Below are 144,179 nucleotides of genomic sequence, written 5' to 3' on the forward strand. Positions count from 1 at the left end.
CTTTTCTTTTTTTAATAAATGTTTACAAAACATTACAGTCTGGGAGGGCGAATCCTTAAGCACCTCTGAACTTTCTGTCAAATCTGTTACTCAAATCAAAAATTATTAACAATAGAATTTTGAGAGGTTCCTATGGGAGTCCGACTCACCTTAACCATTATTTTTACAATACATCAGTGTTTCTTTGGGCCATATGTATGCTACAAGTTCTTTGTACCTCTCCACATCCCTCTCTCCCTCCTAAAATAAGCCTGGCTGCTCTGTCATTGGTGCCAAAATATCAGGTGGTCCAGCATTATAGTAAGAGTTGGAGTTTCTGTATTTACAAACTCCCTTTGGGTGTTCTTTATAAAAACTGTCCCAACACCTGTATATCGGTCTTTCTCTCTCTGTCATTCTTGGGGTCCCTTCCCTCATGACCCTTCCCCTACCAATAACAGTTTAGGATCATGCACAATTTCACGCATTTCGAAGGTTCTACTTAATGCGTAGGCACGCTCAATTCCACAGGAAGCTCCTGCAACGAATGGGTTAAATTATGTTTTATTAAATGGTGCAATGACGCACTTGTTTTTTGAAGGCGAACTAAGATAGAGAGAAATGTGTCTAGTCTATTACCTTCGCATGTACAGACAAGCATTGAAAACACTGTGAAAAACAAAATATGAATGTATGAAGCAGTTTATTGAAAACCATAGACAAATCAATAACCTTTCAATAAAAAAGAGGACAATCTTATAGATAGAAGCTCTCCAGAAGTAAAGTGATGGGAGGTAAAGTACAGTAAAGTATAAGGGGTTTCATATTTGAGTCCTATGTTGAAACAGATATGATCAGAGATGTATCTGCATCTATGTGAAGGGGCAGTTCCTGTGGGGGGGGGGTGGGCAAGGGTGCAGCTGAGAAAGACTGTGTAATGCGAACATGCAGTCTTTTTATGCATTGCCAATGCTCCGTGTGTTGCTGAATAAGTCATAATTCCATGAACGTAAAACCGCCTAACCTCCCACCACCGGCCACTGGTTGCAAGAAGCAAGGGGAGATTCTGAAATAGAAGTGTTGTGTTTTTACATTCTCCCGTAGGCACATTTGCTGCTCAGCCAGACTTGTTACATGCATTAATTTCCCCTGGCACGCATGTCCTTTCTTCATGAAGGCGATAATGTGAGTGCTGTGTTTGTGCATGCGCCCTCGGGTACACTTGCTGCTGAGCTAGACTTTATGTCAGAGACCTAAATCCCCCAGCAAACATTTACTTTTATTTTGCAGAGAGTAGCGCACAACGTAATGTGGAAAACATCAGGAAATATCCAGCAATTTCCAGTGAAAAACGATTGGATTCTCCGGCCAACTTCTCTTCCCTCGAGTGTGTGGCAGCAATACTCCGACGGCAGGTGCTATTTACATGAGTTGCGTGGTGTCACCCAGGGGTGTGCACGTTCCCTGGCATTGCTGTGTTGTTGCATGTGCAGATGGGCCACTTCATCACCCTCGCTTCTGCATATTGGGAATGGGCAATGTTCCTTTGTATGGCCGACTCTAGATATGAGGGGACAGAACTCCACTGCAGAAAACCAGTACTCCGGAATGATGGATCTAGCACCAGTACCACAGAGGTAATGATCAAACACACATCCAATATTTTTCTTCGACTTCCATAGCACCAATGTGGATAGTAAAACACTGTGTTAGTGTCTTTGCGGGAATTTTTGCACTTAGCAGAAAAAGATGGCAAACTTGAGGCTTGCACAGTGGTGTGTCATTGTTGTTTGCAATAGAGATTTTGCTTGAATACTTCTTCTCTCTTAATGTATTTCGGCAGAATTGTGTCTTTTTTCTATTTCCTTGACATCATGTGCTAGATTCACTTTATAGACAAAGAAGCCAGATGGATGCATTGCACGGGTCCGTGGCCTGGAACTGGAGCAGAGAGGTTATGTTTTGGTTCAAATCTGATTGGGAGGGGCTGCGGCAGCGTCAACCAGATAGCAAATAGGGCAAGCTATGTCTACTATATGCTTAGGTACTAGGACCATTTGTGTTGGTATTCACATCATATCACAGCCATTGCTTCCACGGCCATTAGCAGAGTAAGTATTTATACCATCATTAGTTTTTGCCATCAGAAAACCGTGTATTCACTGCATTGTCGTGCTAGTGATTTCCATGAAATGCATTTACAGGTACAGTGAACCTCCAAACCTTGTGCTATTTGGACAGACTCTGCTTTTCCCTACGGCTGGGAGCTTTGTACCCTACCACATTTCGTGCTGCGTACGTTCTTTCCCGGCACACTACTTTGCATGCTAACGCATATACTCAGCATCTAAGGTTTGGAATGTATAACTTCTAGTCCCGTTAATCAGTCAATCCCAATCAAACAGTATCTAGTTTGGTAAAAAGCAATAAAACACATACATATGCATAAAGCATAGCAAAACAGCTTGGTAAAAAGAAGACTCAAAGAGGGAGTCGGAGCACTCCAATATTGCATAAGAAATACATAGTTAAATCAACTGTATGACCTGATCTTAGCCCCCACTAGACGCAAACACCTTTAGTAACCAACACCAGATGACTCTGCAAACGTGTCAGAGTTCCAGTGCTAATGGCACACTCATGTGTAAAGAGCTAAAACAGACACATGGGCTGCCTGCAAGGGGGTGCAAGACAACCCGATGAGCTGCCAGAGGGAGAGCACTTTGCAGGGTGTCATATGATATGATGTGGCATTTATAACGCGCCTATACCCAAGTGTTTCAAGGCATGACAAGGCAAGGGAGGGGGAACAGAGGGAAGACAGACAATGATCCTACTAGGCCAGGTGTCATTCAGATTGCGCAAGTGCATGGGAAGAGGACGTAGGGAAGTTGGGGGGGTTGGGGGGGGGGCCTAGGGGACAGTGCAGTACATGGGATAAAAAATAAATAACAAGGGTAAAAGTACAGCCAGCAGGTGGCCGGTGCAAGGGTAAGTGCAGACATCAGGTGTCAAGAGCTGGTAGTGGGACTGTAGGGATACAGGGGTAGGCTGAGGGCTGGCCTGCAGAGTGGGGGAAGTGGAGGCTGATGGGATCCTTGCTGGGATGACTGCAGGGTAGGTTTATAAAATAAAATAGGATTTTAAAATAAATCCCTGCCTCCTCTAACACTATCATTGCTGTATATTGACGTTGATCACTCTCTCGTTAAGCTTCTTGTTATTCAGACGTGTGAGGAAAGCGTGAAGATAGATAAAGTTTGCCTTTAGCTCAAATTCAATATTTGTAAACATTGAAGCACTGAAATAAGTGCCAACTTATTTTAATTCCAGTCTGTTAATTGTAATAAGAATTATTTATTTAGGAGTACATCATTTAATGAAGAATGAAAAACGAGTGATGTTATGCTTGGAAACGTCTCATATGTGTGAGACAGTATTGGAAGAGTTTTGGTTTCATGTGCATGAAAGGTTGGGACAAGGTATGCAGGAGGTTGCATATGGCATTCACTATATTGTCGCCACTGTGGGGGTGTTGTTGCAGTTTAAAGCATACAACATACTATGCTGCACGAAGTTGCCTATTTTATTTGATTGTTTTAAAGGTTCACTAGTGCACGTCATGTATGTAAATTGTGAAGTATGAGCGTTATGAGCGTGTTTTCTGTAACGCTGCGCCTAATAAGCTAGCATGCATGGGCCCGGGGCACTGTACATGACACTAGTGAAACAGGGTGGTTGTTAAACTGTGTTTGGCGGCGCCTCCAGATGGTTTCAATTGAATGAAACTGTTGTATCCTTTTGATTAGTTCAGAGTACAGTTTACCACAAGGAAAAGTTCACAACCTGGGCCTTATTAAATAGAACAGGTTCCCTTATTATAAGTGGCTGAAAGAACGCACCAACTTACTTCAGAGTCCATGCACTAAGCTTCAGGCTACTAACTACCACTACCACCTTATCCGGATGCCCAAATCCTACCCCCCCCTCAGGCACAATAACAACCATGGCACACACTCCACCAGAAGACCAAAACATTTAGCACCAAATACGAGGGACCTAGCCCAAGACCCCTCCACACCTCCAGCATCACATCCCACTAGCGTAACTATAGCACCTTGCCCTAGCTACATAAACTGAATCCTCCTCACTCTCTTCTATGTGCGCTCATCAATGCTAGAGCCGTCCCTGCCCACGCCATAGATATCAATTACCTCATAACTGCACATAATATGGATATCCTGGCCATTACAGAAACATGGCTCCATACAGCATCTGGCCTTGCCCTCTCGCCAGCCTTACCAATAGGCTGCTCTATACTACTTACTGATAGACTGAATGCCAAAGGTGTAGGAGTATCAGAGACCCTCTGGCGCTTAGGCAACTCAGAACCCCATCTCCAGGGAATGGCAACCTAGTCCTAGCCAAATTGACCATCACTGAAACAGACACCATCGCTACCAACCTCCCCACCCACCAGGCCCATAGCTCTCTTTTGAAGAGGACATCCTTCACGCAGTAGGCACTAATATCAAACCTGCCTCCAAATTAATACTCTTAGGTGACTTCAATCTTGGCCTTAATGACCCCAATGATAGCAATGCCACAGCTGTAGACAGCTCCCTCTCAGCCAATGGCTTCCTTTAACGCATCCACAACCCTAGACATAACAAAGGCCGAACCCTAGACTGGAAAGCGGACCTCATCTGTCAGATCTCAGTCACCACAAACACCCCTACTCCAGGGTCCGACCATTACATGATGGCCTTCACCAGCCAACCTCTCACTTGCAATATACCCTTGCCATCTCCCGTACCTCCCACTTTGGCCAGAAGTGCCAGAAATATTGCAAAAGAACGCATCATTCCACTGCTCCACACACTCCAAACTGAACACCTTGCTAGCTCAGACCCCAATCTACTTGCAAACCTCTACTCAGAGACAACGGCAAAAGTTATCAACACCCTAGCCCATTTTGTTTCATGCAAAACCAACCCAGCCATTCACAAAAAACGTGTGGTTCACCCCTGACCTTCTAGAGCTCTGGGCAAATAAGGGCCCAGCTTAAAGAAAATGGAAAAAATTGCCTTTCGAAGAGCTAAGTCGCTACTTCTCCACTGGGGCCAGCAATAATAAAAAAGCCATAGTTCTTGCTAAATCAACCTCCTTCAACTCTAGACTAGCTAATGCTAATTCCAACACCATCAAAGACTGCTCACAGACCTTAGCCCCTTTTATCACAGCCTTCATCAATTCTTCATTCTTCTCAGGTGTAGTCGTCCCCATGCTTAAGGAAGCTTGGGTACTTCTCCTTATCAAGAAACCCTCCCTAGAACCCACAATATCCAACAAATACAGACCTATCACAACAGTCCAATTTCTCCTGAAAATATGAGACAAAGCGGCTTATATCCAAATACAACACTTTCTGAAAGCTAACCACATCCTGGGTTTGCGACAGTCTGGCTTCCGCCCAGGCCACAGAACGGAATCCGCCCTGCTTGATTTGAAAAATCAGCTGGACAAAATCAGCGATGAAGGGAAGCCTGCACTGCTTCTGCTGCTGGACCTCTCAGCAGCCTTTGACCTGGTGGATCATAAGATTCTCTGTCACCACCTCAGCACAGCAGCCCACTTCTCACCGGAAGCCACCTTATGGATTGCCTCCTTCTTAAATGACAGAACTAGAGCCCCCCCATCCCGGATCTCCTATGGAGTACCCCAAGGGTCATGTATATCTCCTACATTATACAACATTTTCATCAAACCCCTCTTTGATCTCCTGGACTCTAACGGTGTATCCTACACCAACTACATTGATGACATGCAGATCCTCATCCCGCTCTCTGACAAATGCCATGAGGATTCCGCTGAGCTTAACTCGCTCTATCTGACTATCCAGACCTGGTTGGCCATGCATCGCCTTTGCCTAAATGATGACAAGACAGAGATCCTCTTGATAGGTTACCCGTCAATTTTGAAGAATCTTAATGCCCAATATGCATCATTCAATATTGATACCAATACCATCTCTGTCTCTCCCAATGTTAAACCTTAGGAGTCTACCTGGATGCCTCACTGACCTTAACCCGCCAATTGAATGCTGTTGCTGTTGCCTCCGCATATGCCACAAAACTGATCAATGTCTCCAGACCCTACCTCTCACAGGACGCTTGCCTGATAATTGCACGGGCAACTATGGGTTCCAGGCTGGACTATTGCAACGCCCTCTTCTTTGGTACCTCCTCCTCCAACATCCATAAAATGCAGGTGATCCAAAACAACACACTTAGAGCAGCGCTCAACATTCTGAGAAAAGAACACATCTCTGCCTTTAGAAAAAAGGCTCACTGGCTCCAAGTGTCTGAACGGATACTTTTAAAAGCTCTAAAAATGTGGCTCTTCATGTAACACCTGAACATTACTTCAGCCGAATTATCTTTCCTTCCCTTAACCCATGTAATAGGTTGTAACAACGCCATGATGCCCTTGGGTTTAGCGGGCATTATAAATGTGAAAATAAATAAATAAATAAGCGCAATTCCCACAAATAGAACACACAATGCGTGATTTACACTGTTCAAGTTTTTATATATTGACTAGTATCATATATTCTGCTTTGTTACAACAAATATAGCTGTGTGTTAGTATATTGGTGACTTGTCAACCTGACATATTGGTCTAATGTGCCACCAACTCTTATGCCCGCAAAGTTTGGCCTGCACGGCTTCCACAAGGCAGATAACAAATATTAGATCTTCTACTTGTCCGTTTGATACATTTAGCAGTTCCTTTGGGTTTCCATTTGTTGGAATTGTCAATTCCTATTGCATGTCCTTGTAGATTCCAGTTGTTGCAAATCTTATACTCAGTAGAGTGTTCTGAATATGCTCAATTCTTTTCTCTGCTCCATATTAATGCTATGTGTTCCTTATTCTTGGGGTTCCATTCCCCGCTCAGATTCCCAGTATTATGCACTTATAACAAGGGAACCTGTTCGAACCCGACGACTTAGTGAATGAGATATATCTTGTTGTGGCAGATAGAGAAGCCTTTTTTAGCCACAGTCTGAAAGCGCATTAAACAAACTGTACCAGATGCACCCATCACCTCTTTTAAATTGCTTTCATTCTTTACCTGCCCCAAACATCACCCCAATCCCTCCATTCTTCTGCAGCTACCCTGGGCCTCACACATTGTCTCCTGTCTCTTGGCTGAAATGCTCTGCTGTTTGTGAGAAGGTAGAACTTCCATTTATGTCTTTTCACTTTGTGATGTGAATGCGAGTTGGGTGTGGAGGGATGAATGGACTGTAGTGAGAGGAATACTTCTATGTGGTGCCACAGAGAAGAACATGTAGAGGCCTGCTGGGTAACAGGCTCAGGCTAGATGGACACAACTGACTGGCTCTACGTAAAACATACCGGTCTGCACTTCACTTCACTAACCCTACTCCCTCCCTTCATGACTTTCTGAGAGCAGTTTAACAGTGTTTCTTTGCCTTCCCTGCCCGGATATATTTTTAAGCTCCCCATTTAAATCTTTTGAGACTGCATTCTGTGGGGGTGACTTCGGAAGTGCATGGCTCTTAACGTAGAAACCACAAATCAGAAACACAGAGGCAAACAGATGAGGAATTCCAAAGGTGAATTCTGAAGATGGGCTGTTTTCCCAAGAATGTAATTCTTTCTGCACCTTATGAAGTGATCTGAAGATTTTGAAAGCTTGCAAATAAATGACCAATCAATTGCAATTGCAAAAGTATTAACCAATTGCAAGGGTTTTACAGAGTTTTCTCAAAACTGGCTGAAAACATGTTTATCAACTTTCACACAATCAAATGTATTATAAATAATGTGATATATATTACAGGGCCTGCAGTAGTGGTCCTGTAGTTATGGCTAAGTTGCTCAACTCATAGAAAGAGCACTTTTTTGGTGGCTTATAACTTTGCCTCCCCTGGGCGAATCCTCACCAATCTTTGCATAAGGAGTATATGGCCAACCTCAGAACAGAATCTGCAAAGTCTGGTGCGGTTATGTTATAGGAGAGGTCCCAACATGTTTGAAATCCTCATAGACACAATGGAAAAACTATGTTGCTCTCGCCTACAGCCCAAACCGCTGCATGGATTCTCACCAAACTTGCACGGTGTAAATCTGTCCAGTAGTTTTTTTTAAAATGGCCAAAAAGTAGACACAAAATGTTGTGATATCTAGGTCAGGTCCGCTAACACATTTCCTGATTTGGAGTCCACGAACAACCCTGGACCAATCAGCTCAGCTCAATTTCCACGGACATAAAAAATGCACGCTGATTAGATGGTGAAAAATGTGAGGTGCATCAGATTTCTTGCCATATTTGATCTGTGGACGATGGCTGTTGTCTGCAGACAGCGCGGTGAAACAAACATTTGAAAATTACATTTGGGATTATTTTGTGGCAGAAAGAGGGCCTGGGAAGGGTGGGGGAGTGGGAAAAAAGTTAAAATGGATGCATTTTTATCGGTGGAAAAAAAGCAGTGCAGGTGCCGCCGAGCCTGCAGTCATTTTTACTGTCCACAGATGTGATTTGGAGTGAGCCAGTTCTTGGTTTAATTCTGTTTTGGTGGTTGTGGCCAGTATAGGTAGAAGGGCTGCCTTGTACTAGTGTGTCCACGAACACAATTGTAGTCTGTGTTTCTGCACGTGCCATCCGTGACATTTAAGGGTGCCAGGCATGGAAAGGGGAGTACAGTGACTGCGGATCAGCCAATCAGGTTCCGTGGTTGTGGTGAAAAGGAAGAAAAGGTAGCAGGCGTTTTATTTGTTGGGTGCAGTGAATATGTCTGTAGCTATGGCTATGAAGACGCAGAGTGTGTTGATGGTGGGAGAATCTTGGATGAATTCATTGAAGGGTTACACTGAATTTTGTGACATCTCTGCTACTTTTGGATTGGAAGTATTGGAAGTTTCATGGTATGCAGTTTGTGGGTTAGACTGGGCAACCTTGTTGCCCTTCTGTAAGAGTATGGCTCACTTAACTTTTTTTTTATATCTCTGTTTATTTGGTAAAAGAGAACAACAGATAAACAACAAAAACCAAAACTCAGCAGAATCATGATTTTGATTGATGCTGCTCCACAGCAAGGTAACAGTGAATAGTCATATCCAAATGTAAATGCCCTGCATCTCCCCTTCCTCTTGCTCAGCCATCCCACCACCCCCTTGAAACCTCCTCCCATGCTCAACCCATTTCCCCTAGTTCTTGTGGAATTTCCTAAGGTTACCTCTATGGCGATACACCCTCTCCTCTAGGGACCTGCACCAGTCCATGCCCTCCCTCCATTGAGCCTCCAACAGCATGTCTCCCACCCCCCACTTGGTGGCCAGGTCCTACCTTGCCAGGGCCGGCCTGTGCTTATCAGCTGTGTAGTGCCCCCCGCAGTCACCACCTCCTCCAAAATATGCAGTAGGGACACTTTGGGGCACCTCCAGTCTGGCAGAATCTTGTCACAATACATTTGTATCCTGGGGCATGACAATATCATGTGGAAAATAGACCCGTCCTCTGCCTGGCACTTCAAACAAGTGGCACTGTCAGCCCTCCCCATCTTGTGCAAGTTGTCTCTTGAATAGTAGACATGGTAGAAGACCTTCAGTTGTACTAGGTGAACTCTGGTAGACATGCTGAGTTCCCTAGTAGCCATCTGGGCCTCGACCCATTCTTGATCTTGCAGTATCCCCATGTCCCCATAGCATTTTGCTCAGACCCAGTTTGGCCAATGTGCAGTAAAATTATGAACTGCCAGATAACGTTTTGAAATTGACTTCTTTTTCAGGCAACCTGAGAATAGGTTGGCCTCTAGTGGAAAAGGGTCTGGCATGTTCATGTCTCCTCCCAGATGACAGTGCAGGGAGTGACTCGAGCACACATACATCTCAAAATATGGTGATGCTTTCCTCTGTCCCTCCTCACCTTGTTCTTCTGAAGAACTCTCTGGAGTTCCAGTCTTCTTCTTTCTTCTGCTTGTCTTGGGCATCTTTACCTTTCTTTCCTTCTTCTCGAAGAGATAAGGGCAAGCTCCTCCGGAGGCCACCTTGCCTGGGTGGGCAACACGCCAGGCAGTGGGTACTCCAAGGAGCCAACCCCTACCAGGGAAAAAGCCTTACGGTGGTAAAAGCCCAGTGAAGCGGTGTAGGTGGTGTGATTCTTCTGGAGGAAGGAGGTGGATAAGATGCTCCTGGTATCCCTGCAGAATCCTCGAGATGAAGTGGCTGGGTAGTCTGATGTCCACTGTAGTGATTGTACTCTTGACACAAAAGAAATGGGAAGACTAAGAAGTACACCCGGAGGATCAGAATAATCCAGGAACCGGCTTCCCTTGATAAACCCACACTCCTTGGTAAGGCAACGTAAGAGGAATAGCAGGGAGTTGTGGCAGTGTAGAACCCAACAGCAGCGGAAAACACACTGGTAAGGGACTGGAGAGCGACAGCGGGTAAGTGTGAAAGCTCCCCAAAACACCCACTCATTGGCCACCACCAGCTGGTATGCCTAGTAGTATTTGTGCATGTCGGGTATCCTGAGGCCGCCCTTCCACACCGAGCTAGTGAGGTATTTAAGCGCTACTGCACCCCCAGATGATGCCCCCAGAGTGTTGAATTTATTTTGGTGAAAGTGGAGTTGGGTACCCTAACAAGGGTGCGCTATAATACATAGTGCAACCGTGGGTAGAGTCATCATCTTGAAGTGGTTAGCCCTCCCTGCCAATGTCAGCGGCAGGGTAACACAATTTTTTGCATCCTCCTGTAACTGAGTCAATACTGGATCTAGGTTATTTCGAAGAAAACAACCCTCATCAATATGAATCTTGATCCCTAGATTTAAGAAGGGCCCCTCTGCCACAACAAGAGGGCAGTTTTCCGGGATTGTCTCCTGCCCCCCCCCCCCACTTTATTGGAACAATCACAGATTTGTTCCAATTGATCTTCAGCCCGCTGTGGTTCCCGAACTCCTGAATTGTGGCCATAACCCTCTGACCCATCCTCCTCAAATCCTCCAGAAATAGCAATAAATCATCTGCATACAGGGAGATGCAGTCCTCCCATCCGCCTGCCACGCAAACCCTATCTGAGGCTGATCACCCCTGTCATGAACACCAGCAGGGGCCAATCATACATTGACACACACAGCAGTGTATTCCATTTGTGGTGGACTGTTTGAGTAGTGCTCACAGGAGATGTTTCTGATAAAATGTGTGAAAATTGTGCATTTCAAAGAATATTCATTAAGTAACACTGGCAAAAACTATTAGCCGCATGGTGAAGTAACTTATCACACTTTGGCACCAGAATTTTGAGTTTTTGGTTTGGGCATTGCCCTATACGCCAGTCCGAGCCTGCTCCCAGGCCTCCAGAGGTAGCAAATCACCTGTCTGAGCAGGAGGGGATCCTGCACAAAAGGGGGAAGCACACATAACTGTAAAGAATGACAAAACACTGCTGACATTCCTGCAAACCAAACTAGATAATCCCCTAATTGCAGTGACAAGCACAAAAAAAGCCTGTCATAGAATATGGCAGCCCCACCTGAACACAGACACTAGGCAGATAGCATTGAGTAACCCCTGGTAACACCATCATATTCTATGATTGCTTTCCAAGAAATGGGATGCCTAGGATCAGAACAAAGAGGGGTGCATATTATGGATATCCCTGATGCCTCGATAATCATGTCAAGAAGTCCCCCTTAACAGGAAAAGAAATTGCCAAACCCACCGCCCTGATCTAGTTACATGGGCCTTTCTACATCCCCACCCGAATCAGTGCAAAACCTGTGCATAATCATGGACAACAAACTCTTGGTGGAGCCCCAAAGCGATGAAGTCCATCTTCAGCCATGCGCACATACTCTGCCCCATCTCACCATACATTTATTTCCCAAAGATTGCCGGCCATCAACTTTATTGCGCTTTCCTACCTGCCCTATACGAATATGGCAGGTGGTGGCAACCAAGGCGCAACGTACATTCTGCATTCCTTGGTGTAGTGTCACTGCTCACAAAGAATACATGCACTTTGTGACAATTGCTGCTTTTTTATCTTTGCCACAACAATTTTACAGATGGGTTTAAATTTGAGTAATTTAGCATTTATATAGGCTACAAACCCTCAGGTTTCTGAACGCTGCTTGTGCTCATTGACAGAGCCCGGAAGGATGAAAAGCTGAGTTTGGCTGTGCCAGGATTCGAGCCTGCGTCTGCACAGATGTCAAAGCGAGTGGTCTACTCGCTGTGCTATCGGACCGGCTATTGTTGCATCAGGTAGATGGGCTGTCCCTATTCTGTCGCCAGTGTTTTAAATCTGTGCTGGAAGTGGAAGGGCACTCCTGGTAGGCTTGTGCTGCTCTTGGGTGATGAAAATGTTGCTGTGTGTGCATGGGTGAATGTACAAAAGACAAGCAGGATTACTCTCTATGATGTCTCTGCTCACAAAGAATGCATACACTGTGTGCCAATTGCAGCTGTGAGTATATATAATAATACAAACACACAAGAGACTACAGAATGCTTCTTCCCCTTCTTCTGGGTGAACACATCTCCCCTGCCTTAAAGAAAAAAAACATTGCTTCCCAGTTGATCATGAGTTGAAAATGAAAGCCATCTGCAACACATACAAAGCCCATACTGGTGCCTCTTGCAAGAGGAAATTGCCAAATACCTCACCAAGTGACAGCTTGAATAAGAAACTGCCTACAAAATGGTAGTAGCTCATCTGAGGAAAAGACTGGGCAATGCTGCATGGGCATCCCACAAGCGAGGCAGGGTAATTGCTGTTACCATCGGCAGCTGGGAGAGGGGCAGCCCCAACCCCCCGCGCCTGTTCCTCTCCTCTCCCCCCAGCTATGGAGACACGCAGTCTCAGCAGCACAAAAGCCACGGAAGGGTAAGGTGCGAACAGTCATCGCACCCTTCCTCCAAACAGCAAGGTGCTAAAGCGCCACAAGGAAACAACCATCAGGCAGAGCCCAGGTTCAAAGATCTGCCCCCACCAGGGGGTCAGACAGTCGGCTATCCGGCCGGGGGCTGCGACAACAGCGGCCCCCACCACATACACAACAAAGACCCAGGGCCTCCCTGGGTCCTATAAATGAGAGCAGCATGTTCAGAGTAAACACAATCTGTTTGTGGACCCTGAACGGGGACCCAAGCAAACAGGAGGTTCACTGTTTACTCAATGTATTTCAAATCTTCTTGCTTCTTTAGCAATTCTTGAAGTTCACTGTATATGTGTCTTTTTCCTTCCCGAACATTGTAGTGTTCAATGCATTTGCAATACCGCTTTAACGAAGGAAGAAGCGGCAACCGAACGGCCAGCGCGGACACTGTCAACTTCAACATTTTCGGCATAGAACGAAAAGCGAGCGGCGAGCGTGTCCAAAACAAAACAAACAAAGACGCGTGCCGTGGAATCATCCCCAAAACCAGTGCGAACGAGGGAGAAGCTGCACACGAACAAGCACGGCGTGGACGGCTTCCGATTCAACACTTTTAAGATGAGCCACCGCGCTGGGGCTACGAGGGAGGATAAATAGACATTTATGTTCCGGAAGTTTTGATTACAGTGGACCGGAACCCCCGCGTTATAAGGCAGACGGGGCAAGATAACACAAGGCAGTTTGCAACTCGGGCAGAGTCACAAGCCAGCTTGGGAGCTCGTCTTTGCTTTACAACCACGCAGAGCTAGCGAACACAGTTCCAAGCGCGGTGGGCCCAAAGACTGCAGATTTAAAATAATTTCTGTAATATTGCAGGGCGACCTCACAGCGAAACCAATGTAAATCCAGTAAACCAAACCCGGGGGCTGCCCAATTTTCTGAACCTGGGCAAGAAGGCACCAGTCAACAGTTACCCAGCACGGGCAACAAATAGAACAGGCGCAAAGAACTCGCCGATTACACCGGTTCAACTCCTTGATAAAACCCCTTTTTCTTTTTCCTATAGCAGGCATAGAAAAGCATGGGGCCCAAACGGAAAACACAGGCACCCCCAACACCGGCGCAGAAGCCCAAATCACCACAATTGCTAGCAGCCATTGAAGCCGCTGAGCACTACGGATGGGCATGGGTTAGAGAAAACACATACGGACTCCCCAGGGAAGGAATTACCAGCCCACCCAGCCAGGAGGCGGTATCTGCACCATTAAAAAGGAGAAAAATATCCGAAGGCGCCATAAAAGGTACCAAAAAATTGTAAGAACTATGCGAGAATGTAGCAGAATTACAACATCTAATGGTAGAAATAAGGGGGAAACAGACACCGCCCACAAGGGAACCTGGGGCCTCAAACCCCACCATCGCAATAGAACCTACAATAACGGTTGTCAACCCACCCGTAACACCACCTATAGCAATCCCGCCACAACAAGCACAGCAGTTGCCAATAGCCCCCACAGCTATGAATACAACAGCCTCCACAACTCCAGCAACTGATCCAACAGGTGCCCTAAAAGAATGGACAACCCCAGTCACAGACAACACGGGCGCGACAGGGACACCCGGCAGCAATACAACTGACATTGTAACAATCTGTAATGCACAATTAGACCAGAAAATGATATCCTTCCAAACAGAGATATTAAATAGATACAAAAGATGCCTGGCATGGAACATTGATATCACAATCAAAGAAGCCATATGGGCAAAAGAATTTATAGAAATCTTTTCCCTAATAGAAGCCCAGCGCAAAGGGAAAGACGCTTTCAGAGACCCCAACAAAATAGAAGAAAAAGCTATTGCCAGGAAACGCCCAGGTCGAACAATGCTGGGACAACTGGTTACAGGCCTTTGCCATCTTAGCAACAATATACGAAGAAAAATTCCCTTTGGATGGCAGGAAGATCTGGGCATACGTTGATAAAATAAGGGAAGTAAAAGTAACACAGAGGGGGAAGACATGGCTTGCATACAACATTAGATTTAGGAGGAGCATGTCAGAAAGGCCGGCCATTGAGTAGGATGAAGTCCAGAACGATTTATACACCCTCAACGCCGACCCTCCCCAGGAAGAAGATACCATGCAGTCTTCTTCCAAAAATAGCAAAAATTCTCAAGTAAGCAAATCCCATGACAATGATAAATCCAAAAAAGGGGAGCAGCCCTTTCGAAGGAACCAGCCTTGGGCGGCGAAAAATAATGCCCACAGACAGAACAAACAGCAGGCTGTCAAATCCAACATCCCATGCAGAAATTTCGGGAAAAACCAGTGTACATGGGGCAAAGAATGCTGGTACAAACACGCCTGCACAAACTGCAACGGCGACCATGCAGCAAGCAACTGCACCAGATTACCAGCCAAGAAAGAATGATATCCCAGTTTTAGAACCAGGACTAACCCCCATCAACCCGGGCAATTTTAGGGACGCCCTAAACAGCTACCCTGACAAGGAAACCAGCAGGATAATATCGCAAGGTCTCACCAAAGGGTTTTTCATCCCATTTAATGGCACCGGGTCACAACACATCCCGATGAACCTAAAGTCAGCCAGGGACAACCCCCCGATAGTAGAAACCAAAATCAAGAAAGAACTGCAACTGGGAAGTTTAGCAGGTCCCTGGAACTTCATGCCTTTAAAAGACTATTTAATATCTCCACTAGGCCTGGTCCCCAAAAAAGAACCCGGAAAAATGAGACCAATTCATCACCTCTCCACCCTAAAGGCCAGTCTTTAAACAACGGCATCCCACACACAGAATCCGCAGTATCTTAAACGCATTTTCAAGAGTCGGTAAGGCTCATACAAGAGTGCGGCAGAAATGCTTTGATGGCCAAACTGGACACCGAATCTGCTTTCAGACTCTTGCCAGTCCACCCAGAGTCACAGCAGTGGCTAGGTTTCACTTTTAAAAACAAATTCTTCGTAGATAGATGCCTCCCCATGGGGTGCGCAGTATCGTGTGCAATATTTGAACAATTCAGTTCCTTTTTCCAATGGGCTTTCCTAAAACAGAGACCAGGGACAAAAATAGTGCACTACCTAGACGATTTCATGGTCATAAGGCCACCAAACTCTGAGGAATGCGGCCGGGCTTTAGCAAATCTCGAGCACATAGCTAAGGGAAAAACCACCAAACCAGACACAAACATAATTTTTCTGGGCATCGAAATAGACTCAGCAAAGGGACTCTGCAGAATACCCAAAACGAAAATATCAGAACACCTGGCAAAAATACAAAAACCTGATAATGAGAGAAAAGGGGACCGTAAAGGAAATACAATCCTTGGCAGGCAGCCTCAATTTCGCATCCAAAATAATACCTCAAGGAAGGATATTTGCCAGAAGCCTGGAGTTCAAAATCAAATCACTCACCAAACCACACTTGCATATCTGGCTAGGCAGAGAGGTGAAACAAGACCTGGAAACATGGAGAAAATTCCTCAGAGATTTCAACAGGGTTTTACTTTGGCGAATGCCTTTAAAGACCTGGTCAAACAGGGTCCTATACACCGATGCAGCTGGGAGCAAGGGGTTTGGAGCCATACTAGACTCTGAATGGGTGGCAGGACACTGGCCCAATTCATGCCCTTCCCAAGAGGTCACAACACGAAAGCAATGAGATTCCTGAGTTTAGAAGTAATTGCACAAATCTGTTTTCAGGGATGAATCTCAGTGCTGTTAAAATATTTTCCCTGGTTATCGTTGGTTGATACCCGTGTGACCTTAAAGGGGGAAGAGGTATCAGTTGTCATTACATGAATGAGCCAGTTTGTCAGTTTTTGTATATGTTAGGATAGGCATTGTTTTAAGCCTTATTTGATTTTGCTAATTTATATTGTGTGTTATCACACTTGGCAGGTGACGTAATGGCGGTTGAACGGACTAAGAGCTATGATGACAAGTACGTATCAGAGCTGTTGACTCGGTCCTCACTCTTTTCAGATGAGGGCGAGGGTTCCCTGGTGACGAACCTCAGTAATTGGGACGAGCTGTTGCAACTCAAAAAACGGTTGATCCGTACTGAGTTGCACTGCTTGATTATGATAAAATATTTGCGAACAGGGACCCTTCCCCAAGGGCTTGTAGTCCAGAATGAGCCACGTTTGTTTCTAGATAATAAAGACTTCATTATTCAATGGAGTTATATAGCAAACTATTGTGGTCGTGACTGGACAATACTTATTATAGATACGGCACGAGATATGACTCTTAAGCAGTGGTCGAAGTGGGCGGGAGCAGTGCTCCTCTACTTCTTTTAAATAGGTTTTACCATTCCTATACTTTTATTTTAAAAAGAAATCGTTCTGGAATGGTTTCCTTTTAAAATAAAGGTGTAGGAACACGTTGAAACTTGCACTTTCAGTGCACTGCACTGGATGTTGCATTAAACATCAGGTGCATGTGTTTTGGGGTTTGTATTGTGCATGGGTGGGGGCACATCAATGGGGTTTGTGGGGAGCGGTGCTGGCCAGTAGGGAACATAGTTCGACTACTTCTTTTCGTGCACTTCGACCACTGCTCTTAAGTTCTCTGGCGATGTAGATAAGATGGAAGAGGAAATGAAAACACGTGTCCCTTTAGATACTTATAAAAAACAGTTGGAGTAGATCACAAAAGAAATTACTGAGTTCAAAGAGTTCTGCACCAAGGATTGGACAGCCAGTATGAAGAAGGATCTATTACAATTCTCACACGAGAATGCATTTTGCTACACCAAAGAAGGGTATGAAACCTTTGATGTGAATCAGCAAGGGGTGTCTGATAGATTGCGTCAGGTGAGATTTGGTAATATCTCCTATAGCTCTGGAAGCTCTAGTGATAATAGCTTTTCTAACCAGAAAGGCCACAGAGGGTTCAGAAATCGGGGGAAGCAGCAAGAAGGAATGGAAGGATCACATGCAATAGAAGGATTACCTTCTTGGGCAACCATGCGAATGCAGGTGGTCCTCCACCTCAACAACAACAGCTAGCTTTTTTAGAACAGCTCCTGCACCAGACAACTGGGATTATGCCCTGAGGTTGACCCGCAGCAATCAACCCTATTAGTCAATTTATCATCTAATACTCCCAATGAGGAGGAAGTGGCGGTACTTAATAAAGGGTTTGGCTTTGTTCCTACTGTTAAACACAACAAATTCAGGATACGAGTGGAGATTGAACAATTGCTCCACAAAACTCATCTGCAGCAATAGTTTTTTCCACAGAGAGTATGATTGTCAAAAGAACGAGAGTGGGCTAGGCAATAAATCTTCATTTAATCCCTGAGTTAATTGCTATACTCCTGAGGCCATAGTTTTTACCAAAAGGTTCTGGCCCGGTTTACATCAGCTAGAGTTACATGCTCTAGTAAGTCCATTTCAAAATTTGAGCAATTCGGGACGTAGTGCAGTGTAGAGTCAAGCTACAAACCAAAATGTTATTCTACGGAAGGCAGACAAAGGCAGAGCCATAGTTATGTTGGATTGACATTCTTATATTACCGAATGTGATTGCCAATTAGGCGATACCTCATTTTATAAACCCATCTTGGAAGATCCAACTAACAAAATCTCACCTCTAATCCTGAATAAAGTTGATAAGGCATTTATATATATAAGGGGTTGGATATGTCAGCAAGAAGGAGATTTCTTGATTGTACAGAATCCCACAGTACCCAAATTTAATGTCCTCCCCAAAATACACAAATCACTTCTTAACACTCCTGGCCGTCCAATTGTGTCCGGAACCGGCTCATTACTGGAACCATTGTCCAAGTTTGCCGACCGGTATTTTTGTGCAAGACACAACAGAGATTATCAATATGGTCGAGGATATGCAATTCGACCCGACTACACAACTATTGATTAGCCCCGATATTGTGTCCCTTTATACGTGTATACCGCAACATGAGACCCTTAATTTCACAGAGGAAGTGTTGCTTTCCAAAAGGACAGAGGGTGCAAATCCAAACAGTTTAATTATTTGGTGTTCGGAGATAGCCTTGACTGAAAATTATTTCAGTTTTAATGCCCAATTATACAACCAGATCCACGGCATGGCCATGGGGTCGTCTGTTGCTCCATCAGCAGCAAATCATTACGTTTATTCATTGGAGCTCTGGACAATATATAGTGCCTCAAACCCTTTCTTTTCAAAGTTAGGCTTGTGGCGGCGTGATATCGTTGACATTTTGGTCATTTGGGACGGATCAGCGGCCGAGTCCCTTGAGTTTATGATCTGGATTAACCAGCAGAACCAGTTCCTTAAATTCACCTCAACACAGAGTAACTCGGAGGTCAATTTCCTGGATATGACGATTTGGGTGGATCCCACCCGTAATAATCTCCAGGTTAAACCTTTCCACAAACCGACTGACCATAATTCTCTCTTGGCTTTTGACAGTTGCCATCCACGCCATACCAGGGAGAATTTACCATTTGGTCAATTTTTACGTTTGAAAAGAAATAGTTCTTTAAACACTACCTTTGTGTCTGAAGCCCAAACGTTGAGTGCTAAACTCAACATGAGAAATTACCCCAGAAAAATCCTGAAATGGGCCCTGAAAAGGTCTACAAATAACAACCACAAAGCACTCCTCGAATATTGTGAAAAACCAAAGGACAATAGAGGGTTAGTATTTGTTAGTACATTTACCCCTCTTTCTAACCAAATTACCAAAATCATTAAGAAAAATGGACACATATTGATGGCCGGTGAATGTCCTCTTAAACCGCCACTAAGTGCTTTAACAGAGGATCAAATCTTAAAGATGCCTTGACGAAAAATGAAGTGTCCAGATCGAACCAAACACAAAGGAGTGTCGGAGAAATGTGGGGTTTTCCACATTTGTCAGGGCACTCACCTTGTGGACTATGCATCAATTGCAGTTCCACAAGCAGAACTACACAAGTGGATTTGGGTTTAAATAAACCTTGTTACAGCAGGGGTTTACTAACTGCAATACTAATAATGTGCTCTATGCTATTTGGAGCCCTTGTTTAAAGATCTACATCAGCATGACCCAACGTAAAATCAAAGTAAGGATTTCAGAACATAGGGGTTGTATTAAGAATAACATTTTCTCTGCTCCTCTTGGGAAACATTTTGTGTTAATGGTCCACAAAAGTGACGATTTGAAGTGGACAGTTCTTATGCATATTTCACCACTTAATAATGGTGAATCAACGACTCGAAGGTTGTTTGCAAAAGAACAATGGTTGATTTTCTTATGTGATTCGGCAGTCACTGGGCTGAATGAGCAGGTCGAGTGGCAAAACCTTTAGAAGTTAACCTTCAGCGCGGCTCAAACAATTTTAATATCAGGGATCTTGTGATAATAGTTGCATTTGGCACTCGGGATGCAAAGTGAATAGTCCAGACTTAACAGCGCTTAAAAGTGTAGATCTCCGGCATGCCCTAAATGCGCTTTACGCTATGCTATCATTTAGTGTGGTAACCATACCCCACACTATGGTAATGAGTTGGTAGCCTTTAAGTAGTAATGTTGCGACATCTGACCGAGAAGCAGCTCAACGTTCATGTACGAAGTAAGTTTTCTATACAAGCGGTATCCATTAGAGCCGATTATATGCTGTCTGTGTTTTTACTAACAACATTAACATGGCTGCTAGGGAGGGAATTTACATTGTTGCCTTATATTTTGGGTTGCAGCATGTACCGCGTCAAGACTGTAAAGACCGTAACAGACGAGGAAGTAGAGGGAAGGCGCCGCTTAGTTGTTATGCTGCAAGAGACAGATGTTCTCAAGACATTACTCGCAGCGTTTTGAAGGCAAGTTTGGAGATAACGCAAGGAGTCATACGACCTGCACCTAATAGGGAGTGAGACAGTGTGAGGATGTTGCTAACTGTCTTCTACTCATTGTGTTAACAACAAAGAAATTAATAGTGGTTATTTGACTCTGCGACACCAACAAGAGTACTTAGCAGATTACACGCATGAACAAGGTTAATGTTGTTTTTCTGAGAAGAAGTTTTCTGGCTATGTGCATGGGGAGTTAGGTTAAATGTTGGTCATTTCCATTGAATGATTTTTGCAAACGGTAGTGGAATATTAATGCAGATTAACAATGCGTGTATGAGTTTTGGCTGACTGACTGGCTTAAGTAATGTTGTTTTCAACTGATTGTTGTCTGCTACTGTTTACACGACCGCTGAATGTTAAGAAATTAGTACTTTCACAGTGAGCCGACTTTAGGAGACTTTTGCTCTTTTTAGTATGGTATTGCTTGAATTCAACAGCATTACTAATAGCTGTTTTTTGTGTTGTTTCCTCTAGAGGTTGGGAAGATCGCCTGGATGCCATTTTTAACTATTGTTGATGAAGATTACACCTTGGGTCCCCCTGAAGAAGTTCTTATAATGTTTACATCAATGTTAAAAGAACGAAACATGTTGGGTGTACAGAACGCTTTATTTGAGAACAGTGACTATCAATAAGTCAGTAATATTGTTAGAACCTTTTTTGCCAAATGTTAAAAGGATTCACCCAATGTTCTAAGATTCAGAGTTAGGAGAGCATCTGTTAATACTATGAGTTCTCTGTCTAATATCCAATGCAGTTGAGAAATATTACTCAATTTCAGACTCCTTTTGAGTCATTGTTTGTTTAAAAAAAAAAAAAATGTCAACCTCTAGGTAACTTTGCACTTTCAAAAATGCACTTTGAAAAATGCACTTGCACTGGTCACTTTGTATGTAATTTTGTGTAATGTATTTTAGATTTGATGTGTGTTAATAATGAGACATTTGTTGTCTGATAAAATGTTCTATATTTCAAATGTATTGAGTTTGACATGATACAGTTCCTTATTTGTTAGTGGAGTTTAGAAGTAGTTGCACAAGTCTGTTTTCAGGGATGAATCTCAGTGCCGTTAAAATATTTTCCCTGTGTCTCTAATTGGTTTTGTGGTCATTGACAGTTGCTCCATAAGTGAATCTATACACTTCCCAGCCCTATTGGCTTATCCTAACCCTTGTGACCATGTTCTTTATTAATTCATAAAAATGACTTCATACTCATTTGTCTGCTTTCCCAGAGCTACTATTGGACAATCGAGATCACAATTCTTTTGCATTAGGCATTAGCATTTAATTGGTGGAGCGCCTGGGACCATCATGGGGTGGGCCACTCAAATCATCGCTGACCAATGACAATGTGGTGTGCAGAAAGTGTGGCAACATTTATAACTTGTACCGTTTAGCTCTCCTGGTAAATGAATGCTGGCACTATCTTACATGAGCACTTTATTGTAACTCCTAATTGGAAACATGTACATCTGCACCTTCCTTTCTCATGGCTGATGTGCACGACCTCATGTTCTGTGCTCTTGGGACTGTTGCTGTGGGCCGAACACTTGTCATCGCTATGTGTGTTCTACTTCTACCTCAGCACATGATGTGGCAGCTTAATTGCCTTGATGATTACTTTAAGAGCTTGCAATGAATATACATATATAGTTCATGACCGCCTAGCTGTTACTTTAATGGTTTCAAATTTGTGCGTACTTATGTGTTTACTTAGGCAGGGAGGAGGCTTCTCATTGTATTATGTCCTCATACTTGGGCTATCATTTTCCTACAGGCAGCAATGTTGTCTCGTGATTGCCTCCACATGTGCTCTGATTCCTACCAGGGCTGTGAACTTGTTGTGGTTAGTTTCTGGGGACAAGAGCAGAACTAATTTTTGTTATAAAGAAAAGTGAGCGAGGGTATAACAGCTTGCGAGTGGGTTCAGGCGCTGATACATAGAGTAAGGTGTGCTGTGTCCCCAGTACAATGAGGTTCTAGCCTATCCCTCATTTATTTTGTAAAGGTTAGTTGGTTTTACCGCTAATTCACGCTTAGCTTGCAGATAATAACTAGTGATTCTCAGTATATATCACAGATACCCCTGTATAGTATATCATTTGCAAATAACAAGGTTTATTCTAATCCAGAGTTGTTTTTTAGTTAAAGCCGATACGTGTTTCGACACAAGGTTGTTTTCAAGGCACTTGTAGCATAGTAGTTTTCCCAATGGATGTTAAATGGCTTGTCTGGAGACAACAGTACTATACTGGTCTCCAATGGTGTGTGTTCAGCAGCACCGGTAGATTAGATACTGGGCCTCATTACATGGTAGGCGGTGAACCATGGCGCTATTAGCACCATGGTTCATGCTGGTAAAATACCGGCACCGCCTTGGTGGAAAGGGGAATTACCGCCCCATTCCAAGGTTGGCGGGGCGGTAATTCTCCCTTCCACCATTGCCCTTCCCCATTCCCATGTTTGCCCCATAGGGCTCTGTGGGAATGGGGAAGGTGCTGATTACGGTACCGCAAATTGCGGTACCGTAATTAGCTCCACTGGTCCCTTTGCGGGTTGGTTTTTAACGCCTGCAAAAAGCAGGCATTAAATTCCCCAACCCGCAAAGAGACCTCGTAGTAAGGTGGTAAGGATTTACCGGTACCGGTAAAATACCAGCACCGGTAAACCCTTACCGCCTACCGTGTAATGAGGTCCACTGGCTCATTCCTTTTGGATTGCATTAAATGATGGCAAGGTTGTAGTCTTTACTTTTCCTTACATAGTCTTTGAAGTCTTGTTCCCATATTCAACAAGATTGATCCACACGCGCGAGATGGCTGTGATATATATTGAGAATCCCTAGTTATTATCTGCAGGCTAAGCGCGAATCACCGGTACAACCAACTCTATTATTTGTTATGTTTCCTTTGCTGTATGTGTGAGACTGAACTGAACTTTTTCTTTGCAGCCAGTCACTACACAGAATTGTACCTCCTGCCCCCTGGACCTTGCTTGTCTTGGCAACACTTGATTTAGTCATCTTCCTTGAACATTTGGCTAGGAACAGCCTTCACCTCATATTCGTAGCCATTTGCTGCATGTCTTTGTACTGCCCTCAAGGCTGCTGACCTTGCCACTAAATTCCTTCACACTGTCCTAACCTGCCTTTGCTGTGTAAAATAATTTCTGATGTTCCGAGTCCTGTTCTTTGGAAGCCTTGTCTTCACCTTTGAGGCCTACTACAGTTCAGGCCCCTCTAGAATGTTGTCAATGGGTGCACACATTTGCGAATAGCTATAATGTGTGCCATATTTTCTATTTTTTAATGTTATTACACACTCCTGCTTAGTGTACGTCTTAGTTTATATTGTCTATGCTAATGTGTTTATAAGTGCTTTTTTAGGCCCTATAATCTGTCCCTGTGTTACTATGTCATCACTTCTGTTTGCAATGCCTCATCTATCTGTGCGTATATTCTCCTCTATATAAGTTAATCGACTGAGTACTTATTCTTTTTGTGTCACCTTAAGAACGATCTATTCTACTAGCATATTATGTTCATGGCCTAAATCTATCGCAGTGTGCTTAACTATTAGAGGGCTGTTCTAGCAGTTATCGTTCTGCTTAGTAAACCTATTTACTAACACCTATCCCTTTGCATATGCCACATTGGTTTACGGCGTATACTTTCTGGGTTGTGGTGCTTTTCATCTGTTGGCACCTCTATCCCACTAATGCATGCGTATTTATAGGGGCTGCATCTCATTTCATTTTTCAGTGAAAGCATATGGTGGGAATGACGGTGATCTGCTTGCCGCATGTGCCTTTGACATGTTCCCTGACTCGTGCTTCATGGGTTTTTTTAACTTATATTTTCTCTCACTTGTGGGATATAGGACGTTCATCCCAACACCCCCCCCCCCCCTTTCGTTCCTCCCTGAACAAATAATGCTCTCAGGAATACCCCATCTTTTAACTCCTGTTCAAGTGCCCAGTCATAAACATCTTTTGGAACCCAAATCTTACTGATCTTTCTCAAATTCCCTCCCCCTTTGCATAATCCCAGTGACTGCATCCCAAGAAGCTGCAATTCTCCTCCTCAGTGGTCTCTACCTAACATTCAAACTAGGTTTTGGGGTTGAGAGGTATGACCAGAGACTACCTGGCAGACCTATGGGATGATCGACGGGTACTATCTTGGGTACAGACTGTATTTCTACCTCATCCGTTTGGATGTTCGCATGTTTCAAAAAGAAGTGGCTTCTTCTTCTACCTTAACTTCAAGAAATCTTATATTATCTCCACGGGACACACAACAGGCATTGACAAGCTGAAAAATGATCCATATCAAAATTATGAAGAACTTAATTGGCAAAACTATTCGGTACACGTTGGTCAAACAATTAGGCATCCAGGCAAAAATGGCAGTTAACCAGTCAGTCTCTTTTGTAATACCTGTGGAGAATCCCGTTGGATTCCCCCAAGGAACCTGGTCTTTGACCCTTCTCATTTGGCCAGGGGAAAGCAGGTGCTCTCTGATGCCAACCGTGGGGGTGGTGTACTACGGGATATTCACATGGGGGTGATATCAGACCAGAATAAATGGGAAGAACCCATTTTTAATTTTCCCCATAACCCTTCCCTTCGTATTGCCTTTTGCCATTCTAGAGTAGCGGAACTGAATTGTTCTAACTCAAACTGCAAGTCCCAGAATCCCTGTGGGCCTGTGAAGAAGAAGAGTGCTAAAAAGGCAGGCAGGAGTCCAGGTCAGGCAGGCAAGCCTAATGATTCTAAACAAGGTCAGACAATTAAGCCTAAGGGCCTGCACCTGAACCTAATCATCCCACCTGAGGGGCATATTTCAGGGAACAAAATCAAAGTTGACATAAATGTTAAGATCTTGGCCGTCATTCTGGACACTGAGCTCTCCATGAAGCCTCAGGTTGCCCACGTCCGAGCCTCATGTGGCTATGTCACCAAATTGTTGAATGCATTCGCTCCTATATTTCATTAAAAATATATCCCTTTTAGCCACTGCTTTTATAAACTTGTGCCTTAACTACTGCAACAACCTGCTGTCAGGTACCTCGAAAGCCTATATTCAGGCACTTAAAATTACGCAGAATGACGTGGTTTGTGAATTTCATGGCCTGTATAGGAGAGACCATGTCACAGAAGCCAGGTGGGAACTTCACTGGCTCCCGATTAAACACTGTCACACACAAACTATTGTCTCTTACCTGTAAGTGTTGCAACCGTGATGACCCGCAGTACCTGGCAGATCACCTCAAGTCCCTCCCATCCAGCCATTGCCTATGTTCTTATGATCTCTGAAAACTGGTGCAACCAAGGTTCAAGCTCACAAGCTTTGGAGGAACCACGTTTGATGTCCTGCCCCCCTCCGACTGGAACAAGCTTCTGCCTGATTTTAGATGGGCAAACTCCATTGGATACTTTGAGAAATGTGTTAAAACCCTTAATACAGACTAATTGCCCTGCTTTACATAACTCTCTGCCTTCTTAATCTTATATGTTGTCTGTCTAGTCTGTGCCTTTTATGTGCGCTCTGAGGCCTCCGGGCATACAGTGTGTTATAAATAATAAACTAAATAAATAAAAGTCTGCCAGACATAGAAGCAGTAGAGAGGAGCTGAGTGCGGAGATGGAAGGTTGGAAGTCATAGAAGCAGAGGAATCAGAGTACTTAGACAGAAGACCACGAGGAAGTGTGACCACAACAGGGACACCAGAGTAGAGAGGCAAATTCCAATTGCAAACCCTGAGTTGGTCCTGTGCCCACAAACCCTGAATAGCTGTTGGATCACTGGAGAGAAAAGAAAGCAGCAGGCAGTCTTTCCAGGTGTGCTTCATTGCTATGTATGCTGAGCTGAAGTTGCAGTTGTTCCTAAGGCCGGTGTGCAAAGTCAAGCTGAGGGAAACTTGAGAGTGGGAAGCCCTCTCTTAATGAGGCATGATCGGAGACACCTGTGCAGCAGAGGGGTGTGGATCCCAGGAATCCCCCCAGTAGTTGCAAGAGAAGCAGCAAAGTCGGGAAGTCGCTGCAGCTCACAATCTTTATAATTGGGAGTCAGGAAAGGAAGCTCCGTATGCCTGACAACCAGAAGTTCCTTGCTGCTAACTGTAGCTAGCTCTAAATTGTACTCGCGTTGAGTTATGAATGAGTGAACATCAACCGTAAAAGTGGGAAGCCAGTTTACTAATGGGAAAGTAACACGCACTTACCTCAAACACTTGCTTGTGATGAAAAGCCTTATTTTCCCAAAAAGCAGTAATACTGTGTTGCCGAGCGGTCACGTGTCTCTGACACAGAGAATGCTGCCAGTAGCATAAGGGAAGCTAAACTGACTTTCCTGAAGAGTTGCAAGTGTTGTTTATGGGACAACCTGCATAAGACTATGTTTCCAGATGCCTTGGAGGCTGAATGCTGACCTTAAGGCTCCCATGTGTCTCCCATTGAAGTGGAAATTTAATAATAAAACGCAATAGTTGCTGCCTATAAGTGAGTTCTGTTGAAGATACATAACTTGCAACCCGTCAAATGTTGAAGCAGCAGAACAAATAATTAGTAGAAGTTGAAGCTAGAACAAACGTTGCCCATGCTAATAGAGGGATCTCTATGAAATCCAAATGCCAAGCATATAAGAACTGTACACTGGTGGTTTTTGATGCTGATGAATGTGTGATTACCCAAGAATCTTAATCCAAAGTTGGGAGAGTGGCACACCCACTTTGGGGTAACTACTGAGGACCAGGTGTATATAAATCTGGGAAAGAGAGCTGGGTACTTGTTCACCAAAGTTGTTTTATATCTGCATGGGAAAGACTATCTGGAAATTAAAAAGTAACCTAGAACCCCAAAGCAGAGACTATGGTAGTTGCAAGACAGGCAAAGAGGGTGCCCTTTCTCAGGATATAGAAATAAGAGTGTGTTGCCAACTTGTGGAGGTAGAAGATGTCTTGAAGCAGTGCCCAATTTTGAAGTTGTTGCATCAGCACATCATAAAGCAGTAGAAGTTGCAGTAGAAGTAGCAAGACTGTGGCTGTCATTACTGTTGAAGTTAACTGTGGGACCATGGAACCTGTTCTCACAGTTACATTGCAGAAGGATGTTGGTTGAGAGAGGAGTACATCTCAAGCAAAAACATCCTAAAATTGTACATAAGACATTGCAGAATCTAGAAGTGAAGAAGTTGTTGTCATAGTGGGAGAAGATACTTTTGTCATTTGTCAACTTCATCTATTCTTTCTGGGAAGGAAGTCGTCCAAGAAACTCCATTGGTGCTTTTAGTTCTTTGTGGAACTGTAAAGAAGGAAGTCCTTTGCCAAACAAGGAACAGACTTTGACCAGTGGATTGTATTTGTGTGAACTTTTTGTTTCTTTGGAACTGTTCAATACTTTGGTTGAGACTGTTTGTTACTTGGAGAAAATTGACTTTGGGACATTTTGGGGGAGCAACATCTGGCCAAGACCACAAGTCATCCAAAACAATGGGTATTTGGTAACCCTTTATTTATGTTGTATTTTTGTTATTAGGAGGTTTTCCCATAGATCTTAGAACAGGTAGGTAATCCCCTAGTAGAGTATATTTAGTTAGGATTTCTGGTAATAATGTTTATTTCATAAAATGGCAAAAATGAGATCTCAAAATAGTTGTGAGTCTCACATTACTGAGCCCTCACATACCCCCATCATTTCCTGGGTCTACTTTTAAATGGTGTATAGCCTTTATTACTTTGGTAAGGGACCTGTTATCAGCATCATTTGGGGGTATGTAGGTGCAGCAAGAACTGCCAACCTTCTTGAAAACCCTGCATGGCAGTAAGGTAGGTCGAGGACCATTTCATTCTGGCGGGTCATAATGCTGGTAGCCCTCAGCTCTTCCCTTATAGCATACCATGCACAGTTGCATTGGCTAGCTGGACCAGGTTCTAGCACACAATCTGCAGTCATTTCACGTTGATGGCTACTAGATTCCAGGGGCTAGGAGCGAGGTGAAAAATGCCTCAGTATTTGTAAACAACCTGTAATTTGTGGGGATTTCTTTGAGGGCCTGGTCAGCTTTGTTACTGAAACAGTTTGGATGCAGTCTCCAAACCAGCTTTTGTGAGTCATTCTGCTTTATCTTTGTTGAGGGCTAAGTAGGGGAATGGAGTTTCTGCTTGGGGACCATGATGTGCTCTTCTGGATTTGCGAGCACTGGAGTGTGTAAGTTTACAAGCACACCCCCTTCCCACAGCAATGGTAGATTGAAGTAGGCATTGGGTCCACACTGACAGTACAAATCCATGATGGCAGCCGTTCATCCTTGCAATGCTGGCATTGTGATTGTTTTGCTCCAGTTCTTGTTGTAGCCCACAAGCAGATTTCCCTTTCCTCTGAGACAAAAGTGAGTATCTGGCTGTTCATGTTGTTGCAAATTTGTCAATTTATTTATATATGCTGCCCACACTTCTTGGCATTTCCCATCTACATTAATTATGACTTCTTCTTTGTGCCCCACCAGCCCCTCTGCTATGAATACTGCTCACCCTGTAACCTGTTGGTTCCTTTCCTGGGTTTGGGGTGATTGATAAGACTGGACACATCAGGACTCACCGTGGGCTGACCCATTGTGCATACATATTGTTCCCATGGAGTGGGAATGCATTGTCTCCCATGACAAATACTCCTGTATAGCATGTCATCGTTCATCGTGGCAGTCTGTTCTGTTCCCAAGGTTGTGGACCTGTTTGGTCTGGCACCTGCTGTGCTGTGGCCTGTGCTTTATGCTGAGTTGGGTACTGTATGGGTCGCCCCTGTTTAGGGACCCCTATCTTCTGTGGGTCTGGGTATGGTGACTGTGCTGACCCTGGGACATATATCTCATAGGCTGGTGCTCTGTTTGAAGAATCGTAAACTGAGTATTGCTGTGGTGGCACACCTGGATGGTACTGCATTGGTTGCTTACTTCTACAATCTTGTGCTACATGATCCACTTTACCACATGTCCATCATGCCCCTCTGAATCAGGGTCTCAAACCTGCAAATCCACCCCATCTCCCACGTTGGGAGTTACCCTTTGCTCCTTGTATCCCTCCCATATTTATTGTATCATTCCCCATAGAGCCTGCCATTCCTTGTTGTGTTTCATCACCTTGTTGATTGTCGCCTGCATTTGTAACCAGTGCACCTTCCATACTCACCTCTGCTAACTTCTTCTGCAGTATCTTCGCTTCAGTGCAATGTGCCTGGTCTTCCTTTTCTCTTTCTTTTTCTCGCTTGTATTTGCAATAATCTACTATGTGCGCTTGAATTTCCCCCATGCTTTAGCCTTGATGACCACTATCTTGTCTAACTGCTGGTACCTCTGTTGACAATTCTCTGTATAGTACATGATAAACAAATGGTATTGTTTCTTCCCTCCACATCTCTCGAATTGAGTGTATATATAATGCTGGGTCTTCGTCGGCTTGCATTGTGTGGGCCATAATTGATCCTATATCAGGTTTGTCTGGGTATGCCCTTCTCAGCGCGTCCCATACATGGGCTCTACAGTTTTTAAAGGGAGTGCCATTGTGTGTGTCATTCTCTAGTGTTTGTATGTTCCCCCAGTATGCTGGTGAGTACATTTTCAGTACACCCACTGCTAATGTGACTCCTGCTGTTTGTTTTTCAAGTGCATATATCCACTTACCCGCCCCTGCAGTGGTAAGGTACTGGAAATCTGGGTGTAAGGGTACTGAGAAAAATGCATATTTAAGGTCATTCACTGTAAAGTATGTGGCATCTCTTGGAATGTTTCAGAGTACTGTAGCGGATTTGGGTACTTTTGGACAATCTGCTTCCACTATATTGTTAAGAGGCCTGAGATCCTGTATACATCTCCATGATGAGCTTTTTGCTTTCTTGATTGGGTATATTACTGTGTTGCATGGTGATGTGGATGGTACTATGATACCTTGGTATTACACAAGGCTACCTACTTAGTATATGTCTATGCTAACGTGTTTATACATGCTTTGGATCAGCCCTATCTCCTGTCCCTACATTACTATGCCATCACTTCTACTTGCAATGCCTCATCTATTTGTGCATATATTCTCCTCTATATATGTTCATCAACTTAGTACCTATGCTTTTCGTGTGACCTTAATAACTATCACTGCTACTAGCATATTATGTTCATGGCCTAAATCTATCACTAATCATTATTTATTAGAGGGCCGCTCTAGCTTCTATTGCTCTTCTGCTTTGTGAATCGATTTACTAACACCTATCCCTTTGCATATGCCACTTTGGGTTATGGCATATGGTTGCTGTTTTGTGGTGCTTTTCATCTTTTGACACCTCAATCCCTACAGCTCATACATGTATATACGTGCTGCATCTCATTTCATCTTTAAGTGAAAGGATATGGGAGGAATGAAAGGGTGATCTGCTTGCGGCCTGTACCTTTGGCATGTTCCCTGACTCGTGCTTCATGGTTTTTCTCAACATATATTTTCTCTCAAGTGTGGGATGTAGGACGTTTATCCAAACAAAACATTACCCACAGAAATTATCAAAATGCACTAGAGGATTACTGAATATTGTGGAGTTTGGCTCAGACTCTGGCCCGGGGCCATTCTAGAGTGCCATGTTGAGTTCTCGATTGTTGTGAGAGACGGTCGGGAAGTGGGCTGTGGGTTACTTCTGTTGCTGTAGGGTCTTTGTAAAATAAAGGAATTACCTGACCTGTCGCTCGCCTTGCCTCCAATACTTCATTTTGGCATCAAGAGACAGTGGTACTCGTGGAGTACCCAACTATGCAGGCTGCTGGGAGGGGGTAAGCGGCTCGCAGCATATAAAGGAAGCAGGATGTGCAAGTAGTACAGAAAGCAACAATAAAAGGACCCTGTGGCATGTCTGCTGGTGCCCATTGATGTATTGGGCTTTTCAGTATGCCCCGGTGCAAGGTGCAGGGTGGGGGAGGTGACTGCATCCTGGGGAGAAGGAGTGCACGCTTGGAGTAAAGTGCATGAGTGCTCACGGGTTACGGCAAAGAACGCACTAACGTGAGAAAGTGTGGTGACCATCTTGGTTACTACAGTCACCTGTAAACATTACTGTTGGGGCATATTGTGCCTGCTGCTGGAAAACTTTCTTTACTCTGGGTGGCATCTTCCTTGTCTCAGTGGCCATTGGTATAGCCACCTAATGATATGATCGTTTATTTATATAGCGCCTATACACAATGTGTTTCAAAGCGCTTCAAGGCAAGGGAGGGAACAAGGGAAAATACAACCACATTCTTACAGGCCATGAACAGTAAGGATGTGAAATTAACTATCGTACTCAGCCTGACGACATTTCAAGAGCTAAGACATGGATAAGGAAGGGAGGGGGAGAGTGGGAAGGAAATGGAAACAGACAAGCGACTACCATACTAGGCATGACGACATTTCTGGTAGAGCCGGAGAAAAACAAAAGGTGAGGGAGAAGGGTGCAGAAAGGGAGGGGAGGAACAAAACAAGTGACTATCATACTAGACCTGACGACAGTTCAGATAGTGCTGGAGGTGTGGTGGGGAGGAAAAAAAACAGTAATGGGAGGGTGGAGGAAACAGACGAGGTTGCTATCATATTAGGTCCAGGGACAATTCTGATAGAGTAAGTGCATAGAAGAAAGTAAGGGGAGGAGATAGGAAAAGTGAGAAGGGAAAGGAGGAGAGAAAAGAGAGTAAGCAGTCAAAAAAAGAGTGGAGAAGCAAGAGTGGAGAGCGAATACAATTGCAGAAGTCAGTAGTAACACATAATGTTGCAAGCCAGGATACAAGATGAAGACGGGAACAGCATGATTCAGGGCCACCATGAGTACAAGATGCAAAGGAAGTCCAGCATGAGAGTTGAGAAAGAGTGACGCACTGTGAATGAATGAAGTCCATAAAAGTCAAATCCAGCATTGGCCACAAGACAGTGATGATGAAGGAAGGCATCATGTGGGTGGGGCTTGCTAAGTGGTGAAAAAGAGCAGCAGGCAGGAAGGCACCAGGTGGGCGGGGCTTAGGCCAGGTGACCTAGATCCACTTGCACCTGTTCCCCCATCTGCAAAGGAAAAGAAGCTGGAGGGCTCCTTAAGTAGGGAAAAAGAGCGGGAAGCAGGAAGTCACCAGGTGGGCGGGGCTTGCTAAGTGGTGAAAAAGAGCGGGAAGCAGAAAGGCACCAGTTGGGCGGGGCTTGCTATGATGTTGTGACCCGCAGGTGGAGGTCTTCATTACTCCAGACAGCATCTTCCTCATCTCAGTGGTCGCGGATGCTAGTGCTGATCTGGAACATTTCTTGCTGAGCCAGCAGTGGACGTTTCACTGTAGAGCAAAGTCAGTTGCTGCATTTCCAGAGTTTAGCTCTATAGAGTGAGCACAGTAATAGATTCTGGACTGCAGGAGTGGTGAGAGGATGTCGGTGACAATCGATCTTCCAGCAACCTTTCCTGCTGAACCTGGTGGTGCAACTACACCCTAGGGTGACTGTAAGCAACACCAGAATCATTATTTAGGTGCTGGGGAGGAATATGTTACTTTTGCACTCCCTTGAGCAAGAAAGTAAAAAAGCCAGAGAATTGCCGCCAATAATGGGGGTTCAAGGAGGAGGTGACCTAGATGAGTACCAGAAGACTCTCCTTCAGTAGGATGCTTTTCATGCACCCAAGATGGATATAACTAAAAACCGTTTCAAATTCTACACTTGAAAGCAAGAGGAAAACAAGTTGGTGGAGGAGTTTGTCAGTGCACTAAGAACTCTGGCGAGCACATGTAAATTTACAGTAAGGGTGGGGATATATGAGCTTATAAAAGATAACATAATTATACACACAAATAATCCAACTGTTCAAGAGAGGTTATGGATGTCTGGAAATCCAACCCTTGAAGAAGCAATAGCGATTGCAAAAAATGTGGAGTACACACAGTTGTGCTTGCAGACTATAAAAACGAAGGAGAAAGGTGATGTGGCAGAGGTATGCAAAACTGATTTAAGTAAGGAGCAAGGTCAGGTGAATTGGTCACAAAAAAGCAAGAAAAGCAGTGTGAAAAAGATGGACCCAAAGAAGGATGCTGAAAAAATAAGACTTTGGCAGTCTCGGATGATGAGAAAGGGAGGTGCTACAGGTGTGGTCGAGTGGGTCATTTCGCCAGCTCCAAGCTGTGTCCTGCTATCAATCAAAAGTGTTCGAATTGTGGCCTTAAAGTTAATATTTCTGTCATGTGCTGTAGGAAGGAGAAGTTGGCGTTCATTCAGGAGGGTGAAGAGGATGAGAGCTCAGATGACGAGGATCATGCAGTAGTTGTGCAGGAGGCCAGAGAAGACTATTTTCACATTGAGTATCCTAACTGCAGGATCAGGATTGATGGCTTCCAGGTGAAAGTAATGTTGGATAGTTGCTCACCTTTCTCAATTTTGTCTGAGGACAGGTGGAAGTAACTACAAGAGGCATGTCTGAAGAGTTTTCTCAGACGTTCCAACATCAAAGACCCCGAAGGATACAAAGGGTCTAGAATTGCCTTTATGGGAACGTTTCAGGCCATGGTGGAATATAAAGGAAAGAAAGGAGTGGATTGGAGTTTAGTGGATTAGACTCAATCCCAGGAGCATTGAAGCAATGTTGTTTGTACACAACACCACTTGGGTATTTAAATAATAAGGTGGGGTGCTTGCAATGATTTACTCACAGGAGTGTGTTGAATTCGGAAGCAAAGGCAGTATGTCACAAGCTCATGAACACTCTGATATCGATCAGGGGAGAGGTTGAAACTGAATTGGAGAAGATTCTTGAAGGAGAGATAATTAAGAGAGTGGAAGCTGCGGAGTGGGCCAGTCTCATCGTGATGGTGTGCAAGAAGAATAAAAAAATCTGAATGTGTGTTGACCTCAGAGATGTTAATAAGAACATTGTCGTTGATAGGTTCCACTGCCCATGATTGCTGAGATGCTGAATAGTGTTAGAGATGCTGTGATGTTTACAAGCCTTGATTTATCAGCCACATATCATCAGATACCACTCACAGAGGATTACCAGAGTTTGACGACGTTCATCACGCCATTTGGACTTTTCTGTTTTCACAGGATGCTGTTCAGTTTAGCGTTGGCTGCAGCTGTATTACAAAGGGTGATGAACAGCATTCTTAAAGGGATTGCGGGTACATTGGTGTACCAAGATGACATTTTGGTGTATGGCAAGAATGCTTTGTGGCATGATAAGAGGTTACATGAGGTAAATTGAGTGACACCGAGTTCACAATAGAACTGAGTAAATGTCATTTAAGAGTAAGGGAGGTAGAATATCTTGGGCATGTGGTGAGTGGAGAGGGGTATCGCCCCAAGGTGGATGCCATGAGAGCTGTAAAAGAGGCACTGTCACCAAAGAACAAGGATGAAGTCAGAGCATTGTTAGGGCTTGCAGAATTTTATAATAAATTTGTCAAGAATTTTACTGCATCGTCAGAACCCATACGCAATTCAACAAAGGTAGCAAGAGCCCCTCTTTCGGAAGAACAAGGCATGGCAACCTGTTCAGTGGTTGTTAACCACATTGAGAGTTTGCAGCCATCTGCTTTTTGCCCACTGTAACCCATACGCAAGCTGTTGAAGAAAGGGGTGGAATTCGATTAGGACGAGAGATGTCAAGAGGCTTTGGAGTTGATAAAGGAAGGGATTTGTAATGTCAAGAATCAGGGGGGATTAAAATAGGAGGAAGAGTGTATCATTACTGTGGATGCGAGTGTGACAGGGTTAGGGACAATACTCTAACAATACATCGGAAAGGAGGAGAAAACTATTTGACATGCTTCCAGGGCTGTAACAGAATGTGAACACAGATATTCTGTGACTGAGAGGGAATTGCTGGCATGTGTGTGGGGAACTGAATATTTTAGAAAGTATGTTTGGGGTCTGCGGTTCATGACTAGAGCAGACCACATGTCTTTGGTTGAGGTACTCACTGTGAAAGGTATGATGAGGGCTGCTCCCAGGACTGCCAGAATGTGTTTGAGAGTTCATGAGTACGATTTCAAGGTGGAGTATGTACATGGAGTTCTGAATCATGTTGCTGATTTTCTGTCCAGAACAGAAGGCAAAGAAAGTTGATGGTCTAGCAATGGAGGATGAAGAAGAAATGGTGGCCTTCCTCAAGGAAATATTTGTAGATGAGTATGCAGTGATGGGGAATGAGGAGTGGTAGAATGGTTTGGAGAAGGATGGAGTTCACAGTAAGATTGTTGAGTGGACGGAGTCCGGATGGCCATCTAAGAAGGTGTCAAGGAGGACTTTAAAGGATATTGGAAGGTCGAGGATCAGTTGACGGTAGAAGATGGCATATTTTGAGAGGAGGAGCCTTAGTGGTGCTGATGTGTTTCAGGGAGAAATTGGTCAATAAAGCCCATGAAGGGCACTCAGGAATTATGAGTACCAAAGGGAAATTGAGAGAGAGGTATTGGTGAGAAATTGTATAGAGGTCAACAATGCTGTTCGGACAATGCTGTGGACTGTGAGAGTTTTTCCTAATGGTGTCACGGGTGGATCGCCTTTCCGGATTATGAGGGGAAAGGAGGCCAATACTGGTCTCAATCCTGCCTTGGTAAACATTGTGGTTAAGGGTTTGGATGACAAGGATGATATTGATGATAGTGTGAGGAGGAAGATAAATGAGGCACATTTGAGAAACAAAGTGGTTTATAATGCCAGATTGGGAAAAAAGGACCAAGCCAGCTATCAAGGTGGCGAAGGGTTCGTGGGTGAGGATCAAGGAGGGCATGCATGTTGCCAAAGGTAGATGAAAGTTTTCAGAACCCAAGAAGGTTCTCAGATTGTTGACTAATGCGGTGAGGCAGGAGGATGGGTCCATTTGGAATTTGGATCGAGTTGTTGCGGTGTAAGGTGTAAAGAATGCTAGGATCGTGGTGGACTGTTCCGGTCTGGTGGATGCTTTCAGTGATGATAGTGGTATGAGAAGGTTGGGTAGCAGCACTGTATGTGAAGTGGGTGGCTGGAGTTCTGCAGGTACAAGTGAGAAGAGTGTTTTGCGTATGGGCGGTAGGGTGAGAATGAGTACATAATCAGTGTATTTCAAGGATTATGTCAGATAGTACATTGTTTAGTGCTATGCACCTGATGGTCAGACAACACTGTTTAGGTTGTGTCAGTTTAAATAATGTGTACTGATGTGTCTTTATGCACCAGATGTTTATCTTGTGCAGTGGATTTGTTGTTGGTTCTTTGCGTTATGTTTTTCATTTTTGTTTTCTTGCTTTCTTCCTTTTCATTTGAAATTGGTCTTTCCTTTTGGTTTTGATGGTGAAGGTGTGTGGAGTTTGGCTCTGGCTGTGGCCCTCGGACATTCTAGAGTGCCATGCGGAGTTCGGGAGTGTTGTGAGAGACAGTTGGGAAGCGGACTGTGGGGTACTGCTGTTGCTGCGGGGTCTTTGTAAAATGAAGAACTTACCTGACCTGTCGCTCGCCTTGCCTCCAATACTTCATATATCTTGCACTAGTAGACCTGCTACAGACCGTTCTGCCGGAGTTATTTTCATGAATTTGATATCGTTTTGAAAAACAAAAACAAAACTATTTTCTGAGGTGATGTTGACATTTTTTGGGGTGATAAAATAAGACCTCAGGTCTCATATTAATTGTGTCCGTTGTTCCTTTATATTATGCGATTTGCAGTTTCACCATTCCGGTTATAAATGCCAGACTGCAGTTCCAAAAATGCAAAAATAAACTTGAATAAATAATGTATTTTTGATTGTCATGTGAGAGCTTTAGCGCTCTGGTTTTCGTAGGTTCACCAATATTTCTCAAAGTAGATCAGAAAATGATTGCATTTGTGCAGGGTTCACCTTTGAAACTTTGGGCTGTAGCAGCGGCACGCACAGAGGCGTTTTGTTCGGCAAGGATCTCCGAGCTTCACCGGCACACACTCTTGCTCTTGTTCTTTGTCTTTCCTGTCTGTACTTGCTTTTTCCTGCATTTTCACCTCCCTGGTGTACACTCCTTAATACCCTCTGCATCAACTCTCCAGTTTCCATACCAGAGCCTGCCCCCTCCAGCTCTCCCCAAAGCCCTTTACAGTTGTATTTTTTTAAAGCTTACTTTCTGCTGCATTTTATTCCATATATAGTTCCCTACTGCAGTGTGCGTTCATGCACTGTACCCTTAAAACTGTGGTTGGTTAGCATACCTTTAAATGTATCATGTCTCAAACATATACAGGAGTTTAGGATTTGGAATCATCACAATCTATGACACTGTATATGGCACGAGGGATAGTGGCCGATCAGTCTTTCAACCTTTGGCTTTGTTGTCTGAATTTATTCCAGCATTTCCATGTAGAAGACGGACAGTAATACCTGAATGCTGTGGCGTAGACAGGGTCTGACTCAAGAGGCAATCCTGCATTATTAACATATTTGTGAATCACAATATTACAACTGAAAGCAGTCATGGTGATGTCCATGTATAGCACAGAATTTCTATTTTTCCGTAAGTGCACATTCCAATTGCAGCTGGAAATCTGATAATTACTCTTTTGAAGCCAGGCTCCATACCTAACCATCACCTCAAATGTAGGCTAAATTGAGTAGTCTCGCTAATATTCCCTTGTGCAGTCGGTCTGTGTGTGTATTCTTCTCTCATCTCTGAAAACAGAGCACTTGACCCTATGGGTCACCAGATTCGAAAAACGGTCTTTTCAATTGATATATGGCATTAGCCTATAAACCCACTGGATGTGCCTGGTTTAGAAATAGTCTGGAGGACCACAGCACCGTTAGTTGTACTCTTTAAAGATAATTGTCAAAATGAAAGATGAATTGGTGCTGTGCTCTCAAGCAGACTAATTGATGCATACTTAACGACAAGTTTCCCAAAGCTAAAGTGTGCTTGACCCTGCCAGGCACAACTCGTAAAATCATTATATTGGTGTAAAAAGCAACACAAACATTCTTTAGACAACACATTGATGCTTTCATGTAGAATACACAAGTTCAACTATACAACACATTGTACTTGAAGTAAGTAAATTCAAGATTAACTGTGTCAATAGCACAGATATTGTCTGCCTAATTCGGGTATAACATGATTGTGCCTTAAGTCTAATTTGTTTAATAATTTGCCATTTCTTTTATTTCAATTGTGAGCATTTCAGTCACCAATTATGTGAATTTCATGGTGTAAATGCAAAAGGCAACTTTCTCACTAAGGCCCTGTTTCCATGTTATGTCTTTCAAGGCACAAACATATCTTGAGCCTTTGTAATCAGCATTTTCTGAAAGGTAACGTTTCAAATAATCAGAATACTTTATTCTCAAATGGGGTAGGCAGATAATGATAATGAACTCATTTTAGCAACACACTTGTATCACATGTTGACATGTGCATAAGTCAGCACATGCATTATAAAGCTTGCAAGGTCTTGCAGAGAAAGTGAAAGGTAATACATTGGATGCTGGCAGGTATGGTATCATTATCAACCCATTCTGAGATAATTGGTATAAGTATTGGTATATTGGTATATTGCTGTAATATTCACATAACAAAAAGAAACATTGACAAAATAAAACTTCTGATCTCCAAAGGAGATGGTGAGGAAATTATTGGGATAGAGAAAGATACAGAGAATCATAGACAGTTCCAGTTATATGGTACACAAGAAAAAGCATCCTGGATCATAGGGTATGGAGCAGCTAACATTTCCCTCTATGAATAGCAGTATACTATTGTAAATGCAATGAGTGGGGAGAGCTGGCTCAAGGAATGCCCCCAACTTTACACTCAGCCCTCCATCAAGTGTGAATGGGTGGGGGAAGAAGTCAGTGAAGAGGGGGCACCTTCAGTTCAAACTTGATTTTGAAGAGACTGGTGCTGTCAGGGAGGGGCAGTGGGTTCATCAAGAAATGCAGAATGTTTCTGCTTATAGTAGCAATATCTTTCCAGCTGCATTTGCAAGTGCAGTATGTGTGTGTTGTGTAGTACATGCCAATATGCTGCATGCATGCTGTGACATGTAGTCCTCTAATAGGTAAAAATAAATGCAGCTGTGAGCGTTTCTATCACAGCAGTGGCCCAAGATGCATGATACTGACCCCCTGATTCTCAAGGAGCATTTTACTAATTTACAACATTTGCTTTTCTTGTCTCCTCGACATGGCTTCACACTATACTGTACCTCAGGAAAACAAGAAATAATAAATACATGAATTATACATGCCGCAAAAGTAACACACATTTTAAAAAACAATACATGATTCTAAAATGTGCAAAAGATAGTAACTCTTTCACTGGCACTATATCACAAGCCCCATTCTTTGCAGTGCATTTGTAGTCTGATCCCGTGCATGCTCATGTGTGTGCTTGGACCCCTGTTCGATGATAAGGAGGCAACAGAATCTCGGAAGGCTTTGTCCGGTGTGTATCAGAGATAAATTGAGGCCAAATTAAGGGTGAGTTGCACCTGTGAGACTGCAGGGCCATCTAATGAAAATAGGCTGATATGTATCAAGTACAGACCGATTAGGTAAAAAATGCAACTGCAAATCTATAATTAGGCATGTATGGGGTTGATTGTTACCACCCCTTTGCTTTCATTTTAAGAATTGTTATCAATGTGACTTAATGATAAACAGCATCACTTGAAAGCTGACTTTTGAAACTTAATGGCACATATGATTGAGGTAATTTCAAAATGAACTGTGTATTTGCCTCAATATGCAAATAATCCTACACGCTCAAGTGGACTTCAGTGCAAAGTCAATTAGAATGCAATGTACATTTTTAAGGGAAAGCCTACCGGTATATGTATCAGTAAATTGGTCTGCCAGTAATTGCCAGAATGCTATCTGATTTAAGCCTGTTAATTGTCTTGTTCCTGGAATGCATGAAACAATGCCAGCTTTATTAGTCACGTCTGCTTGACCATCGCCTGCTTTTGGATTGCCTTTCATACGTTTATTTCGTTACAGAGAATCAGTGAAGCTTTAAAACACTATGTCCCTAGGCTATTAATATGCAGAATAAGTTGTACATCCGGAAACTTTGCCCTTTACCATGTTGTTTATGGGGTGTTCTAGTGCTATTGTTATACTTTTTTTGCAGTACAATAGCGGAAAGGTGGGAGTACTTTGTGTATTTCAGATGTGTGCATTATCCAAGATATACTTTCATTTCCAAGTCTCTCTTCAGCGTAGTTATCTTTCATATTTTTCACTTGACTCACAAAGGCCTGAATGTCTTCATCAAATGTTTGCATTGAATTGGTTATCTTTTGCAGAAATATCACTTTGTTTGTTTGTTTATATATTTACATAGCGCACCTAACCCGTAGGTATCTGGGTGCGTTTACAGAAGTTACAGGTAAAAACAAAATAAGACACGGTATACAGGAAGAGCAAATACAGGCAATTATTTACATTACAATGTTCTGTTAGGCAGCAGACGATATGGAAAAACATTACATAACAGTTATGGACAGTCGAGGAATGAAGCTACTAAATTAGACATTTATTTCTGAAACAGTGATAGGAAGGTTCAGACCTTAGGCTCACAGGCAGAGAGTTCCAAAGATTGGAAGCTAAAACAGGGAAGCTGCTTTCTCCTGCTCTCTTAAGAGTGTATCTTCATGCTGATTTATTATGTTTAGAATGTGATGCCTCCTGTACACTTAACACTGCAAACAGTGTGCATAGAGTATATCCAGGAGACTTCTCTTTTTACACCCTTTCCTTTCTCTTAATCCAATGTGGGTGTTTTCTCCCCCATTTTGGTGGTCTTTTTGAGGCATGGTCATGGTACCAAGGAACGTGATATATTTTACAGTATGCAGAATGCTGTCAAATTGTTCTCTAGGAACATACATACAAAGCTGAATCGAGAAATACAATTGTTTTAATAAAATAAAAACCTACATCCAACTCTTTTACAGAAGCCATCAACCCCTTTAACTCAATTTTATTTGCTGTCCCGTGTCAGAAATTGGAAAGCGTAACCACGAAGAGCACATATGCCACCATAACACTGATTCAAATTTGACAAATTCCCAAGATAGCATTTTAAATCCCATCCTACTAAGTATTTCTGCCATTCATTCTACCCAAATTTATTAGCATGGTCTTTCACTGTTCATTACAGGTAGGGATCGGAGAACTTTTTAGTGACAATTTGAACAAAGCAAAAACAAATTCAAATCTACTTGAGCTATTTCAGCCTCTATAGAGATGACTCGTGAGAGGAATCAAGCTGAGTCAGTAAATGGCTGAAGCTACTTGCATTTGTATTTATTTGTATTTATAGTATTTGTTTTGATTTATTAATTGCCTTCACCAAGGCGCCGTACAAAAAAGCAAAATTCTGTACACTAATAATGAAAAATAGTAAATCCAATGATAATCTGTGTAAGAAGAGGTTTTATGAAGATGACAGAGAGGAGAGGAGAGGAGTCTTAACGTGAGATTAGAATATGTGAAGGGAGGGGTAAGCACAGATGTCAGGTGGCAGAGCATTCCAATATTTAGGGGCTAAAAGGGAAAAAGAACAGAAGCGTGAAGGAGCAAAAGGAGGCTTAAGGAGGGGTAAAGAGATGAAGGTGCTGAAAGCAAAGAGAGTGTGAAGAAGAGTAGAGAGAGATAAGAGAAGAAAGATGGGGGAGCCAGTGCATGATAGCAATTGAGACAATGCAGAGAAAGTGAAAGAGAAGATGGGAGTTCAAAGGGAGAAAGTAGATGGAGAGAAGAAAAGGTGTAATAGAAGAGCAAGCAGGAAGTGAAAAGAGAAGGCAAACTGCAGAATTGAAGACTGAGCATAGAGGTGTAAGGTTGAAAGTGTGAAGTCCAAAGAGCAAGGCAGAGCAGTAGTCAACATGAGAAAGGATAGAAGAAATTATATGAAGCTTAGCAGCATGAAAATATAGATAAGGATGTAGTTTGCGAACATTGAAAAGAAGAAAGTCGCAAGTGCGGGCAGATAAGGATATATGAAAGGCAACAATTAAGGTGGGGTCAATGATAACACTAAGGTTGCGGGTGGAGGTGGAGAAAGGGGAACAAAATGGGGAAGAGAAGGCATGAGGAAGATGAATGGGGAATGGAAGAAGCACTTGGAAAGAAGAGAATTTCTGTTTTTGAGGGTTTAAGGCGAAGGAAGTGGGAGTGCATTCAGCCATGGACAGCAGAGGGGCAAGATGATACAGAGGCATGAAGAGAATAAGGAAATGTAGGAAGGAGAAGAAGATTTATGAATCGTCCGCATAGAAATGATAGGAAAGGTTGAATTATTCAATAAAAGAAAATAGGGTTATTGCATGAATACAAAAAAGTAGAAAAAGTAGAGGGTCAACACAACTGATCTTTGGGGGACACTGTATTGAAGAGAATAGGGAGGAGAACTATGGCCAGCCCAGGATACAGAGAAAGAGTGGTTGGAGAGATAGGAGCAGAACTAGTTCATAAAAGAATTGGAAAGCCCATGCGCATAAAGTGAGGAGAGCAGAGTATGAAGGTCCAACATGTCAAAATCTGCAGATATATCGAGAAGGATGAGTATTTAAGAAGATCAATTGTGACAAGCCGAGAGGAGAGAGTTGGTGACTAGGTGAATAGCAGTTTCTGTGGAGTGAGCAGAGCACTAACCAGATTGGTTCAGAGGAAGAAGAGGGTGATAGTTAAGATGCGAAGAGATCTGAGAGTGAACAATCTGATCAAAAGGTTTCAAAAGAAATGGGAGAAGAGAAATAGGATAATAGATAAAGAAGAAGGATTAAGAGAGGGCTTTTTAAAGATGGGAATAATTGAACCATACTTGAAGGAGGAAAAGAAAGTAGCAAAGGACAGTGACAGATTGAAGAGAGATGTCACCAAAGGGATGATTGAGGGGTGGACAGTGGGAATATGAGAAGGGGGCAAAGGGTCAAGCAGCGAAGCAATTGAATGAGCCCAGGTAAGAAAAGTGGCAGTGTTTGGATCAGTAAGGGGTGTAAACAAGAGGGGAGGAGAGGTAGAAGATAGATATCTAAGTGTAGATAGCGGGGCAGATTGCAAGGAAAAGTGAGCAAGGGATAAGCGCAAGGTGGTGACTTTGGAGACAAAAAAGTCAGCACAGTCAGGAGAGGACAGAGAATTTTGAACTTAATTAAATCAACAGAAGAGAGTTAAGCTATCAAACAAAAACCTGGGGAAATCATCAAACAGCTGGAGAGATTGATTTGTAAAGAGATTAACCAGAAATCACCCACCTCTACTGTAGTGCAATATCATAAAGCACAATGAATACAAAGAGGGCCTAGGATTCTGTTACAACCTACATTATGCAAAGATAATCCTGAATTTGGTAAACAATGGAGGTTAATATTACATACATGTTCACTGGACCTTATCATTCTGACGATAGAAGAAATAGAAAACTCTTAACATAAACTGGATAGTGAGATTAAGGTACTGAAATATAATGTATCTAGCATGATTAGCCAGGATGATCTGAAATTGACTTTAGAGGAAATAAATACAAAATTAGACTCTTAGCAGAAAGAACTGGAAAACCAAAAAATCTAGACATTTCGAAGAGACTACAAATTAATCATAGTTTAAACTTGGCAATATTAGTATCAGCAGAATAATGGGTTGAAAGAATATAGTAGAACACCACAACGAAATAAAGAACCATCAGTAGAAGGTAAGTCGTTGAGTATAGACTAAGAGGAAACAAGAACATTAACATTATTATTTATGTACAAGCACGAGAAGTAAATGTCCCAACAGATAATGGTGAGAAATCTATCAGTAAACAAGTAGCATTTTTAGAAGCGAGACAAGGACCCGACGAGGGAAAAAGAAAAAACCCACTGAGAAACAGGATGAGCGAGCTTTGCAGGGAGAGTTTACGGAACGTTTAGTAATCAACATTTCAAATTACAGGTTATATAAATTTGAAATACAAAGTCTACAAAAAGTTCTGACATTCATTCCACAATACTCAAGTACATTTTTAAAAGAAGAGATTGAATTATTTAAATTAATGAGAAAGATTAAATTAAAAGTATTTTTTGATATGATTGTTATGACAAAACCCAAACAGAAAGATTGTGGATACTTGGAAATCAAACCAACAAGCATCTTCTTGCCATAAGTACTTTGGAATTATTTCAAAGATCAGTGCATAATACCTGACAAAAAGTACAATTTAAACAAACAAAATACAGTAATTTTTCACAAAATGAAAACAATGTGATACATAGACTGTGTCAAAATGAAGACATTATTTTGAAGCCGTCAGACAAGGGAGGAGCCCTAGTCATTATGAATCAAACATATTATGTTAGGAATTGCCCGATGATTCGCCCAGGGCCGCGGTACATGTTGAAGGGGAACCCCTTCTTATGAGTGTACTGCACACCCTGGCGAGTCAGAGATTGGCACAATGACACGGCAACCCACAGCTCGATGATGCAGGGATCCGGGTCAACTGCATTTTTGAACCAATGACAGGGGACGCCACTCAGAGCATTGGTGGGTCATTTCATCTAGCCCACGTGGTCTTGCTCCGGCGTTTATAGTAACACATTAAATAAACTTGCATCAGACCATCTACAGACGTTCTCGCAACAGTCATCTTTTTGTATTCTGAAGGCACATTTTTTATTTCACAGAACAAGGTATTTAGGCACGTTAGTTTTAGTGAATAACCTGCCTGTCTTGTTGTGGAATTGGGTTTAAGGTGGACAGCAGCATCATCTCAGGTAAGGGGTTGTGTTGGGGTTAGGACCTATTCTATTGTGACTAACTATTGCAACCATGTGTATACAAAGCACCTGTATTAAAAGGCTTATGTCTGTACCTCTTATTTCAGCTCCTGTCCTGACCTTAGGGAACAAGGGTCGTATTACGTAGCACTCCCACCTGGGAGGACCTACTTCCCAGTACAGTCCCTTTATATAGTCTGGGAGGGGGCTCCTCCTGGGTGGATGATATATTGCCTTCAGGACTCCTGAGGACGTCATGCAAGAATACTCCAGATCTTGTCTAGTTCTGACAGATTGTGAGATCCCTGTTTCCTCCAGAGTCATGGATGCAGTGTTGAAAGACTTAACCCCAGAAGTAAAAAAAGACAGGTCAAAGTGGCCACCTCCTGTCAAGAAAATGCTTTACTATTTCAATCAATGATGGCCCTATAGACTACAGTAGAGCAGATGGCAAAAAGCCTCTCACAGATAGCAACCCCTGGGGAACAAGATTAGGGTCCGCAACGCCTTCAGGATTTGATTTTGATTTGATCCTGATGAAATTAATCATATCTAGGATGCAGATGCAAGATCAAGAGGATCTGTATCTCACACTGATTCTTAACCCATTCTCACTCCTGCTACCTTACCTGGCCTGGCAGGTACAGACAGCATATCTTCCTCTCCCGTGCCCAATAATTATGGGTGCGATTCAAGAAATTTCAAGGCATTTTTAATAAAATGCCATATACATAATCTGAATAAGCCTCAATTGTATGCTTCTGATCAGGCAAAAGTGACCTGTATTCTGTTAATTCGAGAAAAGACGGCTTTATCTTGGGCCAGCCCTTTCGTTAATAACAACAACCAGATATTGACAGACTATAATAGGTTCTTAGAATCCTTCCAAGCTATGTTCGAATCACAATATGCTAATTTAACACTCAGACAAGAACTGTTAGACATAGGACAAGGAAACCAGGAAATCGAGACCTCCTCACTTACATAGCGCATTTCAGGGGGTTGGTATTCCATATGGAATGGCCAGAAGATGCCCAACTCACAATATTCCATAAGGGTTTATGAGAAGACATGAAAGATACTTTCCTGATACCCTCAATGAGTATATCTCCTTAGTAATCCATCTTGAACAGCTAGCAAGTGATTGAAAAGTTGAATGGAAGAGATAGAAATTATGCACACCTGTCTTCTCCAGAGAAAGAGATCCTACACCATCTAATGGAACCAAACCTATGCAGTTAGGTGCTGCTTGTGGGCCCATTTCCGCAGAGGAGAGGGATTGTAGAAGGAGACTGAACCTCTGTTTGTATTGTGGGGAAACAGGACATCCCATCTAATCTTGCCACTGAAGACCTTTTCAAATTATGGGGAATGAATCCATCCACCCGGATTAGGGAAGTGAGTTCTCAGGATTCCCTATTCCACCTGTTTCTCCATGCCATTCAAATCTTTTTTATTTCATTTTCTTTGATCTAATGTTCAGACATAAGACATCTGCTAATGTAATCGATCTTTCTTTTGCACATCTACAAACCCTAACTTTGAGATTGAGAGCTAAAACCAAACCAATTATTTCTGTAGATTGTTTGCAGTTCATATAAGGTGTAATTACCATGGTAATGTGTGTGCCTTGTATCATCATGAATACATTTCATTTTATGCAATAGCTGTTTCCCATTTCCAGTTGATATTCGGCATTCAATGGTTGACCCACCATAACCTGTTAACAAACTGGAAAAACCAGAAGTTTACTTTTCAAGGAGCACAATATCCTATGTCCTATTCCAGGTCCTTAAATCCATTTGGTCTCCTAACAACCGCATCCCTGAAAATAGAAACCCCTCTCAATTATTCCAACACGCCTTGGTCATACCCCCTCCCAACTTCCTCCGGAGTACAATGCTTATTTGGCCTTATTTTATCCCAAAGAAGCAGACAAGCTATCACCCCATAGAGAATTTCATTGCCATTTTGAATTGTATCCTAACTTCAAGATACCTTATGGAAGAACAAATGTCCTTTCTGAGAATCTTGAAACAATATGTAAAGGACAATTTGGAGAAAGGACTCATTAGGCACACAACCTCTCCTGCCGGGGCTCCCAATTTCTTCATTCTCAAAAAAGATGAAACAAAATTCAGGCCCTGTATCTATTACAGACTATTTAACACCATTACCATAACACATTGTTTCCCCTGCCACTCATACAAGTTTTGTTGGATCAGGCTCAACACGAAACTTGACTTGAATGGTGTGTACAATGTGGTGCATAGAGCAGGGGGCCAATGAGTGGAAGACTGCCTTTCGGACTCGTTTAAGCCGATTTGAGTATTTGGTGATGCCCTTCTGCAATGCCCCTGCAGTCTTCCAACACTTCCTTTATGACATCTTCAGTGATCTTTTGGATATCTAAGTTGTTACATACCTGGAGGATATTCCCATGTGTTCATCTTCTTGTGAGACACAGATACAACATGTACAAGAAGTCCTGGAACATTTATGCCAGCATCAGTTGTATGCCAGGTTTTCCAAATGTGAATTCCATAAACAAGAGATAACCTATTTGGTTTATGTATTGACTCCTGCATGCATCAGGTTGGACCCTAGAAAGATTACTGCCATCCTAGAATGGCCTGCCCTTTCTTCTGTAAAGGAATTGCAGATATTTCAAGGCTTTTATAATTTCTATCACCAATTTATTCTGAACTACTCTGAGTTAATAATTCCATTAACAAGACTTCTAAAGAAGGATGTACAATTCAGGTGGGACTTTGCCGCAGTTCAAGATTTTGCTACTCTCAAAACTCTATTTACTTCTTATCCTGTTCTAAGATTTCCCAATCCTGAATTACAATATATTCTGGAAACAGATGCCTCTAATTATGCCTTAGGAGCTATTCTTCTTTAAAAAAAATGGAGACTAGGAGCGCCCATCCCATAGTGTACTATATGCATACTCTGACTCCTGCAGAAAATAATTATACGATCTTTGAGAAAGAGCTGTTGGCCATCAAGGAAGCCTTCCTTAACTTGGAGATTTGCTAGAAGGCTAGATATACAATCACTTTCTACACAGACCATCAGAATGTAGGCTTCCTGAAAACAGCTCAAGCCATGAATTGACTCCAGAATTGATTGATTAATTTCTTTGCAAGTTTCGATTTTCAGGTTACCTTCAAAGCGAGTAACCAAAACACTGACGTAGATGCATTATCCTGTGCGTACAAGGGTGAAGAAGATGATTTCCAAGGAATACCTTTCATAGCTCTCGACAAAATAATCTGTTATCGATAATCCTTTGACAAACTATAAAGAGATCTGGAATGAAACCTAAACTATCCAAATAAAGGATTTGTTCTTGGAGGAAGATCTCAGACATAGAGAGGGGTAGGGATTACTGTTCCATGACCAAAGACTGTGGCTACTAACAAGAAAAAGTCAATAATTATTATTGTATTAGTGCCATGATATCCCTGGAGCAGGCTATTTCAGTGTTAAGAAATCACTGATGAAGATAAAATGGTATGCATGGTGGAAAACACTCAAGTCAGATGCCAAGGATGTATAACCTATCCTCAAGCAAAGAAATTAAGAAATAAACGACACGGCTTACTGCAACCTCTACCCCTACCAGATCAACCATGGCACACCTGCTTGTCCTGGCCACAGGCCCCAGAACACAAAAAACACACCATCTGGTGATGGGGGAAATGGTTCACTTGACTCACTTATGTCCCTTTGGGACCCATAAACACAGGGGCCCTGGCTGGACTCAGTCCTGGCGCCTTTGGTGCCAGGCTCATATAGAGATGTGAGAAGGAACACTTTATTTCGCTGCAGGAGTGCTTTTACTTTATTTCAGTGCGGGAGTGCTTTTATTTTACAAGAACTTTCCAGGAGCTGAAAGCCTTTATTCCAGAGAACATCTGTATGTGCTGAATCATCGGCTGAGGCTCCCTAGGCCTGGTCTTCATGTGCTGACTCATCGGGTGTGGCAGGGTGTGGCAGGCAAGCTGATCCTGGTGGGCGTGGCTTCAGAAGCTCAGCTATATAATCTGCTCCAGCCTTAAGGCCGGTGCTTCGTGTTGCTTACCTTTAAAACCAGGCTTTCTCCTACATACTCACCTCCAGAAAACCAGTGCTTCATTGCTTCATCTGCAGACTCATCTCCTGACATCCAGTGATCTTGATCCTGATGCTGCACCACCGCACTCCGCATCCACGAACTCGGACCCTGTGAAGAAGAAGAAAGACAAGGTTAGAACATTCGTCCAAGGGCCGTGCCGCATTTGAGCCCTGCATGCCCCCTAGTTAACAACTTACCAGCTACTGTACCGCTGCAGCTTTGTTCCTCATTCCCTCCGGCTGCCGCCTCAAGCTCCGCAGCTTCTGTCGGCTGGCAACATCATCTGCAAGGGAAGAAAGCAAAAGAGCAAACATCAAAAGTGCAACAGACAGCAATACAAGATAACAAACTTTACAATACAACAAAAACAGATGAGGAAAGACAAAGGCAAACAGGAACACTAACCTGAAGTATAGTGGCTTAGTCGCAGCAGGACTGCACTTCCATGTGCAAGGGACCAGTGAAGGAACTCGGTCCAGATCATACAAGCGCCCCTGCCAGAAGCAGCAGGACGGAGTGCTCGCCAAAACTAATCAACAGGTATGATATGATATGATATGATATGGCATTTATAACACGCCTATACACAAGTGTTTCAAGGCGCTGTCCCTGGTGAGCTTTTCAGGGACAGCGCATCCCATGGGTATCATGGTTTGGGAGAAGCGTTCTGGAAGGGGATCAGGTGCACAAGCTGGCATACTCACACCCCCTATTCTCCACGCTGGAGCAGTCTCGAGCAGCATCACCTATTACCAACAGTCACCACATAAGCGGAGAGGGCGAAGTTGGACCCGAACGACCTCACCCCCGGGTGGGCTGCAACCGTGCCCCAACGCCTCTACAGAGACCAGGTGAGCGTAACACTGCTCTATGGATTTCCTCACTGATCTCCCCAACAAAAGCGGTTATTCTGTGATATTGACTATCATGGATTCCTACAACAAGATGGCCCACTTCATTGTTCTCTAAGAAATGTTGTCTGCACCTAAATTTGCACAGTGTTTACGCCAAAATGTCATTCGCTTGCATGGTATCCCCAAGATAATCATCACAGATAGAGGAACTCAATTCATTTCTCGATTCTGGTGGGCAGTGAGCAAACTTATGTTAGTGCAGCTGAAATATTCTACTACTTATCACATCCCCAAGTGAAGGCCAAAGTGAGAGGGCAAATCAAACCATAGGCCAATAAATTGTATATTATATTACTGAGTATGAACATGGATGGACCCAGTTGTTGCCCTTAGCTGAATTTGCGTGCCGAGACTCATACCACACTTCCATTCATGACACCCTGTTTCAATTCTCCTGTGGGTTATATCCATCATCTATTCCTATCACTAATCTAGGTCCTTCTGATGCAAGGCCATGAAAACCCTCACTCATGGAAACAAGGCACAATCACCCTACACCCAGTGATACGACAGACACGAGGATCGATTTCCAATTACTAGGGTTTATTGGAAAGCAAATATTCTCAGTCAGCTGACTGGGTCTAACGTCTCGCAACGTGTAATCACTCAGACCTCATGAGACTCAAGAGAGCGAACATTCTACAACAGTATCATATATATAAAAAGACAATCATACAATCTCTTTGTAACACATCAAAAACCGCCCATAATGTATCTTCTTGAGCTAGGGTTCGATGATTGACAATTATGACAAATATGACACATTATGACATGTTTCTTACTTAATCTATATTACTTGTTTTAGCAACAGTTGCAATTTGCAGTAAGCAGACATATTTCTTTGTTATGAAGAACACAAAGCACTTGTTTTGTGAGGAAGCTGTGTTTGAAGGACAGACACATTCCAAAGCATGTTATCTTTTGGTTTCTATTTGTGACCTGGGGGTCAGTCTGATCTAAAGAGGGCCCCAAAAGGGGGGCCGCTAGGAAAGTATAATTCATGCTTTAACGGCCAGTCTCTACAGTTTCAACAAGACCGGCTGGCACCTGGCTTGGTGATTAAATGCCTCTCTACTCGCCTTCAAGGACTTGTGAGGGAGGAAAACAATGTATTTCTGTACTGTTTGGCATTTCTGTCTGGGCCGGTCCCTCAACATGTAACTCGTGGCCTTGCTCCGTGCATGAGCATAATGAAATAAAATACATTTTGCAAAGCGTTTGAACAGAAGGGAAAGAAGAGCAAATGGCAGACCTGGGGCACAAAATGGACGTTTCATGGTTATGCTGACGATTCAGTATTGGCGATGTAGGGCATATGACGCAATTGGTTTTCGGCCAACATAATATACCTTTTTATGCTTTGGTAGGGTAATTTCTAGACTCACACTGACGTCCCTGCATGCATGGATTTTGTAACTAACATACATGAAGGATTACATAGGGCGAAATGACATGTGTCTACCGCCCAAGAATTGGCTTGTAAATACACTAACAAAAAACAGAGGCCTTTGCCAACACACCGGGTTCATGATTAGGCATGGTTGTTGACTCTCCATATCTCTCTACCTTATTTTAGTAAAAAAAAACCTCAAGCCTCATTTCATTGGACCATTTTCAATAACCCAGATTATAAATCCTGTAGCTGTTGAACTTAAACTTCCAGCTCATTACAGCATCCATTCCGTTTACCACGTATCCCTTTTGATACCTGTGAAATTGTTGTACCTCTATCCAGTCCCTGTTCCATGTAGACCTCCTGCAGTGGGCTCTCAGGAAAAATGTGAAGTTCAGCGCATTGTTAAGTCAGGTTATCTTCTTTGCAAACTGCAGTATCTTTTTCATTGGAAGGGATATGGGGTTGTGGATAGGTCATGGGCGCCCATCCATGATGTTATGGTACTTAAGCTTGTGCACTCTTTTCATGTCAAGTCCCGCAGTAATCCTGGGGGGGTGTCCCTTCTGATGTTTCCTCCAGAGTGACAGGGGTCTTAGGAGGGGCATGCAGTTAGGATTTGCATAATTATTCACCCAGGGCCAGTGTACATGCTAAAGGGGGACCCCTGCTTATGGACATACTGCGTGCCTTGACGAGTCACAGATATACGTCCTAGCAATGCTAGCGTATGATGATGTGGCAACTCGGAGATTGATGATGCGGGTATCCACGTCATCTGCATTTTGGACCAATGACAGGGGACGATGCATGGAGCGAGGCCACATGAGTGGGTCGTTTCTTCTAACCTGCATGGTCTCACTCTGGCGCTTATAGCAACATTATGTAAGCTCACATCAGACCGGCTACAGGCGTTCTCGCAACCGTCATCTTTTTGGATTCTGGCAACACATTTTTCTGTTCAGGGAACCAGGTATTTAGGCACATTAGTTTAGTGAATTGCCTGCCTATCTTGTTGTGGAATCAGGTTTAAGGTGGACAACAGCATCATCTCAGGTAAGAGGATCTGTTGGGGTTGGGCCTGTAAGAGATACAATTGGTGTGAATTTTAACTAGGCCAGGAACTTCATCGACAACTCAGGCTCTTGTAGAAAGTGGATATCAGCATTCAATTAGTGCTGGTTGGTACTTCAGCATGGGCATGTACCTTAGTGCTGATGTGCGACAATGAGGAGAATTCATACAAACCAAAGAAAGGGGAGCTTGAATTGGTTACATAGCATAGCATAGCGTAGGGACTAATACAATAACACTAACTCCTAACGTACTAATCACTAAACTATAAGCCACTATATACTTAGTGATTAGAAAGGGTGCAAACTAAGGGTGCAAACTTAGGGTGCAAACTGGGGGGTGTAGATGTGGACCACAGGCACAGACTCTGAAATGCTGTTTAGAAATAAAATGCAGGAATAAAACCTGCTTTTGTCATTGGGACGTACGGGCAAGGAATTTGAAAAATCATTCTACCCAAAGCAGCTGTTGTTTGAGTTGCTAGTGCAGGAAGCCAGAATGTAAATGTTACATGTCGATTCCGGGCCCATTTAACCAAACTCTGTACAAGGGTGACTGTGAAAAAGAATAGGGACTTCTGGAAGTTTCCAGAAGAATTGGCCATGCCAGGGGAGGTGAATGATTGATGAGATGACATCGGTTCAGGTGCTGGAAGATCATATACTCTCTGTAGAAAGAGGGTGCTAGAGGACCAACTAAGATGGCCTCACCCTAGCAAGATCCCGCACGGCCGAAATCAATCCTGAAAAATCCTCCTTAATTCAGTAACCCGCCGCCTTGATGGACTACCAACCCAGCAGGCGAATCACTACCCTGTGTGCACACAAAATCTGGGGGCAAAACGGAAAAGTGGCGACCCCTAACGCAGCTGTCTTGCTCTGGCGCTGGTTACGTAGGAAGGAGTTCAGCGGACTGGGTAACATCAAGAGACCTGACTGGCGAGTCCCACCTGCTTCCAACACACTCCCGGGAGGCGCGGGCTGGGCGAGCTAGGGGCCGGTGAGAGAAACCACCCTCTCTCCCTTGCGGAGACGCCATCGTGGCCCAGCACCAACGACTGTGATGGGCGCGGTCGCCTGTAGGCCGCGGCTCACGCCCGAGAGGAGTGGACCCGTTCAATAACAGCAGAGGAAGGAGGCGAGAGGCGAGGCGCTGGGTGCGATCTCCCCCAGGGCCCACCCCCTTTTTTTCTTTCCACTCTCGCAGCACCGGGACCGGCCGCAGCGCCTCCCACTCTCCGCACCAGTGAGAGGGGTGGTGCGCAGAGAGCCCGGGAGCCATGGACACCGACCCCACCAGGCCATCATTTTCCAGAAACCGCTCTAGAGAGACCGGCAGAGCCCGAATGCAGGCGCCCCACCAACAACTTGACACAACAGGTACAGCGCATGCTTGCACTACACGAGCCAGGCGCCCCGCACCCCAGCAGAGATCCCCCCAGATCCATGCAGCCTGCCTTCCCGGGGATATCTCCTACATACCAGCTTATCCACCACAGGGTACATCATCGGCACAAAGACACCCAACCTTGGGCCACCCTCCCCCAAATCGAGTGAGGCAAGGAGACACCCACGACCTCCGGCTTTCCTCCACATCCGCCAAGAGAAAGAACTCTGAAAAGCAGCGTACTCCCAGTCCAGAACCTAATTCTGAGCCTCTAAGCCCCCCCGGGAACCTCAGGCCTGCAGGCCAAACTAGAACCGGGCACTGCATCCTGCTACCCGGCCTGAGAGGCTGCAGCTCCCCCGCTGGCGGCCTCCCGCCCAGTCAGCGTTCCGTTCCGGCACCGGGGCACTGCATGTGCTCCGATATTCATCAGCGAGCGCCACTTTCCACGCAAGGCCACCACCAGCCACCAAAAACCAATGGGGGAAATGGACAGATCTCAGAGGAAAATAACCTTTGAGACCGGAACAGCCCCCAGAACCTCCAGACTCCAAGAAGATCCGGAACCCCAAATGGCTGACTCACACCTAATGGATGATGGAACCTCCGCCACCGATATCAAAGGACTCCTGCTTGACCTGAAAGCTGGCATAGGAAACCTAAATAACAAGATGGACGGGCTCTCCTCCAAAGTGGATCTCCTACGGCACCGAATGGACACCCATACTGAATGCCTGAACGAGGTGGAACAGCGCGTATCCAATCTAGACAATGGCGCAGTGACCCTGGCGGCAAAAGTCGCCCAACTTGAAACCCAAATTAAAGCAACCAATGCTAAATGTGAAGACTTGGAAGGCCGGTCGAGAAGAAATAACATTAGAATTGTCGGGGTGAGAGAGCATCAACTGCAATCCAATATGGAGGACTTCCACCCTGTTTGGTCGAGAAGCACTCTCTCACATGTTCGTAGTAGAGAGAGCCCACAGAATTCCATCCTCCAAACCCGCTCCAGGCGCTCCCTCTAGGCCGATAATTATGAAATTACTTAACTATAAAGACCGTGATACCATCCTCCGGCTGGCCAGAGAAAAAGGTGAAATACACCAAGACGGAGAGAGGATACTCTTTTTTCCCCGACTTCTCCCCGGCAGTCCAGTCGCAAAGGAGATCCTTTACTTCTGTCAGACAAAGGTTTAAAGACAATCAAATATCCTATTCAATGCTCTTTCCAGCCCGGCTGAGAGTTCAACACAGTGGTAAAGTCCACTTCTTCCAGACACCGGAGGAAACAAATGAATTCCTGGACTGTGCAGGCTGCCCCGGACCAAATCCCAATCAGGCACGTGCGCAGAGGGAAAGATTCCACAGAAACCCAACATAACCGATCTTGAAGGCACAAGTCCTATGAATAAAACTCAGCCATGACACCGAAATAAACACAGGAGTTATACACTCTGAGGCCGTGCAGCCTGGGAAGCCCGTAGCACCCCTTGCACAGCAAAAGTTACCTCAATTGTTTATTGTTAATGGGTGGGAATCCAGTTAACGGACGCGCACTGTTGCGGTCCATACCCTGTTCAAGTGAATGAACGGACGAGTTGGGGGTTGCCTGTGTAAGGAAGGAAGTTGAAGAAGGGGGATGGGTTTGCACCCCCGAACCACCCGACCGTGCCGGCCCCCCAGACCACCAGGCAGCACTATGCCCTCTCTCTCGATCACTATGGAAACCTCCCGTACTCAGCTGTAGAAGCCGTCAACGGCACCCTGAGACCTCTCAATTCAAAAGCAACACCACCAGCCTAAACCCACAAGCCAAGCAAATAATTCAAAGTCGCCACATGGAACATTAGGGGAGGCAACCTCCTATAAAAACAGGAAGATCCTACAGTACCTGAAAAGACATGACATTGATGTAGCGATCCTCCAAGAGACACATCTACTACCTGAAAAAGAACACCAATGGGCCCGACACTGGGGCTGCCATAGATATTTCTCCTCTTTCTCATTCTATACCAGAGGAGTAGCGATCCTGATCAACCGACAGGCTTCAGAACACTGTGAAAGATACTGAAGGCAGATCACTTTTGGTAAGAGGGATCGTAGCTGACAAAGAGATCACCCTAGTCAACTCCTACGGACCCAATACAGATGGTGCTAACAACTTTGGGTTCTCACACACCTCTCGGCACAAACCTTCACGACGATTATTTGGGGAGGCGATCTGAACACTACCCTAGACCCCTTAAAAGACAAGTCATGGACCACAACATCGACCAGTTCCAAAGCCAGCCTCCAGGTACAAGAAATATGTAGAGCCTATGATCTTGTAGACGCATGGAGACACAGCAACTGGGAGCAGCCCGATTACACGTTCCACTCACCAGTGCATAACACTAGCTCCAGAACCGATTACCTGTTCATCTCAGCCAAGGGTCCATTCCGATGGGGGCCCTGTCAAATCCTTCCTAAAACTTTCTCAGATCACTCCCCGGTAACCCTTGTCTGCAGCCCGTCAATCACTAAATCTCACCTACTGCACTGGCACTTCAAACCCGGGTCCCTGCAAGACCAAGTGTTTACTTCAGAATTTCAGTACGAAATCTCATCATTTCTAGAGACAAATCTGGGCACCGTGGACTCGATCAGCACAATCTGGGAAACACTGAAATGTTTCATAAGAGGTGTCTGCAATGCTAAGGAGAACGGCATCCTTAAGCTGATCCGTCGGGAACTGACCTCCAGTGAGGAACGGCTAAAACACCTCAAACTTAAAATCTTCACCACGAACGACCCACACTCCCAAGCAGGACTTAAAGAAGAGCTGGAAACGTTCAGATCCATGGCAGAACGCGAGGTAAAATTCCTAAGACGAAACAGACAAGTCTGTCAATACAGCAAAGGCCAAAAGCCAGGTGCCCTCCACGCAAGACTACTGAACGCCGACAGAAAACTGATGACAGTGGAAAGGATACGGACCAGACAAGGCACGCTAGTGCACACAGACGAAGAAATTGCCGAAGAATTCAAAGCCTTTTACCAAAACCTGTACGCTTCAAAACACAACTCAGAGACTGACACCATAAAAAGATACCTCGATGACACTGAGCTCTACTGGGTGGAGAGAGAGCTGCGTGAACCCCTCAACAAACCCATCACTTCAGATGAGATAGTAGAAGCTATTAAAACCCTTCCAAACACCAAAGCCCCGGGGCCCGATGGCCTAACGGGAGAGTTCTATAAAGAATTTGCCAATACACTAGCCCCCCTTCTAGCAGAGGTGTACAGAGAGGCACTAGACACGGGATTCCTTCCAAAGTCGTCCCGCGAGGCCTATATAATAATATTGCACAAGGCTGGTAAACCCCCAGAAGAATGTGCATCCTACAGGCCCATATCTCTTCTAAACCTCAACAACAAGATATTAGCCAAAATACTCACAAACAGGTTACTACTGCTGATGCCTGCCCTCGTGCTCGCGGATCAGGCAGTTTTCGTGCCCGGCCGCAGTACGACATTTGGCATCAGGAGGCTGTTCGGAATTATCGAGGCCCTTGACCCCACTCATCAGGCTGTCGCTGTACTGCTCGATGCCAAAAAGGCCTTCGATTCGGTAGAATGGCCCTTCCTATTCGCAGTGCTCACCCAGATGGGCCTAGGTGCATGATTCATTAGACTAGTCTCCCTGCTCTATAAAAACCCCCAAGCAAACATACTGGTGGGCTCGGCAAGATCTTCCACAATCCATTTACAACGAGGCACTAGCAGGGATGTCCGCTGTCAGCGCTAATATTCACGCTAATAATGGAACCCCTAGCGTCGAACCTCCGATCCCTGCAACTCCACAGAGGGCTCAACATCGACGCACACCAGCTGATTATATCCCTCTATGCGGACGATGTAGCACTATTCATTTGCAACCCCAGTGAAAACCTAAACCCAGTGATGAGAGAAGTAATTAAATTTGGGGCAATATCCGGTTTAAAAATCAATCAGACTAAATCTATTATCTTCCTGCTCACCCTGGCGACCAGAGCATTCACTGATGATTATCACTTCACATGGGAGACCTCACGGGTACAATACCTAGGGATATTAATGTCACTAAGCTACCTCGACATATTCCGAGACAACCACGAAGTAGTATTAAAAACGCTACAAGAGAAACTACACCGCTGGCAGTCTCTCCCGCTGACCCTGTGGGGAAGACCCTGACTTGGAAAATGGTGATCCTGCTGGAACTATTATACCTTTTTACTAACATCCCCATCCTGATCCCACAATACTTTTTAAAGAAAGTCAAAAGCCTGGTCCTCGAGCTGCTGTGGGCAGGCAAACCGGCCAGGGTCGCTCACTCAACACTGACACTTCCAGTATCCAGCGGAGGACTAGCCCTCCCCGATCTAGAGCAATATTTTTGGGCGGCCCAAGCACAGTTCCTCAGCCACTAGTACGCAGCACATTTCATCAGACCACACGTACAGATTGAGCATGCCCTGGCAACCCCCAACTTACTGAAGGCGGATATAATCAGTCAGCTCCCGGTACCCTTTAACACTATAAATTCAAGTGAGATATTCGCCCCTACTCCGGTAAAATTCATAACCGGGATCCCTCTGACCTCTGAAAAGGTATTTCACCAATGGGTATAGAAGCTACAGATAAGCACTCTAGGCAACATGTTCAGTTAAGGAACCTTCATTACACCCTAACAAGCAACAGAAAGAGGAGGTGACACCCCCTAGACAGGTTCCTATACTTCAGAACCCGATATACTCTCCAAGCACTATTCCCCTCCTTTCTACAGCAACGCCCAACTTGACAACTATTACATAATGTGATCTAGGCACAAGGCGAGGGCAGACTAGTTTCATCCATTTACAAATCCATCCTAATAGACACAGCACCTGCCAACCCACGCACAAAAGCAAGATGGGAAAGCTCCTTCCAATTCACAATCCCGGATGAAGATTGGACATTTATCCTTCGTAAAACACAAAAAATCGCTCTTAATTCACGCCTTTAATTTCCTTCACCAAATGTACATCACCCCTGCCAAAAAGAGCAGACAACAACCAGATGTACCCGCAAAGTGTGAAAGTGATGTAAGTCACACATCTGATTTCATACACCAAGCATTGGACTGCCCGAAGCTGACACCATTCTGGACCCAGGTCCTTCAGACGACATCATCAATCATAGGAGAGGAAACACGGCCGATCCCGACAGTAGCCTTACTTGGGATGACAAAGCAGCTTTCGCCAGCAGTGAGGAAACTAGCTGGATTACTGTTAACTCTAGCGCGCAGAGGAGTCGCCATATCGTGGGGCCGAGGACCGGCTCTGACGGTTACAAACTGGCGGAAAGACATTCTCTACTGCCAGGACATAGAATCTGACTTCATCAAGACACTGCCCCAACACGCACGTCCCTCCCGATATCTGGGGCCCATTTATTACATACCTAATAAACGAGGCAGACGAGGACACATCATCCTCGTCAGAAAGACACAGGACTCAGGACACTGAGACTTAATTTACCCAATAATTAAAGCCAGCGCACTTAATGTACATGATGAGGATGAATCAACGTACCATCAATTCAACAGACTGAGAGGGGGAATGATCCGGTGGGGAGAGGTAGGTGGGGGTTTTCAGACGATGCATGGGGAACACGCCCTAATGTGGGTGTGATTGTTTTGTAACAGTTGGAAAATCAAAAATAAAGTTCTTAAAAAAAAATACTCTCTGTAGAAAGATATAGGAGAAATAGGTTGATAAGGGAGGGGCTTTTTGCTGCCAGGAGAGAGTGAAGAAAGAGATTGGGGAGAGAAAAGGTGCTGGGATCCGAGCCCTATGGGATTGACTTCCATATGTATTGAAAGAATGTAGTGTCGAGGAAGGGTCAGGTGTTTCTCAGCTGGGTCCTGATTTCAGTGAGTAGAGATACGGCCTGCGCTCTGTCGTGCTGACAAAATTACATTGATTAGTTGATAAGCATGAAGTGACAAATGAAGAGAGTTTTTATGCACTTTAGATAAACTTGTACTGATTAGCAAAAAGTCAAATTAGGGATAGGGAAAGCACCTTCGTTCTTCATTCATTGTGCTCCCAAAGCGGCCCACACCGAAGGCACAATTGCCTAGGTCTCTTTTTCTCCATGTTCACTTTCTGTGCCCTACACGGTGGCACATAATAGTGGGCTGCACCCTACTAATAGATACATTTTGAGAACTTTAAACCACCAGAAAGAATAATACATTACCAAGAGAAGAAGCTGTGCACTCTCGCACCTCTTTTTTCACCATTATTTTCACTTCCGTGTAAATTTGAGAGGAAGCACGCGATTATGTCATATGAAGAAATTGAGAAACTAACCGACACGAGAGCGACAACTTTAGGTTTCTCAGCAGAAGAGGCAAATGAAATCCTAGGTTTAATCAAAGAAACCAGCAGCACACTAAAGGACGCATATCGTAATAGAAAGATAAAACAACTTGAATACACCATCAGAAAACCGATTAATCGTAAATTGCATGCGGTGACATTAGGTCGTTATTACAAGGCACAAAGGATCCCAAGGGGCTTACGAATTGGATTGAAGCCGACTTTGTGCAAAGAAAGCAAGGAGTTTGTGCAAAAATGGGAACAGATCCTTAACAAATGTTCACTTGATTTAATTCTACTTACAATCAAAGAGCTTTCTACAAATATACAGAACCTAGAACAAGAGATACAGACCTTGTCTGCAGAAATCACTGAACTTATAAGTAAGGAGTCATTGGATGAAACACTTGCAGCCATCAACACAAGATTAGAGGGATACAAAACAGATCTGGAAGCAAGGAAAATAAGGAAATTTAGACGAGACACGTTTGATTATCTGAGAGACGAAGCCTACATGTGGGCAGATAAATTTCAAAACCAACCTCAGATACCACGCAACCCCAACCCTAACTCAGAAAATAGTAGCTCAGACACAGACTCTAACAGAGACGAACAAGCTTCACAAACCCACCAACAAAGAGCAGAAGGAGCCAGCGGCCTCAGTGGGGCCACTCCAAGCACCAGTGCATCATCACGACAAACTTCTTTTTTAGACAACCAACAAGGAAGAAACGAACGAGGAGGGGCAAGAGGAAAGGGCACCGGAGTACAAACGAGATTCCAAGCACAAGCAACTTAGTAGTGAACATTTTGAACAGAATATTAACCAAACAAGAAGAACAAGTTTTGCAGAAAGGTTTGAAATTCGTACCAACTTACAACACCAATTTATTTAATACTAAAGTAGAGTTACACAAATTGACTAGAAAACTCAAACTTAAGGTCTTTTTTGCAGAAATGGAAAACACCGCCCCTACACCAGAACCACCAGAATTAGTGGAATTTAAACCAAGAAGTACCTTTTCTCCTCCGATCAATGTTCCAACAATTGATATTTTTGAAAAAATGGTCACAGCAGATCTAAAAAAGATCAAATACGGAACAACAAAAAACAGAAACCTCAGTAGAGGAGAGATGTCAATTGTGCAAAACTTATACTCCAATGAAAAAATCACAATGAGACCAGCAGATAAAGGGCGTGCATTAGGGTTGTTAAACACCTTAGATTATGAAAACGAATGCAAAAGGCAACTGGACAACCATAATGTTTACGCCAAAATAGATCCTGACCCGACCATGGGGATACTAAAAGATCTTGAAGAACTCGTCACGAAAGCAGAAGAAAGAGACATGATAACACACAAAACAAAGGCTTTTCTACTCAACTTGAAACCCAACATACCCCACTTCTACTTGCTGCCCAAAATTCATAGGAGTCTCATCAATCCACCTGTTAGACCAATAGTAGATGCCACAGGCGGGATTTTACAACCATTAGGCACCTACATAGATTTTTTCCTAAAGCCTTTAATACAGAAGAAACCTACGTATGTGAAAGACAGTTCGACTTACAGAGAATGACATCCTCTTCACCATAGACGTGGTAAACCTCTATACAAGCATCCCACATGACTTGGGACAGGAAGCCGTAGAGTGGCTCCTGCTGCAAGAAGAAGAGATAGGAGCAGTAAAAGAATTCATTCTATCACTACTCTCCTTTATTGAAATGAACTCATATTTTGAATACAAGAACGAATTCTACATTCAAACCTCCGGAACAGCCATGGGAGCAACAATGGCACCAGCTTACGCCAATGCATTAATGTACCAATTCGAGATGACCCATATCTTGCAAAAACCTGAATGGCAGAACAAATTGAAAATATGGGTACACTATATAGACAATATATTCGGTATCTGGCAAGGCACAAGAGAAACCCCTAATGACTTTATGACACACAACAACAGTATCGATCCGCGGATTCAGTTTACCGCAGAAATTGGCAACCCTGGAATACATTATCTGGACATCCAAGTTAATGTGCACAACCAACAGATCACTACCTCCTTGTTCACCAAACCTACAGATAGAAACAATTTATTACACCGCATGAGTTTCCATCCACAGAACACCCTGAAGAACTTACCCTATGGACAAATGTTGCGACTAAAAAGAATTATCAGTGATGAAACAGAATGCCAACAAGAAATTGAAAAACTAAGCAAAAAACTCAAATAAAGAGGATACCCGAGTGAAGATCTACAGACAGCGAAATCGAAAGTACAAGCCGTAACAAGAGCGAGCACCTTAGTACCAAAGAATAAAAAAGAATCCCCATCACTGGTGTATGTGTCAAAATATTCGTCCCAAAGTATGCAGATCAAAAGATGCATAAACAAACATTGGACAATACTGAAAAGTGACGAAAGAACTAAAAAATCTCTTCTTAGATACTCCAATGTTCGCTTATCAAAGATCCAGCAACTTAAGAGACCTTCTTGTTAACACAAGAGATACTGGAACCAAAGGGACCAAACCTAAAAAAAACAGGAATATTTCCATGTTTGAACTGCAGTAATTGCAACAATATTATCAAAGGGGGACTCGTCCAACACCCATACACGGGAGAGAAAATCATGATAAAAAGCTATGGTACTTGCAACACTGAAAATTGTATCTACTGCATACGTTGTCCATGCGGACTTTACTATGTAGGTGAAACAGGACGCAAACTGAGAATCCAGATGAACGAACATAAATCATGTATACGCAACAAAAACACCAACTCAGCAGTAGCAAGACATTTCAATGAAAAACAACATAACATCTCTCAAGTCAAGTTCCAAATTTTGGAAACTCTGGAAGTGCCTAATACATATGCAGATTAGAAAAAAAGAAGGCAACAAAGAGAAGCCTATTGGATAGATCGTCTTGAAGCTTTGGCACCGCGAGGACTGAATGAGGAATTCGATCTTAACTGCTTCCTGTAATAACGAAACCGTTTGTTATCCATGCAATGCCAATAATGATCATGTCACAAGGTTGTATGCTCACAATTTAAGCATATACGTATCACAAAACATTTCGGCTGAGTTTCTGGAATAGCACAGTCTGTTTCAGACCTGAAAAGGACAATTAAAATTGAAATATGCACAAGGACAACATACTACTTTTTTATGTAAACAATGTTTTCTTTGGATATTTTTATTTTTTAGTTATTTTTATATTTTAATTTTATTATTATTGAGTTTTCATGTGTTATTTATCGTTTTTTGGTACATCTATATACAACATGTATACATCCACACATATGACTAATTAGGCAGCCTAGTTTCACGAGTCAGACACTTGACCCATAAAACACCATTATACTATTTGCGCGTAACTTTCACATCAACAACACGTTGACACTATGAGGTTTTGAATTTCTTTACATGCGCATTACGCATAGGTATCCAATAATTTCAAGATAATAAGACACATAACAGGACGCTATACAGTCTGCGCTACACGCACACTAATTGTAAACATTGTTACCTATTATTGCCACAACCAATATGGCCGTCCTGTTAGTACACGAGCGACCATATTGTTTATATAACGCTGCCGATGGCAACGACACGAACCGCGAACATCATACGCTGTTTGGAGGAGACCGAGCAGGTCGCTGTAAATTACACTCCAGGTAAGAGATGCAGTCTTTACACAGAAATGCGGAGTACGATCGCGAATAGACTGACAGCTGTAATATTAAAAGTTAACAGTAGTTAACATTCTTGCTCTCTCCACACCAGGTAGTGCTTCATAGAGGAACTCCACACGCGAACAGTACGCGTTTATGCATAATTGGCTCACAGATCAGTGATAAGAGGCACACAGTGTCAAACAGCCACAGTTATCCGCACTAAGAATAACATGTTATCTAACACCCGAGCACAGTACGTTCACACCGCTAGTCAGACCTTTTTGAACTTGAGACAACACGAGGGACCACGGTGCTAAACTTGTTAAGAAAATTTAGATGATAAGCATTATGAACAGTATGAACTATAGAACATAACCATTTACCTAGAGAAAACTGCATTTGGAATATGTATAATGATGTATGTCTATTTGTTTTCTTTATTTTATTCTTCCTTCTCTCACATTTATGGTAAATATTTGTTTGTCCTTGTGGGCGCCCTGTTTAATAACCATTCTTTTATTGATAATCTCGTTGCTGTACATGGTGCACTGTCAAATTATGGTTTAAACATTGCAAATTTGTTGAATGTACATTGAACATATAACGTATAATTACGTGTGCAGGATTAACCTTGCTCTGATGAAGGATATAATCCGAAATGCATTAGCCGGATGGGTTTTCTGTTTTGCCTCAACAGAGATAACTAGCTTTTTTTGGTGAAGTTTAACCAATAAAGCACTATATATTTTTATGAACTTCATGATCACACTAATCGAAAAATTAAAAAAGATTATACTTTTGAATCACCATTGAAGTTGGACTTATTAATTGAACAATAAACTAAGAGGAATTGATTAACCCTTATTGGGAATTTGGGTGTGCGGCCCACACCAAAGGCACAATTGCCTAGGTCTCTTTTTCTCCATGTTCACTTTCTGTGCCCTACACGGTGGCACATGATAGTGGGCTGCACCCTACTAATAGATACATTTTGAGAACTTTAAACCACCAGAAAGACTAATACATTACCAAGAGAAGAAGCTGTGCACTCTCGTTCCTCTTTTTTCAACAACATATTCTATTGTCACTAACTATTCCAACCTTGTGTATATATAGTATCTGTATTAAAAGGCTTATGTTGGTACCCACTACTTCAGCTACTGTCCTGACCTTAGAGCACAAGGGGGGTGAGAGGTGTCACATAGCACTCCCGCCTAGGAGGGATTTCTTCCCAGTATAGTCCTTATCGAGTGTCTGGGAGGGGACTCCTCCTGGGTGGGTGGTGAATTGCCTTCAGGATTCCTGAGGACGTCAGGCAAGAATACTTCAGATCTTGTCTAGTTCTGACAGATTACCAAGAGGTTAAACAGCAACTGAATGACCATGATAAACACATGATGATTTCTTGTGACCCTACAGTTGAGATACAGAGGTTAATTAAGGAAGTTTTACAAGAAGCAGAGAATAATTCTTGGATTACACACAACACAGAGTTTTTTAAGTAGAAAATACCCCATGACATCTAATTCCAAAATTACAGTCAGAAATAGTTTGTTGCTGGTGAATAGCTTCCACTCCATAAGGATGATAGAGTATATTCTGTACACTCAATGTTTACGATATAGGAGAATCATCTCCAATGATGATGATTACAAGCAGAGAAGTGCATATTAAATAAAAACAATTTGGCACAAAATTACACTAATGAACAACTTGAGATACAAATGAATCAAGGGATATTATTAGTTACAAAAAAGGAGAAAGCGGAGCCTGTTCTAGTGTAACAACTAAGTCTTTGCAAAGGCAAAAAATTAAATAGATCATCAAAAGAAACTTTCATGGTTTGAAATTGGAGCCTACACTGAACAAACTTTTTGTAGACCGACCCAATATTTGCATACCAAAAAAGTAACTCACTCAGAAGCTGCTTGGTACAAGCAGAAATTATGGAGAGGGAGTAAATTACAAGTAATGGGAAAGGTACACAACCATGTTGCCATTGTAACACGGGTAGTATATGTCAGTGGCAATGTGCTCAATTTGAAACAAGACGACACAGAACAACACAGGTTCAAATCCCCAGTACGCGCTTAGAAACCTCTTCATTATTAAGTGTGTTATAAAAAAACAATCAGGGTAACAAGGTAATTCATCCATATCCAGGGAGAAAGATTAATCTGAAGCATACATCAACATGTGATACCAAAGATATCATCTATGGAATTCAGTGCACTTGTAGGATTTTTTACATCGGATTGACAGCGAGAAAGGCAAAGGTTTGATGGACCGAACATAAGTCCACTGTAAGAACCAAAAATGAAAAATCTCCTGTTGCTAAACATTGTATGTGTCAAGAATGGCACTCTGTCAGGAGTGGCACTGGGTACCCAGGTAGATTTCGGGTGGATGTGCCGAAGTCAGGTAGCAGATAAGCACACACAGCAGGGAGTTAAACAAGATAGAAGAGTAGGAAACTGTAGCTGTGAGCCAAAAGGGGCAAAAGATACAAAGGTACAAACAAACTGGATTCCCTCTTGGGGTGTATGATGAAATGGGAAAGAGTGTTCCACGAACCTTAGGAAACTCCAAACTTCTGCACAGATTGCTATAACAGAAGCCCACGCTGTATGCTCATGGCTGGGAACAACAGCAGTGGGTGTCTGTAACACTGAAAATGCAACAATGGAAGGGGCAGAGGTTGCCTGCCGGAAACCAACAGGCAAGCTCTGTACAAAGGGATTACATAAGACACATGAGAAGACAAGAACAGATATATCCAGCGAAAAGGAAGTCAATGAGCAATCTAGCAGAAGGAAATGAAGGAAAGGCAGTTAGACTGAAGTAGATAACCTAAGGTGGAGTACAGAGGACTCAAGGAAGAGAACAAGGGAGCAGCAGTCAGGAAAACAGAAGGGCTGCAAAGTAGGAAGCAGGTCTGCAGTCATGAGTGGCACTAGGTGCAGGCAAACTGTAGTGGACTGCGGAGGACTGTAGTAGGCTGCAAAGCAGGGAGTCCAGAAGAACAGGACAGAGAGAGATTAGTAGGAGGCGACAGACAGAGAGCCCAAAAGAATAGGGCCGCGAGGTAGGGAGCCCAGAGGAGCACGGCTGTAGGCAGCTAAGTGTAAAACAGGCTGTACTGCAGAGGAGTGTAGCAAGCCGCAAGGCAGGGAGTCCAGAGGACACGGGCTGTAGGCAGCAGAGGGAGCAGGCTGCAAGGAAGGAGCCCAGAGGACAAGGGCTGTAGGCAGCGAAGAGGTGCAGGCTGCAAGGTAGGGAGCCCAGAGGACAAGGGCCTGGAGACAGCAGAGGGTTGCAGGCTGTAGGGCAGGAAGCCCAGAGGACAAGGGCTTGGAGACAGCAGAGGGTTGCAGGCTGTAGGGCAGGGAGCCCAGAGGACAAGGACTGTAGGCAGCCGGAGTGAGGCAGGCTGCAAGGCAAGGAGCCCGGAAGAGCAGGGCAGCAAGGAGTGAGCCCAGAGGAGCAGGGCCACTGGCTGTAGAGGGCTGCAGAGGACTGTAGTAGGCTGCGAGGCAGGAAGCCCAGAGGACCAGGGCTTTAGGTAGAAGGCAGCGGAGCGTGATCACTGCAAGGCAGGGAACCCGGAAAGGGCACTGGATCAAAACAGGATGATGCAGCAACAGGAACAGCATATAAAATAGCGGGTCAAGGCAAACAGGAGCGGGAAGATCTCAAGATGAAAGACACTGTGCTCCTGCAGGCAGCTGCTTATATACAGCCCTGCCCTGTTCTGAGGCAGGCTAATTGACAGCACCTGGGGCAGCACACCTGATGACAATCTGCCTCCTCCCTCTCTGGTCCTGAGCAGGTGGAAGCGGCACTGGCCGCTAGGGCTTCTGGGATTGTGGTCCCAATAACGATAAATGAGAATAGCCAGGAATTGAGGACTGTAGCCAGGTGCATTATGGTAAATGTAGTTAATTGAATAAAATAAGAAAGAACCAAAGTTGAGCAAATGGAAATAAAAGACCAAGGCGTGAAAAGGAGTTGTTCAAGGAGTATTAGGAGGATAAATGAGTACCAAGTAGTCCATGATGGTTGCCAATGCGTGTGCCAGCGGCGCGGGCATGACAGTATGAAAGCAGTCCATATATAACACAAATGCAGTTTATGATTTTGGAACAAGTAAAACTACCATTGAGAGAAGGTAATCTAAAAACACTGTTATATAAAAGAGAAATCTTTTGGATTAAAGAGATGGAAGCACTAGAACCAATTGGGATGATTATAGAATGGGGTTTAGGACTCTTCCTCCGACAGACAAATCATTTTGTTTGAAAGGGGAAGTGTTATAAATTAGTTCAGTAGGTATCAGTTGGCCTTTTTGTAACTTCCTGTATGTACTTGAGGGATTTTGAAGAAGTGCATAAATATTAAGTAACATTGAGAAAAATTTGGATTGAGAATAAAGTCGACCCCCAATTGCACACTATTCAAATTGAAAGGCCATACTACGGAGGTAGCACCATATTTAGTATTATGTCAATTCGAAAATTGCAAGAATAATCACGAATCGAGCAGAAACTCTGGGGTTCTCAGAAGAGGAAGTCAATTGAATTTTGAATGTAATTAAATCAACAGAAGGGAGTGTAAGTGTCACAGAAAAACCTGAGAGGGATCATCAGACAGCTGAAGAGATTGATTTGCAAAGAGATAAACCAGAAATGACACACCTCTACTTTAGTGCAATATCATAAAGCACAACAAATACCAAAAGGAGTTAAGAGTCCATTATAACCAACATTATGCAAAGTTAATCCTGAATTAACAAAACTTTGGAGGTTAATACTAAATAAATGTTCACTGGAGCATATCATTCTGACAACACAAGAACTAGCAATAAATGTTCACTGGAGCATATCATTCTGACAACACAAGAACTAGCAAACCTGTTACAGAAGCTGGATAATGAGATTAAGGTACTGAAACATAAGTTATCTAACTTGATTAGCCAGGAAGATCTGAAATTGACTTTAGAGGATATAAATACAAATTTAGACCCTCACAGAAGGAACTGGATTCCCAAAAAATCAAGACATTTCTAGTAGATACCCTAGACTACAAATTAGATGCAGTCTATACTTGGCAAAAATATTATTGGCAGAATAGTGGGCTCAAATTATATAGTAGGACACTACAACAAAATTAATAACCATCAGTGGAAAGTACATCATCAGATACCTTGAGTATAGACTCAGAGGAAACAAAAAGATTAACAGAGACTGTATCATCACAAGAAGTAAATATCCCTATAGTTAGTTATGTTACTTGGCATTTATATAGCGCTCTATATAGTTAGTGATGAACAATCTACCAGTAAACAACTTTTAGAAGATAGAGATGGAACCAGAGAGGGAAGAAGAAAAAACCCACAAGAAAAAGGGGGTGAGCTTTCCAAGGAGAGTTTTGTCATCAACATTTCAAATTAAAGGTTATCTCGTTTTGAAATACAAACTCTACTGAAAGGTCTGATGTTTGAGCCTCAATCCTTAAGTACATTACTAAAAGCAGAGATTGATTTCTAAAAAATAATGAGAAAGGTGAAATTAAAAGTTTTTTTTATAGGATTGAGTATGATGAAAAACAAAGAAAGAATGTGAAAATGTGCCATCAGTACCAAATGCAACTTTGGAATTGTTTCAAAGATCAGTTTATAGTGACTTATAAAAGATACAATGTAAACAAAGTAAATACAGTAATTCTTCACAAAATGAAAACAATGTAATACCTGTGGCAAAATAAAGACATTATTTTTATATTTTTTTATTTTGAAACAATCAGTCAACGTAGGAGCCCTACTCATTATGAATCTAATGGATTAACAAGAGGTGTTAAAACGGCAACTGAATGACCATGATGTATAATTGATGAATTCTTGTGCCCCTACTGACGAGATACATAGGTTGATGGAGGATTTTTATATTCTGCAATAGATCCATAAAAAAAATCTGGAAAAACCGCTGGGACACCAATAGTTTATTGGAACCCATGGCCTAAAATATAGACAAAGCAGTTAAACCCTTGATACAAACAAACGCGACATATGTAAAAGACAACAGACACTTTCTTAAGAGATTAAAAAGCATTGACATACATTGGGAGATATTCTGTTTACCATGGACGTTATACACAAACATACCACCCATTTAGGGATGAACAATGTAGGGTGAATAAGATCTTAATATTCAGTCTTCTGAAAATGGTACTGTTGGGCAACCTCTTTTGCTACGCAGGTCAATTTTATATTCAAATGGAAGGTACACCAATGGGGTCAGCAAAGGCACTGGTATATGTAAACACATTTAGGTTACACTTAGAAACGAAGAACATTTTCCAAGTTGGCTAGTGGAAAAGTCATCTGAAAGAATATATGAGATAGACAATCTTTTTGTAATATTACAAGGGACTGAGGCACAACTGTTAGAATGATAATGATGTGTTATTTATATAGCGCCTTAATCCAAATCGCTTTACAGAGCACATGTTTACATACAATATCACCCAACCGAAATTGGTACTCATTTATCGACCTCAGAAGAATGAAAGGCTGAGTTGGCCTTGCTGGGGTTCAAACCTGTGACCTGGAGATCACGCTCAGATCGCAGCAGCGAGCGCTCAACCCGCTGCGCTATTTTACCAGCTTCCTATGCTAACTCTACATCCAAGAATACAATTTATGTTTTGTTATAGTACAGAGAAAGTTCTATTTCTGGACTTAGAGGTTTATCAGTGGAGAAAGACGCCTGAGACAAATGTATATTCCAAAATTAAAGACAAACATACTTTGTTGCTAATGAATAGCTTCGATTTCAAACAGACGATGGGGATTATTCTGTACACTCAATTTTTTATATGTAGGCGAATCATCCCCAATGATGATGAGTACAAGCAGAGAAGTGACTTCTAAAATAATTAAATGTTGGCAGGAAATGTCACTAATGAATAACTTGAATAACTGTTGTACAGAAGGTACAACAGATGAATAGAGAGATGTTATTGTTAACAAAAAAGGAGAAAGAGAAACTTAATCTAGTGTATGTAGCAACCGACTCTTTGCAAAGGCAAAACATTAAACAGGCAATCAAGAGAAACTGGCAGGGTTTGAAACTGGACCCTAGACTGAACAAACTGTTTCCAGAACCACCCAATCTTTGCATACAAAAAGTAACCGACTCAGAAGCTGTTTGGTGCAAGCAGAAATGATGGATAGTTAATTACAGGTAATGAGAACGGTACACAACCATGTGGACATTGTGAACATTGCAACAGTGTCATAAAGAGTAATAAGGTATTTCATCCATACCCAGGGAGAAAGATTAATCTGAAACATAAATCAACATGTGATACTAAAGATATCATATATGGCATTCAGTGCCATTGCAGGATTTTTTATATAAGGATGTCAGTGAGAAAGGCAAAGGTTCGAGGAACCAAACATATGTCCAATGTAAGAACCAAAAATGAAAAATCCCCTGTTGTTAAGCATTATATGAAAGCAAACCACACTATAATACAAATGCAGTCTGATTTTGGAACTGGTCAGACTATCATTGAGAGAAGGTTATCTAAAAACACTGTTATCTAAATGAGAAATCTTTTGGATTAAAGAGATGGAAGCGCTAGGACCAAGGACGATGAATATAGAATAGAACTTAGTACCCTTCCTCTGGGAGACATATCATAGGTTTGAAGTAGACACTTTCACTTTCCCCTCCGCATAAGGGTGGAGTTAACTGACGCATTTCCATACATAATATGGTAAAAGATCTATTTTAGAACATGACAGTGGAAAATAAGATTGACTATAAAGAATGTGGATACAATTACTCACTATCAATTAGAGCTATGGATTCAGTTACATGAATCTAGTTTGAACTCTCTATAACAATGGTTAATAATGAAATACACTAAAAGAGAATGTGAATTATATTATCCTGTATTGATCAGAGACATGTACTTGATTACACTAATCTTGGTTGGATTACAAATAACCTTAAAGGTTTTTATAAATCAACACCTGTTTCAAAAACAAATAATAAAGAATAGATGTGACGATGACATCAAATGTGTTAAACAATTATATTACATCATAGAATACAATTTAAATCTAGACTTTATCTATAAAAGGCTGTTAAACACTTGACCGTGGGAACAAGATAAAGATGTAACTCTAATGTGATACATGAAATACAAATCAACTGGAACAAATATGGATTTAAAAAAAAGAAATAAACTATGGAGTGATGTTGAGGACCTCACGCATATGACATCATCATGTTACGTTGTACGCTTAGAGGTAATCTTGAAATGTATTTATTAACAGCCATGTAACACTGTGGCCCTAGGCCAGTTGGCAAAAATGTACTTGGAGGAAAGACGTGTTTGTTTTGAGGTAAGTAAATATAGACATGGTAGTACATACTGGAAGGTGGATTGGGCCTCTAGTTTGTTTGTTTATCTTTGCGGATTAGGAATGTCAAAAGGGAAGATTGCAAAGAATAATAGAGTGAAATAATTATATTAACAATAGAAGAAGAAAGAGGAGTAAGACCGTATCAATGATTTCAAATAATAGATGTATATTATCTTACAGAAATGATAATGACATAAATAGTATTTATTCTACTAGTTTCATTACTGAATAGAAGGATAATTGAGTAACCTAATGAATTAAGGTCAGTTTAGTGGGAGTGTAGCTTAATCTTTTGTAGGTATTTGTTAGAGAGAGTAGTTTGTATTCTGTTATAATAATTAGCCTGAAGACAGAACAGATCCTCCATACGAAGGGTGACGAGGCAGGAAATGCATAGAGAAGAATAGTTATAGAAGGAGAACTATATAAATATTTTTAGAAATCAGTTGGTTTTTGAAGGACGTTTAATATAGGAAATTGAATTTTCTTTACTAGAGCGATCTCTTATTTATAAAGCAATATGTGATTACATTTGTCAGGAATGGGGGTTGGGGCAGACAGGGAGTGTTGCATTTTGCACGATAAACGTGCTATGGGAGCTGCGTGAAGTAAAGACTACATTTCCCAGCAGCCTTAGTGTGATTATGTAGTCCTACATCACGCGCGCAGTCAGCTGTCTGTAATCAGAGACAGCTTATTAGCCGGTAACGATTTCACACAGGTGCGGCTTATTTTGTGAATGCAGCATGCTACGGTCGGACGAAGGAGCAGCCTATGGTTTGTCTGTACATGTTTTGTGTTTTGTTATGTCTTGCTTCTGCTTGCCTCAAAGGCCATATGTACGTTAGATCATGTTGGGAGAACTCCCATTTTGTTTGTTTCATTCTGCTTATGCTAATATGTTATCCATGTGTTCTTGTTAAAGTTTGACCAGTATCAAGTGGGTCTATCCAGGAAAAAGCAGGAGCCAAGTTCTTATAGGGTGTATTTACAAAACCAGCATGTGTATGTTAGGTGTTTAGTACCGTAGGTATTGAGTTCTTGGGTATGTATGATAAATTCAGGTAGTATAGGTTTTATCCTGTGCTTCCCCGGTCCCATCCACCTTAGGTGTTTTTCTTACCCTCTTTCCGGTGTTCCTAATCCCCCACCCCATCCACAACCTCTCCCTAATCCCTCTTTCCCCCATTGGCTGCCACGTGGTGTCCTGTATAATCAAATCAGGTACCTGTGCCAACCACGTTGGGAGGGGTCGATTCATTCGGCTTCTTTTGTTTCGGGAGGGAGTGTCAAACTCTCTTCCCTTGCTAAGTGTGATTGTGACAACATTTATGTATGTATGTTGAAATGAAATTGAATAATGTTCTATACAAAACGTTTAAAAGTCTTTGCTGATATATATCTAGAGTGAGAAATCGATGTTAGGTATGAAGAAATTATTGATTGTTAGTAATAAACTAAAAAGTGTTTGTAAAATTGTGTTTGGTAATTTAATAAATGTAGGAAATAATTAATGTAAAAATCAACACATTAGGAAGGGAATTTACCCAAAAGGAGTGTGATATAGATCACCCTTGGTTTAAAATGGGAAGTGTTATAAATTAGTTCATAGGTACCAGTCAGTCTTTTTGATACTTGCCTTGCACACCTGATGGATTATGAACAAGTGCACGAACATTAAGTGACATTGAGATAAATGTGTATTGAGAATAGAGTGCACCCCCAATTATACACAATTTAGAGTGAAATTCAAACAATGCATTTTCTCTGAGGGAGCACCTACATTCAATTGAGAAGCTGGAGATGGAAATGGGCACTCCTTTTTCCTGAGGGACAGAGAAGTTCAGTGACTACCTAGCTTGAGAAACACACACAATGTATTCCTTCTGAAGGTCAGAAAGAGACCAGTGGACTGGCCTATGTGAGATATATGTGAACATAAATGTTGTTCCTGGGTGGCTGGACATTTCTACAAGCTAACTGGATTGAAAACCAGGCATGGACATATTCTCTGAGGGCTCACTGGCATGCAATTGAGAGGCTGGCGTCAGAAACTCACATGCCTTTTTCTAAGGGACGGAGTAATTCTGTTACTACTTTTGGTGATAAACAATGCACAACTTATTATATGAACATCTGAAACAAACCATTGGACTGGCTGGGTTATTGAGATAGTCCAGGGATATAGAATAATCATGTCTGAGCTGGTATAGCTAGTCATATTGTGGGATGTTTTAATTATGTGATATCGAGGGATTTTTCCCATATCAGGGGCATACAATTTTTATTTATATAATTAAGTTATTTTCATGAACCTGGGACCGCTAATTTAACAATATTGATTCCCAATAGCCCCCCTACCTTTCGGGACAAGAAACACACTGGGTTGCACAGAATGTATATTCATTAATACAAATAGAAATAAGTAAATCAGTTTAAATCTAAAGAAATTATGCATCTATGAAATTCCAACTCAAATGGTGATCAATACACTAGTCCCCTCAATTTCTAAATGCTCCATTTAAAGGAATAGATACTTTTGTAACAGACAGATCACAACATTTGATTTAGTCTGAGAGTGCATCCATCATGCATTGAAAAATGTATGAGGGCTCAGCATAAAAATGTAATTTTATATGAAACCAAATTCAATCACAACATCCCTGCCTAGCTAAATCTTTCTACTTATTTGGAATAAACATAAACACCTCCCCACTACCCAATAGACATGTGAGTGTCTCAAACAGCATTGCAGAAACTGTATTTAAAAGACAAACTACTTAACATTCCCGCATAGGATTAATTTGCAAAATAAAAATATATGATTGCTAGATTTCAATCAGTGGTGTTTCTATTGCATCAAGATGTAAACATATACATTTCTTAATTTCAATGGACAATAAAAAGGTGGGAAAATGGGTACCAGTTAATAACCTTATCCCTTTTGACTTGAGTGGTTCGGCACGAATAACAGGATTCTGCTTGGTGGTGTACCCCAAAATAACTTAAATTACCTTATTTATCTAGGTATGTACACAGTGAGATATCCTTTTACTCCCAGAATACTTCTTCTGCGATTGATAATTACATAGAGAAGGAGGCAGGGGATCTCCCAGCATACATACCATAGGACCTATTCTATCAAATATCTAATTCCAGAAGCACTTACACTACTGAAATATTCCCTGACTTCCTAGGATGTACAGTAAATCTATCTACCCCACCCCCTCAAGATTATTTCCCCATAATATTATACTTAGATAGGAATTCCTTTTCGGCTGTCTCTCAGATAGGTGAGCACACCACTCTTTGTTCAATTGCCCCAGCCCACTGATGGAAAATTGCTAGATTTTTAAATTTTAAATTTATTTTTTATTAAATGATTTACGGCTTATTAGAAACCTTCATCATACACACATAAACTTTTTCCCCCCTTCAAAATCAGTTCTGATGAGTACATTTTTCCTAAAATTGTCAGTTTCTTAAAATGTTTGCTTCAAATACATCCTTTAAACATTTTATAAGACATATTGTGTTAGTAAGATTTTCTCCTTTTAGAAAAAACAACCATATTTGTTCTGTCTTCATTGTTTGTCGCTATCAGTCATATATTTAGTTCTTAGCTCTGTCATGCCACGACAGAATAAGGTCACATGCTTCAATGTCTCCATCAGCTTTCTATCCAAACAGAATATGCATCCCAATGTGATGGATTTCCTATAAGTCTGTAAAAGCTGGTTTGTACGAAATAAGTCTAGCCTGAAGCACATAAATTGACTCCTATACCACACATAGGGAGCTTTCATTAGATACTTAGGAAGAATTCCCAGACATGTGGTTTCCACCCTTAATGCGTCCTGCAGACGATGCATGTTTTTTCCTCTTGGGTTTTAATCCAATCGTCTCGCCATTATTTCCGTTTCATTTTTCCCTGGATGTTGATCAATTCTGCAAAATCGGTTTGCAAATACTTCAAGTTCAAACAGCATCCAGAGGACCATTGTTTTATGAAGGAATTATCATCTCTAAGTAGTTTGTTTTTCAAAATTTGATGTTGACTTTTAGGATTCGGCAACATACATTTCCGTAAAAGTGCCAAGGTTTTTCACAATGCCCTTGCTTCTAACGAAGTAGGACCCAGTTCGTATCTAATTAGTGCAGTCAAAATTAGATTTGGGAGCTTCAAGATTTTTCTCCAAAAGGGCCAGGTCTCCAGTGAGGGTCAAGTCTTCCATGAAGTCATGGGGAATCCTTCAGCTCCAAATATTAAATAGGGCACCACTTTTAGTTTATAGAAGGACAGGACCGGTAATATAGTGAATTTGCCAAACCTTCTTTGAATCAATCTCCCTTGGCTGGACAGGATCTTCATAATAGAATTTAGACTCATCTGTCAAGGTTGGTCACTCCTACTGATATTAATAAGTGCAAAGAGGTATGTAACCTAAGTTATCTTAACCAGTCACTCACGGTCCACATACCATGTGAAACACGGCTCTTAGCCCTGCCATCTGATGGACCTAAATCCATAATATTTGTTTTTCTGTGGAGTTGATTGTAAGTCCATTGATGTTCATATATTCTCTGAGTTTATTTAGGATGCTCTCTAGTCCAATTAGGATTGCATCCATTAGTACGAGGTCATCAGAATAGAGCATCCTAGTCAACTTCTCTTCTCCATTCTTAGGAGGAAACGCTCTGGCTTTGTGGAGCGATTCCCCTACATCAGGTAGGAACAAGTTAAACAAGGTTGGGGCCAATGGGCAGCCCTGTTCCATGCCTCTATAGGTGAAAATAGGTCTGGTCAACATTCCTCAAGCGTTAAGTTGTATTTGAACACTGGTTGATTGATAAAGGGACTTGATAGCATGCAGTGGTGCGGTTGGACAATTCCAAGCCTACATTTCTGCCCAAAGGAGTTGATGATCTATTCTGTCAAAGGCCTTTTTAAGTCTATAAATGCCAGATAGATGTGTGTGTGTGTGATTTATTAAAGGCCTCAGTTTGTCAATGTTCAGCACACACCTTTAGCGAAGCCCGTCTGCCTCGGATCCTCTCTCACTGCTGACATTATCCAGGCCTGGAGTTGTTTCAAACGGAATTGGCAAACAGTTTACCCAGGGCATTTAAAGGGCGATCGGTCGGTTTTTGGAGGGGTGCAGTCGGTCGCCACGCTTACAGATTGGGACAATAATTGCCTTTGTCCATAATTCAGGGATTTCGCGTCTTCTCATGATCTGTTTAAAAAGGAGCCCTAGAGCAGTTAGCATTTTTTATGAGGAACTTCACGTTCAAGTGATCCAGTGAGAATGGCCAGCCAGAGTTATTTTTGATAACCACAGCTTCCTTTAACAAGTTTTTGGGATCAAACAATATTTCATGGAAAGTCGTCCATGCTTCCTCTGATACCACGTTAGCAAGTGAATGCATGCAAAGTACATTTGCCTCATTAAGCAATTTCCAAGAACTTCTTGTATCCTTTTTGACTAAGGTAGCGAGCATACGTTCAGAGTCCTTTTGGTAAATCTCAGCTTTGTGTAAGGCTAACCAATTTGTGTATTTGTGCTTTCTTTTTTTAAGCAGGATTAGATACAGAGCTTTCTCTGGATGGATTATCCTTTTTAGCTCTTTGCAGAGAATCCTTTTCTGTTGTTTCACTGCGAAGTTATGCTTGTGCAATGGTGCGTTGGCCTGGTCCTTTTTTTGAAGCTACCCTGTACTCTAGTAGCAATGGCTCGTAGTTTTGATCTGCTCCTTGAGACAATTGTTTAGCAAATTGCTTGTGTAAAGAATACATGTCTTGCTGTTGCAGTCGCAGTCGATTTGCCCCCTGTGTAGCTTTTATATTCAAATCAGTGTCGGTTACCGCTACAGCTTAATTCCAACAATGCATGATCGATTGACACCCTAGCGATGACTTTGAATCTGGTGATGTCAGAAATTATTGTACTGGAAGCAAATACATAGTCCAAAATGCTGGAATAGGATCTGTTGTACCAAGCGGCCTTCGCTGGTTCATGCCCCATAGTTTGCCCGTTGAGAACGTGAAGATCCTTATCGTTCATCATCTCCATCCCATCTACAGCTCTAGCAGATCTTATGGATAGACGATTCTGGCGACCAGACAGAAATATGTTCTTTGTCTCAATACAGGGGCAATTCAGGTCACCCCGCAGAATGGTAAAATGGGGGTTATAAGAGATGGTCAAACTGTGCATTTCTTCCAATACTGTATTCACAAAATCCTCAGTTGTGATTGCCGCTGGATTCCAGTAGATTTTCAAACTCAAACCTGTCTGGGCCTCGTCCTCAATTGTCCTTGATGTTTATTACTATAGCCTGCACAAAGTGGCTAGGGATTCCTGCTACCATCACAGTAATCCCATTTCCAGTTTTCACAAAAGTCAGCAGATCTGCTGCAGGGTGTCTCCTCCTGCCTTTATAGGCCGGGTTGAGGTAAGAAGTGTAGCCTTCAAGCGCTGGGGTCACTGTTAACCAGGCTTCTTGTAGGCATATCATGTCAAAATCACCTGAAAGAATCATAGAATCATCAGGTAGATGCAATGCCCCCCTAGTGTTCCGAAACGCTATATACCAGATGTTGTCTCATTGCTAATTTGAAGTGTGGTGATACATTTCAGATCAGTCCACAAGCATGTTTGTGAAGGTTTTTCGTTGTAGAAGATTTCCCCAGAATACTGATGAAGCGTTAGTTTTGTTCTTTCCTACTAAACATAATCTTTAGAGGGTTTCTTACTTTCATGGTTCCCATCTGTTCTTCGTTGTGCAGTCTTGTCGTAGGTTTGGCCTTTGTAATGATCCCATCAATCATTTTAGGAGGAATTGCCTCTGTCATTATCTGGGTGTTATCCCTCTGACCTGGTGTTCCATGTTCATTGATAAAAAATGTGTAGGAAACATTTTTAGTTGGCATATCAGTGAGTTCAAATCTCATTGGCAGGAGCAGATGAGCCACTTCCAGTAAAGATGTTCTGACTGCATTCGATCTTATGTGCAAGATTACCCTATCAGTACAGCTTTCTTTAGGGAATTCTACAATGCTGATGTCTTCCGACTGGAGAAAGTGCAACTATGGGATTAAGTTGAAAAGCCAAATTACATTTGTGCGATTTAGAATTAGACCATCATCCGTAGATAGTAGTCTTTCTAAAATCATCCTTTAGTGACCCATTTTGCTACTCAACGTTTTTAGATGAGCGTCTTTATTGATCAATATAGCTTTGCTGTATTTATTAGAAGGGCCTGTATGATTGAGGTTTAGACAATATTTCTTCACCATATTTTTATTTGTTTGACTTATTGCTTCTCATTTTTCTGCAAGAGTCTGAAAAGGACTAACATCCATTGTAGATTTAAGGCTAGAATATTGCCAATATATATCAATATGATTCATAAGGAGACCAGATGTCAGGCCTATGTGACCTTAGTCTGGTTGAGACATTTTCAGCAAGGGTTTTCCCAGGTCCAGAATGTGCGTTGACAAGTTCGAAGAGCTGCGTTCTTTGTCACTGAAGTCACACTCGTTGATCGTATAAGTAGAAAAATGTAAGCAGTTTATTTTGCTCTGTTCTAAGTTGTCATTGCCTTTGTCCAGGTTGTAGTTAGGACCATTGCTAGGCCTATCGATAGAGGTCAACGTGTTTAACCTGTTTTCTTGATGGTCTTTTTTCATCATGTCTTGAGAAGTGATATCAGCTGGGAACTGAATATTTCTAATAAATGCTTAAGCTTTACTAGAATTCCTATTTTTAGGCATCGGAAGATCTTTTGGTTTTTAATTCTCGGTGTGTCCTTTGTTGTTGCACCAGTAAATTTCCACTTTTTCCGATTCTGGATCATAGGGAAGGACTGTGTGGAGGCCACTGTCTATAAGCCAGAAGTCCCCTGGATGATAGGAAAATTAGATTACTTTGGGAATGTGTTTGCCATCTGTTTTGGTCTCCGTAGACAAGCTTGTCACATTCGTTCTATGAGTGTTTGCGTTTGTGATCTGTTGTAAACCCAAGGATCCAATGGATGGGTCTTCTCTGCTTCCTAGTGGAATTTCTGAGGAGTTATGAATTTCTCCATTTCCCATGGGTGACGCCACTATTATACAATTATCATTTACCGAGAGGTTTGAGTCCCGTCTCAGAGCCACAGGCTGTCCTGCTTTCCTGGTTCGAACGAACAATTTTAATTGGAGCAGTTCCAGCACCAAGTTTAATAGACATTTTTGTCTGCTCTTTCAAGGTCCAAAGCCTCCGGTAGTTTCTTTTGAATTGTTTTAGCACATTCTGCCTCATGGTCAACTCTAAATTGTAAAGATGTGACAAATGATTCAATAAAAATCATTTTCGAATGAATCATTACCAAAAGTGTGGCATGATCCATTGTGTTTTCATTCATAATCTCGTACAGTTTGATAAAAGGGGCCAGCGAGATTGTGAAGATAGCCATTATATCCTGTTGTGACTGAAATGCTGTTGGAGAGGACCCCTGCCTGGGGTTATCCATAAGCTTAGGTGAAAATACTGAGTCTTCTAGAGACTGAGTGGCTGGAGGTTGAAGATTTATGAGTAGTTATTGCCGGGCTCTGTTTTCCATGGAAAAAGAGATCAATCCCTGGGAGGTTTTAGAAGGTAAAGTGATTCCTTTTTGAAGAATTTCTGAGTTCAGTGAGCTGGTAGAACTGTTCTTCTTATTCGTCATTGATATCAATGACTGTGACAGTGCCATAGGGGTCATCACTGTGGACTTAATCGCCATTTGTTCACTCAGGAATTTGGGGCCCTAATCCGAGGAGTCTTTGTATGGTAATACTTCCACCTCTGTCATATTCCCTGTTTCATTGAGTTCAGACAGCACCTTTAAATTGCTGGTATTTTCTAATATGATATCCAAAGGACTTGTTAATCGTGAACAGGATGTGGGGGGAAATATCACCAAGCCTACAGCTGCTCTGGACATCTGGTCTACAAGTGGGGAAGCCTGCTTTGATCCGGCAGGCTGGGCAACAGAATCGTCCTTTTGGATCCAATGTAACAATGATTCTTTCTCGTTTCAGGGAAAAGGGGTCCCACCGGATTTAGATGCATCCAATACATACCCTGGTGAGTCTTTCATCACAACTTCACTTTGTAGAATTTCTGAATCTGTGAGGTCGAGAGAAGCTCCCGGGAAGACAGAGATTTTTAAATGATTGTCAGACAAATCTTCAGAGGATAGTTTGGGCAGGTTCTCATTTGTCTTCAAAACATGGGGATTTTGTGTGAGAATCGCTTCCATGGTAACAGCAGGTTTAGGTGTCTTTTTCCCCCTTAAGTGCATGTATAAATCCTTGACATTCCACCCCTCCCTTGGAGTCCTGCAGCCAAGTTTTAGCGTCTTTCAATGTCGGCATATTGGCCCGCTTATGAGATTATTTCAGAGTGAGGGGAAGAATGAACATGATGCTTCTCATCATTAAGAGTTTTCGTAGACATACTGCTCACCTATGATTTCAATTGTTGCCTGGTGTGCGGCAACTGAAAAAGCGTTATCACTTCCAAAGGTGGATCCATCGCAGCAAAGATCTCTGAATCAGGGCAGTGCTTTTGTTTTAGTATACCAGCCATCAGGGATGAAGGTCGAGAGAAGATTCAACTACACTGAAAGACGTATAGTCAGGAGCAACCAAAGAAGTGTCTCACAGCCACCAGTGCTCTGGTCGAGGTACTTGCTTCACTGCACAGCTGCTCTGCCTGCTCTGACTGTAACTGCCACTTCTGACCACTCCCACGCTGGTGCTCCACACCCGGAACTGCAATAAATATGTTCGTAGAAATTAAAGGCACGGCAGCATCACAGCAGTTTTTAGTTTTCCAACTGCACACACTGGAAAACAAAGGGTGCTGTTGCCTTCACTGCTACTACTCGCCACTTCCGTGCCGGCGTTCCGTGCCCGGAACTGCAATAAATATGTTAGTAGAAACCGCATCACCACAGCAGTTCTTAGATTTCCGACTGCACACATGGGAAAACAAAGGGTACTGCTGCCTGGACTGCCACATCTCGCCACTTCTGCGATTGGTAGGTAGGTACAGGTCAGAAGGAATTCAACATGAACAAATGGCAACTGTTAATTACCAGACACAAGGGTGTTAGCTATAGACAAGTGCAATGGCTTTGGGTTTCTTTTTAAAATCAGTGACTAGACTAACGAAAAGGAGTGCTTCTGTTAGGCTTTAAGATGGGATTAGAAGTACTGTGTGTATCTATATTTATTGTCATCTTGGTCCGTTCTTTACGGGACTTCCATGGTCTCAGACTCGGATTTCTTCCAAATAGAGCTTTAGTTAGGCCAGTTTACAGTTGCAGCCCTGTCTTTAGTGCAGTGCAATGCAAGATGCTGCAGATCCCAGGTATGTCCTGATACTGTACCTGATTATACACAACATGCCCCAGAATCCTCAATGATATGCAACGTGTGTTCACTCTATATGGGATTGTGTTTGTGGGTGCTATGCTGTTATTGTTTTATTAAGTCTGCATATACCCTGAAGATGAAGGGTTCTGACTAAGAGAAAGTGATTACTAAAGGAATTAGCTAGGAACGTGTTTTCTTGTTTTTGAAAGCATGATTTTGGATTGCCAAATTGTTTTCGGTAACTTGGGTACCGTTGTATCCTGCCTTTGACACCTTTCACAAATGCCACTTGCCCTTCCACGTTCTGATTAATGCCCAGGCATATAGGACAGAAGACCAGAGGTCAACAGTGAGCACATCAGGGTTTCTTGTCGCTTGAAGGGGTTTTCATTTTAGGTGGTGCCCTAAAGCAATTTGCTGTGAAATACATGCTTACAGGACTTTGACATTCTAGTTTACGTGAAGGACCCTAGCACTGTGAATGAGAAAAAGCAGGGCATTCTGGACATTTTTGGTCAAATACCCTGTTTTCCTTCCAGCACCAAAAGGTCTTATGCAGGCCAACTATAGCAATACGTAGTATAAATATTCTCATCAAAACCCATTTTTAATGTCAACCAAACTGGGATTCAAGATCCTGTCGTGCTGGCTGCTACATGCATTCACGTTTTCCTGTGCACGGTTTGCAGCCGAGGAATATGTCTCGTACATCCCTGACCTGAAATCTTTACAATACAAGTGCTTTTCTCATTTGCTAAGTGTATTTACGACCAGCATGTAACTGAAGGACTTCTGGGCATAAGTGGAGTTCCCCGGGTCGGGACACAATACGACTATGCCATGGATCAGGTGCTCTGAAACTACCATGGTGGTGATTTGGCACAGTATAACAGCAGAGTAACAGAATGTAACATACCTTGCATCTTAAATAGGCATGCAAAGCAATCTACCAAGAGATCTGACCTGCACAGGTTGCAGACATGTCACCTCTCCACACACACCACACTTGCCTAACCTGGCAGTCCCTTAAGGGGCAGGAGGCTACTTTTGCCACTCACTGTGGGCATGCTGTCCAGTGCATACAGGTGGGCCACTCGCAGCGCAGTGCTAATGGAATTAATTAGTAGTAGCACTTTTTTGGTTGTTATAAGAGGTATTATGGTGTTTTATGTTGGGGCCCGGGGGTGATCACTGCACCTTCCTTATTTCCACAGTTTGAACCAGCCCCTTATGGTCTACATCACGGGTGCACAACAAACGACCCGAGGGCCAAGTGCGGCCCGCCATGTTGTTGTATCCAGTCCACCAGAGTTAAAGAATTTCCTAATGGAGTGTGGACCGCAAGCAGCATCGGCCGCCCTCCATTAGGAAAGTCTTTGTTCGTCTTCTGTGCCGGAGGAAACACTGACCCTCATTTGCTCAGTGCGCACACACCATATGTCACTTATGAGTTACGTAATGCGTGTGTGCTGAAGCAATGGAGGGCCAGAACTAAAGCTGGCATGGGCATTAAGACAATCCAGCTAGACTGCCGGTGGCTGCCTCCCAGCTCGACCGCTCTGGTAAGTACATATTTGGGGGGGCGTTGGGTCTGTCTGTCTGTACTGTCTGTATGCTTGTTATTCTGTGTATGGTCTGTGTATGTTGAGATGCGGGGGTGGGGGCTGTTGTGTCTGTCTGTATGTATGTATGTATGCTTGTTAATCTGTGTATGCTGAGATGCGGTGGTGGGGGGTGTCGGGTCTGTCTGTATGTGTGTATGTATTCATGTTAATCTGTTTATGACCCATGTATGTTGAGATTCGGGGTGGGGGGGTCGTGTCTGTATGTATGTATGCTTGTTATTCTGTGTATGCCCTGTGTATGCTGAGATAGGGGTCATGGGGTTGGGTCGGTCTGTTTGTATGTATGTATATTTGTTAATCTCTTGTTGCTGAGATGCGGGGGTGGGGGGTTGGGAGTGTCGGGACTGTCTGTATGTATGTATGCATGTTAATCTGTGTATTCCGTGTGTATGCTGAGATACGGGTTCGGGGGGTTGGGTCTGTCTGTATGTATGTACGTGTGCTTGTTAATTTGTGTATGCTGAGTTGCAAGGAAAGGGGGTGTCATGTCTGTCTGCATGCTTGTTAATCTGTGTATGCTGAGATGCAGGGGTGTGGGGTCTGTCTGGATGTGTGTATGTATGCATGTTAATCTGTGTATGACCCGTGTATGCCGAAATGGAGGGGTGAGCTGGTGTTGTGTATGTATGTTTGTATGCTTGTTAATCTGTGTATGCCCTGTGTATGCTGAGATGGGGGGTGGTGGGGTGTCGTGTCTGTATGTATGTATGTGTGTTAATCTGTGTATGCCCCGTTTATGTTGAGATGCAGGGGTGGGGGGGTGTTTTGTCTGTATTTATGCTCGTTAATCTGCGTATGCCCCTGTAGGAAAGACACGCTGCTGGTCAAAATTAGTGCCAACAAATAAGATAAGATGTGGTAGGGGACTTAAAGCAATCCCACATTCCCCCCAGTTCACTTACTTGCGACTCATAAGCAGCAAAGGTCCAGACTCCCAGCAAGAGGTTTGTGGAGTAAGACCGTTAGTAAAGAGACGCGGGTGAGTGTCCACGTCTACAGGGCATGATGACATCATTGTGCTAGGGCTCAGTGATGCCAACGCACACCACGTCATAACATGCACAGATTGCACTGCAAATTAAGGTAACAAGAGGTGGTGCTTGGCACGCTCCCTTGAAGCATTGTCGGTGCACGCTCAGGTGCATGATTTTAGTATTAATCTTAACAAATCTAAGGTGATGCAGTTTAGAGTGAAAAAGATTCCACGCCCCACTTTTTCACAATGGTCAAAGATTAGTGTATGCCGACAGCTACACCTACTTAGGAATTACAGCAGACACAGTAAGAGACTATCCATCACTTATCGCGGAATGACAAAGGAAAGCCACAACACTTTTATGATCTAAGGGCCACCAACATGTTTGTTTTCTTTTGCACTATTGACCACTTGAATGGTAATGTCGTCCCACCATGGCCTGAAAATGTAATGCACGCGCGTGCCTCCGCGCACCCACCCCTCCCATGTGAAACAAGAGTACTACATGGTGAACACTTAGAAAAGACTTTTCTTTTCTCTTGGTAAAGTCCCCTTTTTGCTTTGGAATGGCATAGTTCAACATGTACAAAAACATATGCCTTAGGTGGAACCAGTAGAAATCATAGAAATTGGCATACTTAAAATCCTCTCCCCCATGCGCCTCCTGCCTTTTACTGTGGGTTCTGGGACAGAAAGGCAAACGCCAAACTTTATATTTTTCCTGCTTACAGGCAACATCCCGCAGCAGTCTTATCATCCTAGCTATTGCACTTTAAACCTACCTTTTTTTCTTTCCTGGAAGCGTGCCCATTCCTGGAAGCGTCTCCCAATTCCAGATAGACAAGGCAGCAGACAGGGGAATGATCAAGAAAGTGCCCGGATCCACCTTCATGCAGACAGCCTGCAAACTGGGAACAAACATAGACTTCAGACTCCCCGACCAGGTAAAATCTGTTTCTTGTGACACTACATTAGCTTGGGTTTTCTGCATGGCTCTTTTCATAAAATAAAGCTAAAACAGGCAAAGTTAAGAGATGTGTCTCCTTCGCCTTTTGTTGAAACCTAACCCAATGAAGGCTATATTCCCAAGAATATGGCCAACCCAAACAGAGTATAGCAGTCCAAAATAACAGAATGTTCAATCAAGGGTCAATACACTATGCATACCTTAATTAAACAGAACAAATGCAATAACTAAATGGGAAAAAAAATACAAATACCCACCGCTATAGAGAAAATACTGTCTAGGTAAGTTTGAAGCATCAACACAGAAGGGAGCACTAGTGCTGCTCCACACTGTCCCCGCTACTGCCCTCCTATATTGAGCACTAACTGTCTAGGGCATGTACATCTTATGGCAGTTGTAGTTTTGAAAAAATGAATTTTCAAGAAAGTTGAGGCTTCCGACAGTGCATTTGTGCCTGTTTCTACATTTTGTGCTCTGGGCCAGTGTTTGTTTCAGAGGTGGGATTTGTACGGCACAGCTCTGCCACAATTTCAAATGGCTATTGTAGTAGGGCCAGCCAATCCCTGCATTCACAACCTTAATCTCAAACATAGCAGTTTGGTATGCTATGCAGCCCGCTATTCCTGAAGGAAGTATCCATCAATAAGTGCATGAAATGGTATGCCAGCAAAGCTATGTTCTTTATCTGATCTTGTTCTTTTGTTGCTTCTAGGCTTGTCCTAAAAGTATATAATTTGTATATACTCTAGACTTGGACTTTGGTAATGGGAGCATAACAGTAGAGTTTGTATCTTCCCCGAAGTACCATTAAACCTGCCCTTTATTGTTGGTTTCTCCATCTCAGTACACAGGCCCCAGTGTGCATTGCATCACTGTTTGTGCTCCAAAGGTGTCCCTGCCAATGTCCAGTGCAGTTAAAAGAAGAAGAATTGACCAGGAGCACTGTCAATTTAAGGATGAGTGGACTGAGAAGTTTTTTGTTCATCAAATCCAAACCTAATGTGTACTTGTCTCTCATTTGTCACGAGCACATAGCAGTCCCCAATGAACATAATATCCGCTCCATTGTGAAATGAAACATTCACAATATAAGGATTTGCAGTGGGAAGCGAGAATTAAGAATGCTGGGGAGCTAAAAATACAGCTGGCTAAGCAACAGGGTGTTTTGTGCAGAAAGAAAAGAATCTGACTGTGCCACCTTTGCGAGTTATAAGGTTGCACAGCTTATTGCAAGGTCAGCACGGCCTTTCACAGATGGGGATTTCATAAAAGACTGCCTGATAGAGATTTGCAAGGCAGTGTGTAAAGAAAGAAAAGATGCTTTTACAAATGTTCCCCTTTCAGGGATGAGTATCCAGCAGAGTATTGTATACATGGCTGACAATTGTTACAGCCAACTGAAAATGCAATCTGAGGATATCAAATTCTTTTCAGCTGCCCTTGATGAGAGCACAGATGCAAGTGACACAGCCCAACTCTTAATTTTCATTCAGGGGGTCAATAACAAATGCAAAGTATTTCAGGAAGTGGCTTCCTTAGTATCTTTGCAAGGCAGAATATTTTGTATCCTTTTATTGATGATTTAAATTTGCCATGGGATACTCTGGTAGGTGTGACCACTGATGGGGCGCCAGCCATGGTTGGGAAGCAAAATGGTTTTATTGGCTGCTTGAAAAGACCCTTGCTAGAGACGGCTGTCAATTTAGAAAAATTATCACTGCCTCATACATAAGGAGGCATTCTGTGCAAAACATTTGAAATTCACAGAAGTCATGGACTTCACTGTAAAAACTGTTCATTTTATTTGTGTACTCTCTTTAAATCACAGATTGTTTCAGGCATTTTTAGAAGAGGCAAAAGTGGATTATGGTGATGTCCTATATCACACAGTTGTTCAGTGGCTTAGTCGTGGCAATGTTCTGAAGGGATTCTTTGCTTTACGGCAGGAAATAAAAGCATTCCTTGATGAAAAGGGAATGGACACTTCTGTCATGCATGATATTGACTGGTTAGCTGACTTTGCTTTTCTGACTGACCTGACAGGCCATTTGAAAGATTTAAATTTAAAGTTGCAAGGAAGCCAAAATCTAATATCTGATCTGTTTGAGGAATGTTGTGCCTTTGAAATAAAGTTAAGACTTCTGACAGCCCAACTGGAGAAAGGGATCCTGGTACACTTCCCTGCATGTGCAGAGGTCTTCCCCCATGACAAACATGTAGCATGGCATCGGCATGTGAAGGTCCTGAATGAACTGCAAAATGTTTTTGAGAATCGTTTCACACAATCCAAATCACAGCAAGCCTCTTTTAAACTTTGTGCAGACTCTTTCCCTGCTGATGTTGACAAAGCGCCACCTGAACTTCAACTGGAAGTGATTGAACTTCAGTGCTGTAGTGTCCTCAAAAATAAGCATAGAGAGATGCCTTTATTAAGTCTCTGAACACAGCTCAATTCCCCAATCTGTCGCAGGAAGCATTAAAGATGGTATCTATGCTTGACAGTATTTACATTTGTGAGCACGTTTTTTCGCAAATTAAACTATATAAATCCAGTCCAAGGACAGGACTCACTGACCAACATCTCCATGCTTTCCTGAGAGTATGAACAACATCACTGGAGCCTGAGATCCAGACACTGACAGCAGAGAAACGCTGCAATGTTTTTCACTGATCAAGTATGTCTGGTTCACTGTTCATCTCACAAATACTCATGGTTCATTGCTCACTTACAGCCGTGCCAGTTGCTGTGCGAAATGGCAGAGCTTGTGCCTTTCAAATCTAAACCAACATAACTTGTGAAATATTTGAGCGCAGTCTTTTCATCCTGATGAGTTACATATTTATTCTAGTGCCAATATGTCCTTTGCAAAGAAAGAAATTATAAAAGTGGAATGGAAAAAGTGTAAGTTTGAAATACAAATAAAGAATGGTAAATATCCAAAAAGGTATTCTTTATCCATTATGTTTAATAAGAATTGGGAGTTGAAAAGGCCTCCCGCCCCGCCCACTTCCCACACCACTCACATTTACTTTTCGGCCCACTGTAGACCGCGTGTAAGGTACATTCGGCCCTCTGGCAAAATCAGTTGTGCACCCCTCGAAGAGAGGGCAATAGGCTACTGCAGACACGTGACTTTTGCCTGAGCTGTGCTGCCTAATCTTAAAGAATGGCAATAAGGTCACTCAGAACAGAGGTTTTGATGGCTCAGCGAGTTAATGTGCGCTCTCTTCATAGTTTTTTAGCATGCAGCACACATGATTAAATCCCGGCACAGCCCACTGTTTTGCATGTGCACATTTTGTTTGTCAAATAATGTTATTATCGCCAGGTGGGATCTGGTTTTGTCCTACTATTGTAGACTGAATACACAATTCTCAATGAGGGATTAAGCTGCCGATCTATCATGGTCGTGTTCCTGTGCTGTGTGTTTGTGGCTGGCGGCCCCATTATTCCCATAAGAGTCTACACGGAGCTCCTTTGAGGCGTCGTAAAAAAGAGTGTGTTTAATAAGCATTTCTTAATCTGGTCGGGACAACAAAATCCGAGCGCTATTCTAAAACATCTGGGGCAGCAGCCTGGCAGGTCCCGATGGACGACTGGCTATGAGGGGGGAAAGCAGCTCAACTCATATTACGCTGCATAAATCATGCATTTTCCAAAACTTTGTAGGTTTTTAAACTATGATGCTAATACACAGATTATGGAAATGAGTATATGTAGTAAACGAAGCCCAAACCAGACGGAAGAAAATCAGGACTTGGTGGGACAGTGGCAGAACCATTCCAATTTCAGTGAAGTCATAGCAGATCCCTTTATTGGGCTCTGTTTTACCAATTGTTACATATCAGTGTAAGGAACGAGAGGGAACAGAATGCTCACTTGTGACACTGTACTTATGTACTTCACCAGAATATGTGAATCCGTCGCCTCCTGGTCAGTCTAAAGCTGTACCGACCAAATCACCAATGAAGGATTCTTTGCAATCGGTTCAGTATTTTGTATTCAGTGGCTGCAGCGTCTGTAAAGAACGTAGATTTCGGGGTTTGCTCTGGTCAAGTCTCACCAGCTTGTTTTCTGAAGAATTTCGCCACTTGCATTCCAGGCAGGTTGATGGCATTGCTCGAGACTGAGCGCCCAAGGTACGGCTGCTATCAAAAAGAAGACCTCTGCAGACCAACTAAGAGGGCACCAAGGCATGACTGGCGTAGTTGAAATGATGTTTGTGCAGCTCCACAGAAGATAACAGTTGCAAAGCCTGGCTGAGCAAATGAGACTCCCATTTTACCCTGGAAATATTCCACAAATAGCTGCTACTGTCTGGCATACTGGTTTTACTGTCGCAGCCTACAGGACCAAGAGACTAAAGATATGATTTGTTAGACCTGGTGCCTTAAGTGGAGATGTCAAGCATGTTGCTTTGAGATCCACAGCAAATCAGTTCTGTCAGCTGTAAAACACCGGCAAGAGCGTGCATGTCAAGCGCATCCCCTGCTGAAAGCAATAAGAGAGTGGGATGGTTTCATGCACTGTGTTTACCTGGCGAATGAGACATTCCCGGCTCTCTCTGTCTTTTAGGCACACTACTCTTATTCAACTATATAAAGTAATCGAATCCCTCTCAGTCCCCTTGCCTCATCTACTTCAAGCTGGCAAGCGATGAAGGTAGCGATCTAATTTGCGTGGCTTAGAGAAGGTGAGACTGTTGCCGGGTCATTATTTGCCTATGTCATGCAGGTCCGGTGTGACTAGACTCTGGCTACTCACACTGCGCAAGGTAGAAACCGTGAGATTGTCATGCTTGGCGGGGGTCTATAATCCACACCATTCAAGTATTTCATGCAAAACAGGCACACACTTCATTTATAAAATGTAGACTCAAACACCATTCCATTAAGTCTCGGGCATCTAGGGCTCTTTTTCATTAAATTGACAGCATCCGCAACCACTTCCAACTAAGGCACACACAGGATGTTCACTTTTCATCAAATGATAATGCCAGACACATACACAGGAAAAACATACTGGCACATTGCTAAGGTGGATGTGTTTTCATCTACATTTGCATTTATCACTATTCATTATCCCTCCTTACACCCTAACACTATCCTATGCCCTTAACCTTTCATTCATCCATCTTTGAAATCTTCCATTGAGCACCCCAGCAGCATACCCTTATCCATCTTTCCACATTCCAACATCCTATCTCGCCATCGGGCATTCATCAATCCTCACATTCATATACATCACCCACCTCCCTGACCCTGTTGGGAAGGGGGCAGACCCAACCCACCCCCCTAGGCGGTTCAGAGTGAGACAAGTCCCATTAGGAGAACTGTAGTAGACTGAGTGGGGAGGGGGGCCTCTTAGTATCCCCATACAATCATCATGTTATGCTTATTAGACGTAGTAAACAAGCGCGCCATTTTATTTTAAACAAGCGCCATTTTGTTAGGCATAGCGAAAACGGAAGGCCTGAAATTGCATGAAGGACCCTGACTCCAAAAACCACAGTGAGATGGGCTGCGCTTCCAACCCCCAAGAAACCCTCATTTGTTACAGGATGTTGCCAATGTGTTTAATTTAGAAAGAATGTGCCAGGTGCCTCAGCGTGCATGTTCATAGTGGCCTGGCTAAAGAAGGCCTCCCCGCTAACCACGAGTTACAGCACTCATAACTGTCTTAGATTCGAGATCCCCTGAATGCCACAATAGGTGACCCCAGTTAAACACGCATAAACTAAATGGGTATCAAGAGATCTAAAGAATATGGTTGCGCCATTGTCAGTGTACAGCAACATGATTTGTAATCCTAGGTGCAGGGAGGAATACATTATACTTTAAACCGAGGGTGGAAACCTTGGGTGCAGATGATGTAATAAGGTATGAATGGAGGATGTGTGTGTCAGCATGATCTAAGACTTCCCTTGTGCCACCCCGAGCCTCCCAGGTGCACAGTGTAATGACAGAAATAACAATGTTGCATAGTTAGAATGAATTGGTAGTTGGACCTTGGTTCCCTGGAGATGATGAGCCTAGAAGCAACCACGTGGACGAAGACGTACAGATGAAGATGGATCAATGATCTGGCATCCCATATGGAGCAGACCCCATATATGTAGTGCCCCATCCAATAGGGATGGTGAAATATATCGCTTACTATTACGTCACAAGTGAAAACTTTTGAAGTTATAATGTATTGTCAGGGAACGGAGTCAAAGCATTCTGTAGCAGCAGAGTCCTTTGCTGATACCTATCCAGTATGCAAATAAAAAAGGTGTTATCCTTGCAAACATTTCTGAGGCCTTCTTCCCTAGCAGGTTGTATTTTCTCTGGTGTGATCAATCTGTGGCGTGCCTTCAATTGGTGACCCCAACGTGATCCCAGTGCCCCCGGTACCTGCAGAGGCCTCAAGCTGCTTCTCTGGTAGGGCCACACCCACCTACAGCGACCAGTCCTAATACATGTAATATCGAGTGGCCCTTACGGACCCGTTTTTGCAGAAGTCATTGGAGCCAGGTGTGGCTCCAAGGAGAGTGCATGCTGGTATCATTGAGACCCCATGACAGAAGAGTTCAAGTGAACGCACAAATGTGAGTATACTCCTGCAAGTGATAAGAAGTGGGGAGCAGGTATATGGAAAGGTGTGTAATAGTGGAAACCTGGAAGGTGAGCCTGTTGTGTGGATTGGGCTTATTTTATTTTCATTATTGTGGAATATTTTAAGGAGAATATTAAGGAAACAAAACCGTAAGGATAGGGAACCTTCCCCAGTAAGGGGAGAAGGTGGTGCCATAAAGTTGAATAAAAAGGAGAACATGGAAAAAAGTAGAAGCCTTGTATAATTAGTAGGCTTGGAAATAGTAGTGGTTGTTGTTTTAGCTTGTTATTTTAGTTTGTTTTATTCGTGTTTTTATTGTGATAAGGTGGAGGCCCAAGCAGGGGCATCGTTTAAGGGGGCATGGAGTGTGTGAATGGGTATGTGAGAAAAGGGGAGGGGGAAATATTCGATTTCTGTTCATCAATTGTGGTAGCGTGTGCAGCGCACTAGATAAGGTTTAGGAAGTAGGTACGCGCAGTACCCACTTTCACCATGGGAGGGGGAAATGCCCATAGATCATTTGTGTAAAGCATTGCCATTGTATTTTGACAGAACTGAAAAATACCATACACCGTGGGTGACGGAATGAAGGGGAGGGTTGATGCCCCTCTCCTGGCCAGAGGAGGGCACCTATGGCTAAAGCATTGTGTAACACATGTCTACATATTTGACAGCAGGAACCAAGGGGAGGGAACTACACAATAAGAGGGAAATATTGAACCTCAGAAAAATGTTTGAGAATACAGAGGAGCATGAGGAGGGAGGATGGAGGAGGAGCGCACAGTGACTTTAATATGCAGAACTCAGTGCGGATGGGAATACATCAACAGAACATAAGGGAATATATCCCTTAGCAGCGGGTCCCGCAATGGGGTACACAAATCCCACATAGGTGTCGACACCAACAACAGCCCTTCCTCCCCGTATGTATCCCCGCCAGCAGTAGAAGCACATGGAGACATCAATAAATGGAATCTAGATGCTGCACAAGCATGGGCACGCACAGAACTAGAAAGACTTTGGGCGGCACAAGGTATGGTTAAGGCAGATGAACCGCCAGAGAACTTTTTTAGAGAGGATAGCGCACCCATAAAAACTGTGCATATTGAAAGAGACGGCGAAGCAGACAGCTTAGGCTATGATAATGCTATGATAATGCTTGCTCCCTTGGGGTGAGGAAGAGGAGTGGAGTATGTTCAATGAGGCAGAGAGTGAGCAGGATGAGGAGGGAGAGTAGGTACATGAATGCACACCTAAGGTGGAAAGCTTGTGGAGCGGGAGGCTGATGGACAGATTTGGCCAGATGGCAGTGGTGAGGAAAAGGGAAAGTGCAAGAAAGAGTGAGAGGGGCAGAGCTAAAATGTAAATACCCCTAATACACAAGGGTGCCAGCAGGCTGCACTATGTGCCATGGGAACAGATGGATAAGAACAATTTGTTAAAGGTACTCCCCACCCTCACGGTGGGGTGGGAAAATGGATTTACATGTTTGAAAAACAAACGGCTGCTGTACCGCTAGCAGTTAGGGACATGAAAAGCTTACTAGTAGCACCGGTCGGTGTAATGATGCACATGATGGCGCACCTTTTAATACTATAAGATCGCCGGTTTCAAACACGCTACAGCAGCCCTTCCCAGACATACCTGATAATGCAGTGTACCATGGGGGATGATGAAGAACGTGCCCAATTCATTCTTAATGTTCAAGAGATGTGGAGGGCAGAAACGGGGGACGCAGGGGCCAGTCAATCCCCTATTTCTATTACATCGTTAAAAAGGAGTTGCCAAAAGAAGTACAAAAGGCATTAGATAAAATTGTAGGGATCAAAGGGGTGGGCAGAAATACAAAGTATCATAGTGCACCACTGCAAACGAATAAAGGAGCATGATAGAGAAACTTCCCAGAGAAGGCTGGCATAGGAAGTAAAACTAGTACAGACTAATCTGGCTAAAAAAGCTATAGTAACTCCTCCAAGCACTACACAACAAATGGAAGCAATGGGCACCACTCAAGAGCTTGCCAGAGTAGCTTCAGTTTGGGTGCAAGCCAGACAAGGAGAGTGGGGTGGTGGTCAGCAGTACCCCAACCATTAGCGGCAACAAGGAGGACCACAGCGGGGAAGAGGTGGGTTCCAAGGGGTGAGAAGGGGCTTCGGAGGGATGGGACCAAGGGGAGTGCAATGTGGGCCTTTGCAATGTTGGAATTGTGGGAATTGGGGACATTTTTCGAGAGAGTGCAGAAGCCAACAAGAAGGGGATATAATTACAGCCCACCCCCCCAGGGACCACATCCATGCCCCACGCAGTATCCACAAGCTCAGGGCCCTCCCGCACAGCAGCAGCAACAAGCAGCACAGCAGTACCAACAAGGGAATGCTCCTAATGCTTTCAGCAGGACACCAAATGGTGCAGTGGCTGCCTTCACAGGGGCGACAGTAGTTGGGGGAACCCCTTTCTCATTTACAGGCACCAATGCCTATCCTGACTAGGACTGCCCACAAATAGTTCTTGCGCGTCTGATTCTATCGACAATCCTCGACCCAGAAGAGGAACCCTTGGTGGGGCAGAGATAGGAGATAAACAAGTGATCTTGATGGTCTACTCAGGAGTTGCAAAATCATGCATCAATGAAAGGCGGTTCCCATTATCTGGCAAAAGTATCAATATGCAGGGATTCTCTGGGCCGCATGACACGGTTCCATACACAAAGGATTTGGATGTTAAAAATGGAGGGAGGGTGGTTGCGAGCACCCATGTTGTATTATGAAGGTTCTCCTGTCAACTTGTTGGCCCGAGATTTGCTCAGCAAGAGGCATCATCTGCCCCACACCAGGGATCTGCACAATGAGGGCAAGGTTAATAATACATGCAATAACAAGAGATTTAGTGGTTCACAGTGTGCCAATTGACCCAGATATGTTCATATATGTCATAACAGTGCTCGTTCAAGCAGTACCCCAAATTGTGAAACAGTGTTGGAGAGTACCCATTGACTTAATTTTTCAGCATGTGGTTATCAGCAGGTACAATATTATCCTTGGACTTGCAGGGGCTGGTAGTCTCAGCCAAGTGGATAGTGGTACTGGGCAAAGACACACATGGGTGTGAATGCTGAACAGTACTTTGTACTGATTCCACCGTGCCCCTCAAGGAAGTATCTGATGCCGATCTATTTGAAAACAATGACAAAGATGGTGAAATATTTCTTGAGATTTGTATCCCCTGTGAGATACTGGTGCAGTAAAGGAGAGTGAATTGCCCACTGATGGCTGTGGTTGCCCCGACCACCTTCATTGAGAAAGACTTAGAGTATGAAACCACCCATTTGTGGACCACCAACCCACGTGATGTAGGGCTCCTTAAGGAAGTGCTCCTTTTATGTATCACACTAAAAGCAGGAGCAGTACTACCCTGAGTTAAACAGTGCCCATTGTCCAGAGAAGCAGAGGAAGGAATTAGAGATACAAGACAGACCTTACTGGCTCAATGCATTATAGTGCCCTCCACTTCTCCATATAAAACGGCCATCTACTCTGTCAATAAATCAACGGGGGCAATTGGAGAATGGTCCAAGATCTCTGCCCCTTAAATGATGTGGTACAAAAAGAATTTCCAGTTGTTCCCATTCCGGCCACGATTCTATGCAGCATCCCAAAAGAGACAACCCACTTCACGGTGGTAGATCAAGAATGCATTCTTTTCAATACCACTGCACCCTGAAACAGAGTACCTTACCACTTTCACTCATGGCAAAATGAGATACAAACACAATTGTTTGTCTCAAGGGTATTGTGAAAGCCCAAGTATCTTTAACAGGATACTCCACTCTGACCTAGGTAACATCGAAGTATTCAGCATGATCATTCAGTACGTTGATGATTTCCTTGTCTGTAGTGACACTGAGCAGCACTGCCGCAGAGACTCCATTGCACTTTTCCAACTCCTGACACAAAAGGGATATAAGGTCGAAAAGGCAAAGTTACAATATTGTCAATGAGAAGTATTATAACTCGGACAATTGATCTCAGCAAACAGCAAATGAATAATACCAGGCAGGGATGCATCAATGTGCGCAACAACTCATCCCATTACATTAAAAGAGATGCAAAGATTTTTTGGACTATGTAATAATGCAGGGCATGGATTTTAGATTATGCCGCATACACAAGGCCCCTCATACAAGGCCCCAAAGAAGCACAGAAAAACAATAACACACTCTAATTTACTGCAGACATGGTAAAACATTTTGATAACCTCAAAGAAGTAATTTCAGCAGCGCTAATGTTGGCCACCCCTGATTATAAACAGAAATTCGATTTGTTTTCACACTCCAACTGACACCTCATGTCCGCAGTACTAACACAGAAAAGCACTATGGGCCTCAAGCCACTGGCCGACACTGGTAATTAAGAGGCTACCCATTCACTAATCAGTACAGGTGGCATAAGTTATAGTACTGATAGAAGAACTTTGAACGTCAAAAGACTGCCTTGTGACCATATACTCAGATTTCGCATACGTCACTAAAATGGTGCATGCTGGTCTCTCGCTTTAGAAGGGGGGGGTTTACGGAGGGCAAACCGTCCCCCCTGCAACATGCGGCACTGCTACATGCTCCGATATTCACCTTGGCAGAGCCATCTGTAGGGGCGGTGGTCAAGTGCGCCGCCAATACCAATAATACTGACATTTCTTTGGGAAAGGCACTAGCGGATGTGGCAGCAAAAACTTCAGCTTCAGCGTACCTCCCAGTGCCCATACCTACTGAGTACGTTGTCACCACCCCTACAATACAAACGGAGAAGGAGCCTTACACTGCACTGCACACAGCGGAGATAATGAGCTTCAATGTAGAGCGCCAAAAGAAATGACATTTGGCTCAAACGGGGGTGCAAACAATCTCCTACTGACCTCTTGTGGAGACAACAATGCACTGGTAAACGAGTGATGCCCAATCAGTTATTAAAGTTGGCATTTGAGCAATTACACTATCCCTCCCACAGCTCCAGACAACATATTGCAGCTGACATCCAAGAGGACTGGTTTATACCAAACCTCCAGGAACATCTAGCAACAATGAATTTGAATTTGAAACATTTATAACCCGCACACAACAAACTTAATCGAGTCCTGGTGCAGATGATGCCATATAATGAAAGAAAAGCATCAACCTAGAAAAAAACTGACGCCACAGAAACTAAACAAGAGCCAGAGGTTTACCAGGTTTACTTAAATAGGTAGGTGTTTAAACCTGCTCTAAAGCTCAACAGAGAATTTGCTTGTCTTAGGCTCAGTGGAAGACTATTCCATAGTCTGGGTCCGACAACTGAGAAACAGTGATCTCCCCTTGAACTATAAAAAAAAGAAGTTCATTGTCAGACCTGAGGGCCCGAGTAGGTCGATAATGCTTCAGTTTATTTATCAGGTAGACTGGTGCCAGCCCAATCAAACATTTGTAGACCAAACACCCAATTTTAAATGTAATCCGGTCTTCCACTGCTAATCAATGTAACGATCGACGGAGACCAGAGATATGGGTGTTCGTAGCTACATCGAATACCAATCTTACACCTGCATTCTGCGCTTTGTAAAGGCGGTGAATCTGTTTGCTCGGCGCTCCAGCCAAAAGTCCATTACAATAATCTAAATTGCAGTTGACTAGGGCCCCAGCCACCACAGCATGGTCAGTGGTAGAAAAATAAGGTAATGCTTGACGCAAAAGGCAGATGTTATAATAAACTGATTGGACTTTGGCTGAGACCGGGCCATTACATTCCAGGTCGCTCTGCCAAATGCAGCCAATATTCTTTACTTTAGTGGAATACTTAAGGTTGGTTCCCAGAAAGTGGGGTGGAGGGGGGCATCTGTTTCCACATGCCAAGTGTTTAGCACCAGAATGACGCCCCACACATAACGAGGCACTCTGCCCCACCCCATTGGGCCATTCCGCAAACTACACATTGATTATGCAGACACGGGTGAGAGATATGATATTTTATTTATATAGCGCCTATACACAATTTGTTTCAAAGCGCTTCACAGCGAGGGAGGGAACAAGTGAAAATACAATGACATTCTTACAGGCCATGACCAACAAGAATGTGAAAGTAACTGTCATACTCGGCCTGACGACATTTCAGACAAATGTCTGGAATGCAAGAGCTAAAACACAGATAGGAAGGAAATGGAAAACAGACAGGCAACTACCGTACTAGGCCTGATGACATTTCTGGTAGAGCCGGAGATTAATAAGAGGTAAGGGAGGGGGGAGGAGAAAGGAGTTAGAGGAACAAAACAAGCAACTAACTATCCTTCTAGGCTTGATGACATTTCATATAGTGCTGGAGGGGGGAAGTAAAGGGAGGGAGGAGACAAACATTTGTTGCTATCATACTAGGTCCAGGGACAATTCTGATAGAGTAAGTGCATAGAAAAAGTAAAGGAGCGTGGGAAGACAGAAGGAGAAGGGAGAGGAGGAGAAAACAGAATAAACCAGTACCGCGTCCATGTAGTTATGGTTAAGTTGGTGTTTCCATAGGAAGAGCATTTTTTGGGAGGCTTATAACTTCTCTCCCTCTGGACGAATCCTCACCAAACTTTGCAAAGTTTGGTCCAGGGGGGGCAAAGTTATAGGGGGGTCCCACAACTTTAGTTTTTTCCATAGACATAATAGGAAAAAACTTTGCACACGCCTACAGCCCAAACCGCTGGACGGATTTACACCAAATTTGCGGCAGGAGTGGGGGCTTGGTCCCGAAAGCATGCTTTTGCAAATTTGGTGTAAATCCGTCCAGTAGTCTTTTTAAAATGACCAAAATGTAAGGCAAAAAAATGAGTGATATCTCCGTTCGCTCCGCGGACGGACTTCCCGGTTCGCTCCGCGGACAGTGCCCTGATTGGCCGAGCAGCTTGCGTGATGTCCGCAGACATGCAACGTGTTCGCTGATTGGACGGCAAGGTGCGTGAAGCGCGTCAGATTTTCTGTGGCGCCCGCCATCTTGCATTCGCGGACGACCGCGGACAGCGCGGTGAAACTTGGATTAAAAATTGTATTTAGTGGAGTGTGTTGGTGTGTAAGAGTGTTTGGGGAGGGTGGGGGAGTATGAGATAGGTTCTGTTTTTTTAATGTGCTAGACACTTTTGTTATGTTCGATTTTTCTGCGGACAACACGGCTGTTCTGAAATGTTTGTAAATAAACAGAATGGATTTGGTGTCAAGTTGAAAGTGTTCTAAGAAGACTTGTGGGGTCCTGGAATGTTTGCAGGGGGTGTCCTGAAGACATTGTCTGTATTGTTCGTTGTCAAGCTGAAAGTGTTCTAAGAACACTCGCGGTGTCCTGAAATGTTCGTACATAAACAAAATGGGGGTGTTCTGAGGACGTTCTCCTATTGTGTGCCTGCTTAGCTGTATCCAATGAGGGAATGGTACAGAGAATGAAGTGGAAATGGTAGAAGGGCTGTCTAAGAGTTACGCGGTCTGCAGACAGGGCGTGCTACATCTGGGGTTTTCCAGCAAATCCAGCATGGAAAGAAGACTGTAGGGATCAACCAATCAGATGTTGAGGTTGTGGATTTGTGTTCAAAGAGACTGTGTGTAGTGAAGATGGCAGAAGTGGAGAAAGTCAGGGTGTTGGTGCTTGGAGATATGTTTCTGCATGGTTTACAACAGTATGCTCAATGCAGATATGTTGCAAAGAATTTTGATGTTAAAGGAGTGGAGGTGGTGTGGAGCACTGTGCCTGATTGCAATGTGCAGGGAATTGTACACATTTGTGAAGATATGGGCAGAATGAACAGTCCCCATGTGGTGGTTTTGCACTATGGTGCTTTCCATTTGGGCTATGTCAGTGCCTCTACTTTGTTGGCAGAATTGGAACACTTGGTTCAAGCAGTAATGAACATCCTTCTGGATTAGAACCTAGGGCAATATGGGACAATAGTTCAGTTTTTTTTCCTCAGCAAAACAATGCTAGGTGTGTAATCAACCGAGGCATGTGTGCCTTCATGCTTAGAGCTGGTATGTTCTTCTGTAATAATGAGAATATTGATTCCAGTAATGCTGTTTATTTTAAAGAAGATGGCATTTCCTTATCTTTTATGGAAAATGCCATTCTGTTTTGGAACGTAAGGGTTGCTTTGGAGACGGTTATGTGAAGATTTTAGGAGTAAAGTAAGAAAAAAAAAGAAAAAAAAAGAAAAAAAAATTACAGGTGTCTGTCAAGCATCTGCAAAAAAAAAAAAAACGGCTCTTTTCAGAGCCAACCTCAAAGGGGAAATGGGGCACACTATTTAAATTTACATTCACCACGCTCAGATTTTCGATATGTCCGCGGACATGGCGGTAGTCCGCGGACATCGAAATCACTAGCTAGGGGTTCAATATGCTATATGTTACATGTATATAAAGTCAGGGATATTATGGTTAAGTTGTGCTACTAAAAACCTATCAAATTCAGTAAAAAAACTTTGTTAAAGGGACGTTATGGTTAAGTTGCGCTAATAAAAACCTATCAAATTCAGTAAAAAACTTTGTTAAAGGGACGTTATGGTTCAAAGACATCACTGATGACATCACATGTGCATTTACTTTTCATGAAAAATCTGTAGGAGGGATTCTTATAATGTTGACCAAAAAGTGTCAAGGATCATTTGAATAAATATCATGAGCTAATTAGTGCATTAAGCAATGCATTGATATAAATAGCATTCTAGTATGAAGTTCTATTCCATGCAGAAACTTAGGCAGTGTGTGCAGGATATGACTTGACCCTAAGTCTACAAATATAGTACCTTTTCAATTTTTACTTCCTGACTGTTACTGAAGAAAACTATGTGGCTTAGATATATCAGTAAATGAAAAAAAGGGAGTGCCAGCCATGTGATGTCATCAGTGACGTCATCAATGACATTTGTGATGTCATCTTTGATGTCCTGGGTGTTAGTGTTAGCAGTGCACGGTGGCGCGAGTTATGGTTGCTTATCTTACCATAACTGCCAAATTTCAGGGGTTTTTCGGTTTTACTTTGAACAATAACGTCCCTTTAACAAAGTTTTTTTACTGAATTTGATAGGTTTTTAGTAGCGCAACTTAACCATAACGTCCCTTTTAACAAAGTTTTTTCATTGAATTTCATAGGTTTTTATTAGCGCAACTTAACCATAACGTCCCTTTAACAATGTTGTTTTACTGAATATATATATATATGTATATATATATATATTCAAAGCAAAGAATGAACCGCAAAGCAGTGGCTCACAGCGGCACTCCTCCATCTTGCATTCCTCAAAAAAGTATGCCACTCGTGCATTCTCCATTATTTAAAATGTCCTTTATTCTTTGATATGGGCACACCCGTGAAAAGATTGCAATAACGCGTTTCACCCCAAACTGGGCTTCGTCGGGATGTAACTGACACCATGTTTACATCGAATTATATTGTGTTTCCTGTTTGGCTTCGATCTTTTTCCTGTGTTATAACCACTAGACCAATATTTCTACCATTGTTGTTCACCTGTTTATGGTGGCCATGTTGGATGAGTCTATTTTCATCGCCGACATTTTAAAGTCACAGACTGTTTTTGGCGAAGTGGTTTTAAATAGGTTATATTATAAAATGCAAGTGCAATAATATCAGAAAGATCTAACATTTGATATTATGTGTAATTGAGTGCTGCATTAAATGTAAAAAATGACATGTTTACACTATTGATCACACAAGCGGGGTGAATATATATATATATATATATACATTTTCAATTTTGGTTTTCCATTATTCAACCATAAAATTGAAGAAATAAAGTGACTAGTGCTTGGCTGGAAACTAATTTCAATTAATATATTGATAGAGATCAAGTGATCTCATATTTCTGGCAAATGTTGCTACTCACTAAATGATTTATTATTTCATTAATAAAAAGATGTTGTAATTTGACTTGGAAATTCACTACAATCTATGATAAAGTGCCTAGTGCATAGTGCAATATCAGCTGATTGTAATATCATGTGCAAATATGCTACATGTCCTGGAGGAGATTAAATGTCTCCTCAAATAAAGTGACTAGTGCTTTTTGCAATATTGGCCGATTGTAATACCATATGCAAATATACTATATGTACTTGAAGATATTCCATATTTTATCTAATATATACATATATAAATAAATATATAAAACGTAGGTGCCAACCTTGAAGCTGTATTTCTGTGAAGTTCCAATACATCTGAACTTATGAAAGTGCAATGTTCAACCAGTGGCTCTGCATCACTGTTCTCATCTGAGGCTGCTCCTGGTATCTTGTAACAGAGCACGATATTGCATTGTTGTTGAATGCCACTTCTCCCGTTGGGTTGAGGCTGTTCCTTGTGCACACCTGGATGCCAACAGTGCTCCCAAATTTCTGGTCCATGTGGGTTTACCCCAATGGGGGATGTGTGATGTTTTGAAGTCCGACAATGGCACCTACTTTTTCAACATACTATTCAAAGAGATCACAGCACTGCTCAGCATTAAACACTGAATGTGTTTGATTTACCATCCACTGGCCAACGGTGTTGTGGAGAGGATCAATGGACTCCTAAGAGCAAACTTTCCAAACTTTGCACCATGCTAAAAAGAATTGGGTCCATTGCTTACCCCTGGCTCTATTTAGCTTACGCACAAACAAAGCAAAGACCATCACCTTTCGCCCCATGAAATAGTAAATGGCAGGCGTGTCAGCACTCCCATCTCCCTAGTAAGGAGGGCATCAGATGCCCATAGGGAAACAGCGATTTCAGGTAAAGAATTTAAGATTACTTAACAAATTGAACACATGCAATTAAATATGTCTCTCGACAGATTGCACTGGCATGGTTAGAAGACACCCAGACTGCTGCAGAGGCTGCAAACCTGGATCCAAACGCTGCTGCCAGGGGAACTAATTTACATCAGGAATTTCACACATAAGTGAAACAATCCCTGATTTCATGGCCACTACGAAGTGGATTTTTCCACCCCTCTCGCTGTAAAAGTGAAATGAATGATATTGGATACACCTTTCAGATGTCCGTAGGGCACCTCCAACTATTTCTCAGTAAATTTCCCCACACAAGAAATCTACCTCAAATGTATAATGAGTGTCACAATGTATACTTGCTGCTGCTAAAAAGCACATGCACTTTTTGTAATATAAACTAAATGAAAACCTCTAAATGAGAAAATCATCTTCTCTCATCTTTTTCCTCTCCCCCCCTCTCTCTCTCTCTCTCTCTCTCTCTCTTTCTTTTCCTCTCATTTTCTTTCTTCATCTCCTACCCCCAATTCCCATTTTTGTCTCCTCTATGGATGTAAAAACAATGCACAAATATACATCAGATGATTCTTTGTGTATCAAGAAGATAGTAGCTTAAAGACATGATTCTATTTGGTCATATTCATATTCTTGTTGCTTGTGTTTTAGTGCTGTAATATTTACACTCATGATGTTTTTCTTAGCAATCTATTCGACCTCTTCTTTTATCTGGGCAAGCCATCTAAAAGAGGGGGGGCAAAACAGGTAATGTAAGTAACCAAAATGTTTCCCCTCAGAATGGCAGCAATATTCAGCCACAGCGAAATGTATTAAATGCAACTAGGCATGCTAGTGTGAGCATGACTGATATATTAAAGATCTATTTCCCACCTTATTAAAAAAAGATTTGCAACACAAATAGTAGCAACAATGTTAGCATTAGTAGAGTAACAAAAAAGTACATATCACGAACTGCTAGAATGAAAAGACAAGCGCGGAGTCCCAAGTATGATGCGTACCATGGCTTAGGTATGGACACTATTGAGGATATTAGGCATCCCAAGCTATCTAACAGCTGGTACATGGACATGAGTGTGGTAGGAAGAAAAAACAACAATGGTACCAGCTGTTACATATGCTCATTAACACCACATGCGTCAGGGGCACCCAAGGTGTTAGTACCACAGGTAGTACCAATTATATAAGCACAATGCATTGTACATCGTGTTTCAGCCTTGTTGGGCCTCATCAGTTAGGTGGAGCTGTGCCTCTCTGAGCACAGTGAGCAAGGGGTCCAGGTCTGGGTTTCCCCTGGTAACTTAGGATGACCAACCCCAAGTTCCTTGCTAAAATTCAAAAAAAAGGTAGCAGGCGCCCCTCTCTAGAAAGAACATGGCATGATAACCTGTTCTGTGTTTTTTTCCCACTTTGAGTGTCCGCAGCCATCGCTTTTTGCTCACTGTAATTTTCACAAAGGAGGATTATCCATTTGCATATCAGTCTTTGTCCTGACCACAAGGGCAGTCCAGCACCGAAATGCCAGGGCAACCTTCTTTGAACAAGAGTACCAACAGCAACCCCAGACACATATTTCAGCCTTGTTGGGCCTCATAAGTAAGGAGGAGCTGTGCCTCTCTGAGCACAGTGAGCAAGGGCTCCACGTCTGCGTTCCCCCTGGTAACTTAGGGTGACCAAACACAGGTTCTTTGCAAAAATACAAAAAAGGTAGCAGGCGCCCCTTTCTAGAAAGAACATGGCATGATAACCTGTTCTGTGTTTTTTTCCCACTTTGAGAGTCTGCAGCAATTGCTTTTTACTGAAACATTTCAAAATGCATTATGGGGTTAATGTGTTCACTGGAACCCAAAAAAGCTTGGTGCATTTAGAAAATGCATATATTTATTTATATAACAAAAGCATAAGAAAAGGGATTGCTTAAGTAATATGTATATCTGCTAGTCTTGTCCACTTTGCTACGTTGTTCTTCAAAACAAATGTGATCTCCTTGCTTTGCTTCAATGAACGTGTGGTCACTTTATCAGTATTGTTATTGCATTGCATGTAGCAACTTGCTAAAACTACAAGGCATACTTCCACAATTTTAAAGGACAGTCACAGTGGCATAGCACAAAATGTTGGGTCCCCTGCAAGCCATGCTGAGGGTGACCCTACCCCACCTCCGTAACAAATCAAGGGTCATGCCACACCCTGGGCTGAACTAGACAACCATGCCCCTCTTCCTTATCCCATTGCTTACATATGAGGTACCTTGCCTCATAGGTTTTTTGAAGCCTGTTACTTAGCGGACTAAACGTGGTAACGCATATCAGTCTCTCAAGGGTCTTTTTGGGTTTGACCTCTAAACACACTTCTCTGGGAGTGTGTGTTGCTCTCTTCTTGGCTTCTTTTATTGCCTTCTTCGGGTATCTTCTCTCTGTGAGCCTAGCCTGTAAGGAATTTGTGGAAACGTCTACTTACGCGCCGCAAAACGGTGCTGTGTAAACAGCTCCGACCCTGTGTTTAATATGGTTGTTTTAACAATATGAGACAGACCACATTTCTCTCAGCGAGGCACTAAATCAGGCGAGCCCTACTCAGAGAGAGACCGTCTAATTCATGCTACCTGCACACAGGTAAGCTTTTCCTTTTTGCCACATGCTGAAGCTCTGCCCATCCAATATATGTGGTGAGCAGAGTATGCGAACAACAGATACATTAGTGGTGTCCCTTTTTATGTTTCCCATATATGTGTTAGGTACCTACTAGATTAAGACTGGACACTAAGAGCCACATATATTTGTTTCCGCCCTGCCGGGAACCCTGCTTCATGTGGCTAATCATAACCCACAGGTAGGCAGTGCCAGTGATCTATACACGTGACACTATATGATTTATTCAAACAATAAGCAATAGACCTCTCATGTTCTTCCATTTCTATTTTCAGCTAATTTTGAACATCTTGACCACATTGTCCACCCCGTCCTGACGAAGGCCAGCAAATGTCGGCTTAGCTAGCCCTGTAGAACTGGCTGAAACACCTTGGTGTAGACGTAATTCTTCAGTGTAAAACACGCTGTCACATGCGTTATCACTGTCTGTGTAACAAAATGTGTAGTTGTGTTCTGTTTAATTTCTGTCAATGTATCAACCCCTGTCGTTTGTACCATATTCATCGACAGCAGCAACAATATTGTGTAATATGTATAACTGTACGTGCAAAGGTATGCACTCGTTTTTCCTCATGTTTTCGTGCAAATATTTTTGCTTTACTTTATAAACAAATGATGTTCAAATCACCAGAAATTGAGTACTCTGATCTATCTTTATAAGCACTCCACGTTAAGAAGTGGGGTTGTCTAAACGGGTGATTAAATGATTGTGTGCTTAATGGGAAACAGACAGTGAGAGGCTTGAGTACTTTAACCCTTTCACTTTGTTTATTTCGGTGAAGCCCTCCTGGGCAGAATAGGGTTTTTCTTCCAAGAGCCCTTATATATAATTATTCAATAAGTAATCCAGGCATTAAACACAAGCACACACACCATTCACTATACACTCACACACACCCAGCCACCTGTACAATTACATGTGCACCCTTCACCATACGCTCACACGCACACCCAGGCAGCCACCCATACATTATGCATTCACAGACATTAATTATATACATATTTACACACACTTACATGCACACACACACATTTAAACAAAATACATTTTCAGACCTTTTTTGATACATTGGTCCAGGGAACTAGGCCCTCTGCTCCCGGCAGAAGCCAGGAAATCATGTTCCCGTCATTTGTAGAGGATCTGAAGGCCTCCATCTCATGAGGTGAAGGGGAGCCATATGGCTTAAAAAAGAAATTGTTGCATTTTGAAGTCACTCTGACTTCATAAAGAAATTATTTCCATTATGATTCCATAATGGAAATTATTTCTTTATGACGGCAGAGTGACTTCAAAAAGAAACTCTTTCTTTTTGAAGTCATAGGGCTCCCCTCACTCCATGACATGAAGGCCTCCAGCCCGGACGCTTCCATGTCATGGGGTGTAGTGAGCCATCAGACTTAAAAAAGAAATTGTATCTTTTTTTAAATCAAAATCACTCTGCATCAATAAGAAATGATTTCTGAACAAAAATAATGTCTTCATGAAGGTAGAGTGACTTCAAAAAGATCTATGTTTTTATTGATTTAGCTGATTTTATGAACTTTTCAATAGTTTTTAGATAAAACATTACAATGATAAAAAACATGATGTCAATTATCTAACATTACAATAATATCAGTCATATCGATTGACAGCCGCCTATTTCTATTGTCAAAATTCTTTGCCCAACTTTATATCTTTAAAAAGGTGCATAAAACAGTCAATCATGACAAAACAGCTTTTCCTCTGCCAATTTTTTTGTTTATAGGCAATAAAAAATGGCTAACTAAAACCATCTGATTAGTTAATAATTAGCTTAGACTGTCAAATTATCAGAATTCCAAACTAGTCTTTCCAAAAAGTTTATTACAGCTATTTTCACGCAAATTCTGTCAGTTACAAAAGTTAGATGCCATAGGGTATCTGAATTTAGTGTTCGTTTAAGTCTGAAAAGTGGTTTGAGATGCAAAAGCCGCTGATCACTCAATCTCCGGCACTCAGCTTTCAAATGCTTAGGTGACTCGTCTTGGCCCATTTGGTGGCAATAGCGACACCCGCTTTGGTCGGCAATATCAATTTACGCTGAGCCAGAATTTGTCTCGTAGGCCATAGGTTGAATCTTAGTCGCAACCATGTGCTTCTGAGCTTCGGAACTGGGCATTTAGTCATGTATTTTTCACCCACATCTAAAGCTTTTAAGGTGAATGGGTTCTGATTAAAGTCTTTGTAATTTAAACATAAATTATGTGTCTTAATCCAATCATACAGTAACAATTTACATTTAGCGCGGGTTGGATCATTCAGCAGAACATCATCAGAAATGTCAGCTGCCTCTAACGGATATATTACATTTTTTTCCATTCAATACAGAATTTGAGTTTTGAAGTTCCAAAAAAGCTTGCTATAACAAACAGTAGAAGCTTTTTAGTTTCGCTCAAGACACATTTCCTGTTGAGTAAATACAATTTCCACAAGTATAAACAGTACAAGGATGACGCACCCAATTTGTACCTAATTAGAGCCATGGGGTAGCTTTGGGCAAGCCCTGTAGTTCTTTCCAATATTTGCCCTCAAATCTTCTCCAGAATTTCTCCGAAATAATTTGCTTTGTTTCTGAACCGTGAAGCATTTGAGGGGCTACTTTTTGCTTGAAAAATGTAAGAATTGGTGTACATGAGAACTTTCCCTACTTAGCCTGCTTGTCCTTAGCCTGAGAGGTGGCACCACACATTTTAGTGACAATGGCGGTAAAGTAGGTAAATCAGTAGGGTGATCATTTGTGTTAACTCCCAGGTAAATGTATTGGTGTACGTTTTCAAGGGGTGTTTTGGAGAGGGTCAATTTTCTTGTGAAGATCTTTTTCTGTTTTATTCCTGAGCATACCATCACTTTAGTCTTCTCTAGATTAATTTTGAGAAGATGTTTGGTAGCATATATGTCCAAAGTATGGGGCATCCGCTGTTGTCCTTTCGGTGTCTCTGATACCAGCATCAGATTATCTGCGTAAAATTCCCAAGTAGCCTGTTTACTTCACCACCTTGTTCTATCGCAGTGCGGGACACAGCACAAACCAGAATATCTTTAATGATAATTGGCCTGCCATTGAAAAGCAGATGACTAAAAGATCTATGTGCTGCAATACCCTTGATTCATGGGAAGAGACAAAGCAAGGCCTTTAATTATAGGGTAGGAAAAAAACACAAATGCAAGTTTGGGGGTTCTGCATCAAATTCTGCAAGCACCATACTACTAAGTGTGGTGTTACAGAAAATTGCCACAGTGCAATTGCAATTAGCACTTGGGCAATATTTACTCTAGTCTTAGACACTGCCCTGATATTGAAAGAGACTGGGTGTTATTGCTGACGGTTGCAATGGTGCAAGTTCAATGAGCACTCAGGTGAAAATTGCCCCAGTGCAAAAATCATATTCTTTCAATGCATTTTTGCAACAGGACATAGGAATAGGACTGGGCCAAAGATTGTTCTGGAGCAAAAGTGTATTAAAAGAATATTTGTTTTACACTATGTTGCCCCTCTGCTCATTTAACTTGCCCAGATACATGGTTTATATAATGATTCCCTTTGTTTTTGCACTAGGGATGCTTTCAACCTTGTGAACATTGTGCTTACACAGGTGCAAAGTTCCTGCAATACCAGTCTAAAAGTCAATGGGCCTGATTTACACACATTTTTTAACATAGGAAAGTCTCATTGAAAACATTTGTGTAAATCAGGCTCAATGGGTGGTATTATTAGATGTTTGTACCTACATACACACTTTTTGGCCACGTGGAAACAGCATCTGTTCATTTGGAAACGAATACGGGACAGTGCATACACATTTGTGCTGTAGTTCCACTGCCACGGATAGGTGCGCGCATGTGCAAATTGCATTTGCTCAAGCACAAACGTCCTGTCAACCCTCCCCTCCCCACTTATCTGTCTGCCTGAGGAGCGCTGTTACTCTGTTATTAAGAAGTGGCGGCAGGGCTGAGAGTCAGACAGAGCTGTTTCCAGTTTGTCAATATATGCAATGAATGTTGTAAATATATCGCGAGGGTTTTTCTCGTTTTGCATTTAATGGTGTTCATCGGAATCGCTCGCTGCGTGTTTGTATTTGTGCTGCGAGCCGGAAGAGAACTGGAATTCCAGCAGGTAGAAGATCACTGAGCTGCAGCTTCCTGGGGCTGCGCGAGGACCAGCCTGGGAATAGCGATAGGCTGCTGCCGGTGCAGACCTGATGCAGTAATTGCTATCGATGAATCTGTGATGGCTCGCTGACAGCTCCCACTCTGCCTCTAATTGGATTGCCATCTATTACTTGCTCTTGCTATTGTGTTAAACAGACGCAGGAAAACAGTGGACTCAACAGTGACGTAGACACATTTCACTTCCATTAAGCAACATTAAGGCGTTACACAATCTTTCCTCATGAAGGTAAATACACAAGCTTCGTGTAACAGCCATTTTACCTTCAGACCACAGTTGAAGAAAATTGAGAATTTTCTGTGTAAGTAAAGATCCCTTTTTATCCGCATTTTTTGTCCTCAAATCCAGAAATTCCGACGCAGTGCTTTTGGCGCCGGCCATTTTAGCGCGGCGCCTTGGGCGCAGGTACCTTTTATGTGCGCTGTGTTCGCGTGGATAGCATGGCGCAGAGATATATATGTTTGTTTAAATATATTGTAAACCGAAGCATGGGAAAAAAAACAGTGATTTTGTTTACAGTATATTCAAGCAAACACTAGCCGCTCAGTACTTGGAGTTCTCCTATGAGTGAACGCTTCATGCAAATGCCCCACAACGTAACAGCAGGTTGTGCCTAAAAGGGACTTGCACCTCAGGCGCAGAGCCGAAATGGCCATCACTGCAAAACACACCAACCAGGGGGAAAGAGCTTATACCTTTTGTATACCTTTCCTATTTTCCCTTTTCCCCTTTTCTGCCTTAATTTTGGTTATAAAAACTTTTTTTGATTATAGATTGGGCACCAATTGGGGAGTTTTGCTGTCCTCCTATGCTATGTACTTTTGAACTATGTTATGCACAGTGCACTCATTCTTACATCTTAAGATGGCTACTAAACTAATATGCACTTTAACCGGATATGTTCAGCATTGATTATATGTTTTTATGCTGTTTTTATCATGTGTATGGTAATTGAATATGTGTTTATTAAAGATTGATTGAACAATTTTTTATGCTCCTTGACCTGATCTATCCCCACATTTAGCTCCTTTACAGTGAGCTGTTCATTCCATTGATCTATTCGATGGCTTCATTCACATGAACCCTCTTTCCCCCTGGTTGGTGTGTTTTGCTTTGGTTTTCCCCTGGGTTCATGTTGTTGGGGACGCCTATTCTGGATTACATGAAATGGCCATCACTGACAGCACTGCACCAAAACATGGCGTACTCTTCTGTTCCCTCATTGATACGACATGTGGTACGTTGGGCATTTACTGGGCAATTCTGCTCAAAATCAATCTGAAGCAAAAGAAAAGAAATCTGTCCAGAGGATTCTATCTATAAGCATTAATAATACACACACATATTCTTTGCCTCCCTGCCACCTTGAAACTTGAGGAGAACCATCTCCGGTTCCTGAAGCACCTCAAGACTTTCCTCTTCGCCTCTTCCTTTGCCCCTCTTCTCCCCTGTTGACCTGTTTTTTTTTCTCTCTTGGCACCATGCACCTGGCCACCCTCTGTGCTTCTGGCCCAGGTACCTGCTCACCCTGACTCCCTCTTGCACTGCCTGAGGGCCACCCATTGCACTGGGATCTGTATCTGTACCCACACAGTCCCCCACCTTTCTTCTGCACTTATCAGATATACCCTATCTGACCAATCATGCACTTGCCACTTGTGTGCTGCACTACCACCTTTTCCTTGCCTGTACTTATTTATTTATTTCACTTATTATTAATTCTTTTCTCTCCTCTGTTTTGCACTTTCCACTTCTTCCCCTTCCACACACTTTCGCCCTTTTCCCTTCTCCATGCACTTAAGCATTCTCAATGTCACTGGGCCTAGTAAGATGGTTGTTTTCATTTGTTTGTTCTCCCTTGTTCCCCTCCCTTTGCTTGGTCATGCTCTGTAATACTTGTGTACAAGCGCAATATAAATAAAATATCATAGCATATCATATCACTACACGATATGAACGCAGATTATCCATGCTTGCCTGCACACTCAGGACCACAATTTCCACCTACAAGGGTTTAGGGTGCTCTTGAAGCTGAAGGCTTGTGGCCAACACGCAGACTATTTTGCCATCACACTGTACAACCCTTCTACATTGGGGACCACAGGGTCATTTTGGGGAAAGCCAGTAAAATACAATTCTATTGTAAGGACTGCATTGTAGAACAGGAGGGACATATTTCTGGATCCTGGGTCACAATGCCACTCTACAAACGAGTTCCAATGTGTGGGAGGCTATGTACATCAGGGTGGCCTGCACCCCCTTCAGTGTAAAAGATCCCACGAACTGGTTAATGACCAGAAGTGGCTTATTGAGGCATGGCCACAGGCTATCTGAGGGTGGCTTGCCACCACACCTTGAGCTACTCCCATGGGAGAAGACCCATAGTCATCATTGACCTTGTTATGATATATATGACCTTGATTACTTGGGGAGAGTTGCAGGCCTGGAGATTTTTATTTATTTTACATTTATAGAGCGCTCCCACAGCCCGCATGCATCGAGGCGCTGTTACAGGAATTGTTTGTTTTTCTTAATTGCGTAATTGTGTTTTTTTTTTTGTCTTAGTTGCGTATTTGTAACGCGCTTAAACACCCAGAGGTTTCTAAGCGCAGACCCGGGATCAAACCTGTTGTTGCTTCGTGTCGTCTTGCTTCCAAGACGCGCACGCTGCCGCTGAGCTATCCTAGGAATGTGATTGCACCACTCACGCGACATAATAAATGCATATCACTGTAACATTAAGACATGGAGTCAGGCAAGACTCCACCCTGCTCCCTCTTACAGGTGGTAAACTAGAAACACTGCTTGAGGCAGCCCAGAAATAGGTTTACAACTAGGCAATCGCACATAGCCGACCTTTAAAGTAACTGGAATCCCACGTACTTGTCGCTGCATAGTACACACTAGCACCACTTCTCTCCACTCAAGGTGCTACATCCAGCATCATCATCGTGGACCTCTATGTCCTGCAGAATATGAGTCTGGGGAATGATCTGAAGGTCATACACCAGTAGGGCTTCATCATTCTGGATCCGGAATCCAGCAGTGAGACGTCACAGAAGGGCAGAGCCCTTCAAGCAGCTGTAGACCTGGTCACCCTTGATTATCATATCACCTTCCACTCCCGATGTGTCTGCTGAGGTGGATGTGTCCATCAACCAATCCGGGGGTTCAGTTGATGGAGGCTGGCCAGCAATTAGTTGTATAGAATGGGTGAAACCCAGCAGGCATGTGCAGCTGTGGGTCCAGGTGTACCAGGAAAGCATGCAGACTGCAGACCTGAGGCAGCAGGTAATGTTGCAGGTGCTCTATGTGGCCAGTATTGGGACAACGCAGGAACAGAAAGAGGTCAATACTGTCTGGTGTGCAAATGCAGCTCTGAGTTTAGAGGCATATGCTGCAGGCATACTGACTCATGCTAACATCACTCTTGCCAGTGCTGTGCCAGCTGTAGCACAAACCTCGGCATTCACCGATGCTGCTCTGCCCTGTGAGAAAGTCTTCAAGTTTAACTCTCATAAACGGGCTCACCACTTGCTCTGATCTTCATGCTCTTGTACACGCACCCTATTGGGGAAAGTCTTTCCCCATCTTAAATGTGTTATCGCACGTCATTTCTGATCGAAATTAGCATCCGTGTTCTAACAGGCAGTCGCGAATTTCAAAAATATATAGATATTCGCTCATCCATAAGCATTCATAATACATCATAACACACGCATTCATCATATCAATTCATATTTTACACACCACATTACATAAAGGCTTGCTATACAAATGTATACATTGGCCATTCAAATAGTTTGTCTCACTTACATTTCTTAACGTGTTCAACAATCATTTCGACTGTTCACACAACATAATATAGTATTGTTTTAAGTGTCCCAAATGATGTGTGGACATGGTCAGGTGTGCCCAGGTGTAACATGTCACAAGTACTGGCTTGCATAGCATGGCACTTGCCCAGGATCCAGGTCCGGCAGTGTACTTGGTCCTCCATGATCAGGAGATCAGATCAGCTGCTCAGGATCATGGAACTGTATGTTAATCTGTGGAAAATAGTCATAGAAATGTGACAAGTGCCAATCCAAGTCATGCTGTGCTACACGAAAACCTGCTCCTTTGCTTTTGTTGGGATAAGGACCACACAGGTGCAACCCAGCACACAGGTAATGGTGATGATGCCCATTATAACACTGAACTTCCCATTGATGACATTGAAGGAGAAATGATCTTCTATGGAAAGACTGTGGTTCCCCAATGAATGCAAAATGGTACTGAACCCCCTTCACTGTATTTTGGAGAACAAGCGCTTTTGACACCATGGACTGAGGAATCAGTGCTCTGGAAGGAGACATTGGCAGAGAAGTGCATCTCCATGATGAACTTCCGTAGAAGTGGCATGGAAGTCTGGATGATATTGGATAGTACCCATGTCCTACACATGCTGGGAAAGGAGCACATTTTAGTGTGGAAGGGAGGCAGGGTTAAACCTGGGCCTAGAACACTTGGTGGTCTACTCTGTTGTTACACATGCCTTCTGTGCTGCTTCCTGCCTTGAATCCTCCATGGAAATGCCTTAGCTGCAATGATGGGCCTTAGGGTGATGCATTGCTCCCAATCCATCCATGATGTAGCCTGGAATGTGTTGAGGTGCCTTGAACTACATTTCAACCCTTCGGTTGTGGCACCAAACTATGCCGGACCTCAGGTGGAGCATTTTACAGGCTATATCTTGTATTTGAGACTTTTCCCGTTGCTTTGGAAAAGGTGGACATTAATTTTCCATCAGCTGTGAGTTATCGCAGGCAGATAGTTGTTCTGCTTGCAAAATTGAAATGCCTGGCTTATCCGCATGTCACGGGCTGTTAAGGGCTATGCAGTGTGATCATATTCATAAGAGATTTGCAGTGTGTATAGTATTCAAAAACCACCCTGGCAGGTGCATAGAAAAAGCAGGAGAAACCCTTTTTCCAGTTTTTTTCTCCATTTCCTCCTTTATCAGAATGAGGGCTGTGGTCCTTTCTCATTTTCTGCGCTCTTCTTCTCAGGAATCAGCATTAAGTAAATGCCCACTGATTATTCTGCAGTTGTTTGGGGCGAGGAGAGAGTGACTGTGACAGTATGAAACATGCATGCAAAGATGTGTGTGAGCTTACAATTACAAACGTCTTTTTTTTCTCTTTGACCGGTTTCAAGGCGAGTTTATAAACCCTGAAACTACTCACCTTTAAAGGTTCTTTTTTTCAAATGTCTCTCCTGTCCTTAAATACTTCTGCTGTTGTTCTCGAGAAGGGGCAGTAGTCGTTAGTGAGATGTCCTCCAAAGGGCTTGCATGCCATGTTTGATATTTCTTCATCCATCCAAATACCTTGGTAGGTACACTAAAAATGCACGCTTCCATTGATCATGTTCACATTTCAGCAGTGTCTTTCAAGATGGTTCCAAGATGATCATCATTTTGGTAGTTCCCTAATTGTTCAAATACTTTTTCTGTTAAAGGGAAACTAATTTGCCTTCAAAACAGACATACAAAATGTGCTTGTATATTTTTTTAATGTGTATTGAAGTTAATAGAAACTGGTTTGCAAGATACCATGCCATCGCACCATCACACTTGGGCATAGTTAAGGTTAAGACAAAATATGGAGTTTGAGAAAATAGCGTTTCTTAATAACATTTTAACCTTTGCATGAATAAATCTGAATACATTTCACAGAAAAATTTCGATGTAGCCACCACTGCAGGCAGAATTTCAGATTTCCTTATGGATGGCTTCATATTTTAATAAAATGCTACTCTGGTCGTGTTTTGAACAGCTTTTAACAGGCTTTTTTTCGGACCAACATTTTTAAAAGTTGGCCACTTGAATTTTCACAATTATTGGCATGCACCCAGATTTCATCAGGAATTGGTGCACTTAAAAAAAACTATTTAAATCGACATGACCAATTTTGAGATATTAACGTTGTAAGATATATCGACATTTGTCCCAGAATGAATGTTCATCTTTTAGTTTCAAGGCTGATCGTTTGATCGTTGTCAGTAGTGATAGTCAAGACTCTGTCCTCTCCCAAGAGTCTATCACTAAAGATAATAAATGTTCTACTCCTCAAAGGAATACCCCAAGAAGCAGACAGGAGAGAACTGACTCTGATACTGAAAGTCTTGAGAGCCTGGCGAGAAAAACAGAGAGGAAAATAAGATCTGCATAGTGAAGAACCTCAATCAGAAAACCAGAGGCAAGTGGCTGGCAAGGGGTGCTGTGCTTACCAAACTGCACCTTATACCGCAATTAAGAGTAATTCTCTCTGAGGATTTTACATTTGTAGAACCCCTTCATTCCTCTAAACCTAATGTGACAGCATTACATTGCAAGGTCCTGGCTTCAGCGCAACTCATTTGGAAACATAGGATCAGCCTGGCTCAGGTGGGCCTGGGGGTGGATGTCAACCCTGAGGACGATGATCTGTTGTTAACAGTGAAGTACAAAGCCTCGAAGGATAACAAAAACTCTAAGCCGTTACTAACAACTGGGAAAGATGTACAGATGAGTGATACACAGAATACCCTCAAGTGGTTAGCAGATGCCTGACCTTTGATTATGAATAAGCCCTGAGCCAGCTCTTTGCTGGTCTGGGATACTCGGGGTTTCAAACATTTTATTGTGAAGAAGGGCTCAATACCACTCATTATGAAACATTCTTTCTTTAGGCTACAAGAATCCTGGCTACTCTCCCCTGTTGTTATTGATGGTTACATGATGTACCATACCATGGCAAAAAAGGGACAGCTTGGTAGACCTTATGGAGGATTAATGATTGGGGTGGAAAAGTCAATAGTATCCAGAGAAATTTCAACTGAATATGAAGAGAATATTAATACTGTGGAGGTGGTCATATCAATGAATGATAATTGGGTAAAAATGTTACTGGTCAATATATATAATCCCCATGGAGTGACAGGTAGAGAACGAATTCAAGATGCTTTGCATGATTTGTTGAGTGGCTGGAAGAGTGAAATTAAAAGCAATGTTGTTATACTTGCTGGTGACTTTAACTGCCAAATCAAAGGGGGAAGTGGAACTACCAACAATAAGTCACTACATCTGCTCTCGCTCATGTAACATAACTATAATGATGAGGAGGGGGAGCGATGGTTGTGCTTCTTTAAAAGTTGGGACCTTGAAATTATTAACGGGCAAACGCTTAGTGACCGCCCAGGGAAATATACATGGAGGGCTGGAGGAGCGTCTCGCACACTTGATTATATCTTTACAAGCAGCGAGGTGGCATTCATGGTCAAAGATATGAAAATTTTGGACAATGGCTGGAGTGATCATGAAGCATTGAGTATGGCTGCAGAAAGTATTACTTACCCTTCCCAGACTATCCTGACAGGTAATATCTTAATTAACCAATCGGCCACACGCTTAGTATGGTCCGAAAAGGATATCATAAGAGCAAGTCAGGATATTAAAGTCTGGGACAGAAAGTACTATAATCTGTTTAATTCCATGTCATTTGATGACATGGAAGGATGGATTTGTACTTTTACGGGAAATTATGCTACAAAAAAGTCAATACTTACTATCAGGGAACCTGGACCTATTCCGATCTATGATAAAGTAATACGTGATGGCAAACGCACACTGTAATTGCAGCCCATAGAAAGATAAGAGAACTGAAGAATCAATATAGGTCCTGGTCCAAACAAAGGAAAAGAACTAAAAAACTTGAATGTTGGCAAAAGACTGTTAAAGTTATATGTTCCAGAAACACTCGGAATATTTGGGCTCTGCTGGGGGAGGTGAAGGGGAGCAGGATAACTCCACAAATTAACTCCATAAGTGCGGAGGAATGGGTGCGGTTCCTTGAGAGACGTAATGGAAAAGTGGTGGAGATGGTTGAATCATCACCTATAGTTAAATGTGTTCTCCCTCCTTCTCAGTAAGTCTGGAAGAACTTCTAGACAAAATCCGCAAACTTAATCCGGGACCTAATGGCCTTTCAAATACTGTCATGAAAACTAACCCTAGTTTCTGGACGAACTTATTAAACATTTTGACTGAAAAGGTCCTGAGAGAGGGGAGAATCCCTGAGACCTGGCAGACTGCAATATTAGTGCCCGTATTTAAAAAGGGGAATAGATCGGACCCAGGATATTATAGACTACTGACTATGCTGGATTGTTCCGGTAAGATGTTTGCCTCTCTATTATTACAGAAATTGCAAACCTGGGCAGATGGAATAGGGGTGTTGGATTGTTTTCAGAGTGGATTTAGAGTCGGATACTCCACATCACATAATTTACTTGGTATGAATAGCCTGAGAGATAAAACTCTACAACCTAATAACCCATCCTTGTATGCATTATACGTTGATTTTAAGGCAGCCTTTGATGTTGTCAACAGGGAGAAATTGTGGGTGAAGCTGAAAGGAATGGCGTGCCCAGAAGGGTTGCTCCATTACTTACAGCTTCTACATTGCAATACCACAGTGCAGCTTAGACTGGACGGGGGAGGAACAATCACTAGACCCATAAAACAACAGAGGGGGGGGGGGTTAAGCAGGGATGTGTCACTTCACCGACATTGTATAATCTGTTCGTATTGGACGTCCCAGAATTAATTCGGGCGACTCACAATTGTCCTCCCAAATTGGGCATCCAGCATTGTTTGGTAATGGCGTACGTAGACGATCTGGTCATTTTCAACCACGCATTTAGTGGATTATTACGTTCAGCTGAACGGTTATGGGAATACGTGGAACTAAATGATTTAGTAATAAATCATAATAAAACTGAACTAATCCTATATGCGCACGGGAAAAACCATTCATATAGATATTTAGGTGTTGAATTCGACTCTAAGAGAAATTTTGATACCTGTATACATAACCGTAAAATAAAAGCTGCCCAGTTAACTGTTATGATCTGCCAATTTTCTCTAAATCAGAGTGGCTATTCTATCTGGGGAGCATGCAGTTGTACATTCAATGCTTGGTGCCCATGGTAATATATGGATTAGAGGCTTTGGTTAATACTAATTTAGATTGGCTTCAGATAATAGAGGGCACGTTCTGGCAGAAGCTCTTGGGATTGCTGCAGGGTATACAGATGGCAATCCTTAGACTGGAACTGGGTCTGTTCTAATTGAAATCCATGATGTTGAAGAAGAGGCTGGAACTCTATATTAAAATTCATATGAAGCCCACCAATTTGTTGCTGGCGACTATTAGAGAGGACAATAGTGGGGAAAAACAGTCTAAGATTACTGCAGAAATTACTACATTATTTAAGGCAATAGGGTGGACGCCCAAGTGGGGCAAAGACTTTGACCACCGGAAATATCAGTTGGGAGAGCGCCTGAAGTTGTGGGACTGGCAAAACAACTATGAGCATCTGGAGGGTCTGAGTAGTTACAGATTCATATCACATTTACTGTATACACATAAGAAGTCCCAAGGGTACTTGAATTTGTGTCCATCAGACAACTTAAGACGCTTCCTATTGCTATTACGCATTAACCACCTCCCAGTGTTAACGGCGATAGGTCCAGAGCGAGCTATGCCCAAAACTGATCGGTACTGCCGGATATGTAAAAACAGTGCCACACCTGAAACTGCTAGACATGTTCTTATGTTGTGCCCAATGCTGGGCTCAATATATATATTAAGCACTACGGCAGATATGTTCATAATTTGGACATCAAGGAAGATGAGTTTTGGTATGCGTGTATTAATACCCTGATTGTTAGTCTTCACCTGGCACTATATAGAGTGTGGACTATAGCTAACAAAAGATTGAGCGTCAGTAACTCAATAGTGCAACAGTGCCCTTGAAGTGGTGTCTCCGACGAGAAATTACTCTTTTTCTTCACTTTAAGAGTTGAGTTTCACTTTTTCCAGTTAGGTAGAAAATTGTGTTAAGAAGAATTGAGCATATGGACTACATGTTTCCTTTTTATATTGGTGGATATTCATTTTTTTGCCTTTTCTTTTTAGAGGTGGTGATTTATTTATATGGAATAAGAAATATGTTATTTTGATGAGTTTATGTGAATGTTTATGTTTTAAGATGAAGATGAATTTATGAATTAATGAATAATTAATTGTATTCATTTGTTGATTTATGTGTAATGTTTTTGTTTATAAACTATATCACATTAAATTAAATAAATAAACTATTTAAATGGACATGACCAATTTTGAGATATGAACGTTTTAAGATGTATCTACATTTGTCCCAGAATGAATGTGCATCTTTTAGTTTCAAGGCTGAGCTTATATCCCCGAAACTACTCAGCTTTAGAGCTATACCTTTACAGTATACCTAGCAATTTACCTGAGTTGCCAGGTATACTGAGAACTGTAGTGCGCCCTTCATCTTGTGTTGCATTTCATTTTGAGAGGACCAGACTCCAAGGGGGCAGCACCGGGGTCACTCTACCCCACTTCGGAACGCTGCACTGGTGTTCTGCAACTGCCATTTACTGGAGTCAATAGGACTCCACAGGGATTTCAGAGTAATTACCTCCAGCAATAATTTTACTGATGTTGCTGATTTTCGGTGGTAAGGTTGCGGATTTACCTCCAACATTTTGCTGGGGGTGAATGCCTAACTTGTAGTATGGTAATGCTGTAATGTAGGGGTAACAGAGTTAGCACTCTGTTAACGCACATTTTTACTGCACCAGCATACTCATAATGTGCCCCATAGTGGGCGGAGAGGCACCAAGGCATCAGAAAAACCAATAAGTGAATGAGGTCTGATAATGAGGGGCATTGGCAGTGGAAGAGGGAGGAGATGAAAAGGGAAGCAAGATATCCGAAGGACAAAAAAATAGTGTCACAGGAGGTGTGGGGTTGAAGTCTGGAAACTAACATAAGCTTCTACCGTTGGTTTAAGCCCATGTTCTTAGCCTACTGATTGGCTGGCTTCGCTCCATGTAGTCTCAAACAATATGAAGTGCTGAAAGTTGCACTCAGCCTACTGGACTGGAATCAATGCAGCTTGGTTAAGCACCTATTGTTAAGCACCAATCATTAATCTTGTGCAGTTGATTGAATTCCTTTAATGTAATTAACAGCCGAGATGCGTTTCGACCATACGGTCGTTCTCAAGGTTATTGCCTCAAATGGCGATTAAGTTGGCAACCATGAGCGCGTCTCCCATATTTTCAATTAACCATCTATTCTCTGGTGTGTTACCGAAGCTATGCTGTCAAAGGGATAAATCCCCACATCCATATATGTGTATAATGATTGATTTACAATAGGCGCTTAATCAAGCTGCATTGATTCCAGTTGAGTAGGTTGAGCGCAACTTGCGGCACTCCATATTGTTTGAGGCACTTTTGATTAGAGTCGTTGAGGCTATAGCACTCCATGACCGTAATGCAGCGGGCCAATGATTAAAGTGTTGGGCAGAGCGCACTAACCCTGAAGTCCTTAAACCCTCAATTTTGATTCGCTCCATATTGAACTACATTTTGTTTCTGGTGGAGACGGGGGAGGGAATTTGTTTGAAGAAGTTAATTTACCAACAGCTTTGGGATCATATGGCAGCCAATAATATTTTGCACAAGTCACAACAAGGACAGCCAGGATCCCCCTTTCTAATTATAAACATAAGAGAGGACACCCCTCTTCAAAATTCCTCACCCACTAGCCTTCTACCCACCTTACACTTTATACAAAAATCCCTGTGTGCACTACAGCCTAATGACTGCTAGCATCCACACCTCCTCACTAACCTCAGAAAAGACGAAGTCTCTTTACCCTATTCTAAAACATTTCTACCCCGTACCACACATGATATGATAGGATATGTCATGTATAACTCGCATATACACAAGTGTTTCAAGGCACGACGAGGCATGGGAGGGAAATAGAGGGAAGACACAGATGACGATCCTAATAGCCCAGATGACATTGAGATTGCGCAAGTGCAGGGGAGGGCGGGAGGGGAAAAGTGCAGTGGGAAAGGGGAGAGGATAGTGCGGTACATAGGATAAGAATAAGATAAATAAAGACAATAAATAAATAAAATAAAGTCAATAAATAAAGAAATAAAAGTGCAATCAGCAGGTGGCAAGTGCAAGGGTAAGTGCAGCCATCAGGTGTTGAAGTGCTAGTCGGGGCTGTAGGGGTACAGAACAGTCCCCGAGTGCACGGTTGCCAGAGGGGCAATGCAGGTGTGCAGCTGGTGGGGGGGAGACTTGGCCCGTATCAGAGGGTAGCCAGGTAACCAGTGCCGTTTCGGATTCAGTCAGGAGATTAGCAGGGGAGAGGAGGAGAGAAAGCAGAAGCAAAGAGGAAGGTCTTGAGGTGCTTCCAGAACAGTTTCAGAGGGGCCGGGAGGCTGTTCCAGAGGGAGGCCCCCACCACAGAAAGTGATCTACCACCAACTTGCTAGTTGGAGAAGCGACTTGAGTTAGAGATGGATGAGCGAAGAGCTTGGAGGGAAGATATTTAGGAAGAGCGAGTTGAAGGTATTGAGGTCCCAGACCCCAGAAGGCCTTGTGGACAATGCAGAGGCGTTTTGAACTTAATCGTCACCGCCACCGGGAGCCAGTGCAGAGATTTCAGTATTGGAGAGATGTGATCCTTGGGTTTGAGGCCAAGGACAAGTCTTGCAGTCCTGTTTTGGATGAGTTGCAGAGGGCGGAGAGTAGAAGAAAGCAGATTTAGAAGGAGGCTGTTGCAGTAGTCAACAAGGTCAGGACTGGACGCTCAAGCAATTCACCAATTGCAAAACTCCAAACGTAATATACCCCATTGAGTGTCCCTGTGGGCTCCGTTATGTAGGCCAAACAACAAGACCAGTACATAAACGCATTGGGGAACATCGCTCCAAAATAAGATGCCGCTCTATCACAGCACCACTGGTTTCTCACTATATGGAATTCAAACATACACAGGAGCAATTGAAATGGTGGGTCCTTGACAAAATCCAGTACACCTCCAACATCAAAAATGCCCTCAACTATAAAGAGGCTTGGTGGATGTTCAAATTGCACACAATTGAACGCGGACTAAATGAAGCCTCCCCGTCCGAGAACTACCACCACAACTAATTTCCCAGTCCACAACATGTGTTTTTCGCCAAATTCTGGATTCACCTTACTCAGCAGGGACAGCCCCCAAGAGATCATGTCCCTACAACTCTTCCAACATAGGCACTTGCCCTGACCCATACATTGGTTCAACCCAGCCCACCTTGTCTCAGTAACCCGCACCTTTCATAATACATGGTCCAGCACTGACACACTGGCCCCCGTGCCACTTAACTCTGTTATTCAGGCACCTCACACACATATTTTCAAATTAGCACAGCACCTTGTTGGCCCGTATTTCATGTTCAGACCATCCGCGGCTGAGCACTACATAATATCGTATGACGCCCCTGGGCGCATGCGCAGGGAGACTAGTGGCTCTACAGTAGGGACACTACAGACACTGTCCCAGAGCCACTCCACTTACTCCCAGCGCAGGCGCCGTGATGCCCAGCTCCCCGTTCTGATGTGCGCACTGCTTATTTACGCATGCGCGCAGCGGTACATACTCTGGTGCTCAAGCCTACAGACCGCACGTACATCAACGCAGGGCAGCAGCACTCATGTGAGCTGGATCCCCTGACTGAATGCAGGTAAGCTGCACCTTCCAGCGGCCCCCTACCATTCTGCGCTCACACAAAATTGACAATTCGTTTTTGGCCCCTAGCACTTTGCTCACAACAGCTCTTCCCTTCTCTTTAGAGGCACCATGTTACGAAGGCTTCCTTTGGCGCCTGTTCAGGAGTCCTCAACTGCTCTCCAAGACATACGGACTCAGCCCGGCTCCAGTCCCACAACAACTCCTCTGAGCCTGGTACGCTATTTAGAGGTATGCTAGTATTTTCAGACCATTAGAACTCAATGCCTCTTTAACTCGCACCACAGTGAAAACTCAGTAGCGCCTTGATATACATTTATTTTCCTTTTTTTGTTTGTTTCCCCCCACGGTGTGCTTTCACTACAGCCCGGCCTACGGACACCACAGGGCCCCACAGCTAATTTCCTGTATGCCCTAACTGGGTTATCTACACACCCAGCCACTGGACCTTATTCTACGCGGCCCAGTACAAACTTGGTCCTCCTCCTTTCCCTCCCCAGCCCGGATATGTACAAGGTCAGTTGGTTTTAATCCCTTTTAGACCAGAATGCACCTCCGCATGTGTATTCCAGTGTTCTTTTTCTTTTAACTGTTGACTTTAGTGCACTTGCCGTGGATGTCTTCTTCCGAGCATGTCCTTTACCTAAAACATTTCTATCTCTTTTCTTACACATTACTGTAGGCCTCATCAATCCTTCTGGCCCAGAAGAAGGCTGCAAATCTTATAGCCGAAACATCACTGCAGCAAGCCTGAGCCTGCCTCCAGTCAAACATCAGGGATTGTTCATTTCCCGACGTAATATCTTGCTGCCAGAAACACTGACTGCACTAGAGACTACCTTAGCTCTGCCAGCAGACCACAGTAGTAGCACATTTGTGTATATACATGCTTTTTATAAACAACATTTTTGGTTCAAACATTAAGAACCTACCAATTTTTTTTTCTTTTTGCAGACAGGTTCATGTAAAGGGAATATCCTTCTAACTAAATAGAAATGTTGGTCTTACTCCTGAACACAGAATGTATGCTTTGCTTTGAATGAGGACAATCCTAGTGTTCAACAATGTCTATTTTTCTTTGATCCATACACCATGGCAATAGGTTGCACAATGAGTTTGTCTTGCCTGAAGATGTTTATGTGATTTTCTTTCAACTACCTGTAAATAAACACATGTCCCCTGATTGAAAAGGGTGCACAACAATGGACATGACTTGATCTGTTTTCTGTTTCTTAGAAAAATGCGAGTCCATGTTGAAGCTCTTGCAAGTTTGGAATAGGGTGACTACTTTGAAACACCACCCTAGTTCCCTTTAAATATAACATTCTATCATTTGAGAATTGTCCAAATTTGAACGGCGGTAAACACCCCCCTTGTTATACACTGTTGCAGTAGTCCAGCCTAGAGAGAACCTGAGCTCTGGAGACAGTGAGCTTCTGGGGGAAGGTGAGGAAAGGAAGAATACCTCTGAAGAGGTGCAGCTGGTAGTGTGACTTCTTAGAGGCGTCAGAGATGTGTGAAGTCAAAGATAACCCCAAGGTTTTTCGCCTCGCAGGTGGGAGCAGGAAGAGGGCCAAGGGAGGCCAGCCAGAGAGTCGCAGGAAAGGAGGGAGCAGGTGTGCCGATGAGGAGAATCTCAGTCTTACTGGCATTAAGGCAGAGATCATTGGCGACACACCACTCCTGGATAGCAGAAAGGCAGTCAGAGGTATCACATTGACATCATCTATAAAACCATTCATACAGATGTACACTTAGAGCTCCCCAGCTCTACACTCACTAAATGGTCTAATCGTTCATCATGTAGCTGCAGTGGTACGTAGTGCAAAATATGCCATACACTGACATCTCACAGAACAGTTGCATGACCAATATGCCTGTGCTGGTAGCCAATCACACTTGGGACATTCCCTACTGATAAACATATACCCTACTGTAATGACCACAACCTACAAAGAAAACGATACTGGAATGCAGGAATCAGAAAGTTCTGTCCTGTGCATATCAATGCCTCAGGATTTGAACCTGCCACTTTGTCTCCTCTGAATACATCCTCCAACCGCTGGCCCTTCTAATCAAGAGCCATGCGCCAAGAGGTTGCCATACTAGAAGAGGTTGAGATATTAAAGACCACTTTACATTACAATTCAAAAAGAAAAGTGGTTAACAGTGTATCTTGCTAGTCCTTACAACAGTTAAGAACCTTTCAACATATAGGGAGGAATATGGGGGTTCATCATCCCATATGTTATTGTTTAATAAAAATTAGTCAAATTGAACTATTTAAACGTGTCTAGGTTTTCCTCTATTCCTGGGCTTAGGGAGAAGCTATTCAGAACAAGAGATTTTAAAGGAACAAGAAGTCACTACCAACTGCAGGATCTGTGAAGCTGCATACTTTAAATCCAACACACATTTAGCCACTGGGAATAGTTATAAAATCCCTAAACTAACAATTCCTCCAATGCATGGAAATGGGTGGCTGATTTATTGCCGCATATGAATTCATTTCAAATACGTACAGCTTCCTGCAACATTTAAGCAATATGCCCCGAGCGGCGGGGGCATTACCAACTCAGGTAATGCCCAGGTGCCCATAGTGTGTGCGTTTCGGGTAGAATACAAAAAAAAAAACAACCAAGAAAATGGCCGCTGGGAAAGGGAAAACGGAGTCCATTTTCCCTTTCCAAGGAGGTCATTGGGAGCGGACGCGCTGGGAACAGAAGTGTTCCCAGCGCGTCCGCTCCCGAAAAAAAGAAAGGAGCAGAAGGTAAGTGGGGTTGGGAGGGAGGGAGTAGAATAAAATAAAAAAATACGTACCTGCATCCCCGGCGGGGGAAGATGGAAGCCTCCAGCCATGTGGAGGCACAGAGCGGGGATGGCCCTGCTCCGAGTCTCCACGTGGCTGGAGGCTGCCATTGTCCCCCGCCGGGGATGAAGGAGCAAGGAGGTAAGTGGGGTGGGGAAGGCAGGGAGGAGGGAGGAAAGGGGATTTTTTTTTTAAAAAGCCTTACCCGAGTGTTTTTGGGCAGTACTGTGCTCTCATTTATTTGCGTATGTGCATATACCATACTTATTTTTAATATCTTATTATGCACACATATGTCTGTAAAACACAAACCACATACCTAATTGTGTGGTATCACATTAACATCATCCATAAAACAATTCATACAGATGTAACCTTTCTCCCCCAGCTCTACACTCACTAAATGGTCTAATCGTTCATCATGTACCTGCAGTGGTACGTAGTGCAAAATATGCCATATATATGAAATCTGATGTGCAAACAAAGCAAGTTGTGCCAATAAGCAATGCATGTAACCAGTACAATGATCAGTGAATGTAAACAGTTCAAACTGGCTGTGCAAAATGGCAAAGTGCAAACCATCGTAAATTTACTGTACAAGCTTGATGTAACCAAGACCTGAGTGGGTATCAACAATCACAAATACTTTCTTGTGTGCGTAAAACACCACGAGGAAGACATCAATCCTAGTTTGACTAAGTCCTTAGTTGTCATGGTACAGTATTATAGTTTGCTTTATACTGTCGGCTAGTACATGACTTCTTGCAAAGTCCATAAATGTAAATTCCCGAAGGCTACGAAGAAATACGTGACCTATAAAATAACATAATTGCAAACATGAAAGTATTATTACGCACCAGATAAGTCATATCGTTTGTTCATGAACATAGCATCTGCTCTATTTGCTAACGTTGTGTTCCTGTCTTCATGCTGTACCTCTCCATTAACTGGGAAGGGTGTATATGAGCCCCAGCCTGAAGGCACATTTTGGCAGGATAAGCTGATTATATGACCGCCTTCATCAGGACCGGGACGGTAGGTGGACCCTGCATGGAAGCACAAAAGTGAAGATGAAGATGTATGCTGTGGGATTTCCACTGCTATGTATCTATGTAAGCATAAACTGCCCAAAATTAGTACAACAAGAAACTGTGAACTAACCTTAATTCAGTATCCACAAGGCAGGAACTGTTGGGACGCACAGCCCTGCTTCGCACAGAGCATGCGCTGCTGAAGCTGGAATGTGTTACGCTAATATGTGTTCGCTCGAGAGAGAACTGACTGGTAAAAATGAATATGCTTTTAGACTTGCTTATGCAAACTAAAAATCAACATGTCAGTGTATTATGGGCAGTCAAACGAGGCCCTGTAAGGCTTACCTCCTCAAGGGTCATGGGTGCCATTATGCTGGCCCTCGATGTATGGTCATTTGTGAAGGCACAAGCGATGAAGATTCTAAGGCGCCACAAGGTTTCAAATAAATACAAGCAGAGGGTGGTGCTTCAGCCTGTAAAGGTATGTAGGAAAGCATATAACGAGTAAGGTCTACAATACATGCAATGGCGAAACAGAGAACATTTCAAATAGACCTAAGTAAACTGATTGCTCACTGAAACCCTTCATGCAGTCTCTCTGCATGAAGATCACTGTGCTTTCTAAGACCAGCATAGTGAGTGTGCAGGCAAACTAACGTGCTGATCATATGATTATGTACGTTCTTTCACCGAGCGTGTATTCATCATTAGTCTTTATTATGAGGCTAACACTCCTTAATGTGTAATTAAGTGCAATATGTACACTGCAGGAGCTTAACAACCTGTCGTCCACTATAGTCTATGGGCTAGTTGTCGTGCCCATACGAGCCGGGTGAAGTATGAACCTCCTAGGATTATGCTGGTAATGAATGGAAGCTGAAAGCAACATGCAGGGTAGCTTAAATCATAATAAAAAATTGCTGATTGCTGATTGAGACCTGTGATTTGTGTTTTTAGTTCGTGCATCAACTATCCAACAGGCCTCTTTGTACAGGAGCATATTTGTGGCATTTAATGTCTAGTACCCACCATAAAATATCATCTTGTGATTTGATGATATTCTATAAGTGTGAAATAAGGGGTGCTCCTGTGTTTTTGCACCGTATTTTAGACCTTTGTTCAATGATTCTCTTGTGGACGGGTCTGCTGGTTTGGACAAGATATCTGATCCCACACGGGCACGAATGCAATAAAGGGTATGTGATGTTTTACAGTTTGAAAAATTTCTAAAATGCCTAAAAATCCACTCCTTTCAATTTATTGTGATGGATTTAATTTTCTTTGTGTATCTGCAGACGGTGCACATTCCACCCGGGTGATGCCCTACCACGAGTCTGAGATTCCAGAGGGTGGTCATTGCTGTTTGCTGTCTGAGTGGGTGAGATGCTCCTGTAAGATCTTTGACCTCTTCAGGGCCATTGTGGGAATCGGTTCTTTGGGGAGCATACCCCTAGTTTCATGCATCATCTCAATACATGCCAGAAAGAAATTATAATGTACGTTTATTTACTTGATGCAATGAGAAATATAAATACGTACACCACGTATGTCTGGCTTGATGGTACAATCAATCTCCTCCGGCCAAAAGCCTATAATTTCACTTACGTATCAACAGTGTTTATGTTAAATTCAGCAAGTTCGAATATCAGGACCATATGTAATGCCATGTGGAAAATGACTACTGAAATGTGAACATTTCTAATCTGCATAGCATATGGCATCCCAATCTAGCTGGAGTAATAATATGTGACATTTGAGACCATGCTATACTGTGTTGCCACGCCCAGCACGATATCATTCCTGAAAGACATTACATATAATTACACAGGTAGTAGCAGTCTTTGGCAGTATTCATATTGTGAATCGTTAGGAATTTAATTCTATCCTTTCTTTTTGTTGGCCTGTAATGAAACCACCTGAGAGAGAACGGTTTAGCTGAATGAAGCAGTGGCAATCAACTGATTAGTCAAATACCAAGAGAGTACAGAGAATACTACTTAAGAATTATTGCCTGCAGCTGAGGGTAATATGGCCTCTCATCCACCCAGAAGCCTGAAGTATGGGTTCAAGCGAGTCAAGGGCCCTTATGTAGTGCAAAAGGAACTATTGCCCAGCAACTGCAACCAATAAGGCTATTAGCACCCGCCTAGACTCAAGACATGGATTCAGTTCCAAGTAGAAGAAGCGAAATTAGAAAGTAATTGAGAAAATGCTGCCAGTAAAGGGACCAGCATTAGCCTGAAGGCATTAGTTTGTTTTCTATGTCCTGCAGCAAGGATCTAAGGTGCAGTGTGTAGGGCAGGATCGGCTGCATGCTGAAGGGGTGGAGGATGGGACCGACGTTAAGGGGCTGAGGATAGAGACATGCAGGGCGACCAGGGGAAGAGGAACAAGCCTTACTGAGGTCATCGGGGAGACGGGGCGGTGGCATTGACAGCAGTGATAAGAAGCACAAATGTTGGAATCCTGACTCGGTATAAGATCCATGGGTGCACCAGCAAATATTGCCCAGACGCCAGAGATCATGATTAGCTATTAACATTTCAGCATTCTACCCAGTGTGCTTATCAAACATAATGCCCAGACCAAGATCTAGACTGAACCTAACATCTGTTTTAAGGTCTAAACCTGAAACACATTGGAAAAAACAAAAACACTATGTGCGACCCGTAAGGCCTACAAGGAAATAGACAACATACACCCACATGTGGGATTATTTTGAAGCGCTCAGCATGGATATAATAGAAGCACAGTCAATCGCTCATTTGGCAGAATTATTTGTTATTAATCCAGCTTCTAAATCAAGACTCATCAATATTAACCTTTCTTCTCCTGAGTATACGCAAAGCAAAAAAGGCTTCCGAGCTCAGTACAATATTGAGATGGTCGATTTCTGCATTGCTAGAGGTAAGTCTCCTTAGAGAAGACAAACTTTATTCAAAGAAAACTACCCCCTCACATACATGAGATGGAATGGTGTATACCTTTCAGTGCTCTCGGTTCACTTTGGTAGGGCAGTGTGTGAGAGGCTGCAGTGCCACCTGGTAGTGCTACATTATTTATTTATTTATGTATGTATGTATTTATTTATTTTATTTATTGGTTATTTATAATGTGCCTATACAGCAACTGGTGTTTCAAGGTGGAACAAGACAAAAAAGGGGGTTGGGGGACAGGGATGAAGAATAACCAAAACGATGTTACTAGGCCTTGTGACATTCGGATCATGCAAGTGCCGTAACAAAAAGTACAAAAATGGAACAGAAGAATAACAAAAATGGCCTAATAGTCCTTGAGACATTCTGATTGTGCAAGTGCGGTAACAAGAAGAACATGGGACTGGGGGACCTGGGAGGAAGTGCCAGTCAGAGCGGATGCTATTTATGTATTCATTATTTATTCTAGCATTCATAGCAGCACCCAGACCTTGAGGTATCAGGGCGCTAGTAAATTAAGTGCATTTGTCAAGTTAAAGGAAGCATGCTTTGGCAGTGCCACGCCCCATGCTACAGGGGGGCTTCATCAAATATGCAGGTAAAATTGGTAAAATGTAACATTAGGATGGGTGCACAAAATGGGAAAGATTCACCACATGATTAAGTGTTTACATCAAATATGCAGGTACACAGAAGTAAGGTGCAGCATTAGTATGGGTGCATACACTGGGAAAGCCTCACCACATGATGCGAGTGGCTACATCAATAGGCAGGTACAAATAGGTAGTACAGCACAGGGCTGAGAGTGTGAGAGTGTCAGTCTGGTGGTAATAGGTGGGTTAGGCACAAAATAGAGCACAGGCTGAGAGTGTCAATCCAGCATAGGGCTGCTATGATACATCAGGTGGGTTACAAACACAGTGAATTATGAGGGCAGCATAATGCTGCTAGGTCACATCAGGGAAGGTGTAGCACGGGACATTATAAATTACCATCCTGCTCAACCGTCTCCGGGAAAACCTGGGTATCACTGGTCAGGCTCTGGCATGGTTGACCTCTTTCCTTTCAAATCGACCCTCCCAGGTCCAACTGGGGTCCTTCCTCTCCGACATCTTTTTCTCCACCTGTGGTGTCCCCCAGGGATCAAATCTCTCTCCCTGGCTGTTCAACCAGTATCTGGCACTCCTTGCCCACTGCATCGCCGCTCTCTGCCCTAATTTCCAGTCCTATGCGGACGATACCCAGCTCATTTTCAGGCTACCCTCAGCCTCCCCCTCTCCTTCCCTCATCTCTGACTGTCTGTCTGCTATCCAAGAATGGTGTGCCGCCAATGACCTCTGCCTTAATGCCAGTAAGACTGAGATTCTACTCATCGGCACTCCCACTCCCTCCTTCCCTGTAGCTCTCTGGCCTGCCTCCCTTGGCCCCCTCCCTGCTCCTACCTGCAAGGCAAAAAACCTTGGGGTCATCTTCGACTCCACACTCTCCTTCTCTCCTCATATTTCTGACGTCGCCAAGAGGTCACACTACCAGCTGCACCTCCTCAGAGGTATTCTTCCCTTCCTCTCCTTCCCCCAGAAGCTCACTGTCTCCCGAGCCCTGGTTCTCTCGAAGCTGGACTACTGTAACAGCCTGTATCTTAATCTGCCTGCCTCCACTCTCCGCCCTCTGCAACTCATCCAGAACAGAACTGCGAGACTTGTCCTTGGCCTCAAGCCCGGGGACCGTATCTCTCCAGGACTGAAATCTCTACACTGGCTCCCAGTGGCTGCGAGGATAAAGTTCAAAACCCTCTGCATTGTCCACAAGGCCTTCTGGGGCCTGGGTCCTAAATACCTTCAACTCTCTCTTCCCAAATATCTTCCTTCCCGAGCCCTTCGCTCATCCGCCTCCAACTCCCTCAGGGTTAGCCGCTTCTCGAAGCAACGAGCTGGGGGTAGATCTCTCTCCGCGGCAGGGGCCTCCCTCTGGAACAGCCTTCCTGCCTCCCTGAAACTTGAGGAGAACCATCTCCGGTTCCGGAAGCACCTCAAAACCTTCCTCTTTGCTTCTGCTTTCCCTCTCCCTCTCCCCTGCTGAACTGCTAATTAATTTTCACTGAAACTGCACTGATCCTGCAACTGGACCACTCTAAACGGCCTCGGTCCTGGGCCCTGCCACTCTCCACTTGCACTGATGCCCTGGAACCCCTTTGCACTGCGGGACTGTCTCTGTATCCCTACAGCCCCCCCCTCCCCCAGCACTTGTTCTGCACTTAGCTCACACTTGCCACCAGCTGGCCCTATTTATTTATTTATTACGTACGCCACTTACCTTGTACTGCACCTTTCCCCCTCCCCTTCCCCTTGCACTTTTTCCCCCTCCCCTACCCCTGCACTTGCGCGATCTGAATGACACCTGGCCTAGTAGGATCGTTGTCTGTCTCCCCTTGTCCCCCCCTCCCTGCCTCGTCGCGCCTTGAAACACTTGTGTATAGGCGCGTTACAAATACCATATCATATCATATCATATGGGAGTTGCAGGCAAATCCCAGCACGAGGATGAGAAAAACTCAATCCAGTGGTTACTGCTCACTGCTTGTAATGGGACAACTTCTGAGTGAAACGAGGCAACATTTGTTGACAGCATCAAAGGAAGGGTCAGTGTTTTCCTCGGTATGGTGAGTGAGAAGCATTAAGAGTGACAACATGGGAATCCAGTCAGATTGTGCTCGTTGGCTGGGTCGAGTGGAGCAGGTTGAAGTGGCAGGGACAAGCGAGTGGGTCAAATGCATTTCTTGAGGACAGGGAACACAACATCCCTGTTAGCCAGTGGCTGCCGCGGCTGCACCCGGAGATGGCAAAGTGATATGGTGGGGTAGGGAACAAGAAGAAGGCGCTGGATTGTTCGTGCCTCTAAGTGTAGAGGCAGCAGGCTGATCCAGGGGCACTATGGTGCTCAAGCCCGTAGTGTGTTATATTGACAGATTAAGGTGACTAATTGACAGTGCAATAGGCGGGCAGCTTGTCAAGTGCAGCCGCAAGAGAGTAGTCTAGTGGGATGGAAGGAGAGAATGGCCTAGGTAAATGCAGGCGAGGGAAACGGAGGGCGAAGGCCTCCTCACCTTACGCTGTGGAGAAACACTGGTGCATCACCTCAGATGGAAGAGGAACCTCGAGTAGAGTACTGGTGGTGCTAGATAACAACACGGGAACAGGTAAGGAACATATGAGGTGGTTCCGGGCTGCCGTCTGCTGGCTCCCGGACATCAGACAGGATATTCAAGCCTCAGACAGTATGACATCTGCGGAGGCGGGTTAATCGAGAAAAGCATGTGTTTGCGGTCTTCGTGTTGCAGCAGCAGTCATTTTAGATAGCGCACACCGCTCTTAATAGTAATTTGGAGCCCAGCATGGGCTCATCATATGCCTAATCTGTGGCTGAATTCATGACTTCACTTCCCATTGTTATTTTAATTAGATATACATTTTTAATAAAGTAAATAAACACACTTCAGTCATTCATAGCAAATTATTAACTTCAGCCAATAAAAACTAATGAGGAACTAATGAGGAAAATAAAATATTTCACTCAACAATATTCACTGTTTTTCAGACAACCTACACCGATGCATAGAGTGCTGTAGAGGGACATAAGCCTTCATAGAGAACTATACAAAAGCATATTGCAAATAAATACACAACAAATACAGAAAATATGAAATATGAAAGCAAATGTATCTGCCAAGTAGGATTCGGGCTAGAGCTTCCATAGCGTCCAAATCATTTGTATTAATTGCCACTCAGAAACCAATTATCACGTCTGACTCAGGTATTAGTTTGTAATAAATAGATGAAATTGAAAGCAAAGGTGGCGTTTGACTGAGGTAAGATCGTTGGTTAAATTACTTTATTACTGTACAGATTTCAATCGAGCCTGTATCCTAATCTTCAATTTCCTAAACGGATGGTTGTTTCCTATTGGAGCGCCCAAAATAGAAGTTCCCTCCGTGTAATTGGTAGAAAGCCATAAGCAATCTGGCACTGGCAATCAGGATGCTACAAACGTGCTACAAGTATGGCCCTACTGTCTCTCCAAACACCCAGTGCCTTGCCCCTATGTTCACCAATGCCCTTGGCAACTGCCCCCAGGCCTGCACTTCTCCATGTAATCCCCACCCCACTACACCCTGCCTCCTTCCCCCACCCATCACCTGCCTTAGCTTATTTTGTGCCTATTTTAGGATCAGGCCGATGGGCTGTTACTACCCCTGCCTGCCCCCAAGCACATGTGTGGTTGGTATGTTCATTTACTTCACAAAATTGCCAGATTATGAAATGATTTTCCAATTACATTGTGCAGAAATTGATGACAAAAATCATTACAAAAATCTTCAGGATTTCTTCTCAGCAAAAAAGTTGAAAACTCAAGAAAATAATTTTCAGTTAGTTTGCAGAGAAAATCAACAGTTCATTTTCAGATGTGTATGCAGTAGTTTTGCAGGGTTTTAAAAAGTCCTAGTTTTACTGACTTTATTTCCCATAAATATTGATTTATTTTTTGTGCTTTCATTAAATTTGAAAAATATTGTGTATTTGCAAAATGTGGTGCAAAATTTCACAAAATGGGCAAAAGCTAAATGTCTCTATTTTGCACAACCCTAGTACCTATTGTTCTTCTGCCACAATTTTCACTACATTAATCGAAGCCTAACATTAGAAAAATATTGCATACCTGCTTGAGAATCAACGTTTCTTTTGAGAACTGGGGGACAGTACACCGTCATACATGCCACACATTGGAGACCCACCTGCCACAGCCTAAGCCATATATTGACATCTGATGAGGGCAGCCATTGCATTCTTTGTTGGTCGGCAAACAAATGTTGCTTTTGTTTTGATGGAACCCTCTGTCCTAGTGATACATTTTTTCCATAGTCCATTCTTTAGATGTCAGATATCCTTAACTAAAAAGGTGCCACAGATACTGCACATACGATGTGCAATGTCGTAGGACATGGGTGCACAACATACAGCCCGCGGGCCAGTTGCGGCCCGCCATGCTGTATTTTCCGCCCGCGAGGCACAAACACTTTCCTAATGGAGGGCGGCCTGCAAGCAGCATCGGCCGCCCTCCATTAGGAAAGTCTTTGTTGTCTTCCGGGCCGGACAAAACACTGGCCGTCATTGGCTCAGCACACACGCACCACGTCACTCCTACGAGCCACGTAGTGCGTGTGTGTTGCACCAATGGAGTGCCAGCACTACGGCTGGCGTGGCCAGTAAGGCTTGATGCCGGAAGGCATTTCAGCCTTGCTTGCCACGTCTGCCGTAGTACGATTCCACTTACCTCGCCAGCGTTCCAGCTTACCTGCCTTCCAGCACGTCTCCAGTAAGTGGTCTGTGTGTTTGTGTTCGTGTGTCGGGTCTGTTCTGCTGTATGTTTGTGTTGTGTATGTTGAGATGAGGGGGTGGGGGGTGTGTCGGATGTGTATGAATGTTTTGAATGTTTGTTTTTGAGTGTTTGTGTTGCGTATGCCACACATTGGAGACCCACCTGCCACAGCCTAAGCCATATATTGACATCTGATGAGGGCAGCCATTGCATTCTTTGTTGGTCGGCAAACAAATGTTGCTTTTGTTTTGATGGAACCCTCTGTCCTAGTGATACATTTTTTCCATAGTCCATTCTTTAGATGTCAGATATCCTTAACTAAAAAGGTGCCACAGATACTGCACATACGATGTGCAATGTCGTAGGACATGGGTGCACAACATACAGCCCGCGGGCCAGTTGCGGCCCGCCATGCTGTATTTGTGTTGCGTATGTTGAGGGGGGTGGAGGGCGTGTCGGATGTGTATGAGTGTGTATGTTGAGATGGGGGGTGGGGGGTCGTGTCGGATGTTTATGAATGTTTGATTTTGAATTTTCGTGTTGTGTATGTTGAGATGCATGTATGGGTGCATGCTTCAGAGTTTGTGTGAGTTGGAGGGTTTGGGTCTGTATGGGTGCATGCGTGAGAGTGTGTGCTGAGTTGGGGGGTGGGGGGTTCGGGTCTGTATGGGTTCATGGTGTATGCTTGAGAGTGTGTGCTGAGTTGGGGGGGTCGGGGGTTTGGGTCTGTATGGGTGCATGTTTGAGAGTGTGCTGATTTGGGGGGTGGAGGGTTCAGGTCTGTATGGGTGCATGTTTGAGAGTGTGTGTGCTGAGTTGAGGGGTGGGGGGGTTCAGGTCTGTATGGGTGCATGGTGTATGCTTGAGAGTGTGTGCTGAGTTGGGGGGTGGGGGGTTCGGGTCTGTATGGGTGCATGGTGTATGCTTGAGAGTGTTTGCTGAGTTGGGGGGTGGGGGGTTCGGGTCTGTATGGGTTCATGGTGTATGCTTGAGAGTGTGTGCTGAGTTGGGGGGTGGGGGTTTCGGGTCTGTATGGGTGCATTTTTGAGAGTGTGTGTGCTGAGTTGGGGGTGGGGGGTTCGGGTCTGTATGGGTGCATGGTGTATGCTTGAGAGTGTATGCTGAGTTGGGGTGTGGGGGGTTCGGGTCTGTATGGGTGCATATTTGAGAGTGTGTGTGCTGAGTTGGGGGGTGGGGGGTTTGGGTCTGTATGGGTGCATGTTTGAGAGTGTGTGTGTTGAGTTGGGGGGTGGGGGGTTCGGGACTGTATGGGTGCATGTTTGAGAGTGTGCTGATTTGGGGGTGGGGGTTCGGGTCTGTATGGGTGCATGTTTGAGAGTGTGTGTGCTGAGTTGGGGGGTGGGGGGGTTCGGGTCTGTATGGGTGCATGGTGTATGCTTGAGAGTGTGTGCTGAGTTGGGGGATGGGGGTTCGGGTCTGTATGGGTGCATGTTTGAGAGTGTGTGTGCTGAGTTGGGGGTGGGGGGTTCGGGTCTGTATGGGTGCATGTTTGAGAGTGTGCTGATTTGGGGGGTGGGAGGTTTGTGTCTGTATGGGTGCATGTTTGAGAGTGTGTGTGCTGAGTTGGGGGTGGGAGGTTCGGGTCTGTATGGGTGCATGTTCGAGTGTGTGCTGATTTGGGGGGTGGGAGGTTTGGGTATGTATGGGTGCATGTTTGAGAGTGTGTGTGCTGAGTTGGGGAGTGGGGGGTTCGGGTCTGTATGGGTGCATGGTGTCTGCTTGAGAGTGTTTGTGGGGGGGGGTTCGGGTGTGCATGAATGTTTGTTTTTGTATGTTTGTGTTGTGTATGTTGAGATGCATGTATGGGTGCATGCTTCAGAGTTTGTGTGCTGAGTTGGGGGTTTTGGATCTGTATGGGTGCAGGTTTGAGAGTGTGTGTGCTGAGTTGGGGGGTGGGGGGTTCAGGTCTGTATGGGTGCATGTTTGAGAGTGTGCTGATTTGGGGGTTCGGGTCTGTATGGGTGCATGCTTGAGTGTGTTTGGGGCATAGTGTTTGGTTGGGGGTGAGGGGGCCATTGGGCATAGTGTTTGGTTGGGGGTGAGGGGGCCATGGGGCATAGTGTTTGGTTGGGAGTTATGGACAGGGGGCATAGTGTTTGGTTGGGGTGGGAGCCATGGGGCATAGTATTTGGTTAGGGGTGAGGGGGCCATGGGGCATAGTGTTTGGTTGGGGGTGAGGGACAGGGGGCATAGTGTTTGGTTGGGGGTGGGAGCCATTGGGCATAGTGTTTGGTTGGGGGTGAGGGGGCCATGGACATAGTGTTTGGTTGGGGGTGAGGGGGCCATGGGGCATAGTGTTTGGTTGGGGGTGGGAGCCATGAGGCAAAGTGTTGCACTCCAAGAGTGAACTCAATAATAAAGCTAAAACAGGCACAGTTAGGAGATGTACATCCTTTGCTTTTTTGAGGAAACCTGACTCAACGAAGGCCATACTCCTCTTGGGCAACCCAAACAGCAAACTATACCAGTCCAAAATAACGGAATGTCCAATCAAGGGTCAATAAAATATATATAATTTAATTAAACAGACGATATACAATAACTAAATCGAAATAAATGATAGCAATGGAAAATGTGTAGTACAAAATGTAAGTTTGAAATGCAATAAAAATCATTACCCCTCAAAAACATATTCTTTTTCCATGTGTTTAATACAATTTGGCGGTTGAAAAAGCCTCCTGACATGTCCCTCCTACTGCCCCGCCCACTTTTACTTTTCGGCCCACTATAGCCCTCATGTAAGGTACTTTCGGCACCCCTGTCGTAGGGTTTCCATCCTAGCCCCACCCCAGAGGCATAGACAGGGTAGGGCCTGAGCGGGCAAGGCCCACCCAAAATATGTAAATTCCAACCAATCCGTACTGAGTGGGCATTTACAGATGTTAATGTCACTCCGATGGTCCCAACTGCATTATCTTCAATTCCCACTTGTTAGACAATCCTGGCTACGACTCTGCCCCACCCTCCTGCACCGCACATCCTACATTATTTCACTGCCAGTATGTTTCTCTGCAGCGTCTGAAACCCCCTTTAAGTGAAGGGATTGGTGTGGTCTGCTTCATGGAACAACTTGAGAAATCTGCATGCCACCTTTTAAGTTCCCAGCTACTCATCTCAATACATTTCCCTGGAAAAAACATCTTTTGTTTCAGCATCCTTCTGAAACAGAATGTATTGCGCTGCCTCAAAGCCAGGTGAGGGGACAGAAGGGTGTGGGTAGGGATTCCCTTTTGGCATGTTGCTCTGCTCTGTGGGAGATGGGATTGTGACCCTTTGGAGACACTGGGTTAAACTTATGGGTGAAACAATCAGGGATTCTGGTTCCTGCCCTGATCACCTGGCAGATAGGTAATACCTTCCAGGAATACAGGGTAACGGGCAAAAGTCCCAACAGTGCCTACTTAGCAAAGCACCTGAGCTAGTCACAATGCGGTTCAGACAAGCCTGATGGCCAAAATATGCCGGAAGGTGGAGTGAGGCTAACTTTGCTGCCTTCCATAAACCTTAGCTCTCTACTTCTGCCAATGATTAGAGTGCCCAGATTGCCCTCCCCTCATCGGTCAACTCCATAATCATTGTTGTACACAATACAGAATTAATCTATTTAAGAGACAGAGTGAAAGAGACAGGGAGCTGCATTGGCAAGTGCAAAGTAAAGAAGAGAAATAGCAGCTGTTTGTAGAGGCCAGTGGTAGTAGTGTGGAGAGGGGAGCAGCCATGTTTGGTCTTTGCATGGTTTGCTAGGAATTCAAATGTTTTTGTTGTGCCTGGTCATGCCTTTATCATACCTTGCTATGCCATGTTATGCCTTTTATTATTTTTATTATTAGGGTATTCATTGAGCTGGTACCTGGCTTTGGGAAGCGACAGTGCACTTTACAAGTCATAGGGAAAAGTACACGACGAAGGAAACAGTTCATAAGGGACCATACAGGTTAAGAAAAGATGGCAGATGTAATCTCCCCAAGTGCGCGTCCTACTAGACGTCTGTGATTCAGAAGTCTATTGTCGCATGTATTTCCTTTAAGACTATCCTTGCCCAGTCTATTGACCTTAGTGCCTTTGAAAGAAATGATGGTAAAACCCTTGCACTGATGAGGTACAAAACAAATAAAAAATGCTGTGGCCAAAATTGTGTTAAAAAATGATTAGAGTGTTCACTTGTAAGCACTGATAGAACAAGTCCACATTCCTCATGATTGGACCATTCATCGTTGTGTGTTTCACACACTGGGTTGTATTTGCAAATTCCTTGATTGTAGAGATTTAGTAGTTCATTTAATATCCGATTTCCCATGATATGGTTGACTTTCCATAGTGTTTTGAAAATGTCTTTTCATTGTACAAGTGAACACAAGGAGAACAGACAGCCACTCCGTTCCCACTGAACTGCAAAGAAAGGATACTGTTCTTCCAGACATCTTAAATATTAACTCTTGGACAGTAACACAATAGGGCTTCACAACATGTGGAAGTACAAAATAAGATTATAACAATGCAATATGACAGTAGCAAAATGCGTGAAGATGACAATAACACAATATTAAATGTACACATTTCAAATTCATATGAAAAACAATAAAATATGACATTTTCAAAAGAGTATGGCAAATCAACCGCTAAATGTCTACAATTAAGGAATTTGTAAATAGTATGGAAAATAAACTATTAAATCCACTAATGAATCTGTATAATTAAGGAATGTATGAATGCAACCTAGAGTGTGAAACGAACTGATGAATGGTCAAATGTTCACATTGTGAAGAATGTGGACTTCTATCAACGCTCACGACCATTCAAAATAATATGTTAAAAAAAGCACTATTGATGAAGGACCATTGATTGTCAAGAACTCTTTCAAATAAATGCACACTACAATCATGTTTTAACACATTTTTGTCAAAAGAATAAAAAAGGTTTTGGATCTCATTTGTGCAACAGTTTTTCCATAATTCGCTTTAAAAAATCACAAGGGATCAATGAAAGGGAGCAGCGAGCTAATAACAGGGCGGTGGAATGGCAGACAATGTGACAGCAAGTGATCTGCAAGCCCCCATGGGAGGAAGTCTCAGGGTACGTGGGGAGCAGAGAGGGTGTGTAGACCTTGGTGTTAGGAAGGAGCCATTCATTTGAAAGGAGGGTCTTGAGCACCTTCTAGCTACATGTTGCTTTATTGTTTGCATCCCACTCTAACCTGCAAAAAATTGACTTTCTTGTCCAAAAACTCTGTGTCTGTAGACCTTGGTGTTAGGTCCATACTTTACTGCTCTTAGGTTCCCCTCTGCAATTCTGTACCTGTGCGTCCCACTGCAATTTTTTCCCCCTGAGTTCCCAATGCAATTAGAGCCCCACCTTATTTTTGCTGTCTGGTGCCCAATGTAATTTGCATGACTGGCTCCTAGATAGCACACCTTGGCATCTTAGCATGCTGAGTTCTTCCTAGTGATCCCACCAGGACTTTACCCTCTCTCTGTAATACCTACTATAAAAATCAGTCACAAAATATGCTCACCCACTATCACCCAGTGCTGCGTGCTCTCTATGCCTTTCAGGCCTCTCTGTGTTCCCTCACTCTCATCCATGACCAACCACTGACCACTGTCATTGCCAGAGATACCGGACCTCTCACTTGTATTTCAGGGCATATCCTCTCAACTACCTTACCCCCAAGGCACAATAACTAAGACTTTGCACAAGGGGTACCCCTTCTGTGATATCAACATGGACACACATGATGGATTCTCAGAGTTGCCAACAAGGCAATGTACTAGCCTCTCTCTACAAACGCTCTCAACTTCTACACTCAAACAAATTACTAAGCTACTCAAGAAGGGCAATTGAATCATATTTATTTGTTTTGAGAAAATGGATATAGGGCCGCCTGTGACTCACAGTCACTTTGAGGTGAAAGGATAACCCCCCTCACAGACCCTACAACAGAATGCTGCAGCTTTACAATCAATTTACATATCACATTGTTGGCCAATGCCTACTAACATAAGTCTACCTTCTGGAATGCCTCTATTCTCTCATCACATGACACCAAGAAACAAGTGTGAATGCCGAGCGTACTGGAGTAACAAGAGCCCATGAAGAGCAGGGAGGCATAGGTTACGGTGGACAGCTTCAGGGGGGACACCTTAATGATCACAATGGGGCTCCTTCTGTGCACATATTCACAGGTGTAAGCAGTTTCCATGCAGCAAGAGAAACGCATACAGGGAAATGACAAAGTCATCCAAGCCTAAGCATTAGAAGTCAACGTTAAACATGTCCACATGAGTAGACATTTCACTTTTAGGGGGAGTGTTATGACAAATGAAATGCGCACAAGGCCAGTACGCATTGCATGCTCAAAACTATCGGTCAAATATAAAAAAAACCTGTGGTAATTCTTATATTCCCAATATACTACACAATTTAATGCAAAGCAACCAAGAACCCACACTGTATTTGTCCCTCTCCTCTTTCTAATAGGTGAATTATTTACAGAATGGGGATTTTTCTTCACTGATTTAATTGTTTACATACTGTGTGAGACAGTGAGAGTGAGTTTTTGTTCACAGATGGCAATTTATTTACAAACTGAGTCAGAGATATTTATTTACAATATTCAGACTGAATGCAATCAAGGCACGATGCTGAGTGACCCAAAATATATGTTTGCATGTTGTCAAGAAGTAATTTTGAGGGTAAAGTCTGTCTCTGCCACAGATACACACAGTGATGGCTGGTATGTTTGGGTTTTAGGGGTCAAATGCTGCAAACCCCCTCCCCATATCTACTCTTGGAGAAAGATGAAACGTTTGAGTAAAAAGCTTCCATCTTGCAGCTAATGGGAGCACGGTGCACCCCTGCAACAGAATGATCACCATGCACATTAGACTTGTGTGGTGGTCCAGGACAGCACGTGGGTCTGAGGTGCAGCATGTGCTTCTTTGAGAAGCTTGGGGTCTGAGCAGTACTCACAGGGGGGACATTTAGTGTTACACCACTGGCAGAGCTTGTTGGATATTTTTTCTACCTCTATGCCTCTACAATCTCATGCCCTGCCGTATGTGTTTCTCTGAATCCTAGCGTGGAGATCAGCTCACTGCAAAATGTATCCTTTTATTTGGGCTCTGTCTAAGTTCACCACCGGACTTCGTATTCTATAGGTCACCCACATTTTTATCTTGCTTATTTGGTAACGTGTAGAGGATAGAATTTGGTACAGCCATAACTGCAAAAGCATGATAAAAATGAGAAGGACCTA

Source organism: Ambystoma mexicanum, chromosome 5p (assembly GCF_040938575.1).
Source record: "Ambystoma mexicanum isolate Mex_15411 chromosome 5p, UKY_AmexF1_1, whole genome shotgun sequence".
Taxonomy (NCBI): Eukaryota; Metazoa; Chordata; class Amphibia; order Caudata; family Ambystomatidae; genus Ambystoma; species Ambystoma mexicanum.